The sequence below is a fragment of the Lathamus discolor genome, chromosome 5 (genome assembly GCF_037157495.1).
Source record: "Lathamus discolor isolate bLatDis1 chromosome 5, bLatDis1.hap1, whole genome shotgun sequence".
NCBI classification, from domain to species: Eukaryota; Metazoa; Chordata; class Aves; order Psittaciformes; family Psittacidae; genus Lathamus; species Lathamus discolor.
In genome coordinates, this window is record NC_088888.1 from 54,261,020 (window position 1) to 54,397,708 (window position 136,689).

Below are 136,689 nucleotides of genomic sequence, written 5' to 3' on the forward strand. Positions count from 1 at the left end.
GTGCTACAGGACCAGACAAAACTGCAGATGGTTCCCCAAGGTTATTGGTATCCTGAGATCACCTTCTAAATTGTGGCTATAGCTCTTGATTTTAGTTGCCTGATGTTTCTTCACCAAAAGCCACATGGCTGGAGAAAAGGGGAGACACCTTTTAAATGCCATCATCTGCAGAAGCATTTCCTCAGTAAAACTTATGCTACCTTTTCATCTTGTGTTTTTATTTGGTAGTTTTATCTAGCCCCCCAAAACCTAACTTAATTCCTGGATTACTCCAGGAAGACTTATGTGGTTTACAAGATGATATTGTTATGATGTGGTATCCTTCCTTCTTACTGCTATGCTGAATCCATATGAGGCCTTCATTCCTTGGAAATGACAAAATTCAGCCCTCAGGTTCCATGAGCAGCTGGGCTTGGGACTGAAATCTGAAAGCCCAGGATGAGGTCAAGTGTCAGCTCTCTGAACGTGAGAATACTTCTAATCCACAGCACTACTCATGAAATGGCCGCATGTTCTTCCTGTTGTTATTCTTCACTGTCCATCCAAAAGCTGTTGTGACGGCCTTGTGCACTGTGAGAGAGCAGGCAGATGGCTGTTCAGAGGTGCCTGCTCTGTGCTGTCTTCACAAAAGCAAGTTAAGAATGAATGTTTATAAAGAGCCGTGGGATTCTTGGCACTGGAAATGATACTGTAAGCAGAAGGGGTTTTTATGATGTTGCTATTTTTTCTAATTTGTAATTTATCACAGTTCCCGAGTTTGAAATTGCTGGGTGACAGGAATTAACACCTTTTCATTTACTAATGATGCCACTGCATCTCAGCGGCTAGCATGAAAGAAGATAAGAAGGTGATAGCACGTTGCTAGATAATACCATTCTGCAGTACTGATTTATATCTTGAGTCATAGGGGAGGATTACACTTGCCTGAGAACTAGCAGAGTCTGCGTTAGTGCAGATGACACTGTATGTAATGAGAATTCACATCCCCTCCTTTGACTAACATAATTTTCCAGCTGGTAACATAGCCAGAGCCCTCTCTCTCCCTCATATTCCCCATCGATCAGATCAGGGATGTGTCCATCACATAGTGCACTGTCCACCACATAGTGCACTGTTATAGCATCATTAAGTCAATTTTTACTAACACATGTACAAATCTTTCTACTTGGTATTCTTCTACTGAGTGAAGCATCATTCAAAACAGAATGTGAATATATTATTTTACCATGAAGTTCATCACAGTACCATGATTTAATAGAAGGTTCTATTGTTTTTTCAGCTTTACCAGGAAGTAAAACTTAGAAGGGAAAGCAATATGAACGTCCATGATAATAATACGATTCAGAGCAAGATGCTGCAGCTGTCCTTGCATTCCCCTACTTTGGAAGAGAGTGGCACAGTGGAGCTGAATTGTCAACACGAAGTTGCAAATGACAGGATGGAAAAAGGAAGTTTGCTCAGTAAAACAGGACACGAATGTAAAGAAACCAGAGCCAAGAGCAGAAACAGTACGCTGTTAATGGACAATCTGGCCTTTGAGAATTGTCACAAACCTGAAGACAGCCTCAGCATCAAAACTTCCAAGAAAAATGCCAAGAATTATATTGGTGATCTTAATGTAGTAAGTAAAGTATGGGCATGTCTTGTTTACAAGGGTGAGGAAAATACTGCAAGTTTTTGCCTGCCAGGGTAGCCTAAAGAACTGATCTCTCTGATTTAAGCTTTCCACCAAAGCAGTCTCTACTTCCTCCTTGGTTTGCTATTGATCAGTGTTTCTCACTGTTTAAATGTATTAACAGCATGCTCTTTACCTCCATTTATACCCTGGGGTCATTTTTGTATCTTTCTTTGTGCTGCTTTCCTCTGCTGTGAGTCTTAAGTGCAAGTGACCACAAGTTTCAAAATAATTCTGGAGATACCATTTTAAAGGCTTATATTAAAGGACTGTTTTTATATTTATGAAGGCTCTCAAAGAACTTGCCAGAGTCAGTGAAGAATTATGCAGCTATCAAGAGGAAATCCGAAAGAAGTCGAACCACAGAAGGTACAAACATATTTGGACCCTAAATTAGAGGAAGCAAATGAAAAACGAGACTGTGCTTCTGTTCCCTTTGAAGGAGTGGTTGCTGTTGAGTTTACTAGGAGTTGGGCAGTTCCTATACTCCTAGTGTTTCAGTGCTCAGTAAAAATATTCAAATGAAATAAACTGAAATATGATACATTTTACTAGCACATTTTAGTAGCAAAGTGGAGTGTGTCTGTAGAACCTACAAAATGAAATTATTATTTATACAATATTAAATTGTACTTGTTTCTGATGGCTATATAGAGGATTGGGAAAGTGAACACATACTTCTGTCTGCCCTGGTCCATTTCCATGCTGTTCTATACAACACTGTATGGGTTGGTTAGGCTGGGAGGTTTCTTACATTAAACTTGTATCTAGCCTTAAGTGTGGGTGATATGGCAGGAACTGACAATCCAAGAGTGTAAAGAAGGCAAGAAAAAGAACAACCATACATTTGTTCTAATGGAAAGATGGTAAGCCAGGCCCTGAAAAGTATGACAAATGAATGTTCTTTCATCTGTTAAAAATTCAAAGTTCATAATCTCCCTTTAGCAAGCTAAACACCAGTCTTCCTCTTGAGTTGTTCAGAAATTCTCAGAAGGTAAAACTGAACGCATGGTGTGACAGGGTGCACACCATGAAAGAGATTAAGAAAGGCTGTGTCTCAGCTATGCTGAGACCCCATGGAAGTCTGCATCATGACAGGCTCTTCTCAGATGTTCCCAAAGAGCAGAGGGGCTTCTTATACCCCCCCATGCAACTAGTTGTCTGTCTGTCACTAACTTAGTATTGTAGCTGGGTTAGTGTTTCTATCTTTAAAGCTAATAAATTCATATCTGATGCATAGTTTCTAAATCCTGGCTAGAAAAAGGTGATTTTTGGACAGATCTCAAAAGACACATTTGTACTGTCATGTATAATGTTAGGAAACCTATACAAAGGATGCACTGTGCTCCAGAGCTTTCTTTATTCAGTTCATAGTCAGGTAGACTCTCACTGGAGTCATTAGAACTCACAAGATTCCACTGTTCCTACTGTAGGATAGGTAAGAAAACAAGCAATCACCTATAAAGGTTCAGAAAAAAAAATTAAGAGAAAGGAATACAAGATTCCTTTTGTTGAGCTTTCTTTAAATTCTTCATGTATGTTTCAAATACGATGCTGGGTGTATCAGCTGCAGTAAAACTGCTCCCAGATCTTTTTAAGCAGCCAGTGTTAAACCAGTTGCTCATAGGGAGAATGAGTCCATGCTGAGGTCCCCTGGAGAATAACCTTATTGCTCATCCCTAAAACACCTCTCCTTTTATTTCCAGAATGAAGTCACTTCCTTTCCTGGGGGAATTTGAGGAAACCCAAAGCACAGTTATTCTGCCTGAGATGAACCATGTGTCCAGCAATGAATCACAAACTTCAGTTGCTTTCGAAACAGAGGAACATAATAATAGGAAGAATCTGATGAGCTCCAAGAAGACTTTGAAGGATTTGTCTTATGGTGGTCTTACTGGTGATAAAGAAACAGACTTCAGATCTTGGCAAAAGAAAGAAGCTCCACCAGTTCCTCCACGGAGTACTTCTCGGCACCTAACAAACTCACTTTCTGCAGTTGTACAGCTATCTGAAGCGTCAATAAGAGATACAGGCATCAAAAGCAATTGCAAGACTCAGGACTGTAGGAGTGGAGGAAAACTGGTGAATCCTTCACCTATAAATCAGAATGAAACTGCAGCAGCCTTTGCAAGTGAAGGGCAGGCTGTGAAAGGTCCCGTGATAGCAACTGCTGCAATACCTGTAACCAAAAATGAGTGCAATGTGCCAACAAGTTTCTGCCACAACACATGGGCATATGATGTGGGCAAACTTGGAAAAGACAATAGAAGTGAACCTTCCCCACTGTCAGCCCAAAAGAGTTGTTCAGATGGAAATATGGCCCAAAGCAACAAGATGCACCAGAAACAAAATCCCAGGTCTCACAGCAGCCCTTATTACAGTAATGGCTTTTATGCCCCTGGTACCCTGCACAATGATCTTTTGGAAGACTCTAAGTATACTTCAGGAAAGACCCAAAGAAATGAAACTTTAGCAGCAAAGATTGATGAGTTTAACCGGACTGTATTTCACACGGATAAATGTAACAATGCTTTGCAAGCAAACCAGGTGCCTCAAGCAGCATCAGAAGATCACAAACCCTGCAGCCCACTGCGTGACTCTGCTGTTAGCAGGACAGAAACTCTAAATACATCTTGTGTTCCAAATCCCAAATTCTCTGCAGCAAAGGAGCAAGAGACTGGCAACCCTAGCAAAGCTGTCAGAACGGCAGGGCAACAAAAGCAAATGAATGGACTTCCAAATACTGGTGGTTATAGGCACATGCTTCACGAGCATGACTGGAGACCAAGTAATTTATCCGGTCGCCCGCGTTCAGCTGACTCAAGGTCAAACTATGGAGTTGTTGAAAAGCTTTTGAAAAACTATGAAAAATTAACAGTGACTTCTCCATGTAGTGCAAAATGCTGCAAAGAGCAGTGGACACGGGCAAATTCTGAATTCACCGGTGGGGATTGTGATTCATTGAGTCAGTATTTAGAAATGCTCCAGACTGAGCAAGGAAAGCAAGAATTTCCAAGGAATTCAGCCAGGCATATTGGGCAGCAAGTCAAGCAAGGAAGAGAGAGGCAGAAGTTACGAGAGGTAAGGTTTACAAAAATTGCAAGAACAAAATAGTTCAGTTTCATACCAAACTTTAGATTCTAAAGTGAGGCAGGGTAACAAGATATTGTAAATAATTAGGTAAAAATAGACAGCTTAGGCCAGGATCTGGGTGAATCAGAAGTATTTCCTCTGAAGATAATAGAATTGTGGGAGGACAGAAGCTTGAAAGAATGATCAGTGAAGATGTGTGCCAGATTCTGATCTCTGCGCCCATTGTGTAAAGCAGGATTTTAACTGCAGTGCAGTTATTTAAGGATTGAACTAGTGAGAGCTGCAGTCAGGTTTTTAACTCTCTCCCTCCTTCCTTTAGCTGACAAGTTATTTCATAAGCCTTCCCAAAAGGCTTAAGCACACTTGGCCATATCAAAATCCTAGATGGCTTAGATAGCATTCTTCAGCATCCAGGGTGCTTCTTGGTTCAAGATTTCCTTGGAACTGCCTATGAAAAAGGGTACTGTAGTTCCATAAAGTTTCTAGTAATAAAACGACCTCTTACTTAATCTCAGTTCCAGAGTTCTCCTATATATTCATGCATAGGCTCACAGAAACAGGAGAGTATGGCATGACTAATTAATTTATATTTGGCTGAATTTTATTTGCAAAAGCTTAGAAATACTGCCTTTGCCAACATTCTTTCTTAAATGGAAATAGAAACAGATGATTTTGAACATACAATGTAAATTGCAGGTTCTGTAAAAGGCCACAAAGAAAGAAATTTTTCCTGAAATGCTCCTTGGCCAATAAACACAGAGATATGTCCCTTAGCATCTCAGAAAAGAGAAATCAAATGTGTTTTGAGCTGAGAAACCTATATGGGTTCAGACTGTCAGCTGATACGCTTTAAACTGTCACAAATTCACAGACTTCACTGGAGCTATGTGGATTTTAAACAGCTGAGAATCTTACCATGCAGATTTTCTTCTGTCTGTCTTTCTGACCGCCTTGCAGTGATGCAGCATCTTGCTTAGCAGATCTTTACTACAGCACAGAAAGAAATAAACCATGAAGCGTCTCTTTTTTATCCAGTGAACTTTTGACAGGAAAACAAATTTTCGTCAATGAAATGCAGGGAAGAAATAATGACTACATAATGACTGAATTTACATTGATATAAGCCCAGAATAACTGTACTGAACCAATTGGATTTTATTCTCCATAGGCTCACAATTTATGTTGTCATTTCTATTTGTACAAACTAAGTGTAGAATATTGCCTGATTAGGGGATACCATTTTGGGTCCAGCAGAATTCCTGTCACAAAGATACAAAGAACTACACACAGCATGAGGCATTTGGTTTATTTTCATTATTTCCAATTTGCATCACTGTAGCTGCGATCAAAAGCTGTTGGTTTCCCTGTGTATATAAGGCTCTGCATGTAGGCATGACACTGCATTAATACTTGAACATTATGAATTAGTTACCAGGTGTAAACGGCTTCATATTGCACTAATGGAAACAGAGTTCTTAGCAAGATGTGACTGCTGAAATGGCAGCTACAAAAAAATACCTGAAAAGTATGTAGAACATACTCTGGTAATGTATGATGGTATTCTGACTTCTACATTTAGAACAGTGTACAGTTTTTATTGATAAAAAAAAACTTCAAAAAAATGTAAAGAAATGAGAAGTGAATGTCAGTTTTGGCTTGCATTCACATTTTATACCTTTCCTTGTGTCTGACACTTGTCTCCATACATTTTAAACCGCAGACGATGTGAGAATCCCTATACATAGATATAGCTGTTCTTTTGCATTCTGCACATTACTGTGCTCCTTTTAATAGCTTCAGACCACCTGTTCTGAGGTCACCCCAAATATCTTCCTACATTCCCGCTGCATTCCACAAAAGCCATAACTTGTTAAAGCAAAGAATTGCCTTTGTGTTCTAGATCTCTGTGCCAGCTAAGTGTTCAAGCGGGAAGGGTTTTTCCCGGCCTGCTCGGCCAGCAAATCGACGCTTACCTTCCAGATGGGCATCCAGATCACCATCAGCACCACCTGCTGTGAGAAGAACGACATATAACTGCTCTATCTCTTTTCGGTCAGAGACCTCAGTAGTCTGAACACAGAGCTGGGTCGGATGCTGTCGTGAAAGCTCTACGCCTCATTGTAACTGGTAACTGTGTTTGGTATGTGTTACAGCGACCAGCTCTACACTGTTGTATCTTGTCCAAGAACGACTCCCACCACATGCCGGACAAAGCGTTTTGAATCTTCGATCACCATCACCATGGTCTTCAGTGTTTTTATTGAGACAAAATAACTATAGCCCTGGTTTTCTTTTTTTTTTTTTTTTTTTTGGTAATAGCTCACAAGGAATTTCTTTTAAATAGCATCTTCCTTAGTTTGCCAATCAGTTTTGAGTTGAAACAATGTATAGTGCTGTATATTCTGACTCTTCTGCAAACAGCAGAGCGTAAAGCTGTATGCATGATCATGTGTTTGTAGGTGCATGTGTTGGACTAGGAAGTATACAGGTCTGTATTTAGAAGAGACGAACTGTGCTAGTGTTGACATTGAAATTACAACCTATATGCCTACATATATATACTTTGTGTTTATTTTAAAAAGTTTGAAATATACAGTCCTGATGACATTTATATTTTGTATATCTTTTACATAGGATCACAGGTGTGGTATTCAATGTACAAAACCTAAATATGCATTTTTGTGATTGACTGCAGCGATAATGCCTTGCACAATACGTATCTGAAGCAGACTAGCTAGACTAATATGTCAGTCATGCTTCATGGCATCCTCGTTCGGTTTCCTAACCCTTATGATGCTAGGTCAAAATATCCAAACATATTTTTTCTGAATTAAAATAATATATAATTTGTAATACATTAGCCTTTTTCAGCACCAGAGACATTTCTGAAGTTCCAATCCCTTTAAAAACTTTAAATCCCTTTAAATGTGCCATTATATATATAGCATACTGTAAACACTTCAGTAGTTTCAACTAGTGTAACATACAATTAAGGAAGGGCAGAAAAGGGTTGTATATGCTCAATTCTGTGAAACTTATTTTTCCTTCTAGCATTATACTTTGAGGTTTGGCAAAGTCAGATAGCAGTGGACTTGTTTACCTCCATCAAAGCAGGAGAACAAGGCAAGTGTTCCCAGTGCTGCAGCCACACTCCTTTTATGCTCTTCTCCTAGACTAGAGTGCCTGAGCCACTTGCTAATTTACTGCTCCCAGGCTGACTCGTGGCAGTCAGTTACAAAGTTTACTTGCACTCTGGCAACAAGCTGCACCTAGTACGGAAATATTGCATCGAGGTATGATCACAATGATGCCCGAAATCCTAGACACATGGAGTTGGAAGTTATGTTTTTGCCATCACTTGACTTTGGATTATAGGCCGTCTGAATGATGAGCACAGAGCCTGGCTTGTTCCTTCCCTGGCTTGTGAAAGCAATATGGGTGCTACCCAGACTCTTGCTGAACTTTTCAGAAAGACGGTGTCCCTCATCCTCGATTTTTTTCTCTAGGCTGTTGCTGGATGCATTGTGCAGTAATGGTGATGTTAACTTTAAACAGCATGTCTAGGTTAAAAGGAGTAAAGAGGCACTTCATCATCAGCCTGATCTTGTCTTGCAACTTTTCTTCTTCTCCTGGGGAAGCATACTGTGTTGAAAGGAATTTAAAAAATCATCCCAGGATCCATTAATGTGCACATCCTCTTATATGACTGTAAAAAGGATTTCAGAGAGAGTGTAGGCTTTTGTCCTAGTGAATTGTATATGTGGCAATATAGGGAAAATTAATTGTGCTCAATCTGATAGTAATCTGTTGTCCTACTCCAGTCATGTTGAGAATCCACACCTTTTTCCTTCCTTTTATGGCCTTATTCTTCTTTCCTCTGTACAACTTTGATTTTACAGAGAGAGAAAACAGGAGGCCATGTGTTCTGAGCAATATAGCCTGTATGGTAGCAGCGGTAACTCTTCAGGCATGCCAGTATTGGAACGAGCAGGCATTAGAGCCATAAATCCCACCATCATGCCACTGAGGCTGCCTGCATGGGAAAATCATGCTCAGAGTAATTTTCTCGATTTAGGTTCTGGTCCTTTCTAGGTGTGAGTGGTGGGAAAATCCCACAACAATATATGAAGGCTTTGAACAGATCAACAATTCATCAAATTTTTCTCAGGCGTTATTGCAAAGTTATTAATGGAAAAGATGCAAGGACAGAAAATCTTGAAGAAAATCTTAAAGAAAACTTATACAGCTTGGATAGAAGCAAAAATCTGTGTGCCTGAGTGAAAAATCAAGAGTACTATAAATTTGCCAGTTTGCCCTAATTTATAGATTGCACTCCATTAACTTCCTTAGGACTAGAAAAACTAAAAATGATTCACAGTGAATTTGGAACATGGCTTAAGATTGTAGATAAATGTGGAAATCAGCAAACCAAAATGCCTTGCAAATTGACCTTTTAAATGCCTAAGTGGCTGAGCATCTTTAAATGCCAAAGGCTGATGAAAGGGTAATATGACAGAATTGTATAACAATATGGTTCTTAATTTCAGTCATAGTTGACTGCTATAAAACTTCTTTGAATTACCTTCATGGTAAAGCTAGGCAGTTTTGTTCTAAAAAATGGTGGTGCACTTATGTTTGAAGTATGCAACTATGAAAGTGTTTCCCTTGATTAGTCAGTGAGGGTGTTTCTTTAGTTCCCTTCAGTTTTTTTGATCGCCTTTGACATATATCACATTGTTGAATACCAGAGAAAGGATCAAAGATCTACAACATTCCCTGATGTATGTAAGTTTAATGAACAGAAGGTTTTTGAAATAAACTAATAGGTCAAGGACAAGTCCATTTTGTCAAGATTTTGTGTGTCCATCTAATTACAGATATTGGTTCTGATGCCCATTAAGTATCAAGACTGGTGATTTTGGTCTGCAGGTGCCTAGTTGGACATACTAGTGTTAGAAAATTGCCACGAGTACTGTTTCAATGTTTTCTTCCACTGTACCTGTAACAGGGCTAGTTCACTGTTGGTTTTTTTTAGTTCCCAGAACTGTGATTACTGAACCATAATAATGGCTTAATTGCACTTATTTGCTACAGGGAGAAGAGCTCCATTGGACTTCCAGGTTCCCCATGTTATCTCTGACAAGGGAATGTAGTTACCTTAGAAACGCTGAAGCAAGAGACACACATGCACACACTCTCATGCAAGAACCACATGTGATCTAAGTATAACTTGACCTCTCTGTCAATCCTAGTGTCACTTACAGAAGTAGTGAGTTTTGTAAGCCTGTTTTAAAACAGGTTTTTCCTCCATATGCTGTCTAAAGTTTTAATGCAGTTATAGGTTCTTACCTGTGCTCTGAACAAGTCTAAGGTTTAGACTTGTTCTCTTTACTGCATGTTTAGGAGCTTTAGTACTGAAATAAATACATAACTCCCGCACACAGCCAGCTGCCCACTGAAATGGGGATGTCACTAGGCATCAGCTGGCTGGTACTTAGTTGAAAGGAAACATCATTCTCCTTCATGCCGGTAAATGGAGCCATAATCTTTTGCTGAGACACTTCTAGGGAGGATTGTGGCATGGTAGAAACACGTAGAGAGGAGTCAGTTAGACCTTATCTACATATGCAGCATAGGCCATGTGAAGGCTGGAAAGCTGGCCTGACTCTGATCCTCTCTAAAGACAGAGGGAGTAGAAGAAAAAAATTTCCTTTAAGCCCTCTGGGTATCATTCCTCAAACTCAGAGTGGTTTTCCACTAAATACATTTTCTGCTTTCCAGTGTAAGTGATAGACTTCTTATGTATCATTAAAGTGTTGCTGGAGGGATGAACTTTGATTGTTTTCCAGCAGCAACACAATTATCTTCCACTATTATACGTACTGTAAGGGAGCTAGCTGTTATATGTAACCAAGAATTGGCAACCAATATAACATAATTTCCCAGAGTATTCAAAGCATCAATTTATTTCTCCTGTTCTCTATATAAAAAATTATTTCTGTAAATAGAGATTTTTTCATCCAGATGGCTTCAACAGCATTTTAGCAAAGAACTACAGCAACACAGCAGGCAGGCCATTTCCCTTAGAGCTTTGTTGTATTTGGACCAAGTCTAAATTTTCTAGCAAGCAAGAACTTACACAATTCTCGCAGTGCTGCTATGAAAAGAATTTCTCTGGTTTTGAAATCTGTAGTGTACAACTCCAGCCATTATACTGCTGATATTCTCTAGTGGACTAATCCGTAATGGTGTCTTTGGTTGTGTACATGCCCTTTAAACTGGAAGGCAAAGTGCATTTGCTCTAAATGCACTAAATTAAAACCCCTTGTTGCCTCTGGCCTTTCCACCCTTCCTCAGTTCCCAGTGGGTGTATATTTTTATGTGGTTTATGGCTATTGGTATCTGTGTCCTATGACATGCCATCTCATAGGACTTTCTACCTGTACCACAGTCAAAATACTTTTTGGATAGCCTATTCTAAAAAAAAAAGCTGATGTTACTGTTGCCATTCACAAATATGTTAGATCTTGATCTATTGTTTTGCATCACTGAAAATGCACTTTCTTCATTAGCTCTTAGTGGCATAGATTATACAAAATGTGCTCTTGTTTTTTGAAATGAAGATTAATCTTATTTAGAGGTTTTCTTATACCCCTCTCCCTCACACATTTTCTGTTTTGCAAAGTACTTGCATCTGCAGAGATGTGTTTCTGATGTGTATGGTTAATCCATTCCTGTGTGGCTATGGGATCTCATACCTCAGGGTGCCTTGCTCTAAAAAGAATTGTACCGGAATTTCCATGTGATAAGAGAAATCAAACCCTCAATATGATCAAAGTGAAAGTGTGCAAATAAAAATCAGAAAGAAAAGAAGAATCAGAGGAGGATGCAACACTCGTAGTAAAGGTTGTGGCTAGTTCTTTGCTTCTAATGGAAGCTCCTCTGTGCTGCCTACTTCATACCACCTGAAACCGCCAATAACTCACTATCTTTTTTTCAATCAGCATATTTGTATAAGCTTTTCCTACTCAGTGAGCCCATAGCAGCAAGTGGTACTGAAAGCCTGATTTTAGTAATGTCAGATTAATACCAGTCCTTCCTCTTCCCACATCTGATGGCATGGTGGTTATTGAAGAACACTCAAGATTCAGTTTTTAATCGTTTCTGTGGCAGCAGACAGTTTTACAAGGAGGTGCATGATGGTGCTCACAGCATGAACATGGAATGCACAGCATACTGTGTCCTCCACCCACATTGGATTTCCAGCACTTCAGAAGGGCACACTCTGTCATGGTGCTGAAATGGGGAGATTCCTGGAAGATAAATGTGGGCTTTTCTGGAGGGATGGATGGTTTTCACCACAGTGTGACAAAATTACGGTCTTATGCTCTTTTGCAGAGGGATGCCCTATTCTAGAGACAGCTGGGGAACAAAGGAGAAATAGAAGCTGTCCTAGGATGAGGCATCTCCTGAATTTGGGTAAGATCAATTCCATGCTGTGTTCATCCCTTGCCACTTTTGAGATAAAAGAAAAATTATGAAAAGAGAAAAAAAAAAAGAAAAAAGAGAAAGTGCAATATGTCAATTAGCATTTATTCTTACAGTTTTCCTGGTACCTATCCAGGAGCTGCTTGTTTATGCCTTTTCTCTAGTAACTGCAGTCTACAACATTTCCATTTTAGGGTCTAGAGTTTGATTCCTACTAGTGATGGACATTTACCTGTGTATGGCCAAGATTCATTGAAAAATGACACAGTATGGGAGGGTCCATACATCTTACACTTTTAAATAGTATTATCTAATATGCAAGCCCCAAATATGCTGCATTATTGCATGAGATAATGTTTCCCTTTACTATGGAGTAGATGTGATCCCAATATGAATGAGGGGAAGAGAATAGGCACTGCACAGGTATGTCTAAGGCATGTAATACAAGTAAGCAAGCTGTACTGGCTAATATTAATGGGTGAGCTAATATCCCTTGACTTGTCACCCCCATAAAGCCAGATGTTCTTTAATATTTGGTCTCAGTTAATTCATAGACTTCTACTAATTTGCTAACATGTCACAGGGATCTTAATGTTAAGGAGTCTGGTTTTGATTGGCCTTCCAACTGGAGGTATGCAACAGCTGGGGGCAGATGTGCCTGCATAGTCTTTTGCCAGTGCCCCCCAGATTTTCTGGAAGTGTGGCTAGAAGAATTTCTGAGACATATTCACATTAGAACAGGACTTTCATTAAACAAAATTACACCCTTATGTGAACTCTGCAAACATAACACTGCCAGATGGCATGGCGACACAGAAAATCATGCCGAGTTTTACTTTTGCTTTATGAGATACCAGCAGGTCAGCTATTCTTGCACCAGATGTGATGTAGAACTGCTTAAGATATTATTGATGGAAGTGTGTACATACGGTCTGCTTGTTTCTTTGCAGAATCTTGCCAGTTTCTACAGAGATATTCTGATTGTTTTGGGAGTTTGGGATTTTTTTTTTTTTTCCAAATTCACCTGAAGGCAGTTGAGCTACCCAAGCTATTGCTGGTAAGAAGTTGCACAGGGAGTTCTTCTGAAACCAAACTGTCTACTTGGAAATGTAGCTTACAAACAAAGGAGGTAAGATGTTCACAAGCTGGCTCATACACTGTGACATCTCTCTGCATGTGTGTATATACGCATATCTTAGGAACTTTTCCTTCAGGAAGTCCCACAGTGTCCATTGCAGCTTTTTTCTTGTAAGACACCATTTGCTGTGCATATGATCACCACAGCCAGGTATGAAATACATAGAGAAAAATTACATCTACTACTGTATGTAAACAGACTGCTCCCAAAGAACAGCACTGCAGTGCTTTACATTAAAAACAGCATGTGACTTAATGGGATCCAGCAGTATCTGAAGGCCCATTTTCATATAAATAAATGCAAACAAATCTTATCATAAAAAAAGAGAAAAAAAAGTGCTTATGCATGTCACCTCTTCCTTCCAAATATGGTTAGCCTGCCTCACGGCTCCAATCCTGATTTTGCTTCTTGTACTGCAGAGAAAAAAAGAAAAGAAAAAGAAAGAAAAGAAAATCAAAATAAGTCAGAAAAATCCTCCAGTTTGTGCACTGCAAAATGACTGGTACTGGTTTCCCTGTACATGGGTATGAGACCTTGACAGCTTAAGATTAAACAGTATTGTCACTGCAGAAAAGCTGACTTTCCATTTCTTCTCTCTATAGTTTTACTCCTTCCTTTCCTCTCCTATTGGGAAGTTAAGAGTCAACCACCCAAGGAGAAGAGAAATAGGCCTGGTAAAAATAGCTGCCTGGAAGCTTTTCTTCACTTTCCAGCTTCATTTCTGTGGGTCTCCAGACCTGCACAACACATGATATTCCATGGACCAGCTCTGAGAAGTCAGGGAAAGGTGCCTTTTGCAGTCTTTCTGCAACAAGCACTAAAGCAACCAGTTTCGGGCTGAATAGTTTTCCAGGAATTCTTCACGATTGTAGCGTGGAGAAAGCTTTTGCTTGTTCTATGCAGGTTTTATGCAGGGTTTATGCAATTTTAATTCATTTTGTAGCAAAATTTCCCAGCAGTTTTGACAGAAAGTGAAGAATTCCTTATTCTCTGTTGGGAGTTAGCCAAAAGCCGAGCTAGATGTCCAAAGGGCCAGGAAGAATTTAAAACTGTTTAAAAATCTTCAGCCAAAGTGATCTGCAGTCAGCCCACCGGGGTTTTTTAGAACTGAATTGTCTCTTTAAGCTTGGCTCTGGGAAATAAACCAACTTGTTTCTGTTGTAGTGAGTGGAAAGTGGATGATGAAAGTAATTTGCAACATTCAGAAATGTTGCAGTCTGGTGACTTAAGTAGCACTATGCTGCTTTTACAGCCTCCTGTGAATAGTTACGTGTTAGATAATCTGTTTTATCTAGGATGCCGTTCGGTGCCAGCCCATATGTCTTTTGGTCTAGACTGCTGTGTTTCATAGGAGGTATACATTTAAATATGTCTGGGAGAACCAGGCTGATGTAATACTGGAGACAGCATCTGTGTGATCTGCAACGTTTGTGAAAATCAAGGCTTGCTAATTCAGAGTGCCTGCTTTCCTTTTATGTCTATATACACACTACACATTAAGTGTATGTATACACTGATTAATTATTTTTACTGCTTCCTTCTTGGTTTTGTGCTGTCACCCCACTGCATGGAAACATGCCGGGCATACAGTGGGGCCTGTATAAAGTTACAATCAGTCTTAGCTAAACTGGAAAAAACAGTGGTGTTACACTGGACTTGGGATCCCAACCAAAATCCCAGTTAAAGGATATGTTGAGACATTTAGAGTAGGGAGCTGGACCAAGTAATTTGTAATTCACTTCAACTAAAGTAGTCCTAATCCTTTCTCATGCTATTCTGATCAAACATTATAGGTTTGCAGCTGTCTTTATAGGGTCAATTTGAGCATATTCATATTTTTCTCCACCTACATTTTCCTGTGATTTGGAGAAAAACAGGCTGTAGGAAAAAAGTTTGAAGATTTCTCCAATTCAAGATAATTGGATTCAGTTCATTCACTTGGCACATGGGAGTCAAATGTAAACTGTGTCAGAATGGAATTTATCAAAAGCTGGAGAGGAACTGAGTCATCAAATCCAGACCTTTGGTTTAGTCTAATTGCTCCTTGAATCTCCCTGAAATCCAGAAGCAAATCTCAAAATAATCTGCTGGTCCTGGTACCTCCTACAGAGTTTGAAATTTGAAGGACTGCAGAGAGAAACTTAAAATGTAATGTGCATGTGTAGGTATTATCAGAGTGCAGAGACTGTAATGGGTCTCAAAGCACTTCATGCAGCTCAAAATCTCCTGCCAATATTTCATGTGACATCTCTGCTAAACCAAGGAAGCAGATACCAGCCTTGCTGCATAGGCTTTGGCAGTGATGACTTATTGCCATAGAAGTCTATGCAAAAAATAATGGTCTCCTCATCTTGTACTGGGGAGCAGTAGAGGGACATCTTCATGTTCATAGCTGGATTCCCAGGTTTGCACCCCCTTTCCTGAAAGAGCGACAACTGGCAGAGCTGAACTGAAATCAGCTCCGTTCAACAAGTGGACACTAACGACATTACTAATCATCTTTGTTCCAGAGCTCCTTGCTCTTACTACTGACCAAGAAACACAGGATGAAAAAAGGGTTTTCTTGCCACCCATACCAAGTTTGTGGAAGGGTGAATCTTATGGCATTTCTTTTCCTAAACATGGTAAAAAAACCCCCACAGACTCACTTGTACTTCTTCTGAAATGCTATGTGCACACACTTAGTCACTTGTGGCTAAACCTGTTTTTCATGACAAAAATATTACCCACTGTTGACTAATTGAGTACTACAGAAAAGGCCAGCTGCAGGAGGTCAGGAATAAGGAAATGCTATTTTAGAATTTCTTTGGCAGAGACACAGAGAATTTAGTTTTTGTTGCATAGACAGCTTTGAGCTTCCAGTTGGATCAAGAGGAGACAGCATTCATCCACCTCCATCATTTCAGACAGTCCTTGATCTTCAGAAGTCTGTAATGATATCACACAAGAGGAACTTCTGATTGATCCACTTTGTTTGGAGGTAGAATAAATGACTGTGATCCAGCTAAGTCATGAATCTTGGGCTTGGAAAGAACACTTTTCTCCCCACAGGCAGCTTACAGTGTGAAAGCACACTAAATATGAGATGTTAAATCTTAAAGCACTGCACTGGTACATGTTTATCTTCTAGCTGTGTTTTCTGCAGCCCTGTGGAGCAAGCATTAACATTCCCATTTTTGAAGTGAAGGAAAATGAAGCAGAAAAAGAAATAGCAGGCAACTCTTGACTTTCTGGGGGATAGTGGGAGGAAGGAAATGAAGCAGAAGATCAGAACAGAAATTACTGTAGCAATGTAAGATGTGCATGCTCTTTTTTGTTGACCTTTCAAGAGGGAAAGATTGAAACCTCCACTGCCTTACAAACCAAATTCTCAGACTGGTGTCATTTCACCTGATGCTAGTGAAGGGAAAACCCAGCTGATGGTGCATTGAAGTGGAAGGGGGACTTACATGATTCATTCCACAGCAGGGTCATTATCTCAAGTGACTCTGTCAAGCTTATTATAGCCAGTAAATGATGTAGCAATTGAGTAAGTAATTCTGTAAATCTGCACTCACAATCTTAAGAAGCTTTTTTCAAAACTGACATACATCTGCAGAGGTTCATCCTTGTATGTACGTGTCTGGTCTAACAACTGCATGTTTACTGTTAGTTTTCTGTTCTTGTTCATCTGTTGGGTCTTAATCCAAATAACAGAAACAGCAGCAAGATAAATGATGGGACTGGGACTTAAGACATCTGTGCTCAGTGTTTTTGATCTACCAGGACATGCCTCAGCTGATCTTGCTCAAACCACTGGGCAAGATTCTCAATAGTGCTTGCTAATTTCTACAGAAGTGACTGAGGCACATGCACAGTTCTGTGGGCCTTGTCTTCTGTTCCCCTTGTGCAAAATAGTGGTTATAATAATACTTTCTTTGGCTGACCAGTCTGTTTAGATTATGTTAGTCACTGCAGAGAGACAACAGGAACTCCCTTTCAGTGCAGAAGGAATAGTAGAATCCAAAATCCACTGAAATCATTAGTCTTTTCTATCTTGGATCATGCACTGTGTGTTTAAGGTAAGTTTTCAGCTAACATTTCCTATGATTGAACTTGTGATGTTATTAAGGCAAGGAGCTGTGAAAGAACATGAATAGATGCAAAGAGAACTCTTCTCATTGATTAACAAATGTCTCCGAATTACACTTTGGCAAAATTTGCTGTTAGTCCTAGTTCTGTGAAAATATGGGTATCCCAAAGGCCAGCTGAGGGTCTTACAGGCTGTCATCAAAAGAACTTCTTATTATCAAGGTAGTGGATAAAGTTATTCAAATATTGCTGAATTTACCATATAAGGGTTATTGGATTCAAAACTGGACTGGTCTGTGACCGTCAGTGTGATTTAACAGATTCCATGCAGCAGGTTCCAGATGTGCAATACTTCATTCTCCTGCTCCTGCTAAAGGTCTTGGATCCATACAACTCTCACATTTAATTGCACTCTTCTCAGTTAAAAACATGTCTTTAATCAAGTCAGCCACAATTAGAACGATCAGATGTTCTAATGAAAAAAGTTGTGGGTAAAGTCAGCAGAGCTGACACAAAGCATGCTGAAAAGGCAGGCAAGCTGATGGCTGGAAAAGTTTCTGTTTCTTCTCTTTATCACCCCTCCCCTCTCCTGCTGACATTTTCTAACTGAGAGAAGCTGCCAAATCGCAGATGGTTGTGGGGCCTGCATGAATCAGAATAAAACAAGGAAGCTAGTATTTGTAGGAGAGATTGGAACAACAACAAATAAGACTGACCTAATTATTCAAGCATGGTCAGACATAATGCCAGACTGTGTCTTCTGACATTTGCCATGTGATTTATATATCAGTATATACTGCAGAATGCAGACAAAAATTGCTGAATCCCCTTTTTTCTCTTCTGTTGTGAATCTAGTATCTTCTGGTGCTCTGAACCTGCTGATTCCTGAATTTTGCTATACCAAATGCCTCAAACTTAATTTACTGGGGCACCAAATCAGATAATGTTTGCTCATGTCATAAATATAGATATTTTATTGCCAAGATTTTAAATTGCTAGGAAACCAATATTTCATCTTGATGAAGATGTGATACTGCATGCTGGGACTTACAGTTTCAGCACTGTATCAATGCATGGAAGTAAATGATCAACGCACTGTTGACAACATCTGGTTCCTAGATTCACTCTGCTGTTAGTTTTGCTACCCTTTCTGATGCTTTGTTATTGAAGGACCATGCTGGAGAAAAAGTATGGATATAGGTTCAGTCCCTGAAGTTTACAGAGCACAGGAAGAGGAGAGGAATGCTGTGTCACAGACAAGACTCAATGAAGCACTGCTTCTGCCCTCCTGAATCCCTGGCACTAGAATAACCTCTTCCAGCAGCAGGACTGCTGCTGCAGTACAAGCCCAGCTAGACTTTGGTGGCAGTAGGCCATATCACGTGCTTTGGGGGAAGGAGAGAGAAAAGAAAAAACAACCACCAAACAACAAAGAGCCCCAGAAGTAGGGACATGAGTTAATTTGTTCTGAAGATAGTGTTTCTCCTATTCTTGGTCATAGGACTACATATCTGTACACATTGATGGATTGCCCTCTTTATATTTTTTGGATGGAGTGCAATGCCATTGTTTCCATTTTGTAGCTGGAGAGCGGAGGCACAGAGACCCATGTTCTAAAGCCATTAAACCCTGTAATTCCAGAGACTTCTTATGGGAGTCAGGTTTCCAAACCGAGTTTCAGCATCTGGCCAACTACTGTCTTTCCTCCCTCCCTGACCAAACTGAGATTACAGGGTAGAGAAGGAAACTGAACCCACACATCTCTCACACCCACCATTATAACTACATAGCCACCAACTAAGATTGGGATTTGGGCCCAGCTTTCTTGTACTGTTCCAACTCTGGAAACTGCTGTAAGCTGTAAGCATACATAACATGCATTTCTCTCATAAGTGGTGGCTGCTTTAATGGCAACATAGGTTAGCTGTGCATATGGTAAAAAGGTACTTTTTTTAATGTTTTTTTTTTTTTCTTATTCCTCCACCTGTAACTTTCTGATTCATTTTCTCTGTTTGGGTCATTTTATGTGCTTTTAGTCTTCTTTCTTTTTATTCAGACTTTTGTACTTAGTCCCAAGAAAATGATCCCAAACTTTTCAAGCACCTTTAAAGGGGAATTTTGCTTTCCTCTAACTATCCTTTGGAAATACCTCCAATACCATTCTATCCTCTCAAAATAAGCAGGCATAGAGAATGTGTAAGTAACTCTCCTTGGATTATGAAATGACACAGAGCATATTTCATACTCCATGCCCTTCTTTTTGTATTCTGACATACATCAGCTGTTTTCACCACTGCGGCTGGGCAGAGGTTTTTTTGTGGTTCTCTATGCCAACACCAAGTTAATTCCTAGCATGGGTTACAGATGCCCTGGGCACATACACAAAGAAGTGGAGCTGGGGCACCTGCTGACCTGAGAGAAGTTAAACCACTGAATGTCACTTTATGGTTGTCCCTGAGTCACTTCAACACAGCTTAGTCATAGAATTAGCACATGGGTCCCAGTTAATGAGCCCTGCAGGTTCTTGTGGTGCCTCTCAAAGATGATTTTCAAGAAGCTCCAGATGATCACTTGCAGGCAGTGAAATTACCATGTCTATTTGTTACTCATGTGGTTAGAAAACACACATGCAAAAGAATAATCTTTCCTTTTAGAAACTTGTCATTTTGTTTTGTATAGCAGTGGGCTGCAAATGCTTATGAGAGACCAAAAACCATCATACAGACTAAATGACATGTCTCTGCAGCCAAATTTAACTTGCGCTGAAGTCCATGGGATTTTTGCCAATGACTAGTACAAATACTAGAAGTTCCTCAGGGTCAGACAAATAGTAAAATGATATAGGGAAAAATCTAGCTGAACTCTGCACTTGAAATATTTGCTCATAAGGAGTTCACTGGTTGGGTTTGTACAGCTGCTCAGGAGCAGCCCCTGGATCAACCATGGGGCTGAGTTCACCCTGCTGACACCACATGCCAGTGGGAGCTCCTTGGGATGTGGCTCCAGGGAGAGCCAGACGATGCTCCCCGATGTGAGCGCTGCACTACGGCAGCTTCCCTGGAATACCTCCCTGCTGTGCATCCCATGGTCTCATTGCCTCTGGTAGTGGCAGGCCACAGATAGACAGGACTCAGTCCTGGATCCTGCCTTGGAATAACCTCCTCAGCTCTTCCTAGAAGAGCCACCTGACATGCGGCAGGTGATGGCTGAAAGGAGTCTTAAGTTCAAGCCAAAAGCAAGGATGCATTTCAGCCTGCACGAGTACAGAGTAGGTTAGATCCACTCTGAAACACACTGCCATGAAATTTCTGTGGTGCAATCGTCTTAAAATTGCTGGTTTTCCTGTTTGGTAAAGTATAATCCTCTCTCCTTTTAAAGACAATGATAATTAGAGCGTACGAAGAATCCTGTTGCTTAGACCTTGATCCTGTTTAGTGCTTCTGATCCCTGGCTTTGTTAAAGAAGTCTTTAAGTGGATAATTTTGTTCCAGTAAGTGAACCATTCTCTTAGATTAGCAGAGAGTAGTTAGTATTCTGCCAAGCAAGGTTTCAGAAAAAGATACCCTTTAAAATAGGATAGGCAAAATATAGTAGGAGGGTAATCATATGATGTTTAAAAACATCACAATATAAGAGAGATGCATTTTAATGAGAAACACAAATCTGTTTGAGTATCTTTTGGAGGCACCAGGGGAGATTTAGACTGCATGGTGTCAGACACATACAAACACACATTGATCAGAACTTGTGGGCATGAACAGTATACAGCATTAAATAGATGAGATTGAGAGACACAAAAAAAAACAACCCTGTTTATCCTTGTGCTGAAAGCTTGTGCTGTAGGCAGAATCAGATAGAAACTATCACTGGAAATGCTCTAACCAAAATAAGTTGAACTACTGCATCTCCAAATACTGTAGTGTAATTTATCATATCAAGAGGCATCCTACACCCTCCATTTCTTATAACCATGCAGACAAATATGAAAAGGCTTTCTATTGCAAAACGAGCTGAATCTTCCACATAAACTCACAGGCTCACCAAGTTCAAGAGACCAGCAGTGACTCATTTTTGAATGACTAGGTATTAACAGAGATACTAACTATTTTCTGGTATTGGAAGTATCAGGCGTGAGCACCTCTTAATGTTGTGTGTTTGCATATCTACCCTGGTAGTGCTGCCAGCAATGGATGAGGATGATGTCACCAACTGACAATGATAATTTAGGATACCTGATGCTTATGTGGCATGTTAGATCCCCAGAACACTGCGCAAGCAGTGATTTGGTAATGTAATTCACAATTTATAACAGAATAACCATTGGGCATCCCTAGTAAAAGTGTAACTTGGTACCTGTGCTTGCTCTGGGTACTTGAGTACTACCAAGACTTTACACAGAGGGAAAAAAACAACTTTTGGCAAAATGTACAGCCCAGTAATACACAGTTTCCCTAGAAACCAGGCTCCAGACATTAGCAGCTCCCCAGGACATAGTCACAGTCCATGATTTCAACAGCCAAGGGGTACAGACTGAGAGTAAGCCAACCTAATCTCTCTCAAAGGCAAAGCTATTTTGGGATCCAGCTTGCCAATAACGTACTAATGGATATTTTGAGGTCCTGGCTTCTGATGTCTGTAACCCACTGACAGCAGTGAGCTTCCTCTCACCAAGGGGTCATTGTGTGCAAGAGACAAATGAATCTGTTTGATCTATCTCTGAGGCTGCCTTATATTTTGGCCTTGATTGCTACCAGTTTCTCTTGTTGCCTTGTAGTCTCTCTCCCCATGTTTCTCTCCTTGCCTTGCAGTCAAAAAAAGCAAGAAAACACAAGCAGTGTCGTATAAATTTGCCACTTTAGGGAGTCAAAAGGAATTTATCCTATCAGTTGCTGTAAGCAACCTCCGTATAGATGTGATATAGATATAGAATACTCTCCTGGAACACCAAAGGAGTTCTGTCTCCCTGCTTTCTGCCTCCCAGCAAGTCATCCTCTGACTGGCTGTCAGAAAGCATGAAGTGCTCTGAAGAAACCAGGGATGTAAACGCTGCTATGGAAAATAGATATATGAAATTATGATAATTACCGTTGTACTTAACCATATTGCAGTATATAATTGAAGGTTGTTTTCTGGTTTGGTTTTTTTTAAGCATTAGCCAAGCTTTTAAATCTGTTAGGAACAAAAGATAAAACATGCGCTCTTCTCACTGCTTCTCAACATTTCTGAAGAGGGAAAATGGCTGAAAGTTGAAACTATGATCTTCTCCCAGGTGCAGTTCTCATTAAGTGTTAGTACACAGTATTTGGATTTTATTTGCTTGTGTTGTGACTATTTGAGGTGTGCAGGTTGAGCATGTCCTGTGAAGGTTTTCCTCAAGCTCTTATGGATATATGAGGTCTCTGCCACATGACTAAATTGCTGGTTAATTGCTATGTGTCATCTAAGACCTGGTTATCACTAGGAATCCTCTGTGTACTAGCTGCTAGTCTGCCATAGATACAAGGTAATGCAACATAGCTCAGACCATCGTGAATATCAAACATGGTGCCCAAGGACTGTAGTCAGACCTAACAATGCAGGGGTTAGGAAACTTAGGGTTTTTTTCCATTCTTTGCCACTCATCTGCTGTACAGCTCTGGGCAAAATCACTTTGACCTGTCATCTTCTTTTCCCTTTTGTTTTAATTCTCTCTTGTTCACTTAGGTTAAAAGAACTTGAAGGATTATACACACCTGGGATCTCTAGACTTCCCCATGCAAAGAGTTATTATGTATGTTGTAGTATTCATCCAGCTAGGATATGAACTTTTCAGTTCAGAAGACCTTAGTGAACACTCTTGTGAAGACAGCCGTAGTGTGTATTCAGTAAGAGAATCACATATTAACTGCAGCAAGACCAGTGAATGCTGCAGTGCCCCAGTGCAGAAAACAAAAGCCATTAGTCTTAAATATTCCTAATTGAATTTGACTGCTAACTAAACCACCGCAGTGACTCACAGCAGTTCTGCAATGTAAATACTTTTCTCAGAGACAATAAAATATAATTGGAGTCAGTTTGTTGTTATTGATTGCAACATAATGCATTAGAGAGCATTGTTTTCCATACACTCTATTTATAGTATCTGCATCATGGAACAGTCATTACAGCTTTTCCATCCTTATTGTGCAATCATGAACAAAGCATTAAACATGCATTCCTGTTAGCACGCTAACTCAGGCCTGTCAAAAAAGACAGGGATTAAGTCAGTTGATGAATTTAGAATTTAGCATTTCTATAAGAAATAGTGTGAAATCCAGGGAGGAAAGGGTGTGATTTAACAAGGGATGTTAGCTTTCTCTTTATGGGGCATGCTGTATACTGAAGACATGGCATGCATGTTTACACTGCCAAAAACATTCACAGGGCAGATGGCACTGCATGAGTCTTCTCTCCCTGCAAAAGTGTCTCTGTGCACAGCTCTGCAGCTTTTCCTCCACTCCCCCCATGAACCTGGAGTCCCAGGAGAGCCTTTCTTACAGAAGCTTGCAATGGAAAACAGGGCTTGTGTTCCACCAGACCCAATTCACTTTAAACAGTAGCCAACTGAATGAGGTATGTATTGACGGGCACATAGCACCTTTAGGCTTAATGCAGTGCAACTGTATGCACAACTAGAGAGAAACTAATGTGCTGACAAAATGCTCTTCCTACCTCTTGCTTTGAAAGCCGTGGAAGGTTCAACTTAGAGAATGCTGTCTTTAGAGCTGTTGCTGCAGGGTGGTAATAGAGCAGTATCACAGGAAGCCACTGATTAGAGTCTGCTTTCTGCAGAGGAAAGTTGTTTTCTCAAGAATGAGGTCTGCCTAGGCCAAGACTGATGCTATGGCAGCATGAAGCATTCCCAGGGGAAAGTGCAGCTGCAATGCTCCTGAAGAATCTCATTTGGTCTAATGTTTCAAGTAACTTCACAGAGCCCTAAAGGTGAGGATAGCAGATGCTTACTATCATAGAGAGCCCTCCTTCATGATAGGAAGCAGCTAGTTAAAAATCAGGCTCCCAACTGAGAAAAGACATGATTAACTGCTTGAAGTTAAACATATGCTCAAGTAGTTCACTGAACTGGAGCCAAAGGATGCAAAAGGTGATAGCAAAGGGAACATTTAACTGAATGAAAGAAGAAAAGAAGCTTGTTACCAGAAATGCTCATGAGAATTCTTTCAAGTTCCTGTACTCTGACAGAGTCTTTATTTTGTTCCTATTGCACCCCAGCATAGACATACAGAGCTAAGCTGGAGTGATTTACCCTGGAGAGGTCACTGTTCAGGTGGAAATTACTTTAGAAGTGTAATTTATTCTGATTATCAGTAGTAATTGTGAACTTTTTCTGTCAAAGAAAGTGAGTAGTACTTGAAAGTGAGCAGCAAACAGCAGTGGAAGACCTGCAATAAACTCTGTTGTTTACTAGCCATGAGCAAATACAGCTTGATCGAGATTGTGCATCCTTCTGCTACAGCAGACCTGTAGGTCTCAGAGCACCATAGAGCAATGTGCACCTGCTGTAAATAGCCACTGAGTGCTGTTTGAGAGTCTTCTGAAGGTACTAAATACTTTTTCAGGTCTAGATGTTTCATTTGTCCTTCATGGTATGATACAACATGAAATTCTCCTGCTATAATATATTAACTTGGATATTTTGTGCCATAAAGCACCAGTCAAGTTGATGCAGAATTTATGTCTACTTCAAGGTCTTTCACACTTCCTGCATCATGTAAAATGCACCGAAGAAAGACAGCCAAGTTCCTCAGTGATGTGCACAGTGATGTGTTCCAAGTTCCGCATGGTCTCAGTGATGCTTGTGAGCAGGACAGTGGAGCAGAGTTCCTGTCTTCTTCCTGCAGGAGCTTTCATCTCATGCCTTCAGTGACCATGGTCCATCATGAGTCTATTTGTTCAGGTGTCCCCAGGATGAAAACAAAATACAGATCCAGAGAAAAGAATGTATGTTGTTCCCAATGCACAAGCAAAGTGCAGGAGGGTGTGCAGGAGTGGGTAAAGCCTACTGGCTCATCTCACATCAGATTTCTGTGGGTCCCAGCACACGTGGGTCCCACTCGCTCACTATATGTGATCCATGATGTTAACACTGAGAAGTCCGCAGGCCCATGTGAAAGATTAGCATCTGTTGTATCTGCAAGGAATGTTTTGATCCTAGCAGTCTTGTGGTTTGTGATAAAGCAAGTCACCATCATTTGGTCCATGAAGGGTGGGATAGGAGTTTGATCATAAGCACTATATTGTGTCAAGAGGTGACCAACAGTAACATAAAAGTATGCGAAAGAGCATACCCAAATTGCTGTACACCCAAACTGCTGTAGAGCAAGGGCAGGATCTGTACAAACACAGAGACTTTCACAGGGCCACTGGCCAAAGGACATATATTTTCTCCAAGGGATGACAAGAGCTCTTATTGTTTTTTGTGGGCCTGAGCTGTGTTGACTGAGTGGCTGTTAACTTAGACAAGCCAAACCTGTCAAATCCTGCTGGCCCACTGCTTGATACAGAAGATGATGTCCAAGAAGAGCTGAATTGTTCATAAGCTGCTCCTCACGAACTGCCCTGTACTGCCTGAACTGATCTGGAAAGGGAAAACACATCCTTAGAGGATTTTCCGTCCTGCTGCTTCTTCCCTGGCACTTGACAGACTGACAGGCATCAGAGCATGCAGTGGTTGAAGGAAAGGGAAGGTCACCGTGAAAGGAAGCCAAAAGATCAGGCATTGTTCCAGGCATGGCTGCTGATATATAAAATATAAGCCAATTGGCATACAAACCCTTCTAGCTGCCAAACATATCCCATGAAGAGCTCAAGGTGGTCTCCAGGGCTGGACCACTGAAAGGAAAATATGCACTAATGGCAGCAAGATGTGGAAGCCTTGCCCAGTCAGGACAAAAATCATGTGTGTACCAGTTTCCATGCCTCTGAAGACAGCTCTGTTATGTCTATGGAAATAGACTTACACATGGACATGGTCACGCATACATGTGCACACACCGGGCACGCACAGCCCAAGATGGCTCACTCTAGCGTTACCTTGTGTTGCCATCAGCATCAGATGATGCTGCTTTCTCAGACTGCAGCTGCTGCTGAAGGGGACTTTATTCCAAGCACATTACCAGCACTAACATCCATGCCCCTATCTGGCAAGCAGGACTGGGGAGAACTCCAGCTGAAAACCAATCCAGAGTTAAAATAGATTCATGTTCAGTGTGAGAAGCTCCCTGACTCAGCTTGCCATGGGCTCATACTCCTGCTGGTGACAGTGCAAAGAGAGGCTTTGGACATGTGCAGCAGGGCCAGACTTGTCTCTTTTGATGACAGTGTGAAATCAGATCTGTGTAATTGCACATGAAACCCCAGTCTGGTTCATGCAGGTCAGACTTGGAGGAGCATTCGAGGGTTTGTTTCAAGGAGACTGTTTGTTTATCTAGACTGTCCTTCTAGACTAAAATAGAAATAAGCATGAAGTATGAAGAACTTTATCCTCCTAGGTATTTAGATTAATTTAGGCCCCTTCAGAGCCCAGTTGCTGGCTGACCTAGCTTCTCTCCCATTTTCCCCTCACACACCACTTCCCAGCTGTGTCTTCCCCCTCTGCTGTAACAGCTCTGGGGTGTGTGGAACCCCTTGCTCAGTGGTTTGGCATGATAAATCCTCTGCACATTAACCCATCAAAAGAAAATGGATTCTCGCTTAGCAGCCCAGGGTACTGACACGCCTTTCGCACAGCATCTGACAACCACCATAAAGAGGTGGAAACACAGGGCTAAGAGAAGCGATGGTGGCAGCCTGCAGGTAAACCACAATAGGCTTCCCCTTTGGGACAACACCCTCAGAAGACAACAGCCACCTTTTGCTCTGAAATTGTGCATTTCCTGACCCATGTTGTGACCGGCAGAAATAGGGAAAAGCAAGTTAAATTCTAGCCTTTGATCTCACTAGTGCTTTGCAGTTAGTTTTAATACACAAACAATTTAAAAAAGCAGTGGATTTGCTTTCTTGGCTTGATTTCTCTTGGTGGCAGAACACCGGAGGTGTTGAAATAAGAGATGTCTTGTCCAGCTGGAGTAGCTGATTGATATTTGGATCATTTTCATCAGGAGGAATAACCAATACCATGAGTCACATGTCCTTTGCCCTGAACATATTTAACCTACACAATGCAAAGTCTTGCTCTCTGAAGCACAGTTGGAAGGAGTGGGCATTTCCCATGTTGAGCACTCTCTAGCCTGACATGCCAGCAAGCTCTGTGCCAGCAAAGCCCAGTTTCTGTTGTCCCCGAGGAAGACTCATGATGCTTTCTCTTCGGTTTTTGCCGTTAACACGTATTTGTCTTTAGCTCGTACACTCATTCCAGGCTTGTGACTCTGCAAACTTCAGCACTGCAACTTGTTGTGCAGCCTTCACTGGTTAGAATCACAGAACAGTTTGGGTTGGAAGGGATCTTCAAAGATCATTCAGTCCAATCCCTCTGCAACGAGCACAGACATCTTCAACTAGATCAGATTACTCCTCCTGTTTTCATGAGGTTTTGCTAATGGCAGCTGGTGGCTGCTCCTGTTGAGCCAAGCAAAGTGCACAGCACATCCCTGGTTTGCTGTTGTGTCTCTCATGTAGTCTTGTTTTAGGACAGTCAAAACTGTCAGGACTTGTGCACTCTTCAAGCGGTTGATTTCTTCATGTCTTTTCTCTGCATAAGTACCCTATAGTGTGAGGTGGGACAGCCTTTCATATGTAAGGCAGCAATTCATTCTAATGCAACAAACCCATTCATGGTCTACACAATGCTTAGTCCTGCAAGTATCTCATGTCTGCACTGGGCAACACTGGTTAGTGTTTGCATTTGTGCATTTTTTCTGCTCACGTGTTCTGTTTTCTCTTTCACTTGCTCTTGCCTGGTCCAATTATTTCCTTTTTAAACTCCATTTTGTTTGTTTCTGTTATGCTTTTGTTTGCATTTTCCTAGTTGCTCCTTTCCCTAATTCCATGTTCATCCCTGCATACCCCTCTCCCCATAAACCTGTTCATTTGCCACTGGCTTGACCTACACCGGTCAGCCAGTTTCTGGTAGCTGGTTTGAACTGCAGCAAAACACTCTGTACAGACTTTCAATGTCAGTACGTGCACAGACTTGAAATTGACAGAAATGGGCATTCAGAGGCCAGAAAATTTCTCTGAAACTCGAAACAGCTTTGAGCCAATAGTTTTTGATAGTAAATTATGTCATGAAATAAAATAATACTGAAAATTTAGAAGCACGTACATTTTCTTTTCCAGTGTTTTCCATTTATTTTCAATTTTTTCTGCTCTCTTCTAGAAAGACACAAATCTATAAACTGATGATCAGTTCTGGTCCTGCAAAGACTAAGGATTAACATTATAGGGTGTGTTGAGTGCATTATCTAGGAGCAGTACTCTGACTGTGTACACATGTGTCTATGCATGTGACAGCTATGAGACAGTGTGATTTCACCAAAGGTGGCAGATGCAAGCCTTGGATTGGAACAGAAAAGATTTTCCTTAAAAAAAAGATTCCATTCTTGAAATAGAAGTATCCTAAATACAGACATTTGCATTTTCAGAGTTTGCCAGTGTTCATGCTTCCAAAACCCTCAGAAATCCCCAAATCTCTAAACCAAAAATGCTGTTACAAAAAATGCATTTTAATTTTGCATTTTAATTTTTAGCGGTGCTCTATTGACTGCCCAGTGTCCCACTCTCCTGGATTACCAAGCCTCACACCAGTTGCTGGACTATCTTTCTTGTACCAAAAGGATGTGAGAAAGAAGATGGCAAGCACCACTGGAAATACACGCTATGCTTGATCTGACTCCTTGTGTGAGAGAATAATGAAAATATTTATCTACCCCCAGTGCCCTGATAATTTGTTAGCTAACACTTATATTGCGCTCCAAACTTCTTTGGTGGGAGGCACGACTCCACGGTTACCCTCAGCAGGAGTAGCAGGAGTGGTTTTGGCCATGCAAGTGGGACTGGTTTGGTGGCTGAACACAATGCCGTGCTCGCTGCCATCATGCCAAAAAATCAAAAGTTCAGAGGTATTTTGTGGGTCATGTTACTTTGGCCACTTCTCCCCATCTAATACTGAGATCTGATGTGTATTTTGGAAGAGGAAGCTTCCCCTAATCCATCAGGATTGTTTTCATCATAAACAAACCCCTCGCAGTAGGGCTGGAGCCTGCACGGCTTTGCGCCTGTTGGCTCCAACAGTGATTCCCCAGGGCAGCATAGAGGTAGAAAGCAAGCGCCAACGACTGCAGCCAGCAGGGCTTTTTTTGATATGCTGGCAGCACCCCTGCCCTAAGCCGTCTGGACCCCATGTACCCATGCAAATCCCATGCCACAGCTAATGTAGGGGGAGAGCCTTGGAACACTGCTGGATGGGGATCCCAGCTCTGGAAGCAACTGAAGGAGGCACGAGAAATGGCTGGGGTTAGTGCATGGAGGAGGTGGGGAGTGGGAGTCCAGTGAGGAAAGCCCCCAGGAAGGTAAATGGGGATAGAGAGAGATGCTGGAGTGTGGCTGAGCAAGGGGATGGAGAGCTGGAGGACTGGGTAAGGACAGGGGGCTTGGAAGGGGAAAAGATGGTGACACAAGAAACCATGGAAAGGAAGAAACAGGGAAAACAAGAAGAAAGGATGATTTCAGACTCCCAGGAGGGAGTTCTAGGAAATGGAGGGAATTGTCAGGGGGAACAGAGGGACTCATGGAGCAGACTGGCATCAGGGACAACATGAGGACTGATGGGAAACCTGTGGGAGAAAGAGAGATGGGGAAGAGAAAAGGGAATGGAGAGAAGCAAAGGGAGGCTGGACTTGGTGTAAGAAGAATCAAGAGAAGAAAGAGGAAAAGAAAACATGCAGGAGGTTAATGTAATGGAGAGAAATAAAGAATGAAAGTAAAGAAGCAAGGAAGTGCCCAGGACTTTTATAAACTTCCATTAATGCAGACTTGCTCCAGCCCAGTTTTGGGGGGTGACTCAAGGGATGGCCTCAGGAACCTGTGTTAAACAGCCGTGCCTTTTGGAAATTTCCTTCCACTAATAATGAAGCAGGCACATTTCCTGGTACACAGAGGAGATGGAAGGAAAGAAAAAAAATAGATGTGTCCATAAAGGCAGTAATTACAACCACATGCTCTTATAGCAGAACTATTTTTAAAGGACCATTGTAGTAGTTTTGTTTATTAACCATTACTGGGGAGGAAAAGTACCATAGTGTAGTAAGGAATTAACTAACCTGCATTTGCAGCCCTGCCTGCTGCTGGATGGGCTGGTGCTTGGATGCTCTAGGATACATGCCTATGCAGTACGTCATGTAGCAGGTGGGGAACCAAGGTGCAGTTTCATCAGCCCCGTATTGCAGTGCTGCTGGATGGGCTGTGCTCCCAGAGCTGGAGCTGTGGGGCGGGAGAGACCCTCTCCTGGTACCTCCTGATACCTCCCTTCTTTGCCTAGGGGTCCCCTGCATCCCTGCCAGGCACTGTCCAGCTGGCAAGGGGCTGGTTTCCATCCAGTTCCCACTGGCTTGGCTCCTTCTGCCTCAGAGGCTGAACAAAACCAAGGGAATTCAGCCCTGAAAGCAGCCAATTCCCTGTGTCCTTCAGGACTGACAGATTCTTGGAGCAGAGACTTTAACTGCATGCAAGCAGTGTCATGAGAGCAAGGCTGAGACCTGAGGGCAGTCTTTCCATCAGATGTCTTGCTCTCTTGAGATTTAAAAGTGTATACCTGACAGTGTGATGCTGCTTTTAATCTTTAGCATGCTCCTCAGCCCCGAGCATTTGAATTTTGTCTATTCACAGCTTGTCCTGTTGCTGGCACAGGGAAAGAAAGGCCACACGCAAAAAAATAGATGCACATGTCATTGCCTGTGGATTTTCAGTTCATTTCTGGAGCCACTGTCCCTTGAGGCTCTCAGCTAAAACCCAGAGGGGAGATGGTCAGTGCCGTGCATGTTCCTACCCCATACCATGCAACCCATCCTATTCATGCCCTACCCCATCATCTGGAGTATGCCTACCTGATATTTGTAGCATGGACAGACAACAAGTATGGCTGATCGCAGCATGGAAAAAACACTTCCCCATCTGGTACTACCAGCTGTATGGAAAGCCACCCACCCAGCTGTGCCAGCATCTTTATCTTTTAGCGCCCATGGAGATGCACATCCCTAACAAAAGCCACTGTGTTTTAGCACTCCAGAGCAGAGGCTGCTGATGAACAAGTTCAGCACATGGCACAGGCTGACACCACACACTGGAGCTCTCTTCCTAAGGAGTTTCTCTGCACCAAAGTGTGTTGAAACCTTTAAAAATTAGCAAACTATATTAGCATTCATACAATTTAATTAATAAATACATTAACATTAGCAAATATAGTGGTTAGGTACTCTTTTGCATTTTAAATGTCATTTACTGCGTGTGACATTAGGGAGACATATTTTAACATCATGTTCAGACAGGTACCTATGTCAGTGGGCACCAAGGGAACTGCTGTGTGGTAGCCCCCCAAACATACCAGGGGGGTGGTGAGAAGCCTGCCTGTGGTACTGTGTGTGAAGGATTTTGCCAGTGGCACAGACTTCATTAAAGGCAGCAGTCAATTAAAATCCTGTAAAAATCAGATGTGCCTGAGCAGCAAGATCTTTTGGAAATGCAGCTGGAAGAAATGGCATTTGTTCCATGAAGATGTAATAAGAACCACTTAACAGCCTAAAAACACAGCATGCATTTGGTGAACTCAAACAAGAAAAAGATGGTATGAATACCTGGCACTAAGAGTAAAAATTCTCAGCATATTTGACTCTTCAAAATCTCTGCTTACAAATGTGAAAACAACTTTGTTTACTTTATATTCCTGTTCTCAGGAATGGTCTGGGCTCTGGCATCTCATTAGAAATAGAATCATATTGACAGAAAGAGACTGTAAATTAACCTGTGTATGAGCAGACTGTTTCTTGCCATGGTCCCTATCGTGATACTGCATTCATGTGTACTCTTGTCAGGGCCTTAGTTCCCTGCAATTACTGCTCGTGCCAGGAATGTTTCTGGATGCAGTAACCTTTTAAAAATTAAAAATCATATCAAATGTAGTTTTCTGTTTTGCTGGCTCCACTTCAGCATCTCAAGGACAATGCATGGATATGGTGTGGGCAACGTGAGCCTGCTCTCTGCTTCCCTGCCCTGCGGTAACAAGTTGCTACTTGTTATTATTGTTATATTGATTATTTTTAATAGGATAGTAAATTGCATGGAAACTGTCAGTCTTCTCCTTCTGCATCTTGGTATTTCCAATCAGCTCAGAAATATAGTCCAAACCAGGTATCTCCCATAGCAGTATCTGTGGTCAACCATGTGCATGGACTGACCTTGATGGGTTCATAGAAGGAAAAGCAAGCTAAGGAAAGTGAGAATAAAAAGGTCTCCTTCTATGGAAAATGCCTCTGAAAACAAAGGAACTTGGAAAGCACTGGGCTAGCTTAGCTTCTTTTCAGCAAGGGCTGCCTGTGAGTTTACACGTTTGTGGCTTTGCCAAAGTAAGCTATAGAGCTGCCATTATTTCTCTTTTCTAATCTTTTTTTTCCTATATTAACCATATAGCCATACATAGGTGACATGGAGATAAGCTATACTTTCTTTGGACTTTTGCTTATTTGCTTATGGCAGGACTACCTGTTAGGGCAGGAATTCTGAGGGAATTACAGGCATTTCTGCACATAAGCAAATGATGTTAAACCTACTAGCGCATGGAATAGCCTGGAAAACACCCAGATTCCCTGAAGTTTAATAAAAGAAAAATTATATTTATTAAAATGATTCAAGGCCTGAAACAGAGGACAAGTTCACTGGTCAGGCTAGTTTAATCCCAGGGAAAAGTATTTGCTTTCTGGAATAACTCATAAAATGATAACAAATAGGTATGGAAGCAGCTTCAGGAAATGTCAATATTAAGGCAAGATCAGTCAGACTTGAACTGCCTCAGAGAGCTCCCTTCCCATGCCTTCCTGATGTTCAGAGAGCTTCCTCCAACAGGACATCTGATGTTGCACTTCATTTAAAATCCTTCCTTCTTGTCTTACCCACTATTGTCATGGAGAATTGCTTTTCCCTTTCTCTTCACAGCATTTGCTTTCATGGTTACCCGGCCTTTGCATCTAAGATCCTATTCCAAGGCAGTCCTGTCCATATTAGCTTCCAGAATGGACCTTGCTGTAGAAAGCCTGAACACAATCCTGCACAAGCTTTAGAAGACCTTTGTTCAGATTTGTTTACTGCATTTAAGCCATGAATGCTGTCAGAGCACAAGCAGAGCCAGAGGGACATAAAAAATTGCCTGCTCAGGATGCCTACACTATCCCTACACACTGCAGCTCCTCTGCCAATGCCACACACATTTTTGCTGACTTTCGGCTTCTTTGCATGAAAGTTGTAAAGCGGCTTTCACAGGTCAGGGAGACAGGGAGAGAGTACATAGAACCAGGTAAAGGGGTGGCTTATTCTCTCAGGTTATCATTAAATGGTGCTCTTCAGTACTTTCACTGTGATAAATGCACCAGGATATTTGAAACAGATGGGAATAACTTAAAATTTAACTCTGTCCCAGCCAGAGCAGCTTGCAGCACACATATTGTTTCCTATTGTCAAAATGTGATTGAATGCCTTATTTTATTTATGGGTAAAGGCTGAGTGCACATCTTGAATGGATTAATTTTACTTCTTACATAAAACTACTGAACCCACAGAGCTGATCTGTATGAAAATTGTTCTCTTGGTAACAACTCTTTCCCAAAAATTCCGTTATCTCTTTAATTTTAAAAAGTCATCTTTACAATCATAGAATAGTTAGGGTTGGAAAGGACCTCAAGATCATCTAGTTCCAACCCCCCTGCCATGGACAGGGACACCTCACACTAAACCATGTCACCCAAGGCTTCATCCAACCTGGCCTTGAACACCGCCAGGGATGGAGCATTCACAACTTCCTTGGGCAACCCATTCCAGTGCCTCACCACCCTCACAGGAAGGAATTTCTTCCTTATATCCAATCTAAACTTCCCCTGTTTAAGTTTTAACCTGTTACCCCTTGTCCTGTCACTACAGTCCCTGTTGAAGAGTCCGTCCTCAGCATCCCTATAAGCCCCCTTCAGATACTGGGAGGCTGCTATGAGGTCTCCACGCAGCCTTCTCTTCTCCAGGCTGAACAGCCCCAACTTCCTCAGCCTATCTTCATACTGGAGGTGCTCCAGTCCCCTGATCATCCTCGTGGCCCTCCTCTGGACTTGTTCTAACAGTTCCATGTCCTATTTATGTTGAGGACACCAGAACTGCACACAATACTCCAAGTGAGGTCTCACGAGAGCAGAGCAGAGGGGCAGGATCACCTCCTTCGACCTGCTGCTCACGCTCCTTTTGATGCACCCCAGCATACGGTTGGCTTTCTGGGCTGCGAGCGCACACTGAAGCCAGCTCATGTTCATTTTCTCATCGACCAGCACCCTCAAGTCCTCTTCAGGGCTGCTCTGAATCTCTTCTCTGCCCAACCTGTAGCTGTGCCTGGGATTGCTCCGACCCAGGTGTAGGACCTTGCACTTGTCATGGTTAAAATTCATGAAGTTGGCATCAGCCCACCTCACAAGTGTGTCAAGGTCCCTCTGGATGGCATTCTTTCCCTCCAGCGTATCAGCCGGACCACACAGCTTGGTGTCATCAGCAAACACGCTGAGGGCGCACTCAATCCCACTGTCCATGTCAGCGATGAAGATGTTAAACAAGACTGGTCCCAACACCGATCCCTGAGGGACACCACTCGTTACTGTTCTCCAGCCGGACATTGAGCCATTGACCACAACTCTTTCTGTGCGGCCATCCCTCCAGCTCTTTATCCACCGAGTGGTCCATCCATCAAATTGATATCTCTCCAATTTACAGACAAGGATGTTGTGTGGGACAATGTCGAACATTTTGCACAAGTCCAGGTAGATGACATCAACTGCTTTACCCCTGTCCATCAGTTCTGTAGCCCCATCATAGAAGGCCACCAAATTGGTCAGGCAGGATTTCCCCTTAGTGAAGCCATAAACCTGATCTTTATGGTTGTGTAGTTTTGGGTTTCCTTTCAACTACAAATAGATTTTCAGGACTTATAAAATGGCAGTGTGTACTCTCCTTCTGTAGTGTTCTGCAATGATTGACCATATTAGTCCAGGAGCTATCCTGCCATCAGAAAAGACAAAATGTTTTTTGTGCACGGGAATAATAGACTTCCCAGTGACAGACTTTCCAAAGGGACAGCATAGGTGAGTTGAGAGTTTAACCTTTCTTCATACAGCTATACAGGTGGATGTTAAGAGTCATTCATGGTGGCCAAGAAGGCACCACAGCTTGGCTTCAGGATGCCTGCCTGGCTGGCTTCATTGCTAAGACAGTTACACACAGCCCAGTCACACACCTGGAACATAAGAGCAGCCCTTGCACACATGCAGTGACCTGGGACCTCACCAGCAAGAGCAGTGCCCCAGGGTGAGCAGACTTTCATGCACTCACTCTCCTCCACAAACCATTACAGTGCTTGCTTTGACCAGTGCTCCTGGATTCAATGCACTGATCCTTTTTACTTATTTCATATTTATAGAGGAAGTGACTTCTAAATAAAAGTTCAGATGTTACACCACTGGTGACAGCCTTTTCATTACCCTCTGCCCTGCATTGCTTTTCTTTATACCCCATTCTCATCCCTGCACCAACAAAACCAGTGGTAGGGAGCAAGGAAAGGATGTAGGATCTAGTGTGTTTACAGGGGTAAGGCTGCTGTTTGGTAATGTAAGACCTTTAAGACTACAAAAGTTAGGATTCCTAGTACTGGATCAAAACCTCTCCAGCCCATTGGAACCAGTCTGACAGCAATAAACTCTGCCATCTCCCATTTGTTCAAAGCACACTGATAGGTTCAAATTTTATCAGCTGACCTTATATCACTGTTTTAACTTCACACTTCATCAGGTATTGTCTGCTCTCCCACAGCTTGTGTGAAAGCTTCAGGCTGCCAGAAACCACTACTATGGGCTTGGGTTAACCTGGTTGGAATGTGGTTGTTTGATCTCATTTGTCCACTTAGGACAGGTAGTGCTCCTGTCTGGTACTAATTATCATGAAACTACAGTCTTGAGAGAATGCACAGACCGTGATTGGAGAGTAAGAGCACAAGGTAATCAGATGAGAGAATGAGGGAAAAAAAGGCAGGGGGAGGGGATGGGAAGGTGATGTAATTCTCCAGGGAATAAGTAAAAGCAGAGCGAAAATAAAATTCTTTGGGGAAAAGTAGCTAAAACAGGCATGGTGAGGGGAAATGATAAGGCCTGATATTTTGATAAACCCTCCATCCGAAGCACTTCCTAGCAATCTATGCTTAAAAAAGAAGCAGCATGTGAGATGAATAAACACTGCTCTTATTTTACAGCTGGGGAAGTGAAGATGGGTGTATGTGAGTGGTGGGTTTGTCCAGCATCCCACAGGAAGCCTTGGCAAAACCCAGGCAGCTCTCTTGAGCCCTAACAGCAGAAGATTCCTCCCTCTCCCAGCAGGAGGCATGGCTAGCAATCTTCACTTCCCCCAGGAAGGTGGCTGGCTTGCTGAGGTGGACAGAGGGATCACAGCCAAAAGCAAAGAGTTGGAGGTACCAAAGAACCAGTATTTCCCTCTCCCTCCTGAGCACAACTTCTGGCAAGTCTTCCCAGTGAGCTTTCAGTATCTGCCAGCAAAGACAAAGTCTGTGTCAAAGGGAAAACAGCCTCACGGGTAAACGAGCAGCGCATTTTCCAAGCCGTCATAACCTCATCCAAAATGTGTTCTGGCACCAGGCTTTGGTCTTTCTTCATGTGCTCCGGCTCTTGGGGAACTCCAATGGCAGAATCAGAAACAGGACTGAAAACAAGCTCCTCAGGCTCCAATTTAACAATATACCATGGTGCTCTCTTGAAAGACTTGGCCCCACAGTAACTGTACACTTAAGTGCACATGCAACTGCTTTTTGTTTTAATGATTCTCTGTCTCAGTGCTTTCTGTCTGTGAATTCCGTAGGCAGAGCTCAGGAGGTGAGATCCCAGCACAGCACAGGCCAAGAGGAAAAAGAACAGCTGAGCACACCAGTAAAACAAAAATAGACATGGTAGCCCTCCTGAAAGGGGCATGGCTCTGCAGCCACAGTCTCTCTCTGCATTGCCCTCAAATCAGGAAACCATAAGTGGGAGGGAAGAATCCACTCTTCCTATACAGCTTCACCCATATCCTGCTAGGGACAGATGCCATTTCTTTGACAATATTGATCTGGCTAAGGAGAAGCTAGAACAGCAAATATCGGTGTGGGCAAAATTCATAAAGCACTGCCCATTTTTGTTTTCTTGAAGTATTATACAGCAGCAGTAGTAAGTGGGTCCCTCTCTTCTTTTAGATGGCTTCAGGGAAATGTGAGGATTTTCTGATTTTCCTTTTTTTTTTTAATAGGGAGGAGCAAAAATCTTCATGTATTTAATAGTTGAAACTCAACATGCTTGAAACTATTCCAGAGCATTTCTGGGCTGGGATGTTCTTTGGAAAGCACCTCTGGATACCAAGAAGCTGTTCCTGATGTTCATCTAGAATTTGTCTTTCCTCCTTTAGCCTTGTCCCGTTGGGGTGAATTTCACAGAATTGCATCAGTAATTCTGATAAGTGAGCTAAAGTAATTTCTGTCTGTTTCTCTTATGTAACAGGCAAGACATTTAGCCTTTCGATTGGTATTGATTTCCTTGGGAATCAGGTATCTAATATTTTGGGGATTTCAGCCAAACTCCTCGAAGAGACCTCGTTTGGTGCTTACAAAAATTCTGGTCAGTCTGTCCACAGCTAAGTGCCATAATCAGCCTTGAATCTTTGCGTTCTCAACTACCTATCCCATATTCTTTTGCCAAGATTGGAAGGGTAAAATCAGTAATAGACCTGTAAGCTGTACAGCTTGGTAAGAAATGGTGCGTGGGTAGAGGGGCCCTCCCCTGCTGCCATCCAGATCATGGGGTGGAAAGCCACTCTGTGTACTGGCAGCTCAGGCAGAATGAAATGGGGGTATGTGGGGATGTCCATCAAAGGATGAAATTTGCTCAGATTTAAGTCGGTCAAACAGGAGGCCAAAAAAAGTAATCCCCAAAGCAAATAAAATGCAGCAGGATGCAATTACTAGCATGAGCTCTATTCATTCTCTGGCCACTTTGGGTTCTTACACCACAAGTAGTAACTAATAGAGCTCTTTGAAAATAGAAAAGCCTGGCATTTCAGTGCTACGTTAGCTGGCTTTAAAGCATGTGCTTTCTTGCACTGTTTCTGCAGAGTGGATTTTGGAAGACTGTTCAGCTTTGACAGTGTGTCGTTTTTTAAGGGCTCTGCTGACCTTTCCTGAGAGCTAACAAGACATAAGTGAGCCACCTGCATCATTTTCCCATCACTCCTTGACAGTTCCATATAAATAATAATACTTACAAGTGGCAGCTGACATTTACATTGTCTAAAGAAAATTACCTGAAAGGAGAGAGGCCTCCTGACGTGTGAAATTTGTAAAATGATAGTGAATTTGTGTGTTCTGCAAAGGAAAATACAAAAATAGGTGGGACCCAGTGTAGGTTTAATAGCTCAAGTGAAGTTTGACAGTTTTACTAGATATCTGTGTTTCATCACAACCCAAATGTCTCCTTTCTACCTTTAACAGCTGGGGTAGTTTCTTCATTAGCCTTTCTACTGCAGCCAGCAGCCAGGAAAACCAGGGCGTGCAGAAGCAGGCTCTGAATTTACTGTCTCCTGGCTGCTCAGTTTTATTATCTGCCTCTGAAATCCAACTTTAACCCTGGGTTATGCCTGCCCATTCATTTCCTATCCTGCTAAATTCTTCTGTCAAATGCTGATGTCACATACAGGGTACTCCCATCAAACCAGACCCCTCTAACGCTGCCAAACCTACAGCAGTGCTAAGGCAGTATTTGATATTACATATACAGATATTGCCAATATGTACTAGCAGTTACATGATGGCCTGGATTTCTAAATGATGTCTGTGCCTACGTGAAGAAAGACTCTGGTCTCTTTCCACACCCAGGATTTTCCTAGCACTTACATTTCAGCACTCTTGGGTCCATAATCTCTGTGTGCTCCACTGAGGGATATCATTGCCACCTGCCAGAGGCTGGTCCTAGCCTTCAATACACATTGCTGCAAATAGGTATCACCAGGTATTTATCAACTGCAGCTGGGTATGGTGGTTGGAAAAGAGTCAGGGAGCTCCCTAATTCAAACAGGCACAAGCATTTCTGCATGCTCCTACAGTGCTGTGATTGGTATTAGATACTGTGAAGATGAAAGTCAACAAGTACTAACTTCTCAGCATGCTCAACCAGTGTGGTTTGACACAGGGTTTGTAGACTACTTCTAAAAGGTCTGTGAGAAGGCATTAAGGAAAGCAAGCCTTTTGTCACTACATTTAAATGAAGAGGCAGGCTAGATGCTTGAAAAAAGATATAATTAAGAGTCAGCAAGTCAGGAAAAGTTTCAACCCACAGACCTGGGATACATTATTTTGCATCTGAAATATGCAAGTTAAACATCAGTATCAAACTGTAAGGTCCGTTGTCAGACGTTAAGTAGGTAGAATAAAGATCTCTGTTATGAGTCACTGTTGCTGTGGCAATTCATTAAGGCAATAGGCATGAAGGACCCCAGCAGAAATTTTTAGTAACGTTCTGAGGATGATACAGTTTATAATCTATCTCTTTTGGGTTTTTATCTTTTGTCTTTTTCCACGTCTCTGCTCCTCAATCATTTACATAGGAAACCTGTTTAGATTCTACAAAATGCATTGCAATCTGCTTTTCACATGTGACTTTTTTTTTGTTGGATCAATATGTATGAATAAAATCTGTAAGAAATCCTTGTAAAAAGCTGTGTGCAGTCTTCTGCTATGTTCAGTCCACACAGCCTCACCAAGGCACTTCATAAGCCACAGTACAAAGCATACCCGCCAAGAAGAGGATGGCACATCCATGAGTTAATCCTTCCCTAAGCACAGAGGAGCCAAGGGTCATGGAACATGTGGTTGAAATCTCCCATATCATGGTGTTTCCAGAGAATAAGGGCATCAATGTAGAACATGAGCTATTTGTCCTGACTATTTTGGTTGGGGCTTGCTTTTTGAGCAATTTTTGCTAACACTCCTGCTAATGGTGCTAGTTTGTTGTTCCAGTGATTTAAAGCAACCATTAGATATTGAAATCTGGCTTCCCGTAAAACAACACTTCATCCAGCTATTCCTGTACTGAGTGAATAGTTAATCTCTCACCCAAAAGGCTTCTAGAAAGAAACTAAAGGCAACAGCAATGGAGAATCTGTTATACCATTTAGTATGTTGTGGATTGCTGGGTGTATATAGGTATGCACACACACACATACACTAAGATTTATCAGAAATAGTTCAAGAAAGCCCTTGACCTTTAGCTTATTTTTCTATGACTCCTGGACGTAAGCCATCAAGACTCAGGCTGTATTGCATACTCAGATTTCAAAAAAAAACTATTTAATTTTTTAAAGAAACATACATTATTTTCTGTATTTTTATGTAATATTTTAGAGCATGTATTGGTTGCAAAAGTGTGTGGGCTTCTTTAAGGAGAATTGATTATAGTTTTAAAAATATCCTTTTCACTGTTTTAGGTAAATTTAATTCACTTATATATTCCAAAGCAGGATTGTTGAACCCAAATCCATTACATCAGAAAAATGCATTCATGGTCAAGTACTGCTTATTACTGCAGATGGAGACAAGGTTTAGCTGTGTAAGAAAAGTGCGGCCTAAGGAAAAGGAGAAAAAAAAGCTCTGTTTTTCAAATAGCTTTACTATGCAAACCAATGCCCTTAACTTACACTTACCGTTTGATACAGATAGTGCAGTACCTAAATTCAGCACTGTAGGTGAGACCATGTAATCTTTTGGTTGCACCACCCTTAGGAGATGATAGAACTTGTGAAACGTTGCATTTTGATTATGAGCCTTGCGCTCTTGGGAAGTCATGGCATCAACCTGTAGTTGGGCACCCTTTGAGGAACTGCTGGATAGAAAGAAATCTCAGAAATATTTCAGGAAATTTCAGGAATATCCCTACTTTCCCAGGAAATTATTCTGGTCTTACATTTCTTAAAAGAAGACTGTGAAACCAAGACTTAACTGTAACTTCACTTGTCTTTCCTGTTGACACAGTTATTTGCTCACTATGTGTGAATAATTGCTAGAGACCAAACTGCTCTGTGAATTTGATCTTTATTTGCCTGCAGTACAGGTGTGTTTCTTTCAGTGTGTTTCTTGTCTAAATCCACCATGCACTCGCATTGTTAGAACGTGCAAACTGGACACAGAAGCCATTCCTCCTGACACTGATTGCCCTCAAGAGTGACAAGATTGCTTCTGATGGTTGGCTGGCAGGCTCCAACTCAGGCTTAAAAATCCTGCTAGAATTTTCTTTTTTCTTCTTTTTTTTTTTTTTTTTTTGTATTTTCTCATTAATTCCTGGAAGACACCAACATAACAGGAATTAGGAACTCCAGAAACTCTGAAGCAATTTCTTTTCCACCCAAACATGCTGTATGAGGGACATTTTTCCATCAATAAAGTGTTCTGTCAGATTTATTGCCTGGGTTCACAGTTTGCATTGAATTTCCCCTCCTCACCATCACACAGGTTTATTGCCCTGTCCATATGGAATAAACAGCAGAACTGGAGATCCAGATCCCTAACACGCCTTCTACTACTGAGGCAACTCCTCCTATTCAAAGGGAACGTAAAGCATCTTTAATCCCTGCATGGGTGCAAGGCATTTAACCATAAGCTTTTCTTGAATGGTAAAGAGGAAGCAGATCTGGACCAGAAGATGGAGAAGCCAAAATCTCATACAATCTATCTGTTCTGGTTTGCGAGAGACTTCCTTGGTTTGATAAATTTTACTAAATAGGCACCCTAAGGCTAGCCTGGTTCATGCTAGAATTTGGTTTGTCTTCTGCATACTTCAGCATGATGGATTGGTAATAGAAAGTGCTCCTTGGCAAGCCAGAAGGCAGCTTTCGAAACAGAGACTGATCCTCCATTCAGAAGAAGAGGCAAATCTCATTCTGATGATTTTCTAATTGTAGAAATTGGGCTAAAATCCTCATTTGTCATGTTATTCTTTTAATATAAGGGCTCATCAGAAAGCCTCTCTGCTAGTTTGGAACATTAAGTCACACCCAATTTCACTTTCCACACTGTGACTGAGGGCAAAGTCTGTTTTCTGGAATGTTCCTACAAGAAGAAATATTTCTTCATTGAAAAGGAACCATCCAAGACCGCAAGAACAGCTGGAGTTCATTGATTCTTAACTTATGACAAACTCCCCTAGTTATGTTTTGCAGCATGAACCCAGATTTTGTTACTTCCTTAAGCAAGAAAACGTTTTGTCTGCCTTCCTGATTGGGCTGCAATAGGTTATTCATTTCCCAGGAATACTAATTCAGTGGCTCTCTTCTTTCTCTTGTTATGGTCAAACCACCCAGGCAAAAGTTTGGGAATACCCAAGATTATTTTAAAGCAATTCGCACTCTGTATTTCATTACACTGTCTCGTTGAACTGCTCAGCTACCTAAGAGCATCCAAATGACAACACCATGCAAGCATGTCTTCATTATGTCAATCCATGAGCATAACGATGCTCATATATGTATACATATATTTCTAGCACTTGCAGCTTGTAGATTGTAAAGCTGATGTACTAATCTGAAGCAGAAGGTTGGTTTGGCCTCTACTTCTTTTCTGTAGAAACCCAGCAGCACATTGTCATACAGATGTGTTCTGGACCACAGTGTTAGCACAACGTACAGCTCTGCTTGCAAAGCATGCACCACTGCTTTGAGACAAACCTGAAATGTGTGGCTGGGATTTCATTCTTCACCAAGGTGCTTAGGCACTATTAGAGTGATGAGGAAACTTTCAAAAGGAGAATCGTGACCAGTGAGCCTACAGGGACTTTGACCAGCCACATTGCCACAGCATGCCTCTGTCAAGCTTATTTGGGCTGGTTTCAGTGCTTTATTATTAAAACCAGAGGAAGGACTGAGACTTGTAGAGCTGGACAACCTGTTAAACTGAATCCTATAATCTTTTGCTGAAAGGATTAATGGAAAACTTAAGCAAAAGGAATTTGTGTAAGAACCAAACTATGCCTGCTTTTGAAGGGGATTGACTTTGAGTGGGCCAGACTGTTCTGTTTTGGTTTCTTTTGAGGTTTGGTTTGGTTTTGTTTGTCTGTTTGTTTGTTTGTTTGTTGGGTTTTTTTCACCAATACAATGAAAAACTTCAATTTCCTCCTCTGCACACAAAACTGGAATTGTCTGAAGACTTTGAGTTTTCCTAAGGTCTTAGGGATTTGTTTAACCCTTTCTCCTCTTTCGCCCCATGCCCCCCCAACAGAGTTTGTAGACCAACCTCAGGCTTAATCTGACTGAACAAACCAAATGTTTGAAAGGAATTCTGCCCTGCAAATAACACAATTCTTCCCCCTTGTGGCATTTCAGCAAAAATCACAATTTGTGATATTTATGGTAAATATCTTGCAAAGCTGACAAACACAAGCCCTTGTGTTTCGTTTGTAGCTACAGGCAGGGAGAAGGAAGAGGAGAGCAAAGGTCTAAAGCAGCATTTGAAGATGACTTGTGTCCCTTTTGACATGGCACCTCAAAGCACAGTGGTGACATTGGCTGCCCTGTGGTGCACGGTCTGATAGGATGTTGTCAGACCCTGCCAAGAGGCTATTTTGTTTTGAGGGGTCTTATGCTCTACCAGTGACGCCATTTAACTCCACTCTATCCCAGTGATCACAGAAGTCAGCCAGGGTAGCATGTCCCTGCAGAGAAGAATCATTCCTCAGCAGTATCTGATAAACCTGTTCTTCTTTACTGTGATCCCCCGCCATTCATTGAAGTAGATACTCTGAAGCTCACCGAGGACTCCTGGCATTCAATACATTCAATGTGTCATTGCAGAGCACAAAGGAAGTTTCATAGGAACAGCAAGGATGAAACACCATGTCATTAATTTTATGAAATTATCAAAACATAATTTAGGAGAGGGTTTTGCTTGTCCCTGGTCTTCCTGTAGTGACTTGGATCAATAAATCTGTATAGCGAATAATTCTGCTTCCCCACATTTATCCCCATTGCTTAATGCCAAATCCCTGCAACAATATACACTTGAGCTTCTTTGGATTCATAATGAAAAAGAAGCCAGACTCCCTGGAGAGGGGATACAATAGTCTTCGGTCACATTGCAGAAATTCCTATTTGAAACTGTTGTGGTTTAAATCCAGCCAGTAACTCAGTACCACACAGCCGTTCGCTCACCTCCCTCCCCTTCCTCCCTCCGCTCCCGGAGGGATGGGGAGGAGAATCAAAAGAATGTAACTCCTGTGGGTTGAGATAAGAACAGCCCAGTAACTAAGGTATAACACAAACCACTGCTGCTACCTCCAATAATAATAACGACAAGGGAAATAACAAGGGAAGAGAAGACAACCGCTCACCAACCGCTGACTGATACCCAGCCCGACCCAAGCAGTGATCTAACCCTCTTTGGCTAGTTTGGGTCAGGTGTCCTGTCTCTGCTTCCTCCCAGCTTCCCCTTCTCCCTGGCAGAGCATGAGACTCAGAAAGTCCTTGGTCAGACTAAACATTACTGAGCAACAACCAAAAACATGGGTTTTATCAGTGCTGTTCCCAGGCTGAAAGTCAAAACCACAGCACTGCACCAGCTACTAAGAAGGAGAAAAAATGACTGCTACTGCTGAACCCAGGACAGAAACTCTAGTTCTTACTTCAGCCACAGCACATCTTCAAGCCCTGTCAGCAGTATTCTACCTCTCTTGGAGACTTTCTTGTATCAGTGTGTGGCTGTCAGAGTAACTACCACAGGTTACAAACAAGGCATAGCAGTGAATCAACAGCAGAAAAACACCCGTCCTGTTAAATTCTTTGCAACACCTTTAACTAAAGCAGAGCTGGGCTTCACTGAATAGCACCTGCACATTAAACTTCTTTCACTCCATGCTGCAGGCAAGGTAAGTGGCACACATTTTGCTGCATTTTTTCCTGCTTGGAAAATCAGAGCCTAAGTCTGCTTTTGATATGAAAAATAAAACCCCATGTGTACTTTTCAGTCTGTTTCAAGATCCTGGCCTGGTGACTTTCTGTAAATTCACTCTGCTGCAGCAAACCAGCACTTTTATTTTTCATTCTGAGTCTTGAAATAGTAGCAACCTCCTGTTTAATTTCCCTGGTAACTGTACAGAAGAGAATAGAGTATTCCCTGGCATAGATCTGCAGAGCAATAACTGAACGTCATGATGAGCAATTTCAAAACATCATCAGTCTTTTCTACTGCAGGATATTTTTTCCTCAATTCTCCCACAAAACCCTGCCCACAGTCAACTGTTTTTACACCATCTCATTTGTTCCCACACAGGTTCCCAAATAGTTTACTACCACATTGGTCAGATCCATAAGTCTGCTACAGGTGTTTTGTAGTACCACGGGTACACAGTGGCCATAATCCCAAAATGTGCTTTGTAGCTGGTGTGTGTTAGTGGAAGTCTCAGGTTATTAACTAAATACAGCTGTAGGCACAGAGAGACTGAGATCTGGTCCTAATGTGGCAGCTTGGAAAATCTCAGTTTAAAATTACAGGTACATGTGTTCTGCACAGAATGTTAGAAAACTGGGTCTTTTGTCACCTTCTCTGGTCAAATCACTTAGGTACCATGAGGAGCTGGATCGCTAAGGTAAAAGCCAAGGCTGGGTTGAGGCAGTTATATCTAGGGCGGTGGAACCAGCTGCCGAAACCATGGTCATTTTGCAAATCCCTAATAAAAGCCAACTTTGTCACGGTTATACAGCACCACTTTCCCTGTGCTATCGATCAGAGCCAGTCACCTCTTCTATACAGTACCTTGGAAAAGAAGCTTGTGACCAACCTGCAGCTGATTTCCTCCCACAACAGGTCTGGGAAATAGTCTCCTGCAAGACAGCTGAAAACACATTTCATGGAGCACATGCTGGATTATATCACAGTGAGGTGGACGCATACCTGCCTCTATCTCATGAGTGTGTCCAGGCCATTTTATAATTACGGTGATGTAACTTCTGCCACCTGCCTATGATGGTGCGAGTGGAGGCAGGATACTGGATTACTGGATTACAGAGAAACAGCTGGAACTTCCCACTCTGGCAGCCACAGCTGTACATAGGCTTTGTAGGACAGTCACATTTTCTAGTTTCAAACACCACTGAGTGAAGTTTAGGTTATATCATTGTGTATTCACCGGCATTTTTAAAAATGCTTGGTTTTATCCTCAGGGAGCATTTGTCCTTCTGTAACACAGTGTACTCAAGACGGCACTTGGTACTAGCCACTGATTCATAAACTCAGGGAATCATTTCGTCTGACCAACTGAACAAAACGGCATTTCACCAATTTATTCCTACACTGAGTGTAATTATTTGGGAACTTGACTAGAAAATGTTTGAGTCAAATGCACACCAAGGGCTAAAAACTCACTGGTTCTCTTGGCATTTATTCCCATGGTTAATTTCCCACTCAACCCCTGCGCTTAAAAAACAGGTGTCTATTTTCTCACATGAAAACATGAAGGATTTAACATCTGGTATTAACTGATTCATACTGGTTCACATCATGTTGGCATGAAGTGCCATATGAAAGTACTTCCCAGTACATTCTCTTCGTTTGGACATGGGAATGATCTTAAAAGTCTTTTTCCAACCTAGCTGATTCTATGATTTTATGACAAAATTGAGCCAAGGCATATGCGATGCACAAACTCAGTGTGGCTCCTCTGAGCCTTCCTGGTGCAGACAAGTGCTGCAGGTGTGGGCTGCCTGCCTCACCTGCTCATCCTGACCACTACCTGAGGGTGTAATTACCTGCCTGTCTGTGTCATTACTCAGGCATCCCCACTGTAGAAAGTGTGGCCATATGTCATAGCTTGGATAGAGACATCAGTAAATGAGGAGTAAATGTTTCTAGCAAGAAGGTGCAACTCCTGAAATCTCCACTCTAAGGTAAGCCTCAGATGCAAAGCTTCATTTTATTTCCTTCTTCAAATCAAGCCTGATTACTGAATACCAGATCAAACTAAAACACATACTGACTGGTGTGTTGCCTTCCCTGGATTTGTATCATTAGCTTCATCAAAGCACCAGCTATGGCATCCTAAGTTCCTCTGTCCTGCTATAAACATTTTGTTTCATCATTTCTATAACCTTACAGGGAATTTGAATTGTTTTATTATTCTAGGAAAACTGTATTTCCATTTCATTTTGTTAAAGTATCACTCAGTTACTTTGGGAGTGCCTAAAACTACAGTTAATTATTAATAACATTGTTTAATGGAGAAGAAATGCTGACACAACCAGAAACTCCTCCATGATTTGTTTTAAAGCAAATCCTGTGATTGATTACCCCAGACACGGGTCTCAGGCTGTTCCAGGTAGCAGCAGGAGCACCAGAGCTTATAGCCTCTGCTTCTGGCCTCTGGGAGCTGTGGGCAGCTGCGCTGCAAGCTCTCCTCCCATGTCTGCTATGATTGCAGCAACTCTTGTTGGGAAAGAAAGGGGCAATTCCACCCCAGGGGAATGTAGGCTGAGTCTGAGATCAGGCTGCATGGTGAACGTTGGTGTGAATCACACTGTTTCTGTGACTTTTGAGTCCCTGGGACTAAACAGAGACCCTCATCTCATTTCCCTCTAGAAACTCGGTGCAGCACATGAGCCTAAGGATGAAGAATGTGTTTGGACATGAATTCTGTGTCTGCAGTCAGCATCCAAGCATGTCTCAAATGAAAGGTCTCAGACGAGGGCTATCTTGCTGCTAAAACTATCATTCTGGTTTTATGCTGAGGCAAGGTTACGTAGAGTACATACCTCAAGATTATCAAAAAACACCATTATTTTAAAGAGCATGGTGAGATCGAACTGGACCAATATCTTTTGTAAATACACATCTAGCTATCTATGTATCTCTCTAGTTATCTATCTACCTACCGATCTATTAATCTATCTACCAACCACACAGATTGTTTCTTGGTTTCTTCTCCAGTGGGGTCACAATGAAGTGTTACAGGCTAGAGAAATTCATCTCAGTTTTCTCACCGGAGCCAAGTAAATAGATTAGGACCTGTGTCAAACAGCTACTCCAGAAAGGACGACCACCTGAGCATTGATATATGACACAGACAGTGTCTACCTGGCAGCACAAACCTTGCAGCAGCAAAGCTCAAAAGCATGGCCACACCAAGAGATCCTTCTGCTTCACATTAAAAGTGTTGATCAGCCAGTACCATCTTTGTTAATAGATTTGTCTCCTGTCTTGGTGAGGCTCTCTGTGCACAACACCTCACTCATCTTTCCCTCCTCCTCTTTTTTGTTACTCTACTGACACTTCTCTTCTGCCTTCACTGTATAAACTTGCCATTGTTATTAATGTCTTGCTCCTTGTTCCTTCCTGTCTTGACTTTATAAGGCAAGAACAAGAGAGCTGCCCCCTTGGAAAATAATAATTGTTATTACTACAAGGGGCTGAAAACTTCACTCTGCTCTGAGGGTTGTAGGTTCCTGTATTGCTATTGTGTTTCTGGGAGAGCTAGAAAAGGCAGCTACAATCCTCAAACTACCCATATCACATGAGCTATAAAACCTGGGGAAGTGTGCCAGGGAACCCTGAACATCTTGGGCAGATGATCTTGTTATAACAATAAATTTCTTCTCTGAGCTCATTCCGCCTGCAGGTGACAGGTAGGCATGCAGTCCTATGATTTTATGCAGGCCTTATGTGTGTAAGTCTGGTGTCAGAAGAAAGCTACATTTACCAGAAATGGTGGTAGGATGTGATTGCCTGTGTAGGAAAAGGTGGAGGCTTTCCCAGTGTGAACTGCTTTAAGGTGCATGCAGCTTCACATGTCAGACTGACTGGATCCAGAAAGGGATCTCAGAGCACAGGGTGATGCAGATGAAATGTCAAAAAGACACTAACATACTGAGGAATGGAGAAAGCAGGAGATGTTATATTTATTCCTTTGAAAAAGCTGTTATGATAGCTCAGACATATGCCTCGGCTATGTTGTGTCATTATAACAGATGTATTACATTATTGTTGAAATTTATTTTATTTTTACAAAGACAGAAAGGCTGCCAAGAAGGACTAGTTTCTCTATATCTTATTGAAGCATGAGATAATATTCGGGCAGGAATAATCAGAATTACTGGTTCCTGCTAAAGCAGCCTGGGCGATGGCTCTGTGGACCTTCATTCTGCAGCAATGCTTGCTAAAGTGGCCCTATCATTCTTCTCACCTTGGTGTCTTGTTCCTACACTGCACTTCCTTCTTTCATTGTGCCTGGCACAATTTCTTGTACAGTCACACAATGGATTAGATAAGAATTTATCTGTCTGAGAGTCAACTTGCTTTTCCTTGGCTTCAGTCAAAACAAGCTATCCATTTGGTTCATGATCTGGATACACAAGCCCTTGTGCCAACATGATGGAATAGGTTTGGCTTAGGAATAAGCTCCTAGAGGAAGGTAGGGTACTACAGAAACTGCAGCAGCACTGCTGTCAAATGTGGGGAAACTATTAATGCAAAGTCTGTAGTCCCTCAGGCACCATTAGTGGTCATTTAAGCCAGCACATTAAGAACTCAAGTCTGTAGTCCAATCCAACACATACCAAGAGGTGTTAATGAACCCTATTCCTTGGCCTTGCTTCTCTTGCTGCATCATAATTAGCTCTGACGTTACTATGCTGTAAATAAGTAACATATACAAATCCATGAAAGTAACACATACAAATCCATGAATGTAAATCCATGTATGTTCAGAGGGTGATGTAATCAGGTAATCTGACAATTTGTGCTGAAGCACTAAGACTAGCTTTTGGCCAGCTGGAGTCTTACAAGAGCATCTTTCTGGAAGCAAAGACAGACAAACCTCCTTTACTGCAGGAGCCAGGAGAAAAACTAATGTCATAATTAAATCATAAACAGAGTGGGTAGAAGTGGAGCAAAACCATGTAAAGTAAGTTTCTACCCCAAATGACCTGTCTCACTCCAAGGCTTCCCTTTCTTTCACATTGCTTGTCTATCCCTGCTGCTGGCCTACCCTCACAGTGCCAAATACTGCAAGCAGGAAGCCCTGGAGTCTGTGGGCATTTGTCCCTCTACCAGACTGCATGAGGGCAGATGCAGGGGCTGCCAGTGCGGATGTCAGATGAAAGAAACCTTTTCCAGTGAAATTCCTTAACTGTAACATGGGGAAGAAGGTGCTTGGCCACCAGGACTTCCCTGAACCTACAGCATCTGTTAGAAGTAGGCAAAATCTAATGTGCACTTACCCTTACCTGTCTACTCAATGACTTTATTTCCAAGGAATGTTGCCAGTCTAAATTTCCAAATATAAGTTGAATAATCATGTGCGAATATCCATTTTTAATTTTTTAAAGTTCATTTTCAGTCCTTCTTTAGCAGTTGCAAAAATGTGATTCAAATTATCATAATGACTCCAAAGAATCCAGATAAGAAACACAATGTATGTGCGAATATCACATTTATGACTATGATTTTTAGCCTGAAAATTATTTTTATGGGATTGTGCTATCTGCACATCAGTCAGTCTGCACTTCCTTACAGTTTCTGAATCCTTTGCTTTATGTCAGCCAAGTCTGGCAGAGGTCTCCAGGTCTCAAATGTATGCAGATTCCCTAAAGTTTCATGCAAATGAGCTTAATGTAAATCAGTGGACTCAAATGAATTCTCCTTCAGGGGAAAGTTAAACAAAGCAACCATTACTCCCTCTTTCTGGCAGTGGTCATCCACTGCTTTTGGAGGCAGCCAGCACACATGCTGGGGGTGTGTTGCCTCTGCCTTGGGGTGCCCTATGGAGAACATTGGGTTGTTGCAAAGGAGCTAGATGAGCTGCCAGGAAGGCACAAATCCATTGGAAAGTACATCTTGCTCTTCTGGCTTACAGAAAATACTATCCAGTCAATCACAACACTGAGCCTTCTGGGCCTGGAGCACAGGGAGTAATGAATACTGGTCTTGCTGTGGTCCATTGTCTTCTCGCAGCATACAGCCTCAAATAGCATTATGATTTAGTAAATTAAGATGGACTTTCAGTGCTGTTTGAAACAGTATTGATTACACTTCAAAAGCAATGTGGCAGAGTAGAGGCACAGTAGTATATAAGGGACATGAAAAGTCCCAGGTTCTTTCGTGGTGGCAGGGCAGGGTAGGAAGAAGAATGAACTCAAATGGTAGTTAATGCAGAGAAAACTTTGGAGAATCACTTCTAGTGTTTTCTACTTTTTATTCGTCATGTTTGACAAAAAAAGAATCCTGAAAAAAAAGGTCTACTGAAATAAATGTTCCTAGGCCAAAAAGCCCTCCTTCCAGCTTCTAGTATGGAAGAGCTTATTCTTACACAGTAATAACTTTCATTGACAAAGACTTTACAAACTACAGCAGGACAGATTTTTAATTATTGCATGGAAAAAGCGTTTATCTGTTCTAAGCCTTTATCTTACCTGAAGCAGTGGCTCAGCTCCTGGTTCTGAATGAATCTGAGCCACAGCAGGAGCCAGGAGCCACTGCAAGGACCCACAAGTCAGTGGCACTGGAGCCCTCCAAGAGATGGGATTAGCCGGCTACCACCAAGTTTCTTTTGGAACACTTCTCCCACCTTCCTCCCAAAGACCTGAATCACACGCACCTCAGGCTGTCCTTTGACCTCACTTCTACTTGGTAAGAATGTGTTGTTCTAGCTCTTCGGCAAATGGCTGTGATGCAATGAAGAGCAACAGAGGAAGAGACTGAAGTGCTGTGGGAGCGGCATTAATACATGTGAGCACTGGTGCTACTTACAAGGATGTCTACCCTTGCTGTGTGAGCTGGCATGTGATCAACAGAGCCTTTCTCATGCACTGCATCCTGGTAAATTTCCTGGTTCACTTTTATCCTGTGTGTCCCATCCTCCTATAATGACACAGCACAGCAGCTGCTCTGAGGCTCCAAAAAGTTGCAGAAAGGCTGAGCCTCAAATCCCAGACAAGATTTTAACCACCTAGGTTAAATAGGCTTGAGATGAAGCTAATTCCCTGGGCAGAGTCTGTAGGAAGATTCATTTCTGTTATTTCCACTTGCAGTTGCATTTTTTTTTAGAGATGTGATTATGCTCCCTACCCATCTCTTCCTACTAGGATGAGGAAACAGAAAATGGAACACTGCAGAGCATGCCAGATTAGAAGCTGCTAAAATATATATGGCCAAAAATGTCTGATCACGTTTAATGAATAATAATACCAATACCTAGTGTTACAAAACACTTTCTAAAGGATGTCTGTCTAGCCACTCACCTATCATTCTGCAGGAGGAGAAGCGGAGATGCGTGAAAAGGCAGGAAGTGCCCCTTGCCACCTTGTCTACATCAATGAGGCTGTCCAGGTTCTTTGCTCTCAGCAAAGATGTTATCCCAACCCCATGGGCAGAGCATCCCCCGCAGCCAGCCCATGTCGCTCCTGTGCCTTCCTGTGAAACTGTGCTCAGGTCTATGCTCAGCACTGCACCAGGATGCATGCACACACACACAGGGCCCAGCTACGCTCTGAGCTGACTGACCCCGCCACCCAGTAATGCCTGGCTAACCAGTGTGGAAAGAAAACTAATGCTAATCCTAAACACTTTTGGAAATGCTGATATAGTACCTCATCACCAGCTTTATAGTAATATTAAAATAAATACATTAAATAATTAATTGTGATTTATTCACCTGATTCAGCAGTTAAAAGCTTGTAAAATTCATTTTCTTGGTATATTACTTTGTACATTGCTTGTACATTGTACTTGGCATATTAGTTGTTTAAGCAGACAGAAAAGCATTCTGTGAAGATTCAAGGTTTTGTTAATTTTTTTAATCCTATTTTATTCACATGTATCTGAAAGGCAGTAAAGAGAGATGATAAAATCTATGAAGTGTTCTTTATGCCATTTCTTGTCATGGTGGGCTGATTATATTTTCAGATGTACTCCGCAGCAGCGTCCTGAAATAAAGCTGTCTGCATGTGCAACCAGATTATGCACAACCAATGCAAGCAGGAGAAGCTCTGCTCAGGGACACAGAGCATGTAAATTTATTCTCAGTCTGACTCCAGCCTGCCGTCTCCTGGTTAACTTTGATAGTCCAGGGATTTTGCACCTCTGTTACTTTAGGCTAGTTGGCAACATGCACCTCTCTAGATCACCTTCAGTAAAATGAGGTTTGACTGCACTGCTAGTGAAAACATGGCAAGAATGATAAGCTAACTCACAGAAATTCATATTCCATTGTTACTCATGTTAGGTCTTATTTTAGGCTGAAATTATTTATTGAAGAAAACCCAAACAATGAATTGAGATTTTACATATTGTTTGTTCAGTTATCGTCTGCTGACAGGAGGAAATAAGCCAGCACAGGAAGCATCAGTGACACAACAGGAGTCTTAAGAGGTTTATTTTGCTTCCAAATCTCTCTGCATTTGGTTTTAGCTTTCAATTAAACCACAAAAGCAGTAAATTTTGACTGTGTGATGGGTTAGAACATTAGACCTGTACAAGATTATGGTTTCAGTGGAGGAAAAGTGAAAGGTCTGGTTAATCTTCAAAGGCTTTAAGGACAGTAGAACTTCAAGAATTTTTTCTGTGCAAAACAAAAATATACACAAACCCAACATTTTACAATATTAAAGAAACCACTAGCATATAGGTATAAATGAATTTATCCCTAAATTAACTGCTTCAGAGGCATGAGTGCAGCCATTAGCAGTTCTTTAATACAGTTAAAATATCTAGGTTTTAATACCATGAAATCTCTGGTGACAGTCCGAAGTTTCTTTTTATTAATTACCTCTTTTACCATTACAGTATTTTGATGCACTTTGTGATTCTACTTTGTGTGGTCTACCACAAGATAAACTCTAAGCTGATCAGCTTTCTCATGTAAAGTCAAGTTCAGCATTCCTGGTAAAGCCGGGGTCACTGGATTCAGCAGGCTGCTCTGCCCCTGCCCGGTAGAGAACCTCATTATCCATCTTTTGAAATATTTCAGCTGTGGAGGTGACACACTTACATAACACCTATTTCAGAAAAGTAAAACCACCTCTGCTTTCAAAGAGGAATGCTCTGCAGCTCCCGCCATCACTTAATTCTCACAGTTTCCTCTTTCTCTGTAAAGTGTGAGCTAGAAAAAATATTATGAGCAAAAAAATAGTGATGGCCAGAAAAGATGCAAGAGAAGCAATAAAAAGGCAGATGATAGCAGGGAGTAACGCTACCTTAAAAAGAAAAAAAAACCAGCACCTTAAATATGTTCCAGTTCTTATTTAGAAACAAACCTCACATTGCATCAGTGTTTGCCATTTCACCCAGATCCACTTATTAACTCTTCACATGAAAATGGGAGGTGCTCCCAGATAAGTAGACAAAAACCAGCATTGATTTAGCATTTCTGCAACCCATGACCACAGGGGCCACGCAGTGGCAGGCAGGGTGTAATTTCTCCTTGATAGCCAGATTTCAAAAGCTCAGTCCCGAATTGAGGGCTTCTTTGCTTTATCTGCAGAGATTTGGCTGCTTTGTAGAGGAAGAACTTGCCATAAATGCAGTGATCAGTGAAACCTTCAGCCAAGATCTCGGCGTAGTTTCTCATAGATAGACCTTCCACATAGGTATCTAGTCACGACAGTGCCAACATCTACCATATTTTCACATTACAGCTGAGAACAACTGGAACTGTTCTTCCCAAATCTCTAATACTCCAACCTCATGAGACCCCACTTAGAGTATTGCATCCAGCTCTGGGGCCCCCTACGTAAGAAAGACATGGACCTGTTGAAACAAGTCCAGAGGAGGGGCACAAAGATGATCAGGGGGCTGGAGCACCTCTCCTGTGAAGAGAGGCTGAGAGATTTGGGCTTGTTCAGCCTGGAAAAAAGAAGGCTTTAGGGAGACCTTAGAGCAGCCTTCCAGTACCTAAAGGGGGCCTATGAGAAATCTGGAGAGGGACTTTTTACAAGGGTAGTAAGGATAGAACAAGGGCGAATGGCTTTAAACTGTCAGAGGGGAGATTAATCAGACATAAGGAAGAAATTCGTTACTGTGAGGATGGTGAAGCACTGGCACAGGTTGCTCAGAGCAGCTGTGGCTGCCCCATCCCTGGTAGTGTTCAAGGACTGGCTGGATGGGGCTTTGAGCAACATGGTCTAGCTGAAGGTGACCCTGCCCATGGCAGGTGGGTTGGAACTGGGTGATCTTTAAGGTCCTTTACGACCCAAATCATTCTGTAATTCTATGAAAGAATGTGGTTTGGCAGGCAGAGTGGACCTGGTTCAGCCAACTGCTTACGTGTCACCAAAATCAATGGGAGTATTTAGGGGCTTAATTGCTTTGCTGAATCCAGGCCAAAGAGGAAGAAAGCAAGATGGTTAAGCTGCAAGGCTCATACATATATATATATATATATGTCTTTAGTCTGGAACACTTAGATCCTTTATCAATATTATGATTCTCCCTAATAATTCACGGTGGTTTAGGAATGTTTCAAAGGAAACACAAGCCTCACTTTCTGGCCCTAATTTAGCAAACATTTTCCTGTCTGTGTAACATTATTCATGCAGATAGTGCCATTTTCTTAAGAACAGGAAGGCATGAGTGAAGTGCCACAACAGGCTGTTTTTGCAGGTCAGAGCTGTATTTTATTATCTACAGCATTTAAGCATTCCTACCAATGTTATACAACTGCTAGAAACATCTGGACCTAATACCGAAATGTTCCATAATCTGTGTGTGCATGAATATTCTTGTGCCAGAATATTTGTTTTAAACTCTCTTTGAAAGAAAGAACAGTAAGTTCAGGGAGTTACACTCTTTTTAGTTGTTTTTGTTTCAATAGTAAACACACCTCAGACAAATAAAAATGAGTAATTCCAATGCCAATGTTGAAAAGATGCTTTTACTCTCTGGTTGTCAGAACCCATACAGAATGACTGCATTTGCCCTAATTAATGGCCCATTTTCAGGAGAGGCTTTAATTAACAGCTGACATTTAAACAGCACTACAATGTGCTGTGCAATTATCACCTGGCCTACTTCTGTGTGATTCAAATGCTCTTGAAAAAAAGGCAAGATGCCTTTTTTTTCTGAAAGTTTTACAGAATAGAGTGGAAACAGAGAACTGAGGAAGAGGGAGGAAACACAGCCAGATCTTCAAGGGGATTTAGGGTGGACTTTTCAAGCACCATTAGCCAGACCCAGTGACTGGCTGCCTCTTCAAAAGCTGGGCACCTCCTCATGCATCTCTCAGCTTTGCCCTGGGCCACATATTTTTAACCCACTCCCTCTCCTCAAAATGGCAATGCCCTGAACACCATGGAGAGAGTCAGGAATAGACTACAACCGAGCCTGTTTGATAGCTCAGTGCTGGTGAACTGGGATGGCCTTCCTCCTATCCATCTTATTTTCCCTGTTTTGCGTCCTTGAGACTCACCTGGTAGCAAGCCAGACTGTTTCAGTTCCTTAGCCCTGGAATCAAAACCAAACTAGCTGTGCTTAAGCTGCACAGCTCAACTGGCTCACTGCGCAGTCGCCCTTAGTCCTCACTCCCAAGAAGGGGGAGGAAAAATTGTAGGATCACTACCCCACAGTGGAGATGAGCTGGTATTTTAAGCTGTACTGTAAATAGAGCAGTCTTGTGAAATCAAATCTTGTGTAGGAAGGTAAATCACACATGAGAATATTTTTGTACTGTGCATATTTCCTTCCAGAAAATAAATGTCTAATCAAATGACAGTGCTGCTAAAGGGAAAGGTGGTAGCATGTGGCACGGGCCTGCTGGTCCTTTTGGCTGGGCTGAGCCCACTCTTCCAGAGGTGAGCTGTAACCAGAGGATTTTACAAATAAAGAACATGCTTTACCCTACCTATTCAAACTGTTCTATATGGCATGCAATAACCAAGTAGCTATTAATGTTTAAGTACAGTAGTATTTGATGGGTCACTGAGAGTGTGAGCAAACATCCAGCTTTGGCAATGTGGCAATGCCAAACCTCTTTCCTGCTCTCCAGCATGATGAGTACTTCATTATGTCATACAAAGTGAAATACCTTTTGACATGGGAGCCTGGGCTCCTTCCCCTCAGCTTTTCCAGCATATACTGCAGCCTGATGACCCCACCACCTTCCCCATAGTAATTAGCTGCTTTGCTTGGGTAGAAAAGAGCATTTAGCCTGCCTGGATGACACAGCACTTCCTATGCTGTGCTACAGAGGTGAATATTTCTTTGCCTCTTCTTCCAGCCATGTCTTAGTGGAGCCCAGGGTCAGCTCTGATGGTTCTCTCCAGGCCCAACACAGAGAACATAAAATCAACATATCATGTAAGATGGGTATGAGCTACCTGGGAAGAGCTGAGCCCTTTGTGGACATTCCTAAAGGCCAAATACTGTGCAGGAAATAACCCAGTCCCATGTGCTGGTAGCTTTGATTAGGAGGTGGATGGGAAGATGAGTGCCGGATGAGGTTGCAGTCCTTAGGTACACACAGCGACTACCCTGTCCCCAGCCAGCTCCTGCCTAATGAAATCACACCAAATTTAACTTGGCATGCAGGGCTGCATTTAGAAAGCTGAAGCAGCTCAGGGGTATTTCACATATCTGCACTGGGGACAGAAGAGACAGCTGGGGTGGCAGTCTTGTTAGTCAGCCTTATATAAATTGTCTCTTCCCATGAATTAAAGCTGCCAGGCACTGATGGGGTTTGGGAGCCTTCAGGGCTAGCCTATGAGGAAAAGCAGAATATCATGATTTTGGATCCAGAAATCTAAATTTTAGAAAGATTTCAGAAATTTAGAAATAGAATGCTGGTATCTGCATCTTTTTCTGTAGATCTAGTATTTGGAGTATGCATCAGGCCATCCTTTAACCTGTCACATTTCCACACAGGGCTGATTATATTTGCCTCCAAAAAAATCACAGTCGAGGGACTCTTTATGAACTGACTGTGGGGTTATGTGTTGGTTAGTATCCAATAATCCCTGAGATCTAAACCTGGACCTGTCATCAATTTGTTCCATGGCCCTGAAAGGAGTTTGTAAAAATAGAGCCAGGGAGCTCTGCATCTATTGGAATTCAATATTTCAGTCTGGCAGCCTTGGATCCAAGAGTGAAGTGTTGCTCTTTTAGCCAGTACACCACCGCCAGCTTCTGGGTCACAGACAGGGAATGGGAACGTGTTAATAATTCAGGTGGTGACCTAACTCTCCTAGGGCAGTACTGCTTTAGCAATGCAAGGAGAAAGTGTTATTGAAATAAGTGGGATTATTTGTATTAATAAGAACAAGAAACTTTGCGGGATTGTGGGTTGTTTTGTTGGTTTGGGTTTTTGGTTGTTTTTTTTTTATTTTCTTATTGTACAGCCAAAGGTACAGGAAGTAGTGTCACCATCCTGCTGGAAGTTACAACACGTAAGAAGTCTTTAGTATCTGTTTTCAAACAGGAACCAATTCATCTGCTCATTTTCCTACAGACCCCATTCTGCACTCTGAGAATACCCTATTCTAAACATCACTTTGTATATGACACAGTGCAATAAAAGCAAAAGTGAGGCAAACTGTTTATGGAACTGCAGGTCAGGTCTGTGCTGCTTCTGTTAAGTACTGCTAGGTGGCAATGTGTTACCTAAAAAACCACCCTCTGCTTCAGACATTGCTGGGATGTGCGTGGGCATTGCTCAGCTCCAAAAGGGGACAAGGCCTTGGAGCAGGATCTGCTGAGAGCTGTTTCACTCACAGATTTCTAACTTAGTACTGAGGTTTTCCAGAAACAAATGCAAGGATGAATCCCACTGGAAAAACATCTCTCCTTTGTGAACCCAAGAAGAAAAACAAGAGGCAAGCCTGCCTATTGCAGTATTTCTGTTTATACCAGTGGTGGTGTTATAAGGGAATAAATCCTTCTGTTGCATAAAGATAACACCACATGGGACTAGAATATGTAATACTCTTACAGGATTAACAATACAAAACTGAAAATACTTATTCAGAGTGCAAAGATTTTGTTTTTCTAAACATATGCTTAGTTGAACTCTTCTACATGTTAAATCATAATATTTAATCAATGAGACCAACTTCAGGACATTTGTATTGACAGTTGGGTTGAAAAACAGCTTTAATAAAGGTATTTCCAGATACATCTTTCAGCCATGCTACAAATACCTAAAACTGAGTCATCTTATGTATATGTATTAAGAAGGACATAGTAATAAAGACTGGCTTGTATTTGCATATTGCTTTGAATATGCAAGTGATCTGCATTGAAACAAGAATTTTATTTCCCTCTATCTGGCACCTGGTGTGGTGGTGCATGCTTTTCCAAGGAGGGAAACCAATGGCCAGGAGAAGGGTAGAGACGGTAGGGTTCTGTGTGACGGTGACATTTTAAGCCAGCCATAAGTTTATCATAGAATAGAATAGTTAGGGTTGGAAAGGGCCTCAAGATCATCTAGTTCCAACCCTCCTGCCATGGACAGGGACACCTCACACTACACCATCCCACCCAAGGCTTCATCCAACCTGGCCTTGAACACTGCCAGGGATGGAGCACTCACAACCTCTCTGGGCAACTGATGAATTATGTAAAATTGCAGCTAAGGATTACTCCCTTGTGATGCTGGGGTAGTTTGCAGCTGGTTCAGTGCTTCAGTCCAGTATGTGTGCAAGAGACTGGCACACACTGGAGAGGCAGCATGTAGGAACACGTCTGCTGGTAAGGACTTACACTTGGGCTGACAGGTAAAACATGTAAGTGAACCTGGGGAGCCTGAGTCTCTCGATATGGAAGCATAGATAAGGCATTAATGCTTCTCCTCCTGACAGAGTCATCAAGAAAAGCAAACAGGGCTGGAGGTTAGCGAGCAGCTTCTTCACTCTAGGCTGTATTGCCCTGGCAGAGGTGCATATCCCAGCTTGAGCTACCTGTGGACGTTCTTCTGGGATGGTGGACAAATAACTGTCTTTAATTACACTGGCTTGAATAAAAATACTGGGCTTGTTTTTTAGCAATGCAGGCTACAGGTTCAGGAAACCAAAAATAATATTGACCTGCTCGTGCGGTATTTAATAACCAGGGAAGCTAGCATGCTTCTGCATCTTCTGCTGCAAAACTGCTTTAAATTTAGACTGCATTTTCAGTGCCAGAGGTCACAAGTAGATGTGACATGGAGCAGAAGGCACCACAGCTCGGGCCGCGAGTCTGCCTGAAGCTCGCAGAGGCTCCGTTTACTCTTTAACCGCCTTTGCTTCGCTCGGGCCTCCCTCGGCACCCGCTGCTCCCCAGGGCAGGCGAGCTGCAGGCCTGCCTCGGAGGCCTCGCCCCGCCGCTGAGCCGGACCCCGGCACCCCGGCCCTGCCCGGCGCGGCGGCAGTTCCCGGAGGGGCTGCTTTCCCCGCTGCACCGCCCGCCGGTGCCCGCCCGGCGCCGGGAAGGGGAATAGTGGGGCCAGGTCAGTGGCCAGCCGTGGGCCTCTTGCTTGCCTCCGGCCGGCTGGGGGCCTGCGGCGCTCGGGGGCTGCCCCTGGCGGCCCGCCGGACCGCGGGGAGAAGGGGCGAGGGTCTGTGTGGAGCGGCCGGGGCTGCTGAGATGGCTCGGGTCCTTTGCGGGGCCTTGGGCTGGCCGTGGCGAAGAGGAGGAGCAGCACCTGGCTGAGAAATGGGCGGGCGGGAGGCGTGGTGAGGCGCGGACCTTCGGTGCCGCTGGGTGCTTGTGTCGAAGGCGAGGCGGTCCCGCCCGCCGGTGCTGCTTTTGCCTGAAGATGTTAGGCGCTGCGACCTCCCGTCACTTGCTCGGCTTCAGCCCTGAGACCTCGGGTCTTATGTTGGGAGCAGCCACTTATCCCTGCCTTGGGCCCTTCTCAGTGTGGAGCCCACCCATGCTGGTTGATACGTATATGCGTGTGTGTATATACATATATATATATTTTATTTCTTTTTTTTTTTTTTTTTTTTTTTTAACAGGCCATGCCAGAAATGCTTGCCTAGGTAAGACCAGGTGCTACAGTGTACTTCTCATGATTTTGGCATTGCACAAGGTCAGCAGCAAGAAGCCTCTGCTGGGGAATCACAGAATCATAGAACACCAGGTTGGGAGGGACCTCAAGGGTCATCTGGTTCAATCTTTATAGGCAGAGCATGACCTAGACTACATGTCCTAGCACCTTGTCCAGTTGAGTCTTAAACATGTCCAGTGTTGGGGAATCCACCACTTCCCTAGGGAGATTATTCTGGTAGCTGACTGTTCTCATTGTGAAGAATTTTCCTCTGGCGTCCAGTCAGAATCTCCCGAGGAGTAACTTATGCCTGTTACCCTGTATCTTTTCCATATGACTCTGTGTAAAAAGGGAGTCTTCGTGTTCTTTGCAGCCATCCTTTAAATACTGAAAGGATTTTCACCCCCTCTCCCCCTCAATTTTTTGCATTATTCCCAAAGTGACACCATGCAGGATGCCTTTGTTTCCTGAAATTTAGTGTGTAGAACTGAGAATCAAGTGACACGCTGACATAGTGTGCTTTTGTTAGTTGCCAGTGCTGTACAGGGGTGCAGGAGGTATGCTCCTGAGAATGACATGGCCAGTTCTGTTACCAGAATGCAGTTTTGTTGATGCTTTCATCAGGAGCATTTACTGGTGCTGGTAAGGAGAACAATAGTAAAAGGGTACTAAAAAGAATTCCGAGCAGTGCTCAACTATAGAACTTTTGCAGTCTTCAAGGCAAATCAATCCTTGGGAAAGCATCAGTATTTGTGATTACATCTAGAATGAATTCATCCTTTATGATTTTTGGGATTTGGTGACTAAAAAGCAAATGGGGAGTTCGTTGTGGTAGTTTCCATTCCTGTGAAGTAGCACATCAGTTCATTTTAAAGGTGTCTGAAATACACCTAGCGGGCAGTGAACTTTATGTGAAAGTGTTTTCTGTCACTGTTACAGATGACCCTTTGCTGACAGAGGCAGAGAACCTCTTTAGATCAATAAAAAATAAAGGCCTGTGTGCTTCTTGTAGAAGTTAACAGATTCTTGCTCTCACCCTCTGCTGTGAAACTCCAGAAACTCGAGATCTTGTGCTCACCATGTAACCACAATCAAAGGTGGTGTCATGTATTTATGGAAAGACTTCCTTTGTCAGCTGTTTTACATACTTGAGTGCTATTATTTTTCACTGGACTTGGGTATGTGTCTGTGTGATGTTTTCACTAGGTCTTCAACATAATTAAAATGTGTGTAAAAGAGAACATAATTGGTTGGGAACAGAGAGACAACTCATATCTTAACCTCAGCCTGCAGGGACCATTGAAAGATACAAAACTTAACAAAGAACAAATAATTTGGAAAACACATAGCTTGCTATACCCAGAATTGACATGCTCAGAAATGAGGAGAAAAACAAAGGAGAAAAAAAGAGAGAGAAAAGCAGAAAAGAGATGTAAAGTGTAAGCCAGCTTAAAATTGGAACTCCAGATGAGAGATTTTTTTACTTACAATGTTAAAGGGTTTTTTTACACTATTTTTATTTCACATGTGCATGATTTGAAATCATTTCAATTAGTCAATTTGGATATCTTCTCACTTCTTGTTCTCTCAGCATCTGGACAGGTAACCATTGTTTCTAATGATGACATAGAGAAAATAGGAGGCCCAAACTTTTTGTTCTCTTCTCAACAGTAATATAGAGGCTAAAACCCTGTCCTTTATAATACCAGCTACTTCTAAAACCTGTTTTTAGAGGAGTTACAAAGTTCTTTAAGTATCTTAATACTGAACTAGAAGGACTATTGATCCTACTTAATTTTTCCCCAGTGTGGGTAGCAGAAACAATGTACTAAAAATTTGAACAGGATTCAGAAGTTTTCTTGAGAAAGGCATGAGCCTGCAGCAGCTCCTCTTGAACTTGGTACAATTTCCTGCTCTGTGTAGTCATGCCATAGAGGATGTGCATTTTCTGTCTGGAGGAGGCAGAATTTTCCAAGCTTTGATTAGTTTCTGTATTTGTAAGTTTCTTTTTGTCAGCAGGTTTTATGCTGATGATCCCTCATCATGCTTAAGATCTGCTCACTGCTTTCTTCCAGCTGAAAGAAAGCCAGCTGGAGAGGTGATTGCCCTTATATTGCTTCAGCTGGTAATTATTAGAGTGGGAAGAACCTGTCAGATAAGATGTTTAAGTCAACCTAAGCCACAAGTAACTCAAGGGAAGAAAAGAGATGCATAAGCACATGAGGTAGATGGAGAGTTCTGTAACCTTAAGGTGAGCAGTTGTGACAAGCAGCCTGTTCAGCCAGTGCTGGAGAGGAACCCTGCAGCTGAGGCCTCCCTCCTACACATTTCTTGTGTCTGAAGACAGGGTCCAGTGACTCCTCTTTGCTATGAGATCTGTGCTTTTGATTTGCATCCAAGTCAGTCCCCTTTGATCTTCCTGCTTCTGAATTCTTTCTATGTTGAACCCTGGCATTTATTCCTCTTCTCCCCATCATCCACAAACCCACTGTCCCAGGTTCCAGTCAGTCAGTGTTAATGGTTTTCACTAATTTTCAAATTCTTTTATTTTTTTTTTTTTTTTTTTATTATTTTGTGTGTGTGTGTGTGTATATAGATGTACTATTTTCATGGTTTAGTTGTATTTCTCCTTCACTGCTCTTTCACTTGTTTTCATGTTACAGGGTCAGTAGTGCCAGTCCTCTGCACTGGGTCACCACTCGCTTTCCATTTATTAGTCAGTCACCGCAGGAACCTGATGAAGTCGCAGTGACTGTCACTGCTTTCTAGTACAGATGAATGCCTCCTACAGTGACTGCTAGGATACCCACACAGATCTGAACTGTGAATCATCATCTTCAGTTCATGATGATCTTCTGTCCCTTTCTCCATACCCCGTCTTCACAATTCTGTGCTTGTCACTGGAATTGCAGCTGCTGGAGGTCTTTATCAGATCAAGTTCCCTTGTGCTTCTTGACTCGTCAGCTGCCCTTGATGCCTTTGCCAGTGTCGCAGAAATGCCTTTCTAATTGTGGTGTTTTGTTTTTTTTTTTTTTGTTGTGGTTATGTCATTTCATTATTTTTCTGCTTCCTGAGATTTCTTTCGTGGATTTAGTATGTTGGATCCCTTTATTTCTGCTACACTTTATCTCAGCATACCTTAATCCAAACCCAATAATTCAGTTGATTTATTTTTTTGTGTGTGCTGGTGACTCACAATCTGCACAGCACACCTTTCACTTCCTGTCATGTGTGAAAGGGTACTCTTATTTTCCTGGTGTATTGAAAACACATACCTGCATCTTTTCTCCCCATTTTCTTTTTCCCCTCACTGGTGTCAATAATTCAGGCACTGTCTTAGAGCTGGAATTTTTGCTGCTCATGTAGTTTAACTTGCTGATTATGTTTACAAATATGTAAAGGGTAGGTGTCAGGATGATGGAGCTAGGCTTTTTTCAGTGATATCCAGTGATAGGACAAGGGGCAATGGGTGTAAACTGGAGCATAGGAAGTTCCACGTTAACATCAGGAAGAACTTCTTTACTGTAAGAGTGACAGAGCACTGGAACAGGTTGCCCAGGGGGGTTGTGGAGTCTCCTACACTGGAGATATTCAAGGCCCGCCTGGACAAGTTCCTGTGTGATGTACTGTAGGTTACCCTGCTCTTGCAGGGGGGTTGGACTAGATGATCTTTTGAGGTCCCTTCCAACCCTTGGGATTCTGTGATTCTGTGATTCTGTGATTTCTGTGTAGCTGCTCTGTAGTGCAGCATTTCTTGTTTGTGCATGCAGCTCAAATACTCATTTGGGCGCCCAGTGTCCAGTTCTCTGGTTTGTCTTTGTTCTTCTACCCATTCAGGAGGTTGCAACCTGCATTCCTTATACTTTGCTCTGGCCAGCTATCTAATGTTTTTCTCCTAGTTGCAACTGGCAACACTGCTGGGGTTGCTGTTTGATACAGTATGTTTTAAGAGTAAAAGCCGGGGTTGCAACAAAGTAATGGTGAATGACAAGAGCAAATACCCATGTTCAAGAGTTGGGGCTTAATAGTTTCTCAAAGAATCTGCTCAGGGAATATTGCCGCTGGTGTTATCCCTAATAATAATTAATTATGTTATCCCTAATAATAAATATTATTCTAAATTAATATTATTAATAAGAAATATAATTATTTTATTAACATTGTGAGAGGTGAAGTTTAGTGGCAGTCACCAGAGGCTTTCGGAAGGACTGATACATACACAAAAATACATATATTGTGTGTGAGTGTCTGCATGTGGATACATATATTACTCTTGCATAATGTGTGTCATTCCTTTGATACTGAAGTGTTGACATGTGACAAGTTCATATTAACTGAAGTGTTGACATGTGATACATGCTCATATTAACTCACAGTCTGCTAGCCCGCAGGCATGGGTGTTATAAAATCACTTGAGTTCCAAATGGGATTTAAATTTTTGTTTTGTGTAAGAGGTACAATAATTGTGGAATGGAAGGCTATTGGTGTCCATACTATCAGCCTATCACCTGTCACCAGTGACATGTAAAGCTGTAGCACTGAAAACATTTGAAAGACGTTAACTGACCACAGTGTTTGTTATTCCAAAGCTATTCCTATGCTGATTTTTTTTTTTTTTTACTCTAAAAACTGTGCATAAACTGTGATACAGATGTTAACAGGTATAGCATGTCTGACTTTTTAAAATTAGACTAAAACTTAATTTCTGTAAGTGTATCTAAATAGACATCATTATGTTAAAAGTGAAAATCTGAAAGCTTTAGTGTGATGAAATATCTCTTAGCTTATCCTACAAGATTGTGTGGGTTACTGCAACAGCCCTCTCTTGCACTGCTTTCACTTACAGTACAAAACATCAGTCTCAGTCATGCCCTGGATTGTGAGTGCTCCATACTGATTAGAATTTAGGATGTTGTTTGCCAGAGATCAGCAGAAATCCCTTTAGTTTGTAAGAGCTTTAGCTAAAATATCATGTTTTTCCCGAGTGGTTAACTTTCTCTGACTGAGCTGTTTAAATTCTTGGTTTTATTTTAAAATGTACTGGGTACTGACTGGTACTGTAAGAGATGGGTTTAAGAAAATAATTCAATGATAATACTTTGCATGAGTCATTAATCATGACTCATGATCAGCAGGCAGTGGTGTCCAATTTGTTTTCTAATCCTGCAGTTGCTGCTGCTCTTTATTACCATAGTGATAATATTAAAGAGCTGTTAATGCATATAACCACCCAGCTGAAAATAACAGACACTTTTTTTCAGTGGAACAAAATTTCCATATCTTAAGTTTGGTTTGCTCTGTACATTTTTCTTTTCTTTTCTTTTCTTTTCTTTTCTTTTCTTTTCTTTTCTTTTCTTTTCTTTTCTTTTCTCTTCTCTTCTCTTCTCTTCTCTTCTCTTCTCTTCTCTTCTCTTCTCTTCTCTTCTCTTCTCTTCTCTTCTCTTCTCTTCTCTTCTCTTCTCTTCTCTTCTCTTCTCTTCTCTTCTCTTCTCTTCTCTTCTCTTCTCTTCTCTTCTCTTCTCTTCTCTTCTCTTCTCTTCTCTTCTCTTCTCTTCTCTTCTCTTTTTCTTTTTCTTTTCCTCTCCTCTCCTCTCCTCTCCTCTCCTCTCCTCTCCTCTCCTCTCCTCTCCTCTCCTCTCCTCTCCTCTCCTCTCCTCTCCTCTCCTCTCCTCTCCTCTCCTCTCCTTTTTGACATGGGAAATCTAGGTAGTATAAAAGTGATCAAACAAGTATAATTTGGCAAGGAGGTTAACAGAACAGACTTTCTGCCCCCTCCCTTGGTTTTCAAGCCAATTGTTGTGCCTTCCTAGAGAATTAGATCTAGTCTGTCCTTCTATAAGGACTGTGGAGGCTTTGTATTCATTAAAACTTGGGAGTTAATTGTTCAAGCTATGCTTTGCACAGTTTTATTGCATGAATGTATGTTAGGGAATGACTGCTGAGGTTTAGAGAAGATGGAAAGCAGTTTCTCTTCTGAGAGCCTGAATATAAGAAGAATCATTTAGCTGAGAAATGAGCTTTGGAAACCTGTTTTCACTCTTAAAGAAAAAAAAAAAATAAGATAAGTGATTTTAAAAGCTCTGAAATGTGATGGCTGAAGTGTTGCAGACAATATTAGAATGTGCATAGGTTGCAAGTGTTGGGCTGATACTCTTCACAAAGCAATGAATCTTGTATTAAGTGAGATTTTAACGTGATTCAATTTTAATTAGTTGTATTAATTTACACTTTAGAGTAGAAAAGTTGATTCAGACAGATTAAAACCTTGAATTTAGTAAGAAACTCGGAGAACCCTTCAAAGTATCTGAGCAGATGGTAAAAATTGATCCCTTTACCTGTTCCAGTGTGTATGACCTTATAATGCATAGGTTCATATAGGCCTTACTAGTTTCTTTTTGTTGAACTTGTGCAATTCTGCTGGTGGATGCAAAGTGGCAGGACAGGTATGAATCTACTGGCGTAGGTGGTTCTTTGAAATCGGCTGGTGCAATGTGTACTGCGCATCCCATAATGTGGTTGCTGTGTAAACTGCTACATTTCAGTGAGGATTATACCTGCCCCGACAGAGGCATTTTCTACTTTATTGTAGGATGGTACAGCCAGGGACAAGATACGTGTTCACCTAACAGGTTTGTTCACTTCTTTCATTATGAACTAATTGTATGTGGGTCTTTTTCATGTGTGTGCGCTTGTTCATGTATATATAATAATTGTTTTAAGATTTCTAAGTCAAGATGCCCTGAACACAGCATAAAATATAGCTGTCACTAAATTCTGTCTCACTGAATATGTTTGTGTTCTGGGTTCACCTTAGGAAAACTTTCCACAAGCTTCTTGCCAATTTTTAAAGACTCTTGTTTCTGCCAGATACAGTTGTGAAGTAAAAGTGGTCCTTTCCCTGTTCTCAAAAAAAAAAAAAAAAAAAAAAAATTAACATCTACCGTGTCTTCTGGTTTGCTTTATCCATTAAAAAGGTGACTGGGGCAAAGCTAGGACTAGTCTAGCAACTGGCAAGATTTGTATATAAAAAACCTCTTTCCATGTTGGGGGTTCTTTTGATTCCCACTCCAAGAGGCTTCTAGGATTACTTCTTTTTGAGACCAGCTGTCTCTGGTTCAGGCTTTACCCCATTTCTTTCAAATCACTTGTAGGCTACTTTCTTTAATACACCTCTTTCCAAAGTAAGTAAAATAAGGCTGAGCCACAGATCAAGAATAATATTTGATGACTTTTGGTTTTTTTTGCTAATACACAGTCATACAATGTAGAGTGGAAGTAACAGAGGAGTAAGCCATGCCTGTACTGGTACCTAGAAATAGTTTACCAATATTTTGTACTTATATAAAAGACAGGTTTGATGCTAGATATATAATACTGTTGTATGCTTTTCCTCCTTTGCAGTACTGCACAGGTTCTGTTGCTCTGTGTCCAAGAAAGGCCACTTCAAAGTGCTACTGAAATGACTCGGAAAAACATACAGCTACCAGGGGCTATTCAGACTAACTAGGTTTAAGATGGAGTGTGATAAATGTGTTAATGGAATTAGGTGACAGGGAATGGACCTCAGTGTAAGAATGGTCTTCAGTTCTTAATTTGTGTGTTCCTCAAGTATTTCTCTCAGGAAGGTTTTGCTGGAATAGTTGCTAACTGAGAAACAGGAGATCCAGATCCTGAAAACTAGGGGTTTTGATATAATTATTCCTCCAACATAGGTGTGAGTTTGAAAGTTTGAGTGGTTTGTGGGTTTTTTTGGTGTGCGGGGGGCGAGAGAGTTTTGGAAGATTAGTACAAAGTTGGTCTAATGGAACACATAGGAATCTTACTACCGCTCTTGAGCCTTTTGAGTTCTGTACACAAATACTTTTGGGTAATTTTTACAAGAAAATATTTTAAATAGTATAATTAAATAATTTTTACAAGAAAATATTTTAAAAGATGATAATTTCTGGAAAAACTACTAAAATCACTTCATAAATCTCCTTCTGTTAACTTTGTGGAGTAATTCATGCCAAGAATTTTGCAAATACAGTCTGCAGTGATTTCTGTAGGCTTCTGTGATTGCATCACCTTTATGTTAGCCTCTGCTCTCCTGCTTCCCTCTCTGTCAGAGGACTGAGGTGGATTTCAAATATTTAACCCCTTCTCGTTTCCAGAAATGGTCATTTTTATGTGGAAGAACTTACTTCAAACTACAAAGGAAAGGATACTCCAGCAGAGAAGGATGTCAGTGTATAACCAGGCTCATGGCTATGAGGAAGAGCTGGTAAAGAAGAAACTCCAGCAGTTTGCTGGTGGATCCGTCGATCTTACCAAAGAAGACAATGGCATTGGAATACTTGCTTTGAACAACCCAAAGCTAATGAATGCATTTACAGGTATTAATTAGTTAATGGGGTTGCTGGTTTGTTCTGGGTTTTTTTTTGTCTTTCGGTTACCCATTTTAGCATTTTGCCTAAACAAAATGAAAAGCTGTGCGTTACCATTCCTTAACTGAAAGAAGAAATGTTTAAGCTTTATTTGGATGTGCAGCAAATGCCCACTGTTCTGCATAGTAGCTTTGCCATAAGAATATAAGAAATTCTCAACAATACAAGGACAGTCTGGTAGAACATTTTTTTTCAGTTAGTACAATTCTGCTATTGTGCTCTTTCTTGCATCTCATTCTGTTGCTACTGCTCTGGGAATGTACAAGGGTATTTTTAAAGGGGTGAGAAGATGCCATCTTTGTTTTGTAGGTGGTGTAGAAAGGGTGACTTTACTTCTTTGTTCTTTACCTAAATCCTTCCCTGTAAACTTTAGCTTCTGTAATTTGGTCTTTTCCACCTGCTCAGACTGGTTTTCATTTTTTATTCATTTGTTTTATGTCTGAAATACTAATGACTAGTTAATTCAGATCAGATGAGCTGACTATTCTCAGCTGCTGAGATCATATTTAATATGATTTTATATTGGATAACACTTAACTATCAAAACCAAGTGCCCTATTTTATTAATCTTGTATTATGAGAGGATTTTGACCTCCAAGATATTTGCCGTCTCTCCTTAACTGCCTCGAATATTCAAATTTATGCCGTTCTCTTCAGATATAAATGCACAGGTTCATAGTCTGCATCTACCTGAGCTGGAGCTGTGCATAAGCCTTTACTGGAAGAATGCCGTTATCTCTTAATATTTTGAAATGGATAATTTGTGTCATCTTGTTAATTTCTTTTTTTCCTGTTTTATTCTCCTGCCCAGTTCTCACAGTCTCTTTGCTGTCAGCAAGTATGTTTGCAACCCACTAGCAAAACATAGAGCTGCTTACATGAAGAATGTCAATCTACTTCCACTAATGATTGTTAGCTGAAAGGAAGAAAACCTAACAGAACAACAGAATGAGTGTCAATGCATCTAGATGTGTCTGCATTTTCTCTTTTGTTTCCCTGTAAAATCTTGTGTATGAAATCATTATCTAACTTGAGAAGTTGCAGCTAAAAGATGTTAGCATGGGGATTCTCCTTTTGCAGGCCCCCCCTCAGCATGCATGATGTTATACAATCATAGTTACATTGTTATTATCTCTAACACCTTGGGTTTTAGTTTTCAGTCGAAACAGAGCTGTGCAATGTACAGCCTTTAGACTGCATGCTCTTAGCTTGTTTTGTTGTGGAAGCCCAGTGTGTTATTCAGATGAAATTTAACACAAGTCAAATTGCTTAAACTAAACTTCCATAGAAAATTACAACTATGTTCTCTGTTTTCTAAGTGCTTGGCAGAAGGAGCTCAACTGATTTGTTGAAGTGCTGAGCAGTTACTGCTGCTATTTAGGCTGCTGGTACTTGTGCTTTGACTATATGAAGGGCTATATAATGTTAATGTACTGAAATCATATCACACATCTCATATTGGGTACCCAAGTTAGCAAATATTTTTTCGATATCTTAGTTAGAGGTCTGTAAAATAATTCCATTTCTCCTTATAGGACTGCTGTGAAACTAACATATTGGTGTATGCGAATTAGATGCTCTGGTAGCAAAGAAGAGCTATAAAAAACTGTGAGGAAATTAATAATTCTTTCTCTGGTGCAGAGCCTGATTAGCATATAGCAAATGAACCATGGGATCAGCCAGTTCTGTTTTACAGTAGTGTGTAGAGCCCTGTAGAGAGCAGTACTCCATTTTGGTTGGTAATAGACACAAAAATTTGCTGTGAAAAAATCTTTCTATGGCAGTTCAAGAGATTACTGCTTCTTCCTAAAATGCACCTCTGCTAGAGACTTTTGTTGCTACAGGAGGGGGAGTAGATGCAAAATCATGCTGGCCACTTGGCCACTGTGGTGGAAGTATGAAAAAGGATGGGATGTGCAACCTCTGAATTACCCCAGCAAAACTTCATCAGCCAGAGCCTGTAGATTGCCCCCCTCAAATAAATTCTGTTCTGTTAATTCTGTGTTTCAAAGCTTCTGGATAGTGGCAGATGTGAATGTGTATATAAATATATGGTTCCTTTAGAAAGCTGCAAAACATCATTAAACTGTTGAGAGAAATCCTATTTGCCAGGCATTTACTTTACACAGTAGCTTTTTATCTCAAAGGAATTATGTTTATTCTAAGCTTGAGCAACTCACAGAACCAAAAGCAGAACAAAATTGTTGGCAAATTGCTAATGGGCAATGTGGAGGTTGTTATGCCTTGTTGTTATGCCTTTTTTCTCTTCTTAATTAGAATCTGATAGCCACCTGTTTGAAACGGTCTCTTTGGAAACAAATGCTAATCAGGTCAGTTTAAGCCTGGTGGAACCAATTTCAGCAGCCCAGCCTTTTGCTGAACTGAAGCTGAACTTAATTTAAAAAAGAAGGAAGCTAGCTTGCAGGAATTAGGTAATAATGGTGATAGTTCTATTTTCTAGACTTGACTATAACACATTTGTTCTCAGATTATGGTTAAGATGCAAACAAATTATCATTCCAAGTAGGTTTAGTGCTGCAAAGAGCACAAACTTACTGGTATTAAATACTGACGGACCAAGACTGTCAGAATGAAGATTTGCTTTAGTATTGTGTCCTCCTCATTACATCAAACATGATGGACTTTATCTATTGGCAAAATAATAGTTCAGCATTGTCTGTAATGGAAGGGATCCTCTCCCAGGAGGGTGGGACAGGTTCTCTTATCTCTTGTCCCCTGCTGTTGCATGTAACTGCCACATATGGTACTTTTTTGTAAACTCCATTTTTCAGTTGACTAGATTTTTGCTTCATAATACTCTGTGGAAAGACTCTTCAGTACTTCACTGCTTTGACTGTTAAAAGCATCAGCAACAGTGGTTGTGCTGTATCTTGATTTTGGCAAATCTTGGGTGCCAGCTCAAATACCTTTCTTATAAGAAAACTTGGGAAATATGCAATCTACAGGGTTCCTGAACAACTTTTTAAACAGCATTTGCAGAAAAGTCACTGTTGAGTATACTGTCAGGCTGGGAAAGAGCATCAATTGAAGACCCACAAAAATCTTATCTAGGTCCGGTTCTGCTCAGTATTTTCATTCATGGCTTGGATGGTGAAATAGAAGGTGAAGTGCTGAAACTGTCAGATGACTACACATTAGAAGAGCTTGCTTGCAAGAAGATTATTATTTGGAACAGAGGAATGGAATTTAAAGTGATCACACAAAAATCATGTCCAAATTATAAATACAGGAGGAAAAGGAACTGGTTGAAGTGCTGCGATTTGTTAGAGGATCATAGTGTGGACCTGACAGTGGGGAAAAAAAAACCAAACCAGTGTCATTCTGGTATGTAATATGTGATATCCAATTAATTATTGCCCTCCTCAGGAACTTTGTCAGAATGTGCTATTTCAATGGCTGAGACCAAGCTTAAGGTGGAAGTGCTTGACTGAACATTTACTCTTGACCTGGTGCTGGGAAGCTTTCTTCATAAAGAACTGGAAGGAAAACACAAGGGAAAAAGAAAAAAATCTGCCATGTGAGGATGGCTGCTAACAGGCAATTTCAGAACAGGTTGACTTCTGTTTATGCAGGTATAGGGTCAAAAAACCAACACTCTTGGCAGAAGAGGAAAGAGCCCTTCAGGGTACTAATCTGAAGTATGCTTCTGTTTGAAGAAGGTAGGCTTGTCCATCTGAATTCTTGTCAAAGGAGCGTAAAGCTGAGGGTGTCATCTGTATGTAGCCTGTTTCTGAAATTAGTTTCTATAAATGTTTCCTCTTAGCATAACTGAATAGAGTCATAGGCATTCAGAGAGGAAGAGCTTTAAGTGAATGCTGGGTAAGCTCAGTTGGTGTGGAATATGCTACAGTCTAGGATGAGCTAGAAACAGGAATCTGTAAAGTTCCATGTCAGAAAGGATACTTAAGTGAACATACAAAAATAGTATGTTTAAGATAGAAATAAAAAGCTAGTACTGTACAATCTGTGTATTTGGAGCCTATGATATACTTTGTAAAGAGAGGCTTTCTAGAAAGGTACGAGAGGGGAAATCAAAAGATGTTTTAGATCTCTTTTTTTCTCTTTAAAAGATAAAAGACACTTTGCACCTATTTTCAAATATATCTTTATTTTCTTATGGATGGATACTTCTAAATGTCTTTGGCCTCCAACATAATTTGTTCCTTAGCCTTTTTTTAGGACTGGTTGTACCTTGAGCCCACCTGACACATGATACTTTTCTGTACTCTGCCAGTTCTTTGGGCAGAGTGAAATGGCAGTAACAACAAAACGACTACATGGACAGTTACAGATGGATACATATAAGTTCATATGTCTTTCAGAATTTCGGGAAGTACATCCTTGGAAAAAAATGTATGTCAGTGCTTGCGTGCTTTCCCTTGTGTTTATAAGCCCATCACTTATTAACAATTACTTGGTTTTGATGGTGGAAAAAAACGTAACATAAACCAAAATGGTGATAATAATTTCCTGTTAAACATTTTGCTTCTCCCCTCTTGTGACAGGTACTATGATGCTGGAACTTCAGGAGAGGGTAACAGAACTGGAAAACTGGAAAGATGGCAAAGGCCTTATCATCTACGGTGCCGGAAACACCTTTTGCTCAGGATCTGATTTGAATGTTGTCAAAGCCATGTCCAACTCCCAGGCAAGTAGTGATACAAATTAAATTTTTTGAGAAAAATAAGCTTTCTGATATTCTGAGATCATTTTCAGAAAGAGGTGTTGCACTATGCTACTGCTGCAGTTTTACATGCAAGTCACAGAACAGAGCGTTTAATGGTTGAAAAAATGCTGGCAGCCCCTCTAAGCCATGTCTTAAGTGTTATTGTAATTGAGTCATAACTCTGAATTCCTACATTATATATTCTTTTTAGCCTTTTCTTTTAAAAATGTCATTTCAGTTTCTCAGAGTAGTGTATGGTGAATTTACACATTAGATAAGCTGTGCTTCAGTAGTTTGACCTTTAGCTGCAGATACAAGTAATCATTTCTCATATATTCTTAAGTCAAAACCAAATTTAAGTAGCGTGGCTGCTGTTACAGAAAGGTTTCAATTTTGTCAAAACTGCACTTGGACCTGCATAAAACGGAAGGAGAGATTAAATTCTTGTGCTGTAGTTCAGTCAGATGCGTTGTGTGTGTTACTGTGGGGTTGAAGAATTCAGGCTTTGATGGCAATTTTTCACTCATGCCACCCATCTTGACAACTTTGACATGTTCTGCAGTTCTTTTTATGGGTTAATATGTGGTTCTTGGCAACATCTGAAATAGGACTTTTATCAACAGCAGGGGAAAGGGGTCTTCTTGTGCTGCTGTTACATCCTGGTTTGCAATTGTGGAAACTGGCATCCTGATGCATTTCTGTGACCAGTTTCAGGGTTTAAACACAACTCAAACATTTAATTGAACATTCCAGTAAGAACGTCAACTCAAAACTGATTAATCTGGTATTTTGTCTTTGGCGATGATTTGTTTCTGTTGATGAAACTAAATATCATAAAAGCCACAATGTCTTAAATATTTATGACCTGATAAAATAAATGGGATGGTCCAGTTTTCAGAAGGTATAGGAGGCTTTATTTCCTTTGTGGAACATCAGAAGAGGGATGCTTTTCTTAATGTGGAGATACTGTGCTTTATAGATATGAATGGTTTTGGGGAGTTTTCATTTGGATTCTATATAGGCACTGGTCATTTAAAAAGTATAAATGCATCTGTGATTTCAGTTTTGTGTTGTTTTGGGTTTTTTGGTTGGTTGTTTTTTGTTTTGGGTTTTTTTTTTTTTTTGTGTGTGTGGTTTTGTTTTTCTGGTGTTTTTTTTTTTTTTTTAATCTGAAGTTTTCAGCTTATTTCAGAATTACAGTAACAGAAAGGAGCTGCAGTCAAGCATGGGGCCAGTTCTTATCTGCAATCTAGTCTTCCCTTCAGACTTCTGCATTCAGTAATTCTCAGTGATTCTGCTTATATACTCTCTTTGACATTTGGTGTTCTGTCTGTATGTTTACAAATTACTTGGAGCCACTGCAGTGGCAGAGAGGGGTCTGTAAGGGTTAGGGTCCATAACAGATGTACTGGGAAGAATGAAGTGTATAGGTATTAATAATAACTTTGTTAAAAATTCTTTCCAAAGAATCCAAATCTCATGCTAGTACTGAGAGTGTAAGAGCCAACAAAAATGTTCCAAGAATAGTTAAACATTGTTGCTTTCTATTTCCTTAGGAGAGTTTAAACTATTTATCCTGAACTGAAAGTTTACTTATACTAGCCAACTCTTAAAACATTTGTTTGGTGGGATTTAATGATCTTTATTAAATAAAATTTAATTGAATAAGGAATAGCATTTGCTGTCCTTTAGTCCTACAGAACACTGCTCTCTAACTTGCTTCAGTTGAGAATTTTGTCTGGTTTCAGGTTAAAAGAGCATTAGGTTAAGTTTTCTGTTCACAGACATCCCTAAGGCAAAAAAAACGCACTTAAAACCTAAACCACAAGTTAATAGCTTTGTGCCTGAACTGTTACTCTTTTCTGTTATTTTTATGCAAGGCTACTTTAGCCCATGGCTTTTAGTAATTACAGAAAACACCTTTATTTTATTCAACCAATTGTCTGAGGGAAGATTGTATTTTTCATAATCTGCAGTAGTTTGCCCTTCCCTGTAAAGGCAGGGAATAATGGCCAAGGCAGAGAATAAAGGAAAGGCAGAATAATGGCCAAGAATGCTGAAGGATTTTCGTGCCCCCTAGTGGCTCTTCATTCTCCTCTTCCTCTTCGTCCTCTTCCTCTTCATCCTCCTTCTCCCATGTTCAGTTGTTCCTAACCCTGAAACAAACCGAGGTCCTCTGCCTGATTTTCTTTGGTGAATGCTAACATTATGTGACCAAATCACAGAAGGCAAATTAATAGTGGACTTTTAATTGTATTTTTTTTAATATATATATATTTCTTTCTGTCTTTCTAAGCCTGGCTCCCAAGAGCAATAACCTCTTTCTGAAGTGAGACTTGAAAAGCTATCTAGCTGAAAAGCAGGAGAGGCTCTTGAAAGGACAGCTGAGAAGGAAGAAGCATAAAAGAGAATTTCACTTTCCTGGGTCTTGAAGCCCTAGGACTTCTCGAGCAGGAAGCCACAGAGGGTGGCCTTTTGAGCAGTTGGAGATGGTCTGGAAATGCTGTTCTGTCTGCAGTAAAAATGGACTCTAAGCTCTTGTAGCAAAAAGAGCCAGAAATATAGTTTTCTACTTTATGAAGGTGACTTTCCTGTTCCCTGCTTCCCCTAGCCCAAATGCAAACTATTAATCATTTTCTTCCAAATGTAGTGCATACTGTATTTTACCTCACTTTCTGCTTATTAGATTTCTTCTTACTCCAAGGATGGTATTAGAACTGAAAATGTGATTATTCCACTAGACTCCAGTGAACACCTCTCTTATTCAGATAAAATACTTTTCTTATCAGGAAGGTTTGAAGGGTATATTGGCCAGAGCTCAAGTAATTGTGATTTATTTTTTTCAGAGTGCTTTCTGTGCCGGCATTTTTCCCATGCAATACACAGTAATCTCTACCACATGAGAATATGAAGATCTTTCTTTTTGTTTGTTCACTTATAACTGCATTTATCAAGCTGGTCTGTTCTGGCATTAATCTTTAATTACCGTTTTGGATTTGGTATGAATTGAGATGGCCAATTTGAATTCAAGGACTCTGATGTGATGACAAGAAAAATTATTTTCTCTGAAGAGCATTTTTGCAGCTTCATCCTCATGATTATAGTATGGGAATTGCACATGCCTATGTCCAAGAGCTGGTATCTTGTATGTTTGTGGGGGGTTTTAACTCAGTTGTTAAGACAGCTGTCATGGAGGATTTTATTGTTCTTTAATTTGGAATGGAAATATTGCTACTAGTCCTAATGGTTGTAGGAGATGGCTACAGTGATAACTAAAAGCCTCTCTGTAAATCAATGTGTGCTGGAATTTTCAAGCAGACCTTTAATGTAATGAAACTGAATTCACTGGTTTCTGAGTAGCGACTGTTGTGGCAGCTTCAGTCTGCCGGAGATCTGTCTCTGGACATCATATTGCTGGTTGGCATTAGGCAGAGTAGGTCTTGGGAACACATGACTAATGACAATAAATCAGTTGAAGTTGACTTACTATTATTTCAAAGTCCTATTCCATGATGTACTGAAGACTTACTGCATATTTTTTCTTTCACTGAAAGTCAGGAGCTTTTACCTAGAACATATTCTTTACCTTAACAACTCCTGTAAAACTGTGTTTTAGAAATCAGTAAATGTCAGTAGAGATGTTTCTCTGTTCTTTATCTTGCTACCAATAATTAAGGGGTTTTTTTTTTTTTTTTTTTCAGTTGAGGGTTTTGAGGTTTTCATTTAGTTTTTTGAAAGAAATGCTGAAATTGGTATTTACTGGGAGCTTTTACTTCTACAGTGTCCAAACATATATATATTTATATATATTTAATCTGGATTAAATGGCACATGTGTAGCTCAGTATGTATATGAACTTGCCCATACTGTGTCATTTAGCCCAGTCATTTGTCAAGTTCCTGGTTTATACTAGATGTCTGAGAAAGAATATAAGAACAGGGAAGGGAGATAGAGAATTATTTTGCTTGAAAATACTCTCTTAGTCCCAGCAATTTGTGACTAAGACTTCTAGAGCCACAGGTGTTACCTTGCATTTAATAACCTTTTGTCAGTTTTTCTGTTGTGACTGTATATAGTTCTTGAATTGATATAGGTTGTAATGAGTTGCTGCAAAGTGTGCCACTGTTTAACTGCATGTTGTATGAGAAATACAGCAACTGGTTTTATTTGAAGCCCCTTAGTTCTTGTACTAGAAGAGAACAATTGTAGCCTATTCATTATTGTTTGCAAGCTGACGTAAAGCATAGAAGAGTGAAATAAGAAGAATCTTCTTTCTGTTTTCTGTTTTGGTTTGGGTTTATGTTTGCTTTTTCTGAAATGCTTTTGGCCCAAACTAAAAAATTAAGTTGGGAAATTGATAAATTGTATATTGTCTAAAACTGTATGGATTTGGAACAGTAAAAGGTATGCAAAGCTCTGTAGTCCTACACAGACTTTTAAAGCTTAGCTTTATGGGTGTTTAACTAGGAGCAAGAAGAGGAAATTACATAAATTTTCACTTAATAGGAATTCAGTATTGCAGTTACTTTAACTGTGGCTTAATTATAACTGAAATTCGTATAAATTGATTGAGTTCTGATTTGATATTTTTTTTCCCAACCTGATTTAGACCAGGTTTTCTGTTTGTACATAGTGGGGTTGGGCTGGAATTCAGGCAAGATTAACCATATCAGGGTCACTTAACATATTTTAATTTCCTATTTGTAGGACGGGATGAATATGTGCATGTTTATGCAAAACACCTTAACCAGACTGATGAGGTAATATGTTTTATTTACCCTTCTTTATGAAGTAATTATAATTATTGGAATATATGTTGGCTAACTCTTTCATATTATGTTTAAATTTAAATACATAGTTTCAAGTATGTAATTTTGAATCCCAGACCTTGTATTTACAAGTTAGTCGGGTAGGTATGTATGGATTTAAATTAGGCCTTGACATTTTGCAACTTAATAGTTAATAACTTAATTAAGAAATAACTTCATAGACTTTCCAGAGATTAGAACAGAAAAAAAACCCTATAGGTTTATATGTGGAGGGTCAGGATATACATAGAGTTAAGCAAGTCTAAGCCTTCAGTATATCTAAAGCTATATTCCGTAACTCAGTGGAAATCAGTAGCTCTTAAAAAACAACCAGGGCCAGCTCATGCAGCCTACGCAGGTAACATTTATTTAATATATTTATTTAATCTTCCCACTTCATAAGAGGAATATATTCAGTTCTACCATCTGGTACTTCTGAAAAACACTTTTTCCTTTCCTTTAGATTTAGCTTCCCTTAAGAAATCACATTTCTATTAAATACATGTCTGGTAGTGTTTGTCTTTTTTGCTGCTCAGAGCTCTTTGAAGAAAAATATTTTTTGTTTTCAAATAATCTATATGAGAAAGTGTTACGAATTAACATTATTCTGTAAAACTGTGCAGGAGATTGGAGACTTAATGGTAGTAGTTTTTTAAGGAATCCTCAGGATTAGAATCCATTTGTATAAGTTGGTCTCTGTATAATCAGAATTCATGGGGCAAACCAAAGAGGACCAAGATGTACAAAGATTAAGCCGTTACATCAGGTGGCTTGACTTAGAGACAAGGGGACATTTATTGTTGATGAGATCAGTCTGCCTCAGGGAGAGCTGAGGCTGATATGATCCTGAAGAGGATCGGCATTTGGATGTAGGGGGCTTGGACCCATATCTTCTGGTTCCCCATAGTCCACACAAAAGATGAGGTTACTCTCTTCCAGTGAGTTTACTTGTGCCATGTATTGTATGAAGTGTACTGCAGCTGGTAAGTGAACAAAACAGCTGTATCAGCATGCAAATTCTGGGACTAACCAATTGTCTTAATTTCTTAAGGAATTTAGCCCTGAAGTCAGTCACTGTTCATTAGTATTCATTACACAATGGCAGTAGGGAAAGTGGTTCTCCCTACATATTCTTCCTTCCTTCTGTCCTTTGAATTACCTTGAACATGATTAAATACAACACCATCAAAGGTAACATATTGCTGCTATCCTCAAAGGATGGTTTTGTCCTCCAAAAGAAAAGTTTTGTTGATGACTGAAATGGTGGTGCTGTTTGAAGAAATTTCTGAAGATGTCATCCTAAATCTCATTATTTTTAGATAACTCAGCCCTACAGTTCCTTGTGTCCCTTTCTACTATTTTCTATAGTGTACTGTCTTAGAGTCTTGTATTGCTGTCCTGTCACTCCTTCTTGCAGATAGTCTTTTTTGATATAATCTATAGCAGGTATTTTTCATAACACAGTACGTGATCGTCTTTACTTTGATTCTATTTAATACATCTGTCTTACTGTTTCATTTTGGGATTGCATATCAATTACAGAAGAATCATTTTGGCATAAGTAGAATTGGTATTGTGCTGCTTAGCCACAAAGATGTAGTTATTTAAATGAATTTGAACAGTATATTTTTCTGAACTTTTACTATAGAGATAGTTTGCTTGAATTCTTTTGTCATTTGTAAAAGACTAAAAGCATGAATTTTGCTTGCAAAACTCTCTTGTGTAGATTGCCTTTGATCAGTGTTGCACTAGTCCAAGGAAGAGCTATTGGAGGAGGAGCAGAACTTACCACGGCGTGTGATTTCAGGTAATATCACCCATTTGAGTAGTTGCCATGTTGGACCAAAGATTTAATGACTGTACCTATGAAATGTGGGGAGCTTGAGGTACCACTTTTACCAGGATTCATGTCCTTGAATGCCAAGGCATTTGGAACTGGGCTTTGTCAGCAGGCTTCACAGCGAAAAAGGAAGTTTGGGTTTGCTGATAGTGCAGAGGAAAGAGTATTTACTGCCAAGTTATACAGTTCAAATCACTGTGTAAAACAAAAGCAGTAAGGAGCTTTAGCAGCCAGCTGTGTTATATACCAAGTAGGTCCAACCTCTCACCCCTGAGTGAGAGGTAAGAGGACTACAAAATTGTATACCCCCTTATGTCTTTATGTGGCTGACATAAGTAAAATAAATACATAAACCTCTCCATTAGTCTGGTCTTTTGTGTTCTAGGTTTATTATTTGTAACATAACTTTGTGCTGTACAGTTTTTCAAGCCAGTTCAAGATGCAGAGGAAAGCAAATGAGGTTCTGTTCCTATTCTTTTTCCACACAGGTGCAGGGCTTTGCCAGCAACTAGCAAAAACCAGAGGGCTTTAATTAAAGAGGCTGAATGCAGATCAGGAACTGGAAGAAACTGAAACAATAAAATGTCACTTTATTTAAACAGTTGCTAATGTGCAAACAGCCTACAGATGTAACAGGATAAGGACTGTGTGCAGCCTTTCCTCTAAAATGAGGAGGTTTCAGTGAAGCTTTTATGCAAGGGAAGGAAACGTGCTCTTTAAGACTGCCTTGGTGCCTGAAGTGAGAAATAAGTTGTCCAGGACAAGCTGAAAGTACTTACACAAAAGTAATGTGAAGCAAAGTAAACTAGAATATTACAGTGCTGTTCCAGGAGTCAGGAACAGGCTTTGGATAGAGGAGATGGTATCTGTGTTGTCTGAGCCACTTGGAAGCAATCTTCCTTTACTTTGAAACTAGATGTGGCCAGATCTTTCTTCATACCTACACATCTGAAACCCCAGCTCTGACTATGGCCTCTGAGTACAGTCTGTATTATAAATGCCTGGTAAACATGCAGAGAGGTACTGTGTTTGACAGCTGTGGCACTGACAGGAGAATGCACCTGGGAGACTTAGTAGACCTTTCTGTACCTGTGAGTCCATTGACAGAAAGAGAATCTTGTTATCCCAAAATAGGAGTTTAGGGGGTGTGAACATAATGAAATTGAAATCTTTTGGTTTTCTAAAATATGTAGTCTCTACTTTTACTCCAGCTATGTTGTTTGACATACTGTATAATTATAGTCACTGTCAAGTAGCTCTTATTTGCATGAACTGAGCAGCTGCAGTTCCTCTGATGTACTGCCATAATTTTCATTATAGCTACAGCTGTTGATGCATCTTTGATTACTTTCTAACACACCCATCCAGTGCAACTAAATAATAGCAATTCAGGAGGAGCAAATGGGACTTAATTAATAACAGCAACAAGATAGAGAAACATAATGTGTGCTGCTGTTGCTCCAGTTATTTGAGAATTTTAATACTGGTGGACAAAATGTGGTTTTTGGGGGGGCCTATGAGTGGGTATTAATGGAAGAGGTATTCTTCCCTGATTCTCTTGATGCCAAAAAAGGAACTTCAGAACAGAAATCAGAGAGGTTTATTTTCTTCCTTGAATCAATTGTTTGGATATTTTATTTTATTTTATTAAGAACAAAGTGAGTTGTGGCTGGTTTTAATTCTAAATTTTCAAATCCATTTCTGTTTTTCATAGTTACAGTGTAAACTACCAAACTTCTTGGTATTGGCCTAAAATATTTTCTTGCTTTTATCTTTGCCAATTTATACTACATTAACTATACAGATATTGTTGAAGTGACTCATTGGAACCAAATGGCTTATGTATCTTGTCTGAAATATGCCCTGGCAGCACGATGCACATCTCTGCTAAAGCAGAGGTGTAGACAAATCCAATTTTAAAATAGCTGAGTTGGTTTAAGATACTACTGATCTGTTCTTCTAGAGGCAGTTCTTGTGGTTAATTGTCTCTTACTCTGTTTTAAGACAGCTCATTTAAAATTGGATTAGGGAGGGCTTGCATGAACTCTGGCAGATTTATTGCTGACATAAGAGCAGTGATGAAAAGTGAAAGCCTCTTAGGTTGCTCCACCTTTGATCTGGGGGAAGAGGTCTTCTCAGAACATCTTATTGAATCTTAGCTGCTTTATGGATTGTTGCAGCATGACTCTGTAAGAGCAACATCCTTATAAAGATTATAAACAGGTGACTGGGGTGGTGGTGGGTGAAATTATTGTCCAGAGAAGGACAAGGTAATTAAAACCCTTTCAGACCTTTTCTGATATGAATACTGGGAAGATAAGACTTCTGACACTGTAATAATTTATCTCAATTATTTCTGTAAAGCTGAATAATGTAAAACCATGCAGGTGAGAAACTTTTTTGGACATCTGAGCTTTTTAGTACAGTTTCATTAAGCTTAGGCTTTTTTTCAGTATGCCACAGCTGAATATTCTCCCTCAGCCTGTGAAGATGGTTCGTGGGTTATTCTGCCAAATATGTGTATGTTGTGGTTCTTCATGACACTGCAGCCATTTCAGTGACATGCACAAACGAATCAGTGATGCAATTTTACAAATGATTGAAATGAAGTACCTATTCTGAGTTCCTTGTATGCAGAAACTTGAAATGTATCTTGTACTTACACAATGCATGAAATTAAGGAGAACTGACTTGGCAGGATTGGTTAAGGAATTTGGACATATTGTAGTGGGTTGTTGGGCAATAAACAGATTTGGGGCAGAGATGGTTTGGTAATGAATCCATTTGTGCAATTAGTAGATCACAGTAATTTCTGAGGACAGTAGCTGCAGTGGACTACCAGCGAATAGCCAGGAAGACTAACTTTGATTCTGAGCTGTTTTGTCTTCTATTTCACATTGGTGCCTTTGAGAAAACTCCCTGAGGCAGTGTCTGTGTAAGTCTTTTAGATACATCTACAGCTTTGAAAATTTGGTCCTATGCCACTTGGCAAATGGACTTCCATTGTATCTGAGTGCTGCTGAAAAATATAGTCTCTTCCCCACTACCCTTTTATTGCTTCCTAATGCTACTGAGTCAAAATAGAGATGTGTCACTACCATGTGAATCTAGTTTAAAAGGTGGCATCTCCAGGCAGAGGATGAGAGTGAAAAGATGGAAAGCTACCCATTTCTATGACTACTGACCTCAAAAAGAGCTCATAGGTAGAGGCAGCAGTATTCTCCTTTTCCTTTTTTTTTCCTTCAAAATAAATAAATCTCCTATTTCTTCAGCTGTAGTTAATACTGCACAGTTAAATCACAAAGAGCCCATTTCATTACTCTTGTTAGTGCTGAGCAGTATCCTACTTCATAAAAAGCGCCATTGATTTAAAGAGGTATTTGCTTTCTGAGCGGTCTTCTGCCCTGTGTCTGTAGGAATGGCAGAATCAAGCTTTTAACACGGGAAGAAGCTTATGCTGATAACACAGCATTTATCAAACTGGCCTTGCTGCGTTTTAATTGGATGTTTTCTGTATTTTTTTGTGAAATATGTATGTGTGCTTAGTATTTCATTCTAAGGTCTTAGGCTTGTTCCATAAAATGCATAAGAGATACAATGAAATTCACTGCTGTTGAATAGCTTTTGGGGGGTGTGTTGTTGTGACTTGTGTTTATTTACTTTTACAAGAGTGTGTTTAGTGCATTAAGTGTAATTCATATGAAATTAAAGGAGTAGAAGATAGTATAACCACTACATAGACTAGATCTAGGCTCACTATGACTGACTTCTCATTTGTTGATTCTTTCAACAAAAAAAAAAGAAAAAAAGAGTGGGGGAGAAGCTGGAAACACCTTACTATTTTACAGTAAGCTTTTCCTTATGGAAATAGGCTTCAGAGTGTCAGAGCACAAAACACTAGCTTCTTTGGAAATATTTCACTGTATGCAAGGCTTTGGGCTTTTAGTTTATCAGGAAGAGCTTTTACGTACACAAGATGCTGCTGTTTGAAATAAGGGTGCCTCAGTACATAGTAGCTCTTTTCACTGGACAGAGTATGATATGAATGTAACAGGATGGGGTTCACATATTCATGAGTTCTTGCAAATTCCAGGCTGACAAAGCACTTTTCATTAGATGTGACTCTGTAACATTGCTGCACATCATCAGAAAAGAATCAGCAGCTGAATCTGAGAGTGGGTTCTCTCAGCTTCAGGTGTTTGCTATATGCCATAGATCACTTAACTATATAAATTTTCCTCTCCATGTATATGTGTGTGAATGCATGTAAAACTTCCATCAAACCAGTTGGCAGTTTTAGAATTCCATTGCAGTCATGCATCATTTCACATTTTTAGAGCCCTGGGAGTTTTGTTAGTACAATTTTCTAAAGAATTTTCAGGGGTGTGTTATGGTTTTAGAAGTTTCCATTGCCTGCCTTTAAGAAGGCTGTTCTTATTTCGACCTAGCACACTTGACGTCTGCTTAAGTAATCACAGCACTGCTAGAAATGGACTTGAGAGCTTATATTTTTGGGTTTGTTTTTATGGCCTGGTTTGGCTTTTTTATTATCAGTTTTCATTTGGGTTTGAAATTCATGGGTTCACAATCTTCCAGGCAGAGGATTTTTTATGTAGTCCACAGTTCAAATTTACCACTGTTTGATTTTACTGGAAATGTAAATAACAGCAACATAGCCTGAATTGGAGTTGATGTTTTTTTCTGGGGTTGTCTTTTTGTAGGGGTTTATTTCATTTTAAGTTAGTTTTTTTCCTTTGGGAAGCCAAACCATCTTATCCTAGGTGAATGAGACTTTTGTTATCAGCATGTGTCTACATTTTAGACCACTTCTACCATGCAATCTAATGTCCTTTCTATTGAACAGTCCTGTCTGCAGCTGATTCTGTGCTGCACAGGAATAATAAACGAAGATAATGGAAAACTTAGATAAGACAGATTTTAGGGAATACAGAGCTGGACCCATGCTGATTCTTGCTGAGACCCTGGGCTGTCAGTCCACTTTAGGGAAGCATTCAAGTCTAAAGGAGAGTTAGTTTAGGAAGAGTACAAATGCACTGAAATTGTCCATTATGCTTACAGCTGTGGAGTGAGTAATCCCCAGCTGAGATAAACTGCCTGCAGGTGTTTGAGTTGGATGTCCTATTGCTGATCTTCACTACCAAAATAATCTTTATATATATATATATATATATATATATATAATCAGACAGCTCCACAAATTGGTTAATGTGAAGTCTGAGAAGCACTTACCTGTTCCAGTGTGCCAGTTTTGAGGTGGGATTGTATTGAGCTGTGGCTCCATGAGAAGGATGGACTGCCTGAACAGCTCATTTTGGTGCTTGAGAAGAGTGTCCCTGCTGCCCATTCCCAGCTCACTGCTGGCCTCTGGTTTGCCAAGCACTGGTAAAGTATGCCTTTATGAGTTGAACATCTCACTAGGAAGCAACAGAAAGCCTATATGTTTCCTGTCCTTACAGTGAGTTAAAGTGGTTTGTAAAGGGATAGATATAGTATGGCTAGAGCAAAGGAGGAACTCAGCCTCTAAAAGGTGACAGCTCTAGGGATCTGTTAGGTAGTCTCAGTTTCCCCTGAAGCTACAGCTTTTACGTGCCTAACTTTGCATTTGATCAGCTTGTAGAGAAGGTCTTCCAGAGTCCTTGTTGTCTATCTCATTTTCTCAGTCCTGTACTACTATAAAAAGGAGAACTAGTCCTTTCTTCATCGTTCCAGGTAACAATATAGTTAATGTTGTAGATAACTAGAGGGTAATCATCCACATCAGAGTTACTGTTTATTGAAGTGACAAAATGTTCCCCAAGTTACTCAGCTTCCCTGGGTTTTCGCAAGGTGTGGATCTCAACCTACTTTCATTGTAAATATTGCCTTCACAATTGCAACTTCCAGTCTTCTCCTTCACACCCCCCGCACCTCTCCCACCTTTTAGGGGTGTTTTTCCCCTCTAACCCTAAGCAACCCAATATCTTAGTGAAAAGCTCTGGAGGTTGGACCTTTGTGTTCCTCTTCCCTCCAGACATATCCAAAATCATGTGAAATAAGACTGTCGGAATCTATAAGCCTTGGTGGCTTTAGCTTCCTGCTTCTTCCTGGATTCTGTAGTTAGTAAGCAATGAATTGCTACTGCTGTAACTCAGCAGTCACCGTAAGAATAAATCAAATTATAAATTCTTACATTAAATAAATTCCTATTGTGCTCAAACTGTTTTATGTGTAAGAACTTCTACTCTATCTATGGTCTGTTGCTAGTTGTTATCCTCCAGTTGTTTTTTGTGCTGATATGCTCATAAACAAAAAGCAAATATATCAACTGAGGAAAAATCAATGATTTCAATTGGTGTGGTTTTGTGTGTGTGAAAGAGAAAGGTTGTAAACAGAATGATACCAGGGAAATTATACTTTTAGTGATAATCAGTCATGCTTTTAGGCATATTTGTGGAGAATCTGTTACAGCTTGCTGAAACTGAGCCTGTTTATTGTCCAGCTAGTCTGAACATACCATCAGTTAGTGATGTGAGGCTGGCTGTAGTTCCCTGTCGGTGTAACTAATGAGTTATATTAAAAAGTAGAGAGGCGAAGAAGCTAAGTTACTGTTTTAATGTAAACTTTTAATGTTAAATTCTCCATCCCATTTATGCCTTTTATGAGATAAGTCAATGTGCCCTCATCTCCCCTGCCAAAAAAAAAAAAAAAAAAAAAAAAAAAAAAAAAAAAAGCTCTGAATTCATGCATCATATCTGGAAAAATGAAGACTTGGGTCACAGCCCCATGATCATTTAAAAAACCAAACCAAACCCCCAACTTTCAGCATGTTTTGTTTGAGATTATTAACCTGACACAATGACAACATTTCATTATCATTTAATCACCAGTGATTTCAAACAAGTGTATGATCTCTTCTTGCTTTAGTCAGAAATTGTTGTGTAGGATGTGCAAATGCAGCATGAGTAGCACTGCACGCAGATGCTAAAGTATGTCTTGCTGCCTAGGTCTTGCGAAGGGTTGTTATTTAATGTGATGTTACAACATATTTTAAATCTTTTAATGCTGTGGGTTGCAGAAATATGATATATTAAATCCATCATAAAGTATTACAGCAACTCAAGCCTTACATCTCTTAGGGCTGATGTCAAGAAATGCTGTTCCTTTCCAGGCAGCCGAGTTCAGGCGAATGAGGTGATCTGCCTCTTTGACATTTTAGATGCCAGGCTCTGAGCCAAAGTGTTGGGGAGCTCCACCTCGCCTTTATGTATTGGCAGCAGAGATGAGCAGATAATATGACTGAAGTGTTCCTGCTTTAAGAGACTTGAATTTAGTCCAGGAGAATTTTGTTCTGTTTTCTTTGGTCTTTATCAAGATCAAACATATGTGATAGAGACAAAGATGTGGGAAACCAAAGTTAAAAACATGGATGTATGTGCTGCATCAAAATGTGTCCATAATTTTAAAAAATACAGTATTTTCAATTTGAAAACAAGCTCCCATGTCCTTTTTTGATTTCTGGATGAATACTGGCATTCAGATTTGACTAAAAATTTCAATTATCAAACCCCTTTACTTCCAAGTGGTCATTTTTCATTGATGAATCTGGTAAAATATCACTGGATCTTTTATAATGGAAATTCTTGCTTTTGTCTAAAAGGCATATCTGTTGTTGAAGATGTTTGCTTGAATTAAATCCAAATAGCTGTAGTTCCTTTTTTGGAAGGAAGACTCATGTAACATTTTAGATGCATGAGTAATTTTTATGTGAGCATTATTTTGGCATTCACTCACTTGTGTATTGAGGTTTTGGCAGCCTGTGAAGAATAGCTAAAACCTGCTTCGTGGGTAAGACCCAACTGCTATGTTAGATGAGAATTACTCTGAAAATGATTGTATGGTAAAGGAGCGTGTCTGGGACTGAGACCCACTGACACCAGGGTAATACAAAAAAGGTCAGAGCTGGGAATTAGAAGAGGAGGAGAGTTATTAAGACATTGGTCATTCACGGGGAAGGAGAAATTGAGTGGTGCACCATGGATTGCTTTTGTACAGCTGTAGGGAGAAAGGAGGAATCCAGGCATTTTTAACAATTGGGCTTTACTCCCGCTTTATGGCTCTGGTGATTCATGCTGTATGCAGAGATTATACTACACACTTCAGCAGAATTAACAGCTCCCTGGTGTAATTATCTGTCTTATTCTCTTGGTTCTGTGTGTGCTTAAATTGTGGTATGAGCCTTGTGTGCCTTTGTAAAGCCATGCTGCTCCTTCCCCATGTGTGCACAGGGGGTGTTGTCAAACAGATCTGAGGCAGCAACCAGGGACTGGAGACTCTTTATTGCTAATTGTGTAATTGTAAAAATCTGTGGCTTTTCCAGTTGGGAAAAGCCTTTTAATTTACATTTCTGTTGTTTTCTGGATCTCCTCAGCTCGCTTGAATGCTGCAGCATGAGAGGGGGGATGAGGGAATGCTGTGTGGCTCAGCTTTTGTGCTACATCACAGCTTGCAAAGGGGCTGCTCTGTGTGTGCAAGCAGCATGTGCTGCCTTGCATGGTGGTGATGGGGGTGCTGCACGAGCCCTTGGACAGCCCGCTCCCCATCCCCACAGCCCCCTTACATAGGGCTGACCACCCCCAGCAGTGCCCTCATAGTGCTCTGAGCTGCAGGATTTCTCCGTGAGCATTGCACATGGGCCCCAAGAAGTGCCATCCTAGGAAATGGGGCAGATTTGCTTTGCAATTTGGCCAAATAATTTTCCTTTCTGTCAGTTTATTGCAAAGTGATGGGGGGAGGAAAGCTCATCTTACTTCCTTTAATGCTGCTGTGGAGTTTTAATCAGTCATGCTTTTTTGGATCCCTATTTCTTGCCCTGTACTCTGTCACATAATTCAGTTTTTCATTCCTGCTACAGAAAAAGGTCTTTCTGTATTTTCCAGTGTTCAGCCTCATTTATCCCTTTAAGGAAAAATGTAGCTTTTCATGGCATGTTTTTCTCTCTCCGGCTTCTGTGAGGCCATGGGTGAGAAAGTGTCAAGCCTGAGGTAAGAAAATAGATTTAAAACCCCTAATGCAGGTCTGCTGGGTAAAACTGTAGCTGACTTCTGAGAAATTCTAGTCTAGAATGAGGTTGGAAGAGCCATTTGTGTGTATGGCAACCAGTATAATGGCGAACATCACCTGCAGGAAACTTATGGGAGGTCCTGCCTACCTTGTCTCAAGGCTGTCCTGCTCCCCTTGCAGTGTGTTAGCGGCAGTTTACTTCCCTGTGTTTCTTTCCTTCCATAATCCCTCTCTCAAATTAACAGTCTGTCTGGCCCTCTTTTAGCTACTCTTTTGATCAGGAAAGTGCTTAAGAAATAAACCTTTTTCCACTTCTCTGGTTATTCTTACACAGTCATGTCTGCACCAGTTTTAGTCTGGGGCTTGCCAGATCACAGACCATGTGCTCTGCTGCTTTTTGCTGCAGAAAGGCCTTTTATTAATTTTTCTCAGTGCAGACTTTGCTCTAATCAAAGATGTTGGGTTTTGGGGAATGCAGATTTCTGTATTTGCCTGTTGCAATTTAACTCCTGTTATCCAAAGGATCTATTTCTAAGTAACAATATTATTTTTGTGGTTCTTCCCTGGAGTGCCTTCCTTTGAAATCTGTAAACATGCAGCCTCTTTGACTTGACTCTGTTGCTTTTGGAGGCTCATCTTCCATTGAATGTCCCAGTGTTGGGGGAGTAAATGGTGGAGTTATCCATACCTTCAGCTCGTATTTACTCTCGGAGACCGTATTCCTCCTAAAATGACTCATGTCTGTTTAGCAGTTTCTGTTCTGAACGTCTCTGTGTTCCATCTCTGCCTTCAACTCTTTTCTTGTTGCTACATCTTCCTTTTTTTTTGATCCAGGACCCTACTTTTCAGAATTTTATCATTAACCACGTTTTTTGTCTTTATATGAAAATATGACTTTGTTCTTTCTTCTGCATTTCATTTGACTCTGGGTGGTGTGCGAAAACATGATTGAGCCATGCTATAAATGGTTGTTTAAAGGTTTCCTTTGAAAAGTGTATCTCTTGTTTAGGTCCATGTGCTCCTCTCTGGGAAGTGCCAACCCAGAAGAACATTAACTCTTGCTCAAGAAAATAATCTGTAATTAGGAGTGTATTTTTTCATGTGATTTTGACCCTGATCCTTAGGGTTTCATAAAACATTTTGGGAAATCTGACTGGAGGGCAGCAAAGGCAGGTAGGTAGGTGGTGGTAAAGGCGGCATGCGCTGGGGAGACTTGAGACTTTCCCTAGTGCTTGATTCTTGGCTTTTGTTGCAAGTGGCAGGGAAATGGATGTGCTAAGAGTGTTACAAAATAATTCAGTAACTATAAATAAAATTGCATATAATCTGTAAGGCAATTTGAAATGAGCTGTGGGAAAAGTGAGCTCTTGTCTTGGTGAGATTTCTTAGGCTGGCATCAAGCCTATTCCTTTGACATGGAGTTTCAAAGCATGCCTAGAACGCTCTGAACTTGAGAGGCTGGTAGGATTTTTTGCATTTTGGTTCTTGGGTATCATTTTATTTCATTTAAGCCTCATGTAAAGAAGGAACATAGAGTTTGGTGTTTGGGGATTTTTTGATCACTGAGAGGCTTTGAGATCGGTGACTTTCTGATGGGCTCATTAAAATATAGTTGGACCTAATTCTTTCAGTTTTCCTGTAGTTAAGGTTGCATTCCTGTAGTAAAGGTTACAGATTAAAACTCATAGATAGGAAAGATCATTAATGTGTATGGTCTTATCTTAACTTATTGAAATTTGGGATTGCAGAGCAGCTTTGTGCAATTGTATCAAAGATATGTACGAGGAGCATAGTTTCCCCAAACTCTTAAACCATTTTGTCTTCATTTTTACATTCTTTAGTGGCTACCATTTAGGCATCTGTCAAGTGACTCTGACTAAAGGCTTTCCAGGGAGAGCAAAGACTTGGGGGTTTATTTTTATGATGCCAGTGTGGATGGACTATCACCAAAAGCTTTAGTTTTAACAGTTTTACACTTTGGAAGTCTGACTTTGTGTTGCCACAGCTCTGAAGCAGCAATTCCTGTAATGCCTAATGGTCTTGTTCTTTCTTTACATAGGGCAGAAACAGGAGAAGCTCTCCATGAGAGAGAAGATATGGGAGAGGAGCAAGGGGAATTAATACCAGCAAGCTGTGCTGGGAGAGCATGGAACAGTCATGGCTGGCCAATATTGACTGCATCGCTGCAGTTCAAAAATCTGCTAAATATAATTAGCAAGGAGTTATTGATTAAATGTTTAATCAGGGCTTCTTGATCCTTTAAAGTCTATCCGGTTAATAAAGTGATATTGAAAGATAAGTGAAATTATGACTAGCTCTTCCCAGTATGAATCCACTTGCTAATATATTCAGTGAATTGGGATGGGGGGTGAAGGGTTGGTGATAGTGTGTAGTGGGATAACTGTATTTCAGAAAAATCTTTAGCTCTTTTGTCTAGCAAATCCCTTTACAGAGTACCTAGGTAATTCGATGGCATAGTGATAAAGATACTGACGAGACACTGCACTGGATAGGCAGAGGCAGAATAATTAGTCCCAACTTGCTTTTTCAAGGAGACTACCTTATTCTTGAGGGTCTAATTCTAACAGCATCTGTCACAAAAATTGAAGTCAGGGCTGGAAACTATGCATCAGCAGCTTTGCTGCCTAGCTAAATTATTTTAGTGTAGTACTGCATATTTCTTCTGCAGAATATTCTTCCCACAGTACCTTGCTGCTTCAGAATTCATTTTTATTGCAAAAATGACTGGTTAATGCAGTTGGTTTAAGGTGAGTTTCTGTAATAACCACAGAAGGCTTGTTTATAGGAATATTGAGCAAGGCTAAATCTAGGTGTTTGGGATTTAATTAAAAATAAACCCCTGTACACTCTGCAGTTAAATACTGATGAAAGTATTCCTAGCTTTCCAAGTAAGATTTATGGTCCTAAAAATATTTTGAGAGACTAAATACTTATACAAGAAAAGATGTAACTATTAGAATACAATGTTGTCTCATAATTAACTGTCAGTATCTAGGTTTCCAGGTTAGGTCTCTGCAGGCATGAACTGCAGCCTTAATTTCAGTCAGCACTCTTAATTTCAGGCTTTCTGTGGCTTTGTAAAGATGTCAGTGTGGTGGTTCTTGTTTTCAGAGCTATACCGAGGGATTACTTTTGCTGTTAAAAGATTCTGGAGAAAGTAGGAATGAGATTTGGAACAAATTGCCAAGGAGGGCTCATATATGGGGCCTCAAGAGTTTGTATTTTAATGCTAAGGAAGTTCTGTAGTTTCTTTTATGTGCATTAACATCTGTCTGTGCATAGTGGGGAGGATAGGTTTTAGACACATTAAACGGGAAGCTACGTGATATCTGGTGTATCTTTCTGACTCTAAGATTTGGAACACAGGTATCAGAGGTGGATTGAGCACTAGGTACATGTTAAATCTTTGCAGGGCCACCTGCTATGCTAAAAAATGGGGAGAAGGCAGTGAGCCTGGAAGTTTCCAAACTGCAGTGTGTACTACATGAACTGTTCAGGACAGTGTGCAGTAGAAGCAGTGCTTGACTACTTGTTCAATGGTCCTTTCCCAAGCTGAGAACCAGGTGCTGCAGCCCTGTGTGATGCCAGCAGTCTCCCTCCATGGTGTGCCAGTCTCATGCTAGCTAAGAGGAAAAGACTCCAAGTCAAGAGCTGTGTCCTTACATGACACTGAATCAAGCAGGGATGGGAACAGGATCCAGGTTGCTGACAACATGTTTAGTGTTTTAGGCATCCATTTTTTACATCATGGGTTTCAGAAGCATAATGGTAGGAGCTTTTAAAATGCATGAAATAGAGGATGGTTTTTGTCCCTCCCCAATAAACTTCATTTGTGCCTTTGCCTTGTCAGAATACTGAATATAATTCAAACCCCGAGGTTCAAGAAGTGATGAGGTAAGGGCTAGCACAGATCTTAACATAATCTAAATGCTGCCCAGGGAACTGATTTTACCTCTTGGGACATCCAGTTCAGTAACATCAGTAAGTATAAAAAGGAGGTATGAAAAGCTGAGAAAATACATTTTTGTTTGTATTTGCACCTTTTTCTGTATATCTCCAGCTTCAAGTAGCTGGGAAATACTTTAGCAAAGGGAAGAATAGCTGTTAGGTCACAGCAAGAGCCACGTTTGAGGAAGCAATTGTACCTATTTAAGGAAAGGATTTGTTCGGTTGCATTGTGAGTGGCAAACAAGGCTTTCTCCTCACGTGTGTTGCCAGTGATGTGATAAGATGTGACATGACAGCCGGTAGTTTGTGGGTGAAATGAGATGTCACGGAGTGAAGGAATTCTCCGATCAAAGGTGGAGGGTTTGTAACATTTAGTGCATCTGAAAAGATTTTAATATGTACAGCACAAATATTTGCTGTAGCTCCTGTTTACTTTAGATGACTAACCCAAAATTGGATGTGGCCCATGGTGGCTGTGCTTTCCTCCTAGGTGGGTTGTAGAGCTTGTAACATGGAATTATAATGTTCTTAAAGAAGGTTTCAGCTGCTTCTATTGATGCCTCTATTCCCTTAACCTCTTATTTCCAGTTTAAGTTGTGAGGATTTTGCTGCCCTTTATGTTTCTGAAGGAGGTTTCTGTGCTTGTAAGGTCTCCAGTTACTTTGTACATTAATTACGTTTAATAAATAGTTTTTTCAGTATTGTCCTGTAACAGATTTTCTGCTTTTTTTAGGCAGGGAAGGCATGTGTCTAGGAGCCCAGTGGTGTAACCTTTCCCTGGGATACAGAAAATGCAGATTTTAGTTCCCTTGACCCTGGAAGACAAGAACAGGCATACTCAGTCAAATCAGGGTTTATTTTGTGTTCATCTACTATTCTGTCTCAGGCAGGGCAGGATTAGGTGAATAAGGTATAACAGCTCAGAAATGGAATAGTGCTTCAGTCTTCTCAGCCTTTTGATGTCTGCCTCATTATGTTTAGTAATGCTTGATGTACTTTTCTTACATAAATTCATCTAATGGGAGATCAGCTCTGTCATGTCCTAGAAGGTAGACTCAGTTCATTTCATAAAATAAAAAGGGAAATATTTACGTGAGGTTGTAGCTGGTTGTGTGGTTGAGGCTGATTCCAGGCTAGCTTGGCAGTGGCATGCACCTCTTCAGGTCTGAGCTCAGGTCTCCACAGCTTCCTTGAGCATGGAGAGAGGTATACCTAACACAGAGTGTGATGGCTGGTTTCTGTAAGAGATGGTGTGACTTAGAATCGTAGAATGGTTTGGGTTGGAAGGGACCTTAAAGATCATCCAGTTCCATGCCTTTCTTAAGCCTGAAGGCAGTCCAAGACTACCTCTTTACACCTTCCACTGACCACCACTTCCCTCCGTATTTTCTGTGGAGCTTCCTCAAAGGAGCACTGTAGGGAGAGGTGAATCCCAATGAGATCCTGGAAGCTGCAGGCTCACAGCCTCTCTGTGGATTTAGCTGTCAGTCATTTATTTTCCTTTCATCATGCTCGGTTCCATTTTGTGAGAGGGAGGTGAGGACTCCGCAGGGTAGCAGAGCCTTTCCCACATACTAAACGTTTGCAACTTTTTCCTTGTTGGCGCTGACGGGTCAGCTGTGCTTGGAATGTAAAATTTGACTTCCCATGAGAACTTCAGAGTGTGCTGTCCCAGCCTCCCAGATGAGTCCATACGCTGCCCTCAGGATGTCCACTGAAATGCCTGTCCTTAAGGCCTGGCCCCAGGTGGATGGGACAGTCTGAGACTCAACCTTATTGACCTGCAGTGTCAGTCTTACGAGACTGCCTACAGGTTGTCTACATCAAGACGCCTAACTGCATATGACTGCTTCTTTTAAAATGCTTCACATCACTCAGCACAGGTAGAATTAAACCCTTAATAATGTTTTTGTTATTGCTTTCCCAATGTGACACTGGGTGCCAGCAAATTGCAAAGTAAGTTGAGACAGTGAAGGAGTTTTGGAACACTTGCAGAGTCTTCCTCTTGGAGATGAGAGACCTGAGCTCCCTGGGATTTGCTAGGTTTGGGAAGCACTTGCTCATGTTAGCTAAAAGCCTGCAATACATTGCTCTCTTCCTTTTGTCACACAACCTTCCTCCACTGTCTCTACAAAAAGGCTTTCATGCAATCTGGTATGTCAGCTGTTGCCTTTGTGCATTGTATTAGGTCTGGGATAAAGTGTAAGCTCTTCAGCCCTGGAGCTTTATAGTATGTCATGGATGCTGATGGTGCTCTGGTTGAGAAAAAAGCAACCAAGCAAACTTACAATTAACAATAACTAAGTGGATTTGGGAACTGTGAGTTCTTACAAGTAGTTGCATTTTTTAAAGGTTTTCCTATTCTTTCCCCCTTGGGAAAATACCATCTTGGTATTTTCACTATGGAAAACTTCATTGTTAGGAAACAGACTTGTGTGTAGGCCACAGTATTACAAGATTTATCTTCAGAAAGCCAATTAGTGCTTGAAGTAGAAGCGAATCTACTTCACAAGTGTAATTTGTCTTACAAACAGCAGCAAGCAACCATGCTGCAGAGTACCATCTTAAGAAAAAGCAAGTCTAGTTTGTTTCCATACATCTATTCTGTATGTTTCTATTTCTAGAGGCTTTTTCCACTAACCTAATGTGTGTGTCAGTGTGAACACTGTGTGGAGACGGTACAATGCTGCAGCATTGCTGCTCCAGGGAGAGGGCTTAATCAGCCCTAGGGTGAGTTGTTAAATTAGGGAGGTGACAGACTGTAGAAAAGCAGCAAAGATGTGAAATCTTTGAAAAGAGGAATGTAACTCTACCTTCTGTAGGGGAGCGGTTCTGTTACGCACTGTAAGCAATAGATAAATAGAAAGCAATTCTGTTATGAGCTATGAGTTGCTGGAGTGAGCAGTTAGAAACCAAACTCACATGGACTCTCCAAAGTATGGAACAAAACCCAAATCAACTGTGCTATAAATAAAGCACCAGGCTGCTGACAGAACTTCCCCAGTGCAGATCAGTAGTAAAACCATGATCCTTCCTCTTGAGAAATACGGTTTGTGCATTAGTATGCTTGAGTTTTACCAAAAACCCTGTTGTTTTAGGCATGAACTAGCAAGGCAGTGTTGGCACTGTAAGTATAACGTGCCCTCTGACTGCAATTCTATTTTCAAACGCAACTTAGAACCAACTGCAGGTGTCAGTGTGGGCACTGAGCATCTTTACTTGTGGCAGTTTGTATCTCATTTTGAGGAGGGCCAAAAGCTGCAGCTGAGGCACAGGATGTGGTAAAAACGAAGATACTCCAGCTCTGGCTGTAGTCAGCAGGCTGTCAAGTTGTACCATCAGCCTTTGGGGGCAGAGGGGAGGAAAAAACAGAAAATTGAGCGCCGTTGAGCTGAAAATGGCAGTCAATGCATAGATTGACTCTGTGTGTTTGTTCTTCATTGACAGATTGATGACACCTGGCAGTGAAATTCGATTTGTCCATAAGATCATGGGTCTGGTGCCGGGCTGGGGAGGAGGTGCCCGGCTGGTGCGGATCGTCGGCAGCAGGGCTGCCCTCCAGCTCCTCAGTGGGGCTAACAGGGTGGACCCCGAGAGGGCTTTGCACCTTGGGCTCTCGGAGGAGACACTCTCATTCTCGGATGAAGCTGGAGCGTTAGAAGCAGCCCAAGCCTGGCTAAGTCAGTACATAAAGGGTCCAGCCAGTGTGATTCGGGCTGCAAAAGAGGTGGTGACAGCGGGAAGAGAGCTACCGCTGGAAGCAGCCCTATGGAGGGAGAAGGACATTTTTGGAACTCTGTGGGGTGGGCCTGACAATTTGCAGGCACTGGCTAGAGGTCTAAAACATAAATGACCGCGAGTGCATAAGAAATGTTCCTGACCTTTTTGCAAACAAAGCTTTCGCTAAAGCAGGCATTTAACTGAATCATTTAAGGGCTTCATCATTTAAACTGACATTAACATTCCAATCGTTCATATCAGGCAGACATATTTGGTGCGCAACCACATAGAAATCCCCTGCAGATTCTTTGCTGTCCTAATCATTCACTGAATGGAGATAGTGAAATTAGTATGTAAAGGTAAATACAGTGCTGAGGATAAAGCTATAATTCTTCTGGAATGAGGCTGAAGATTATTTTTGTCAGAGTTAATTTTGTTTTTCTAACTGGTATGGAAATAAATTGCTTGAAAGATACGAGGTGTATTTATTTGCAGAACAGGTGCATCTAAAGCTGCAGAATATGAGTTTCCCCATATGAGACTAGTGTCTTTAAGCAGCTTGGAAGCGATGGTAACTGGTGAGAGGATAGTTTTGTTTTTTCATTGTCAGTCAGGTTTTTTTGTAATTGATGAGAAAGTATCCAAGGATACTTACATTTTAATTATTTTTACAGGAGAAGCTCTAAGTTACTGAGAAGTTTATAGCCCTCGTTCACTGATGGTGATTCAGGTCTTTAAATGCATTTAGGTGCCGTCTCACTGTTTGAGGAGCCAGCTACCTACGTCTGCATCTGCACATTCCCATAGCTTCCACCTGTGCCGCTGAGCATGTACAAAGCTGCTGACCTCATTCTTTACAGAGAATCTAGCTGGATTCTTGGAAGCCCATGATGTACCATGCATCCAAATGGGATATCCTTGACTGACTTGGGTGGTCTGAGTACTCTAGCATTCTGGAAAGATGTATAGATCTGTCTACCTTTTTCTTCAGGGTATTTTTACTCGTAGAGCATATTTGGGCTGACCAGATTTGGCACTCCACCTCCAATTCACACTGGTAACTGTGCAAGTAACTAGATAACTCAGTGATTTTAGAAATCAGAAACTGACACCGAGTCCCTACTTTGGTAGATGAATCTCAAAATGAAACAGGAAAGTCCCTCTCTGGATATCTTGTAGGCCCCCTTTAGGTACTGGAAGGCTGCTCTAAGGTCTCCCTGGAGCTGTCTCTTCTCCAGCCTGAACAAGCCCAACTCAGCCTGTCTTTATAGGAGAGGAACTCCAGTCCTCTGATCATCTTCACAGCCCTCCTCTGGACTCACTTGAGCAGGTCTACATCCTTCTCTTGCTGGGGGACCCAGAGCTGAATGCAGTATTGCAGGTGAGGTCTCATGAGAGCAGAGTATGACTTCTATAGTGTGGCAGGATTCTGCAGTTGCAGACAGCGAGGTAACTGTACATATGTTTGAGGATCTTGGGGCAGATCAATGATGGGAATTAGGCCTGGATTGCCTGTTAAGATTCTGCAGCTTTTGAGCAGATGCTCTGCTCCGCTGGGTATGTTTCACTATATGGCTTTCACAGTGGGGAGTGTGTATAGCCTGAAGCAACCAAAAGAAATGCCTGGGAAGGGATGTATTTTGAGTTGGCATCTCAGGGAGGGTAAAGCACTTACTCTACACTGTTGATCCTGTCTGTTTGCCTTCACACCTGAAGCTCTTGCTGGAGGAAGACTTCAAACCTCTCTTCTCCAGAAATAAAGTTCAGTTTTCACTTCCAAGTTAAAGTGACACAAATGGGAACGTGGGGAGAGAGTAGTGGTATGGTTTGTGCCTCTTCCCCCCACAAGCCCCTTTTTATCCAGCAGCTCAGTTGTTAGTCCCCTGTGCAGCTAGATTCTTTCCTGTGTACTCTAAAGGACTTCAAACTCATTACTTCTGAAGTACGGATGTTTTAATGTAGTCAGGCAGTACCTGGCTGTTTAGTAATGAACTTTTCTGGTTTTCATGAAGTTCCTCAAGACTCATGAGGGATTCCAGACTGCCAGCATCACTGAACCTTCAGAGCATGTTCCAGTTTGTGCTCATCTGACTTCTTGAAGCAACAGCCCATTGCCATGGGTCAAAAAAATTGTGCTTTAAAGGGCAACTGCTTATGTCCTTGGTAGTAACAAATTTGCCTTTACTAATACTGTGATTATGTTTATTAAATGGATGTAAAAATTGCTTAGGACCTGAGCAAGACCCTTGAATTTTTAATTATTCTTCAGGTGGCAGGCTGTAAGGCTCATTAGTGTATTCTGTGCATTGGGTGATACACATTTGAAAGGGAAACTGTAGCAGAAAAGAAGAATCTGTTTTATTTGCATGTTGTGAATTAAACCTGTGTGCCAGTAAGTGAAACTCAGTATGTAACATCTATTGGGGACCTCTTTCCGTTGTAGACAATGAGCTTACTTCTCATTTCAGTAAAGCCATTTCCCCAGCCATCCTCTCCAATTTGTATCAAAGGCCAACATTTGCTTCTGAGAACAGGACAAATAATTAACAAGTACTGGGCAAGACACTTTCAGAAAAGTTTCAGAAAAGGCTACAGAAACTCATTTTGTTGGGATCACAAATACACCAAACTTAGCTGCAGGAGAGTCTGAAGATAATGATAAGTGTTTGTTTTGATCAAGGATTTTGACAGCAGCCTAATCCTGTATTCTCTGGTTTCTTTTCTATTTCAAAAGCAAGGACACCCCTTCATACAAAAACCCACCTAAATTACCATGAGTGCTAACTTGAGAGCTACAGACTGAGATGAAATAGAATCCCATTTTACCAATTTCAATCCAAAATGCTTTATTTCATTGAACACTTTTTTATCATCTTAAAGCGACAAATACTGTAACCAGCAGGTGATAAGCATTTATTGTCTTCACAATTGTTAAGACTCCAAGCTTCATCTCTTTGCTGCCCTACCGAAATGGCCTAAACCAAACAAGCAGTAAATGCACAAAATAAATTAGAAACATCAAAACTGATACTCTCAGTCTCTAACTAAATGGTGTGCTAGCTTTTGTATTTCCTAAGGGCTAGTCTGCCAGCTCCCTCCTCAGCAAACTAGGTTTCCCACTACATTGTGAAATGCCTGTCGTGTTCACTTGCCTCTGCGTACTGCGACAGCCCGAGTGTTTAATGGTGATGTGGATTCAGCATTGTGTCCTTAAAGGTTGGATACTCTTTGTAAAGGAGATCACTTTTAGCAATATAGATATTTTATCATATTTGCTGCTGAAAGAAATATACTTGCCAACTGGGCAATCTAGGTAAGCTAGGTGTTCCTGCTGAATGCTCAGTTCACTATGTCATTTTTTTTTACTGTGACACAGGATTCTTGTATTATCTCTTCTGGAAATTAGGAGATGTCATAGATCTTAATTTCCCTTCTCCATTTTATTCTGCTCTACTGTGCATTTCTCTAGCTATGCTATACATTTCGAAATCCACATAATGCATGCTGTTACAGACCACCATGTAATGCAGTGTGGCTGTGGCTTAGCTAATATTGACAGAGAACATGTGTCCTGCTAAAGGGAATGGTTTAAACATAAGATAGGAATTACCGGTTATTACTTTTTCCTGGCTTGATCTGGGGAGTGCACTTGCCCTCCAGTAACTGGCTATTAAGCTCTCACCAGCCCTACTTTAACTAATTTTAGCACCTCGCAGCCAGCAGGAGCCAAAAGCAGCATTACAGGTGTTCAGCCAAATAGAGGTCTGCCTCCCTACCCTGGTCAAGAATCCTCAAGAACAATCACTGATAAAATTATTTGTAGGCTGTTTGGGCTGAGAATCTTGAAATTAAGTATATAGCAAGTCAAGTTCTTGTATTTTGTTTCTTGCTTTCTTCAACAGCAGATACCCTCAGATTAAGTAAAATGTGTGCATATAACAGAGGTGGCATTATTGAAGGGTTTTGCAGCACAAAAACTTTGATTAGAGCCACTAATGTGCGCTAACTCAAAACAAAGAAATGACAGCTGGCAACCAATAAATAGAAGAAAAAAGATTATATCCTGTTTCCTTCTGAAGTCCATTTTACTGTCATATTTCCTTACAGAAGTGTAAGATGACAGTAAAAATCTGTGATCAAGAGCATCCACTCCTTGACAAGAAAGAAGGAAATCTTCCTTAGTTCCACCCTAATCTCCTCTGCACTCTCCTTTGCTGTTTGACCCACTGATCTTACCTGCAGGCAAAGGACACAAACTGGAGGGCTGGCACAGCTTTGCCCAAGGGCAGACACAGCAGCCATCATTACAGTAAGGAGTGCATTTCAGAAGTTTAATTCTACCATTTCTAAAAAACAGCACTTTTAATTCTCTTCAAGTGATTATTTGCCAACAGAAACTTCTGTCTGAAGACATGTAGTACCTACGTATCAGCTACTGCCCCTCTCTGTGCAGGGATATATGTACTCAGAATTGCAGATTAATTAGCTTTACTTTAAAGACTGAGTCCAGAATCAGCTAATGCCGTTTCTCACTTTGAAAAAAAAATGTAAACCAACTGCTATCAACAGAAAAGACAAGCTGTGCTTTTCAATCTTCTCCAATACACAGAAAACAGTTTGTGGAAATGCATCTCCTAGATTGCTAATACAAGTACAAAACTACCTTTCCTGCACTGCCCTAGTTTTGCTATGAAGAACAGATGAACAGCAATATAGTCCTTAACATCCGTGTTCTTTGTTATAGGGTCAAGTCTGATAACTTATGATCTTTTACTTCAATGCTTCTGTTCCTGAAGTAAGGCTGTGCAGGACTGAAGCGAGCTGATCAGCTTTTCAGATGAGAGATGAATGTTAAGCCTCATGATTTTTCAGCAGAAAGACATACAGTGGTGTGTTTGACAGGCACCCAGTCTGGGATGCAAGAACGTGAAGATAACACTCAGAGCAAGTCCTCCCTTGTGGCAAACACTGGAAGCTGGTTTATGATAATTTCCTTTAAAGTTCTTCCAGTGAAGCTCAATTAAACTGGAGACGTATCTGAGATTGTTACTGATAAAATGTAGTTTTATTAAATTATAAATTCCATAACAAAAACAAGACAGATCAAGAAAGACCTCAAAAACAAACCTACAAGGACTACATGGCAAAGCCAATGAAAATGCCATGAAGAGTGTACAGGTAAGAATTTGCAACAAAACAGCATTTTTACATTTCCATTGAAGAAAGGTAAATGATTGATCTTGTCTAGTAAAAACACATTTTTAACTCCAAGCTCACATCTATTTTCTCACATTAAATTAAGCCTCCTGCTCACACCCAACATCTTGCCTGCTCCCACATTGCTTTAATGTTCTTTTCATACATCAATCTATGCAGAAAGTAGTAAAGACACTTAATGCAACAGTCAGATAATGAAGACAATTCAGGTTGTACAGTAGATATACATTGGCCAAAAAGGGATCGAGTATCTCCAAGGGGAAAATGCTACAAAATAAACACAAGACATTTTCAAGAAAACTGGGCATTGCTAAGCAGCTTTCAAACCATTGAACAGGACAACCCAGTTTCCTACAGTTAATAGTCTTCCAGCTGAGACGTGTTAAGAGACTTAAGTTAAACAGGCCAAATCTGTTTCTCCCCTTCACCCCACCTCCCCACCAAACACACTGCTAGGTTTGAGTGCAATGCCAACGTGGACAGAAAATTTACAGATACAGGACTGAGTTTTTAATCGCATGGCTCTAAACTTCAGTGACTGTGCACTGTCCATCCGGCCTTCTAGATCTTACACTTGTCCCGCCCCCTGCCACTGGTCTATCCGCTCCCAACTGGCTTGCACTTGCATTCAAGTGTCTCTGCTGGACAGAGGACAGGCGCTGCTGAAGGTGCGCAGACACATCCTCACTATCGCTGCTAGCATCCGACTCGGTCTCCTCAACAGAGGTGTCAGGGGCTGGCACCCTACCAGAAGATGATGATTCATGGTCTTCTTCTCCCTCTCCCCTGTGACTCCTTTCAGCCATACTGTCTTCACTTATTTGCAAGTGGGCAAAAGAGTTCTCTAGGGAATTGCTCGCATCAGGTGATGGCGTTGAAGGACTCATCAGTTGACCATCTAGTGATGGCAAGGGCCTAGCAGAAACGGACGCTAGAGGCTGCCCAGCCGCAGCCCCCAGAGTCGGTGTGCTGTCTGCACCATCAGCGGAGCTCTCTCTTGCCAGGTTGACAGTGTTAGCGTCACAGTCCAACCTCAGCCCGGCCACTCCCTTCTTTGGTATATCTATTATGTCCCGTTTTATTTTTCTGCGGCGTCCGTGCTCATTTCTCCTATACTGAACCATATTTTCAAGGTCTGCTACATATAAAAACCCGGCAATTAGCATTTCAGTGCTCTTTTTACCCTTGGAAAAGGCATCTTCCAGCTCTCTGCTGGTACGTTCATCATATTGCCACCAACCATTTCTACCTTCATAGTACCAAGCATATTCTCCATTGCCTCTGCTTGCTGCTTTGAGTTCTTCTGGTGACAACAGGGTTGGCTTGTCAAGAAAATCCTCTGGGATCTCCTGCCGGCAAAGTGCACATCGTTTCCCAAGCCAAGAAGCTCCCTTCACACACAGATAGCAGAAAACATGTTTACAAGGCAGACTTACTGGATGCACACACGTTTGCAGGCAGATAGCACATTCAGGGACTGTCAGGGAAGGTGCTGCATTAGCACACGACTCATTCGTCTTCCTATTTGTGGGAAGCATGTTGATTGAATGATCTATTTCGCCACAGCCAGCCATCCTGCAAAGGATCAAAGATAGATTTCAATCAGTTTACTGTGTCAACCTAAAGTGGTACTTTACATCACCTTTGACCTCAACATACAGAGAATGAGATGCTCACCTTAAGTTTTCATTTCTGAAGCTCAACTAAAAGAAACTGACAGGTTAATATTCTGCTTCCTGAGCTGACAGACTAGAGTACTGGGAAAATTTATTTTGCTAATCACCAATCTACCTGTTTAATTTTCAGCCTGTTATCATGTCAAATTAGAAAATGAATTTTGGAATTTCCTCTGTTCTTTCTCTTAACTATGATTAATGAACCTTCAGCAGACAGTTACTTTGGAGCCTCCTCAGGAAATTTAAAGGAGCTCGGTTCTTCCCTCAAGAGGTGATCTACCTGCAAACACTGAACTTAAAACAATCTCTCTTCACAGTACTGGTGAACATCTGTTTGATTAAGGGACTGCCTGAACAGTACCTCATACTAGGTTTCCACACTAGCAAATATACCTGGCAGCAGCATGCAGCTGAAGTATTCCCCCACTTTCTTAGTCCCTATGCACCACAGTATACCATCCCTCAAACTGAGCTCAGAACAACCACAGGGATGCAGAAAGAACCAGATCTGAAAAATTAGTTGGGGTTTTGATTTTTTTTTTTTTTTTGTTTGGTTTCTCTCCCCAAAAATACCCTGGATTCCTTTTTCCTACATGCCAAGTGAACTCCCTGATATAGCTGACACGCTTGTGAGATGGGCTGATGCCAGCCTTATGAATTTTAACCATGACAAGTGCAAGGTCCTACACCTGGGTCAGAGCAATCACAGGCACAGGTACAGGTTGGGCAGAGAAGAGATTCAGAGTGGCCTTGCGGAGAAGGACTTGGGGGTGTTGCTCAATGAGAAAATGAACATGAGCCAGCTTCAGTGTGTTTCTGCAGCCCAGAAAGCCAACCGTATCCTGGGCTGCATCAAAAGGAGCGTGACCAGCAGGTCGAAGGAGGTGATCCTGCCCCTCTACTCTGCTCTCGTGAGACCTCACCTGGAGTATTGTGTGCAGTTCTGGTGTCCTCAACATAAAAAGGACATGGAACTGTTGGAACAAGTCCAGAGGAGGGCCACGAGGATGATCAGGGGACTGGAGCACCGCCCGTATGAAGACAGGCTGAGGAAGTTGGGGCTGTTCAGCCTGGAGAAGAGAAGGCTGCATGGACACCTCATAGCAGCCTTCCAGTATCTGAAGGGAGCCTAAAAGGACGCTGGGGAGGGAGTCTTCATCAGGGACTGTGGTAATAGGACAAGTGGTAACGGGTTAGAACTTAAACAGGGGAAGTTTAGACAGGATGTAAGGAAGAAGTTCTTTACTGTAAGGGTGGTGAGGCACTGGAATGGGTTGCCCAGGGAACTTGTGAATGCTCCATCCCTGGTGGTGTCCAAGGCCAGGTTGGACAGAGCCTTGGGTGACACGGTTTACTGTGAGGTGTCCCTGCCCATGGCAGGGGGGTTGGAACTAGATGATCTTAAGGTCCTTTCCAACCCTAACTATTCTATGATTCTATGAGTGTATCTCTGAAGGAACTGTAGCCCAGCAGAAGGAGCAGTGTATCAGAGAAGATATGCAACCATGATTTGATTGGTGTGTGAAGTTGCTGCCCCTACCTTCTCTGCCCATATCATATTTCTGTATTAGAGATGATTTTGTAACCAACTGTAAGACAGAAGGGAATGCAAAACTCTGTCACTTTGGCATTGTGTAGGATTTCAGTAGTTGAAAAATTCTAGTCTAAATATGCAAATGCCTTCTCAACTACATTTTTGCCATGGCAATCTTTCACAGTCTGTTTCATGGTAATTTGCCTTTTATGTTCTTATTTTATTATTTATTAGCAAACCAAACACTAGATATGAAATGAGGGAGAAGAACGGGCTTTGGGAGATGGAGTCCAAAAAGCTGCTTTTCTCACTTAAATCCCCCAGGAACTTTGAGGCTGATATTCAGCAAATCAGCCTTTCAACAAAACTTGTCTTTGTTGTACAAGCAGCTAGGAATAGTTAATGCAAAATTATCACAGGCATGAGTGCCAAAAGAGACCTTTTGAGGTCATGCAGACCGGTCTCCAGCTCCACATGGCACTACCACCAAACTAAACAAGACAAGCCACAGCTTTGTCTAGCTGACTTTTTTGAAGCCTGCAAGGATGGAGATACCAAAATCTCCCTGGATGGCCTGTTCTAACGTTACACACATTTCTAGCAGAAAGTGTTACCTCAACAGAAAATGCCTCATTTCCTGCAAAAGCGTCTGCTGCTTTAAACATCTCATGAATACATAAAAATAAAAAAAAAGCTTCAGTCAGTTTCTGTATTTATCTTTGCAATAATGTATTAAGTGCTATTTACTTAAAAAATATATTTCTGTATGCTGCCTGTTCCCTTCTACCACTATAATTTCCTCTCGTAAGACCAATGCCTCTTTAATCCATTTTTTATCAAATCGTTATTCTAAAAGCTCTACAGCTTAAATATTTTTTCCTGAAGTAGCACATAATTGTATCTACCTCTGTTTCAGTTTCATATCTCAATTTCTTTCTCTGAGATTAAAGACAAATCTGGATACTAGATCTTAAATCAGCATGCCAGATACAGACACTGCACTACCTACCACCCAGTAACTGTCTTTTTACTGTACAGTACACAACTGTGACATCCATGCTAACAAGGTGGTGAATAAGTTGCTTTCTGGGAGCCTCACACTTTTAAGGTTATATTTTGCAACAGAATTTTTCACTAAAACTAGGATTTTATAATGAGAAACTTTTTAGAAAAAGGGGGAAGAAAAGCTGTTGAGACTTCGGAATATGCCCACAAATACAACCTAACCGTATCTCACAAAAGAGCTGAAAGAGAAATCCATGTATTGATCAATTTGTGCTAACCATGGTGGAGGTAAAGGATCTGAATTTTCAAGTGCTCTCATAATGAGATGATACTACTGTGCAAAAAGGCACAGCAGCAGATTTTTACTGCCATGCCACAGTTTTACAAAAGGCTGCTTTTCCCTGAATACACTTCATAAGGTTATCCTTTTCAGATTCAGAAGATTAAAACAACCTGTAGATACGTAACTTCTATACAAGTCACATACCATAATTAAGATTTTGGAGGGGATTAAAAGGCACTGCTTGGATTATAAATGCAACACATTTTGACAAACCAAATTCTGGTATCATTAACTTATTAGTAAACTAAAAGGAGAGTGAAAGTTCTCACCTGTTTTTGAAAGCACAAAAATGCTAACATTTGAACTGTGCTCAACAGGTCACCCACTAATTTCGGTGTTCTTATTAGATTTCTTTCTAGAGCAAGACAATAATGCAGGGTATGAAAGGAAAGGAGTAAATACCTTATCCTGAAATTCCTATGTGATTTTTAATGACTCTGAGGAAAATGTTAAGTGTAAAATGAATACAGCTGGAGGACTAAACCCTTATCTCTGAACAAGTGCTAGCAAGCAACTAAAACTCCTAAAAGATAACACAACTGCAGCTGAATGTGCCCAGAATGCAGGACAATTATGTATTTGAGGATTCATATCAACTAAACTGATGCTATCTCACTTCTTGTTTTTAAAGGAAGATCCTAATTAATCATTTTTTGTTTACCTTTTTAAGTATAAAATGTAGGTCACAGAGTATGTTTACAAGCTGTTTTGAGGATGTACCTGTGAAGAAGTAGTCCTTCAGAAAGAAGGAAAACCATCTAGGACCACAACTCTACTATGTTACGGCTGTGGAAGCACTTTCATTGCAATTGATCACAGAATATTTTTCCTGAAATTTACAGTAATCTGTAACAAGGTTTAAGCAAAAAGGCTTCACATCAGAGCTGTTATCAAACAGTTAAGGTCTGTTTTTTGGAGGGCTGGGGTCCCTTAAGCCACTTCTGGCAAGAGCGAAAATTACATTATTGAATATCAAGGATAAAAATTAATCAAACTCAAGGACAAGTTCTAAAAATAATTTTATGTGAAGTATTTAAATCCTCAATTTATGTATAAGTAAGGGAATAATAAGCATCTGAACACTGCATTTTAACATACACACAGCCAACTGAGAATGAGCTAGGCCACAATCTTACCAGATCCCACCTCTCTATTATCCTTTTGTGGGTGTTTTTTAATTATTAGCATTATTATTTAATATTAGATATATTATTTAATATTAATACTAAACATTTAGTATTTAATTTGTAGCTTAGGGTGCACAGCCTAGAGCGCCTTCATCAACACAGAAAGCATGGAAGAGGTGATGTATAAAATTATACAAAAAGACCCCATGCCTTTGAGGACTCTACTGGAAGAAAAAGTAAATTCCCACAAAACCATCCCAGAACTGAGTAATTTTTCAAACTCAAGTCAAATTCTAGCTGCAATTAAGCAGTCTGCCAAGGAGCTGACATGTGTAAGTACATTAGCAAGACAACAGCTTACGTTTTCTGAATAATTTTTAGTGAAGCATGCTACAAGACTAAAACGTCCTCTCTTCAGATGTCTCCAGCTAGGATGGCAGGTCCTCTTTCCCAACCTGGCTCATTCCTTACTTGTCCAGCCCAGCGGTCCGCTACAGTGTTTCAGCTTCTCTGCAAACTAATGGAAAGTAAATAATATCACCATTACAGTGTTGTACAGAGGTATGAACAAGCAGAATACAACGCCACGGTCCTGTTACAGGGGAGAAACTACTGTGCTTTCATTTACCTGAGGCAGGCTATTTTCAATAAATATACCGTCAGACTTCTGTTTTATTTTTTGCAATAATCAGTTTTGACCCACAGGTTTGATGTCAATTAATTTGATGTCTGACTTGAGCAAATTATCTTTTTCCAAAGTATTACAAAAGGCAGCTATATTTAACTATAATAAGTTAACAGCTCATTTCCATTAAGTGACCATGGACAGAAAATGAAAAACAAGACCAAAGTTAGGAACATATTGTTTATGTAAATTCAACCTCTAATTAAAGTGACTCGTTACACTCAGCTGTTTTAAACACAATGGCTTTCTAAAGCTTTTTATAAAATGATCCATATCATACTGTTCTAAGGACTATCTAAGTTTGTATCTTGCCTCTTAACAGGGTCTAGTTTCAGATGCTTGAGGAGAAAATAGTGCACTCAAACAGCTGATTTCCCCTAGGTCCTCTCCATATTTCAAGCAGGTTGTAGCTCAAAACCCTGCGTCCCTGTCCTCTTTTTCAGAGATCACATGCATTCATTTAATGAATGAACCTCAGAACTGTTCAGCATGCTTTTCTTTACAAATCTACATGTGTATGTTGTCATACTAGCTTATACACAAGCTCTATGACCTAGATTTGATGATTAACAAGGTAAACAAAAGAAGATTAATTGGGATCTTCCTTTATTTCTTTATAAAGTGCTGGCTGAAGGGCTCCAAGGTTCATTCATGGAATGAATACATGTGATGATCTCTAAAAAACCACAACGGACAAGGATGCAACTCAGCCTCCACACCCCTGAGGTAATACACCCCTCTTCAGCCTAGCAGGTAATGTCAGACACGAGACATTTTGTGCATGTCGCCAACCAGAATCTGAGCTAGGTCATTTCACAGACAAGTAATAACCACTGGAAACCAGTAAGTAAGTAACTCCACACTAGGGATGCAGGAATCTGCAAATTCAGGGACGGAAGGAGGACCATCAAAATTTCACTGCTGCATTCTCACACCCTAAACAAGAAGGTCTTGACATGCAAAAGCCACACTTAGTTATGAAAAGTGTTTGGGAATCTTCTGTAAAAAGACTGTTGAGCCAAAAAGTTGTATCTTCCTTCTGGACTGTAGCTTTCAAGATGATTCATAAGCATTCTGAACTATAATTTCCATTTGCTGTAAAGTGTTATATATAGGAATGGCGTAAAGCACACCTGAGAACATCACATCTTAAGATTTCCATTTGCCCCAGGAAAGAATTATTTCAGTATGAATACAATGCAGATCACACATGTAAAAGTCAAGCAAAGTCAAAGAATGATAAGGGCCTGAAAGAACAGGGACCATTTAATACTACAGTATTCTGTGCTTCATCAAATGATCGAAAATTTATCATTAATAACATCAGAGGGAAATGTTCAGATGAATTCCATATAAGACACATTACTCAAATGTTATTTTCTTTAGAGCTGAGCTGCAAGTAACATTCCGTGCAGCTATTTATAGCAAAAGCTCCTAAGGAGAAATGCAAAAATTAACAACCCTATCCACACCTTTTCTCCCCTCATCCTTCTAGCAGCTTCCCCTTTCTTCACACATCAATCTGAAACCAAGAGCTGCAATCGCATTAAAATTTTGGCTCTATTAATCCACTCAGACAAGATACTATGTTTGCTATGATCAAAGAGGCAGTTGCAACAAGCTTGATGCTAAGGGTGTGGTGCTCAGTCCTTCATCTTGGGAGCTGGCTTTCTGTTACTTCTGTGGGGATCACTTGAAACCTTTTATCTACTACCTCTTCTAATCCACTACCTCTTCGATCCACTACCTTTTACAATCCACCACCTCTTATAATCCACCATCAGATGTAGCATGTCATAAAAACAAATGTTATGTGGGGATGGGAGAAAAAGGCTGGTTCTGTTCTGGCAGATTTCTTAGGAAATAAAAATGCATGCACATATTCAAGGTATGTAATTATACCTAGAAGAATCCAATTAGGACATAATTACAGTAGTATGGTAAGGCAACTTTCTAATTGCTGCATAGCTCTTTTCAAGAGCTAGTTCACAAGCTGACTTCATGAAATGTCACGAATGTAGGTAATCTCTACATTTCATTACATTGTTATTTATTTAACATGCCAGTCTCAACAATTTTACTAAATGGGCTAAAAGACACGGTTATAAACACACACTCCTTCCCGGACTTTTTCCCTCCTTTAAAGTTAAGTGGTTAAGAGCTATGTTCTATACTTAGCCATTAATTCTCTATGTAGTATGAGGAGTTACGCTACCTGCGGCAACCTGTAAGGATCCCTTCCTTGTGCATACTCACTAAATCTGTGCATCCTACCACACATCCATTTTGAAACTTACATTCAAGATGCAACAGATGAAGAATAATCCCACTGACCAAGAGCATGAATTCAAATTGGGCAACATCCCCTCCCAAACTGAGGCTCAGCCAGCATTTAACTGCTCTCTTTGCCCCATGAAAGCCTCTCTCAGGATGCTTGCTGGGAGAAGTCACGTCTGCTTTTTCCACACAGCTTTTAAGATTTCTGAAGTGCTTAATTAACCCATTGAAGTGGTGGACTTCCTACCAGACCTATCTCCCAGAATGGTTTCAGGTTCTCCTTAAGAAAAATGTCAAGCTTTTACTAGGCCAAGGTGGAATGAAACAGTTGCTTGCCAGTTCAGTCAACTGTGCCCACTGGATTCCCAGGAAACTATCAGACTCAACACCATTTTTTCCAGTTACTTCTTTGGAAACAACAACAGCAACAACAAAACATTCCAGAAACCTACATATTTAAGAAGCCAGCTCCAAAATGTTGCTGAAGTGTTACCTACAGTCTTAAGAGAACTTCTCTGTAGGTAAAAGCTTCGTTTTTAAAAAAAAACAAACAAGCACAAACCATTGGTACACCAAACCAGAGACTACTATTTGAGTCCTACTTCAAATGACAGATCTTGCAAACTTTGCAACTCTGTAATCTAAAACTGCCATCACAAATTCATTCGCACACCCCCTCCCAAGCTGGAAACTCAGCAGCTACAGCATTGCTTCAGAAGAGTAAATGCTCTTCTGCGATTAAATACTTTTTAATGAATTTTGCCATCCATTCATCCAAACTCCCCAATCCATAAATCACGCACTGGGTGGGGGGAAAACAGGGGAGAGGGCACGGATGGGAAAAAGAAGCCCAGAATTCTGCAGTTCTGCCCTTCCCTACAAATCACCATGAGCCCAACAGTAGGAAGCAAGAAGGTGGCTGGGGTTTATTTTAAAAAGGAGGAATCAACTCTCCTGTCTGAAGGTCTGCTACTGTCAGTATAATATCAGCTCATGCTACTGAGTCTACCAGGTATTTTCTAAACTGTCTCTGGGCACTGGACAGCACAACAGATAAATAACCTCCCTGTTTCCTGCTCTTACTTACTTTTCTGTATCTGTTTCTTAGTTGAGAGCAATTCCTCAGGAACTGCTGATTGTGATGAGGCTTCAGGTTGCCTGTCACTACTCATTCTTTGCTATTACATGTTAATAAAAGAACAACCCTTTTATGTACATTTGGAACTGAATCACGGAAGATCAAGTAAGTGCACAACACTGAATCATTTTGGTATTAAACTGCTACATATTTATTCAAAATTAGGTTCTTCTATGCTACAATAGGAGCACTGAATTTGAATTTTAAACATATATCCTGTTTCAATTTATTTAACAGAGCAAACTGTTAGATCACTCAAACAAAATGACATTTTGTGGAAAACGAAGCAGAAATTGATTCATCTGAAGTTACCAATGCTTTAGAAAGTACATGAATGTCTTTTTATATATGCGGACTTGACTAATATGCACAGAAGCAAGGAAAAAAGCATTAAACAAAAAGACTTTTCCCCCACCAATTCCAGTAGTCCACTGTTCAACATCCTTTAAATGCAGCTCCAGCTCTCTAAATAAATGACAATTCAATTCCACCTAAATTGATGCAGTGTATTTTGAAGGAAACAAGACCAGAACGTCTCCTTTCACTCAGTAAGGATTCAGCATTGTAGCAATTGAAACAACCACTACTTTGATTCACTTGGAAAGAAATCCCAGTATTAACCGCACAAGACTGCGCATCAAGTTCTTGCAAACATGCAACATTTAAGAATTTACTCAAAATAACCAAATCAATATTCAGATTCCACCATGTCTTCAGCACTATTATGGACTGTAATTTGGGGCACTGCATTTTTGGAGGGGCCTTAGGCATTATGTTTCGGCAGCCCGCTGTCCAGAGGCAACACCTAACAAAGTAGCAGGACTCTATTTTTAGTATGACAAACCTGACACAAGCAAAACGTTTTAAAGCTCTGCTCCCTACTCCTCCTTGTAATTATACAATGTATACCGGTGGTACTACACCACCATTAATAAAACCTGCAGCATTTCTGTAGTATTTCACAGCACAGAAAAGTTATACAAAGAAAACACCCACACTTTTATTTGGTTTTAACTATTTCAGCGTTCTGATTACGCCCTCTGCATGAAAAACTCGTATTAACTGAAGATTCAGTAATAATTTTTCAGCGATGGCCGCACGGATCGCACCAGAAGCCGGACCCATTTTCATGTCCCATTTTAACATTCCGAAGGAATGCAATCCGAGCGCTCGAGCCGCGACCATCGAGCACAAAGAAACAAAAGCGCTTCCACTCGAAACACCGGCTCCTTGTTTGCACTGTGCTCCTACGACTGTTTGCAGGGATTCCTTCCATCCCAGCCTCACCCCAGTCAGTCACCGGGGCGAGCCAGCTCCAGCAGTGACATTCTGAAAGGCGTGTGACACATCGCGCAGCACAGAACTACTCAAGGCACTGCTCACGGTGTAGGAACAGTAGCGCTCGGTGGGGGTTTCTGCCCCGCATCACGACGCCACAGCCGGTGCTCCTGACCTATTTTACGGCCGAGCACAACGGAGCCTGCGAAGCGGGCCCGGGCCCGGCGGGGCCCGGGCCGAGGGATGCCGTGTCTCCCGGGCAGAACTGCCGCACGGAGGCGGCGCGGCCCGGCGACGGGGGGGGGGCTGCCGGAAGAACCAGCCCGGTCCCGGCCTGGCAGCGGGAGACGCACACCGGGACTCCCGGCGGCGGCCGGCAGCGCCCGTCACGTGACCCCGCGGGCGGGGCGGGGGGCGGTGGTGATTCCACACTGCCCCCTCGTCCCTCCACCAAAACAATACCGGGCACGGCCGCCCGCCGGGCCCCTCAATCGCGCCGCTCACCGGCCTTTTGTTCTGGGTGACCACCCCAGCGCGCTCCCTCACCCGCAGGCAGCGCTGGCCCCGCGCGGCCGCGGAAGAAGGGCGCTGTTGGAGCAGCCGTTAGCGGCGGCCGCCTCCTCCTCGTCCTCCACCGCGCCCGGCCCGGCTCTGGACGCGCTCGGCGCGGCACTCACCCGCCGCTCAGCCCGCAGCTGCCGCCGTCACCGGCCGCCTGCCTCCGGCCCCGCCGCCGGGACAGCGGGACGCGCCGACGTCACACGCGGGACGGGGTGGCCGAACGCGCCACTGTGACGCCGCGGAGAGGGAGGGGCGGCTGGAGCCGGGGGAAGGACCGCGCGCGTGCGTGCGTGCGTGCGTGCGTGACGCCACGGCGTGACACCGTGTTGCGCCGTCCCCGGTGCGGCGTCATGTCGGAGGGGCCTGGGCGGTGTTGCTGGGCTAACGGGGACCGGGGCGGCGGCGTGGGGGCTGCGGCTCTCCCGGCATCCTTTGGTGAGGCCCCGCTGTGCCTGGGAGCGCCGGGAGGTGAGGGACCCCTTCCCAGGTAGAAGCCTCCGTACGGTGGGTTGCCCCTGCCTGGACACCGGATCTGTCACTGCCCTGCTCAGCTGGACAGGGGAGAGAAAATACAGCGAAAGGCTCGTGGGTTGAGATGAGAACAGGGAGAGCTCACTCACCAGTTACCGACACGGGCAGAATAGACTCGACTGGGGGGAAAAATTGATTTATTACCAGCCAAATCAGAGCAGGATAATGAGAAATAAAACCAAATCTTAAGACGCCGTCTCCCCACCCCTCCCTTCTTTCAGGGCTCAACTTCACCCCCAAATTCTCCAGCTTCTCAGAAGCACAGGTAGAAGGCAAAGGGGGATTGCAGTCAGTTAATAACACATATCCTCTGCTGCTCCGTCCTCCCCAGTGGGAGGACTCCTTACACTCTTGCCCTGCTCCAGCATGAGGTCCCTCTGCAGCAGACAGTCCTCCAACTTCTCCAACGTGAGTCCTTCCCATAGACTGCAGTTCTTCATGCAGTGCTCTAGTGTGGGTACCTTCTATGGGTGCAGTCCTTCAAGAACAGCCTCCTCCAGTGTGGGTCCCCTGTGGAATCACAAGTCCTGCAGCAAACCTGCTCCAGTGTGAGCTTACCACAGGGTCACAGCCTCCTTCAGGCATCACCCTGCTCTGGCGTGGGGTCCTACACGGGCTGCAGGTGAATTTCTGCTCTGCTGTGGACCTCTGTGGGCTGCAGGAGGACAGCCCGCTGCGCCATGGTCTGTACCACAGGCTGTAGAGGAACCTCTGCTCTAGTGTGTGGAGCAACTCGTGCCCTCCTTCCACACTGACCCTGGGGTCTGCAGAGGTGTTTCTCTCACATGTTCTCACTTTTCTGTCCAGCTACAGTTCTGCAGGGTTTACTTTCCCTTTTTTTTTCTTAATTGTGTTATGCCAGAGGTGATGGGTTGGTCTTGGTCTTGGCCACCAGCAGGTCTGTGTTGGAGCTGGCTGGCATCATCAGACACATGGGAAACTTCTAGCAGTTTCTCACAAAAGCCGCCCTATAGCGTGCCTGCTACCAACACCTGGCCACACAAACCCCATATACCCCTCCAGTAAGAAAAATCATTGAAAGTGGTGGAATCCCCAGTGTGTGTATTTCCTGGAGCTTTCTGCCCAGAAGGTAGAGAGGGAAGCTTCCTCGGGGTTCATTGTTCAAGTGTCAAGGTATTGGTGATCCAGGCTGGTGACAGCACTGTGGGAAAATGAACTAGCACAGTTCCATTACGCAAGATTAACTTGAAGGCAGATTGCACCTGTCCCCACTGATGAGGACAGGGAGGAGGTAGAGCAGGAGGCATGAAGGGTTGCTGGCTTTTCCCCGAGCACATTCTGCAGCTCATTTGCCTGGAGATTTTAATGGCTTAGCAGCTGGGCAAAGTCACTGATACAACTTAACCAGGTCAGTGACTTGTGTTGCCGTGCACTGCCCAGCTGTGCTGAGGTGGCTGGCTGGTGAGGCTCTGGCTGATTTGGTGTCTCCCACAAGTGGAGACAGATTTGGGCATGACGCAAGTGTAACTGCAGGGGGGCAGACCATCCTGAAGCTGAGCTACTCCCTTTGGGATGGTTGCAGGGAGAAGATTTGTGTTGCTTGCTGTTGCCAGAAACAATTGGAAAGTCTGCTGTATTAATTCTGGAATGAAACAGGATGGGAAATAGTAACACATCATTCAGCCTGGAATGATGATACTCATTTAGGTGGAGAAGGGAGGCTGTGTGTCAAGGTACCCATTGCACATAAATGGAAAACTAAATGTTTCAACATTTCTAAAGGTGCAAACTGTGTAGTCAAGGGCTTGATAGACCTAGGGGTACTGTTGGCTGTTCTTTTCAGTATTTTAACACCCAGAAATCACAAGCATCAGAGAACATGAAAGATCAATAATCTAAGGATACTAAATTCTAAATGTAATCAGGAATACTAAACCAAACACATTTAGTTAAACCACTGGGTCTTTCTAGAAGTCTGGAAGAGCCTACCCACTATTAGCACTGGTTTTAGCAAATGTGACATGATTGTATCCAGGGACAAACATTTACATGGCAACCTACACTGCTATTTAAAGAGGTCTGTGTGAGGCTGAGTCAAAGAATAGAGATTAGAGAAAAGGAAAGGTCGCTTACTGGCAGTGTGTGTTCAGCCGCAGTAGGCTTAATCCCTTACTGAACCAGACCCTGATCCTGTGGAAGCTATTGAGGCCAAATTCCTGCTGGTTTTGGTTAGAATCTGACCCAAAAAAAGGAAATCAGGCCTGGGCTTCAAAGGGATCTAAAGAGTTTAAGCAAGCTGCTCTCACTGCATGCAGCTTTGTAAGAGAAGCAGCACCTTGGAAAGCTGTACTTAGTAAAATAGAAGTCCATGGCTGTGCTCACATAGGTTTGTGACTGTTCACTGCTGCTGCAGGTTGACTGAGAAAATGCACTAGCAAATGCAAGATTTTATTTTACACGCCACGAGTTATGGAGCAAACATGGCAGTTAAAGGGAATATCAGAAGATATTAAGATAGTAACCAAAGTTTCAAATGCGTTGCACCTCACTGAGGATATAAGAAGCACAAAGGTATCTAATTGAATAAATTGAAATATAGGGATGAGAAATTATCCACTTAACTTCTAGTAAGATTATACCTTCTAAAATATTACCTATGCTATTATCACTCTGTATTACCAGCTCTTATCTTAGTCAGAATGGCTATTATTATTATTTTGTGTTTCTGGTTTTGGCACAAACACAACCCATCTATTCCAATGGTGACTTCATTTATGAGTATTAGTTTTTACCCGTCTGTTCTGGTTGACACCACCTCATTTGTATTTTTTTTCTACCTCTGCTTGTTTCACTCATCTATTGTCTCCTACGTTTCTCCTTGTTTATTTTTACGTTGTCTACATTGTCATCAATCTGGAATTCATGTCTGATTCTTGCCACTAAATTATTAATTAATACAGTGGATTGAGAAGTACAGATTCACCAGACTAAACTTTTAAAAGACGCCGCTTCCCCTGTTAAGCATCTACAGTCCTGCCATTAATATTTTGCTGATGCATTGGAGAACTACTAATCCATATTTTAGTGTTGCTATTTATAAAGCATCTTTTTATGCTTCTTCAAATGTATGTGATACTATAAAAGCATTTGCAATTATGCCAATGTCTTATATTCATCAAGAACTCAATCTTTGCTATACTTGGTGAAGTTAAGGAGAGACAGGAAAAAAACATTTGCCTTCTGCTGTGGTTTTGAGTCAGTTTATATCAAAGCAGTTTGGGGAGTTTGTGTGGAGACCCTCAGAATTGCTGCAAATTTCACTAGCAGTAAAGAGTGGATGACGTGGTATTGTGCTCTTTCTACACTCCTGCACCTTCAACAAACCCTCTGTGTCGAGCACAGGAGGTGTAGAGTTGGCAATCTGCTGCTCAAGTGAAAGTGTGCCCGTGGCTCTTCTGCGCTAGCAGCCAAAGCAGGGTTGAGAATTGAACATATTGTAAATACACTAACAAAAATCCTGATTTTGTTCCAGTGGCAAATTTGTTCCATGAATCCCTGTTGCTTATCATTCACTGCATTCTTTTCCTCTAAGCTGTTGTAGAGCATGAGATCCCCAGCTTGCACTACAATTTTCATTAAAGTGGTAAATATTTTACCAGAATTGAAAACCAAGATGCACAAATTTTCCAGAATTATTTCTTATTAAAAATGATGTTGATAGTTTTTAAAGACCATGACACAAGCTTGTTGCTTGTGCTACAGGTGTTTTAAGTGTGCTGACAGTGCAGAGTAGCCTGACTTGTTTCAGCCAGTTGAGCCAGCCAGAGTCTTCTCTAGCAGTGTACAGCCAGCATCAAGCTGCCTCCCTCATTCCGTGGACTTGGCACCTGGTAGTCCTGGCTCCTTACAGCCAAGCAAAAAGTGTGAGAAAGAGGAGTGTCTATATGGTGTCAGAGAGAAAATGTGGCATTCGCTTTGACTCCCCTGAAATGGATGTGCAGTTGGTCTGGTGATGTACAAATTTGCAAATGATTTTTCATTTTGACTAGTTTGAAACTGCTGGGCTTCATGTCTGCCTCACCAATCTACACTTATAGTCCTGCTCTGCTGTGGCTAAACTGATTTCCAGTCACTATTTGTAGGTTCAGAGCAAAGTGTTGGTTAAGGCCTGATTGGTGCATGAAAATGCAACTACTGCACCTCATATAATATATCTGTTTTGCTTACATAATCTAGATATATAGCAAGCTCTGCCAAAAATGCTGTTATTAACAGTTTTGGAAGGATTGTGCTGGTTAGTCATAAGAACAATCCCATTTTGCTTTAAAAACAGAAAGTTGAATGATGCTGAGGAGGAGAAGTGGGAGAAGAGGAGCTGAGGGCAAGTTCTCTTTCTCAGTTCTCTCAATCTGTTACTTTCACGGGATATGTACTCATTCTGTCTGTGAACTCCCAGGGAGAGATCCTGATTGTTTTGCTTTCATTTAATGGCAGTAAAAAATTCCACACCACATACAAAACAAATTTATTTTATTGCCCTAGTTGGCAGGCAAGGTAAAATTTTCTTCTGCCAATAAGTAAACATTGACATTTTCCATTATCCCAACTGTCAGAATTGTATCACAGTGTATGTTGCTGTTGAACTGAAGTCACCCATATGGTGATGCAGACAAGCAGGATAAAATCGCCACAAAACAGTTACTGCCTTATAATAGAGTGTGTTTCAATCTTTGAGTTTTCCAGGCAGAGAGATTTCCTCCCTATCAATAGGGAATATTAAGCTTCTATTGAAAAAATAAAATACTTGGGATCTTCAAAACCATGATGTTTCAAGAATTACAAGGTTAGGTTTTGAGTTTCTCTTAAATTTGCACAGGTTTTACATCTGTAGGACTTACAGTAACAGAGCTACATATAAAATATAGGTCTGTCACTATAAGGCAAACTTTATTCTAACTTCATTGGATATGAAATTCTTGTATAATCATACATCTTCTGAAGTGGAATCTTGAAAACTAGCTGGAGTCACGAGATTCTTGATGGATGTAAAAACTGTGAATCGCAGAGAGGAGGTATCACATTCATGACTATATTTTCTTTTAGTGGCAGGAAAGCAAAATATCAGAAATATCTTGTTGCCATCTTCATCCTTCATTTAAAGAATAATGGATTAGAAATTGCAATTTCCTTTTTGTATCACTAGGTGGTATATGGTAACTGCAGGGAAGCAGAGATCTTAAAAAGAAGTTTGATAGAGCATAGGTACTGCTGCCTCTCCTGATCCAGCTATTGAAATGACCAGACCCCTGGCTTACAGAGGAAATGCATGCAAAGCTATTCCTGAGAAATAAAACTGCTTGTTATCGTACCAAAACCCTGGTCCTGTTGCATTGAGTGTCAAAACTTGCTGAGTGGTTCTGTCTCATGGTTTCTGGGAGACTGCACACTAGTTAGGCCTCTGACTTTGGGTTATATTTAAAAAGTGGAACTCTGTATTGAAATGCTTGAAAAGACACACATTTTGTTAGAAAGGTAGCAAAGTCTTCAGACTGCATTTATCAGACCCACTGAGCTACCTGCTAGTGAGCTCTCAATAGATATTGAAGTCCTTACCGAGACAGACCAGATGGAAAGTTAGGCTTGTAATTTTAGTTACACCTATATGAAGTGTGATATAATTGCCATGCAAGCAGCATTATTTTTGAAGGTAATATTTTTGAATGCTACAGTAGGACAGTAAAACCAGCGTCTCCTGTAGCAATCATATATATATATATATATATGTAAAAGAAAAATAAGTAAAATAGAAAAAGAAAAGGGACGAAAATAATAGAAGACACAAGCAAAGGTCAGCCAAAACAAATTCCATAAAAATATGTTTTCCCAGAAATTATAATGTAAAATAATATAATACAGTATAATTAAATGTGAATATTAGCATCTAAGAATAATATGAATTCCTTAGAAAGCTGACACTACTCAGGAAAGCTTCCTCGCTTGAGATCTTCTTAGGACCACTTCAACCTTTTGACATGAAAGTCTTCTAACAAATAAGATACCAGCTAACAAGCACTCCAGTATTTTGATTAACAAGTGAGATGGTTTTATTATTATTTGATAAAAGAACCAACAGCATTTTCAACAAGAGCAGTTCAACAACTTAAATAGAGCTATTTCCACTTTCCAATTATGATAATGACATTTTAGTTTGAAAACTGCCAATTAAAAATTAAAACTTCTCCGAATGACTCAGTCCTCTAAGCTTTACTTGTTTGAAAAGGGTCACACGCACAAGATTTGTGTACACTGTTCTGCAGTTAAATCCTATTTCTCTTGTTCCGCATGGGAGCCAAAATTTTCTTAGTGCATTTTAGCAGAAAAGAAACCAAAAAGGAGCATCCTGTTTTCAGAGGCTACTTTGCTGTTTGGTGATTTGTGCTTTTTGCATTCCCTGGTTTCTCCTATGCTTAGATTCTGTGGCTTCTTGGGTGAGAGACCCTTTCATTATGGTGGGCAGTATCATCTGAAGTTTTCATAGCAGTTTCTCACAGTGTGGCCAGTTTCCACAGTAGCATGAAACATTGTGGGTAAGGAATTAAGTGTGCAGGACTCTGCTCTGCTCAGCCTAACCCCACTTTGCTTTTGCTCCCATTGGTCTACTCCCCAGAGTTTGGAAAGGTTGTGCTCTTGGGTGACGGAGTGCTGTCTTTAGTAGTGGAGAGAAAAAGTGGGATGAAACAGATCTCTGGAGTGAAAGGAGTGAGGAATGGACCTGTGCTTTGTAGTCCTCCAGCATCACACCAAGGCAGCAAACAAGGAGAAGAAAGTCTTAGACACACAGGACCATCCTTCATTACAATCTCCGTGGCACAACAGGAGGCCTCCAAAAACAGGTCTCAGTTTCCAGCCTCAGGGCACAGATAATTTTTTGTAGTACTTCAGACCAGTAAGAGAAAAAGTTTTCTGAAGATGTATAGAGCTATGGTACAGAAAAGTAAGTAGCTATGCCACCCAAAAGAAGCATTCATCTTGACTACAAGAGGTAGCTGTGTAGTGTGGCAGCATCTCTTTGTTGCTTGAGTGAGGAATAACAATGTCATGTAATGAAAATAACTGGGGCAAATGTTCCCGTTTGAAGTCTTACTTCTCTCTGTATACTCACATCTCTCAGTGAGATCCCTACAGCAGGCAATGTAGCAGAGAATGCAGGATTAGTTCAGTCTTGGAATGCACTTTTCAGCCATGCAATTGAAGTAGTACTGCCATGGAGAAATGCTTCTTAATGTTATTTTTCAAATGCCAATAATGTAGACTATATAAATGTCTGTGAGAAGGAGTTTCTTTCTATGGCTTCACCAGCCGTTTCTCCATAAAGAAGGAAAAGAAGGTCCAGTTGTTGTGACAAAAATCTTAGAAGGAAATTAATGACAATCAATGCTTAAATAATTATTATAATTGCAATTTTAATGGCTGTCACTTTTAAGAGCCACACAGGGTGGAACAGTTAATGCAAAGGTGACATTGCAGATAGTAGCAACACAGTACCACTCGCTTTTGTCTCTATAAAGGATTCTCTGTCAGTATGACAGCATAGCATAGAGAAGTGTGTTTCTTAGTGGCATGAACTCTGAGCTGACAGGAGCTCACTGAGGATTTGAGGCATGCATTAATCAGTAATGCTGCACTGCCTGTTCTATCTTAGAGTTTAATTAACAAATTCAGTGAAGGGAAATAGCATCCATAAGCATTGATAAAGGGATGTTCAGCATAGCTTGCAGAATAACCTTTTGAATGTTAAAAAGAATAAAGTCACAAGTTAATAATTCTGATTACTCACACAGTCCCTAAGTGAGTACTTGCACACAACTTTACATTGCACAAGTGGTTTCATTAGAACAGCAGGATAGACTGCCCAAGCAAGTATATGTGTGTGTTTTAACTGCCTGCTGCCTTGCAATCTGCTTGAATTGGCCCAGGGCACATATGAAGGGGTTTATGCCTTCTCCAATGGAAGGGAACAATAAAGGGTTTGAAAACACTAGTGCAATTAACCCCTATGTAGATCTTCTCCAAGGGGAAGAGGGACAAATTACATCCTGGTTGAGTTTGCTGACAAACTAGTTTAGAAATGGCATGAGCAGGCAGCCCTGCTAGCACTACTTGTCAGGAAGAGGTGCTCCAGCATAAATGACTTGTAATCTGAAGAGAAGGGATGCATTTTCTACAGCCTAGAGTGCAATACCCTTTCCTCCTGTATGCTTAATGCCTTGACTTAAATCTGTTTCCTGCTCATTCTGTTAGCTGTAGTTGTTCTGACTTAGTGCACATCAGTTCTGTGGATTTCACAGGATAACAAAAGTTAGCTGCTACACCACTATATTCCCTCTCTGTACCCGAAGGAAGAAGGCAGGCAAAAGAAAGTGGAAGGCAGGGAAGGAAAGTTCAGAAAAGGATTACAGTACCTTTGGGATCACAAATTCAGGAAGTACAGCTTTCTAATCTCTGTTCTGGCATAAGCTTTACCAAATCAGTAGTCAACTTTTCTACCTGTGAAATGGATTATATTACTTACCTTCTTTCACAAAGGTCTTGAGAAGATGCATTAGTTAGAATGTAATGTCTGTAATGTCAGCTTAGAGTTTGTTTGTGGTTTGGGTCTGTTTCATTAATCCTGAAAAGCTTCTGCTGTGTTAATGCATCATTACTTTGCAAGAATGTGCATTCTTTTAAAGAGCTAAGGTGAATAGATTAGGCATTTTGTTATTTATTCAATGTTCTCACATGAGCTGGCAGTTTTATAAGTGTTCTAATTATGTGAGCATTGAAAGCTGGGGGGAAGAACAATGGAATAAGGTGTTCTTACATCTTGACTTCCAGCAGTGCTGATAAAGTCCATGAAGGGTTCATATTAAAACAGATGAGGAGTTTCAGTTCACCACTCTTCCTGGTTTTGAGTAGGATGGGCTCAGTTCTGGCCCTTGTTCTTGCTGCATATTGCTTTACTCTAGAATTAGTTTCACTGATTTAAGTTAATTCATTCAGATGTACAGTGATCACTTCTTCCACTGTCATTGCCTCTCCAAGGTAGTTGTGATAGTCTTCTTCAATTGGAGGTAAAGCAAATTGGAGACAATTTCCATTAACTTTGAAGCAAACTCTGAAAAATCTCATTTTGCATGTCTCCATTTTGTGTCACCATTCGGCACCTGTAACTTTAGCTGTGTATTGGGTAATGCCACGGGGACACACAGCCAGCATAGCTCAGTGCCATTCTGTGGAATTTAGGAGACTTTTAGCTACTCACATCAGCAATGAATAATGTGTAACCTTTAAACTGCAGAGCAGGTGAATGGCAAGATATCTAGTTTGCATCCATCCCTGGTACAAATTCCTGGGTTTATACAAGGCCTGAATTTATGGCATCTATTTAGCTGGGAGCTCAAAGTTGCTACCATTATTCATTTTGAGCAGGATGCTGCAGCTATGTTATTCCACCGATCATGGATTAAATTCATTGCTGTTGTAAGAACATATAACTCCTTGAGTTCCAGTGAAGTGACACTGGGTTACGCCTGCCACACATTCATTCATATGATTTCATCCTAGGCTCCAACACAGCTGGATAGTTGAGTCAGATTGTAATGTCTCAAAGAGTGAGCAATAAGGCTAGAAGAGGTGATCAGATATGGATGAATAAATGAGCTTGCTTCTGATTCATATTAGAGATTCTGCAAGGCTATTGATTTCAGAGATTAAGCAGTACATTTTATAGGAGCCATAGTGCACTTGGTTTGAGAGAAGATAACGAATCGACCTGCACTTTCATTTGCATTTCCACAGCATGGAAGGTTGTCTATGGGTTTTTAAGGAATGCACGCAGTTGTACATATGCATACATCCTTGTGTATACAGCTGTGGATGCTTCATCCTTTGTGTTCTGTGGCAAAACTTCTGTGATGCTCAGGTCCAGCAAAGTAGATATTCTCTGTAGGTTCAGGTAAATTAGCACTGGTGGGTTTGGTTCAGGTTGATGTGATGTCAGCCGACTGTGTTGATGGAACAATTATTTGCATTATCTAGCTTTTTATACCTCATTACTCCCACTCCATTTTCTAGCTTGCTATAAAATAACACGAGGAAGGATAAATTACAGAACTCTGCAGGAGGAGCAGAAAAATCTGTGAGCTCAGCAGAGGAGTATCTGGGACTCAGGGTATTTGGACAGATGTGGTGGACAGCTTGTGATTGCTGCATAAGTGCAGAAGCTGGATATTTCAGTTGGAAAGTTTAGCAGTGGTATCATTACTCATTCTATAGTTTTACCTGATATCATCAGGCTTCAGATTCTGTGGCATTGCTTTTCATTATCTCCAGCAATGAGACAGAAAGCTCTTGTAGCTAAAATAAGGGTATGAGAGAGCCTGCAGCTTTACACAGAGCAAGAATTTATAAAGGAACATTCTTTAACTGATCACCCAGCTAAGATGTGGTAGCAGTCAAGATCTCTCTGAAAAATATTAAAGCTTGTATTGGTGAGGCACCTGGAATGGTAGTGGACTGAGAAGGGTAGGGAAAGGAGGACTCATGTTTTAAACTCATTTGAAATTGTTAACTTGGTTTAAAGTAGACACACAGTCCAATTATGACAGCTTAAGAGTTGAGTGCCCATAACTGTCTTTCTATAAGCTTTTAAACCAAAGGAGCTAGGTCACACTAGGTAGGATTCAGTATGAGTTTTAAACACAGCCCCTATAGATATTCCACCTGTTTAATGCTATGGATATGTAGGTAGGATTCAGGTGTCCATGTGCAGATGTCTTGTGCCTTGTAAGGTGCTGTAGGGTTTCTGAGACATCCACTTGGAGATGGTACATCTGACACAGGGCCTTTGGGTTACCCCATATTTCTTTCTTGCCAGGAATTATTGTTGCCCAGGCCCAAGTATGCACGTGCTGGTAGAAGCCAGAGGTCTTAAGGGCAGCTGTGAGCAACGGAGGCTGTTGCTAACAGGTCTGGTAGCTGCTGCGCTAGTGAAGAAGGCTGCAAAGGTTTATTTGCCCTGATGGCAGATACTGAAGAACTGCATTACAGCTTTACACTTGTAATATTTTAAATATATGATTTACATATAAAAATTTCTACTGTATAATGGACTATGTAAGGGACACCAAAGTTTTCATCTTTCCACTGCCCATCTATGAGTAGTAAGGTGGAATAGCACCATAAGGGAATAATTACCCTAATATTCTTTAACAACCGAAATCGTGCTCATAGCTGAGCATATTTAAATTGTCTTCTCTCATGATGCAGTGAAAGACAGTACTGACCACCAGTACCCGTAATTATGCAGCTAATTGCATCTATGTATGAACCATGCTCTTGTTGATTAAATTGGTTTACCCAGTAATTGAAGGCTTATTGTAATATAATTGTAATTGTAATATACTGTGTCATTTCTGAACAATGGAGAAGTAAAGGCTAAAGGGAATAAAAAATAAATAAAAATAAAACGCTAAATTGGAATAAACTACCTCCTGCATGCAAATAAATTGTCCAGTTGCTGTTATAAACAAGAAGCATTGTATTTTGCCAGACTTGCAACAAAGAAATCATTATCTGTTTGGCCTGTGTGTTGAAGAACAATAATCTGTATTTCCAAAATTAAAGCCATAATTAACCTATTATTATGAGTCCACAAGACAAAAATAAAGAAAATGATAGCTAGGCCTCTCTGAGTCTCAGATCCCCAATTAGCAACCCCTGAATCAGTAGTTCAAATTTTCCCACATACAGATTGCTTTGCCTGACTCTCCGTTCATTAAGGAGGTTCAAATCACCTCTCATTTCCTTCTTCAGGGTTGCATTTCACTTTCTTTTGGTTGCTGCTGGGACTCTTGGTCTTGGTCATTGTGTCTAAATGGAAGCATGGAAAATAGAGCAAAAAAAGTCAAAGGTCATCTTTCAAGGTTTCGACCACAAAGCTGACCACAAAACAGAACATGCAGATGTGTGTGCATGTATGTGTTTGTCCACATCCTTATTATTATCAGATGTTAAAGCCAAGATCTTAAAAAAATCTTATGTTTCGTATGTGCTATTACTCATCATTGAATTTAAAAGGAAGACATTGTTCAGATCATCTGGGTGCAAATAGTAAGAGTCAGTAAGAATCCCTTTGACAGATCTTCAGTATTGCCTAAGCTTGTACAGAAAAGAAGTGTGTGAGAATGCTGTAGCTAAAGAATTTGCTACCTCATTTAAGATGGCTGACAGTGCCAAAACAACTTCAAATTTTGAAATACAAAACTGCAGTAAGTCAGAAAATACAGAAAACAATGTTAACGTGACTCACTTGCATCCTATCTCCAAGTTTAAGGCTGAAACTGATTGAGTAAAGAGTCTGGAATACCCTGCATGGGTAGAGTCAAAACAAAAGACAACTGATGGTGGGTTTGGATTTCTTTTATTTCTTTTTTGTAATAGAAACTTTGAAGGAAAAACATGATCCAGAGTAAGTAGTACAGAAATTCCAGGTAAAAATTGTTTTACTGGCACATTATCATCAGCAACTTTTCTATCCCATCTGTTATTCATGTAGCTTCATTCTTCCTCTATACTTCCTCTTTTTTGCCTCCTGTGATGCCTTTGAAGTGGCTCTTTTAGTCACTGCCTTCCTCAAAACTGCTTCTTCCTTGCGACCAGATCATTTCTCCAGCCACATTGCTTTCTGCCCTGCACACCTGTGTTTTGCTGGTGAGCATGTAATGTTGCTCAGGCATGGAGGACATCCATGTGTCCAAGAGATCTTGAAACAGGGTTTTTTTAAGTGTATGTTCCTTTATTTCCTGGGCATGTGATCCTAGTTGCTTTAGCGTGACAGCCTGAACTGGGACAGTTGCACGGTAGGAATGCTGCTCTGCTCCAATCTCTGCTCCAAACTGGGACACTCAGCTGTGAACCCAGCTGTCTACCAGTCCAGTGATATGTCACTGTCCTGGATCTTGGTATTTGGAGCAGAGGTCTCTCCCTGTCCCTTTGCATGTGTTTCACTGAAATGACACACGTGCTTGTGTGAACATAGGCATTGACAAACACAGCTGGTTATTCAGTCCCAAAATTCACTTTTTAATTCTGACTGCATTTGATAGGTCTTTATTTTCTGAGGATCCCAGTGTGGGCCTTGTTTTCAGGATGTACTCTCGGGGGGACAGACTATCTTGACACTGGGAAGAAAGCAGTTGAATTTCTAATCTAATCTAGATCCAAGGCTTTCAAGAAATCCAGGACAGTCCTTTTTCATGAGTTTCAACTGTAATGTTATATATGTATAACTTGAGATGGCAGAATCAACAATTCTCAAAATCTCATCTATCTACCTAAAAATGGACAACTGGGGTGGCCCTGCATTGCCATACCCCATCGCCTCCTCCACTGAGTAGCACCAGGGGGACTGTGCACAGAGGTGGGTGCCCAGGGGAGCCGGTAGAGCAGTGATGTGAGTGTGCTCCCTGGCTTGTCTCTTCCCTCACAGTCATGCTGGCTGGAGCGACCTGCAGCATTCAGCTGCCTTCTGTGCACAAGTCCATGCTGGAGAAGCTTTCCCTGAGCTATACAAGGTTGCAGCATGTGCAGCACAACACATGTACAGTTCAGGTGCTGTGGTCCTTAATGGGGTGCGCTAGAGACTGCTGTTGTGTTGCTGAACATGAAGGTGGGCTCATGTGTAACATTAAAGTGTTCTGCTCTTCTACACAGTGTAAAGTGTAGTCCTGGATGCTAACAGTCACCACTGGTCCAGTGGCACATCTTCTGTATGGAAATAGTACTGTCCTAGCAAGGATGTAAGAAATCCTAAGTTATTTGCTCGTTTCCTACCCCCCAAAATCATGAAGATGAACCAAAAATTTTCAGTTTACAGAGCAAACCAAGTCATTCAATGAGCAGCAAAATAAGGAAGCCAGTTTTCCTTTGGGTTTGTGTCTTCAGGCCCCAGCCCTTCCTTTCTTTCCCCCATGACTGTGTCTGCTGCATGACCCCACAGCATCATTGTGGACAGGTCTAGAAGACTGTACCTGCTGCCTGGCAGTCTGTCTGTCAAATGCCTACCTTGTACAAACATTATTTTTTAATTTTTTTCTCTCTCACTTTTTTTTTTTTTTCCCCAAATCAGGATGAAACTGGCCAGCATGACAGCACAAGTTTGATTCCTCGAAGAAAGGAGACGATAAACTTTATGTTTTCTATTTGTCTTCTGAATTTGGAGGCTCCAGTGCTCATTTGAATCACTGGGGAAAAAGGAGGGTGAATTTTATTTGGAGAAGAACAGGAAAAGTGTTATTCTTGTCTAAATAAATGAATATGGGAGCTGTGAATGCAGGCACTGCTTATCCTGAGAAAGGGTAAAATTATAAACTGGCTCCAGATGGGGATGAAAGGGATATTTTAGTTTTACCTATCCACATTTCTCAGTGTGGTTTTTTTTTGCTTCTCTGCCTCAGTGAGTGGTGTTGTTTACACCCAGAAAGGGGAAAATTTGTACATTCAGAGAATTCCTTAGTGCTGTTTCCTTCAGCTGATCCCCATTTTTGGCCATGTCCCTCTCATCCTTGGCAGTGTTGCTTCATGTCTGTTATCTGCTTAATAGATACAGTTAGGTGTGGGAACATTTTTCTGGAGCTTAATATTTTTGAGCTTTCTCCATTCTCAGTGCTTTTGCCTGAACTGTTTCTAGTTAGACCACCTCTTTCTTGACCTGTGATACCTTAAGGGGGCACTGTACTTCAGTTGAGACGCCGAGCAGTACTGAGTAGTTAACAGAATCATTCCTTCATAAAATTACAGGCTGTATTCGTGCTTGTGCGTCCCAGTATGATGTTTGCTTTGTGAGACCATGACACTGTTTGCATTCAGTTGTGAATTACCACTGCTGCCTAAGGGGACTTCTCTCATTATTCTGTGAATTTGTATCCTGTTTTCGTGTAGTGCTCTGCCTTCTCCTCTTTGAATTTGATCTTACTGCTTCACTGAAGCCCATGGGAACCTTCTCAGCATTTGGCTGCAGCCTTCTGAAAGAATTGTTCTTGTGCGTAACTGAGCAAAGAGACTGCTTGAGCTTCAGGCCAGCTTAGGCAGAGCTCATGCAAGGGAAGATGCGTTTGTGCCGACAGCTTTATATGGAATTATAAGTCACTGTTATTGCTTACACACACAAAAAATGATATCAGAGACATGCTGACTACAGATCTGTGTCACTTTATTAAAAAATCAAGTTAAAAGCAATATAAGAAAATATTCAGTGGCGTCAATGCATCCTTAAAATAATCCTCTGAATGCTCTGTATTGCCTGTTGCCTTATACCAAGCCAAGAACATCCACTTTTCACATTAACATTGAGATTCCTTATGATACTGTCAACTGTTTTTCAAAACATGGCAGTTATTGCTCTCCCAGAGGGGGTGATAGCTGAAGGATGATGAGGATGCTTCTGCAGCTCCCACTCGTACTAATAAATAATAAAATGCATGGTGCTTCTAGTGTGGTTTCTTATGAAGTAACATTTCAGTAAAAGCTGGTTACAAAACACACTAAGTATGATTTATAGGCCTGAAATTATGACTATCCAGCATTCCTGAGCGATGACTTATTTATTCTTGTAGTCAGAAGACAAAGCGTTCTATATTGAAAAATAGTTGATACCTCTTTAATTACAGCTGAGGTACAATGTGGGCATTGTGCTTTTTAACCACCCACTGACAGTCACTAAAGTGCAATGGACCTACATTTCCTAATGTATGAAAATGCTCCTAGGATTCTGCCGGACCCATGAGAAAATTGCAAAGAATTCTTACTTATCCCTGAGCAAATGTGTCTTGGCTGAATAAAACTTCTAAGTCTTTCTAAAAGCTTCATTCTTAAGATCTTATATTGAGATGGCCCCCTAATGGTGTACCAGAATCTCAGCTTAAGGTTCCCAGCTGACTTTCAAATACTCACTTTTAATTATAGTTCTTTTCTTTCCCCGGGATTAATTTTGAGAATGTAAGTCTCAGGGTGCATGTGCTTAAGAGATTGCCTTAAGTTGACATTTCTCCCTTGTGTAAAAAGGCAAAACAAACCAAAACAAGGGACCGATCTCTCATGCAAGATTTCCACTACCGTAAGAATACTTGGTTCTCTTTTCTCCTTCCCTCTAAGCAGCAAGCACAATATGTCGAGACCAGTAATTCATTAGGCACAGCAAATGTAAGTTCGTAAGAAACAGGATGTGAAAAGAAACCACAGGTGAGAGATGCTAATTACATCATTCGATGTGCTGCTGGAGCTCAGATAATGCCAGTAAGGTAGAAGGACTCATAAAGAGTAGAATACGTACTTGTGCTTAAGATGATCTGGAGAGCTATCACCAAAAGATACTCCAAAGAGGATTTATGTATATGGAGAACAGTGAGTGGCTTAGCCCTTACTGTTCATTAACAGTAATGTAAAGAGGACAACAACTTAGTTAACATTCAGGAAGACTGTTCATTTATTACAAATCCTTTTAGGAAGTGAGCTGAGCATCAGTGGTGAGATCATTACAGAAATAACACAATATATCACAAACATGTAGAAATAGGCCAAGCCTGTAGTCCAAGACATCAGGCTGTACTCTTGGGATTCATTTCAGGGACAACTACAAAAGACTAAGATGTGTGAATGCTCCCTCCAAGGCTTTGAAGGTGTTTAAAACTATAATGGTGGCTTCTCTAATGTCCTTCCTCTTTTAGAGGGCTTTGATCCAAAAATCAGCTTCCATCAGTGCTTCCATCCCTGACCCCAATACACATACACATGCGCATGGGATGTCTGAGTCATGCAGTCTTCTTCCCCATAGAACTGGGTTAACTATCCTACCTATGACACATCTACAGAACAGAAAACAGGGGCTGGGGGGTAGAAATGTATTTCAGAAAGAAGTAAGTAGAATCTGGAAAAAATAGAAGGTCATCACACTGGGAATAGTCAAAGTCACTCTTAAATGGAAAGCAGAAACTGGAAGAACGGTAATATCTCAGATACTGTTAGTGGATTGTGTGTCAGCAAGACATAAGCATCTGACATGGAGACATCATCACCAAAAGTGACAGAATTGTGCACTTCAGCCACTGTTCAATAAATTTCGTGGTTTAAAAACAGAGCAAATGACAGCTCCTTGCCCAGCCATTTGGTGTCTGGCTTGCAAAACCAGATGCTCTTCTATCAGCTAGTTGAGGATTAACAGTAGGGTGAAAGAAGTGGTAAAAGGATGATCTTGGGTTTATTTATTATTTTGGACATTACTTATCCAATAACTAGTAGGGGTACACTGATATCTCTCAGTGTCATGTGGAGATAATTTACCCATTTTTAGTCCCCTCCTGCTGTCTGAAATTGTAAGTCCTGTTTCCAGACAGCAGAATTATTAGAGCAGCTGTATGACAGATTTTGTTGTCATTTACTCATTGGAGGTTTCTTTCACCGTGAAAACAAAGCATCACCGTGAAAAAATAACTTCCTTTATAATTTTGAATTATGCTTTTGCTGTAAGATGTTTTTCAGAGTTTCTACCATTGCTCAACTTTGACAGCAGAATCAAAAAATACGTAATTTCTTATAGAAAAGGAATATACCCTTGAGCAGGTTATCTTGATTTGCCTAAGGAATTTTATCCACATTTTTCTTTTTCATAGCAGCCTATTTTATGGACTGATGTATATTTATATGGTGCATCAATAATATAGTGAGGATCAAGCCATTTGTGAAACCAGCTATTTTGTGCTGTAGCATAAAGCAGAAAGGGGAACTGCCCTCCTGCTTTTCAGTCACACAAAGAAAAACAAAACAAAACAAAACAAAAAAAAACCCAACCGACCAACCAAAAATCACAAAAATTGTTCCTTAATTTCATGCTCTCGGAAAATACCTGTTTCACTAGTGGAAGGTATTAGTAGCTGTACTGTCTCCCCCAGTGTAATGGCTTTACAAATATCAGTAGAAGTTTATTAACCTGTTTAGCCATAGGTGCACTGGAGTAGACTGTGAATGAGTAGAAATTATTTAATGCATAAATTAAATAATAGTGACAGTATGTTTTTCAGCTTCTTGCTTATCTGCAGCCAGCCATCCCTCCGTTCCCATCTCTGTATTAATTTGTTTCGTCTCTGGTTTCCTCCTGTAGGCACATCAGAAACTAAGTAAATTGAAATTTATTGATTTAATTCTGGGATCATTTATCCCAGTGCTTTATTCCTTTTATACATGAAAAGGCAGTCGCTATTGCTAGTTTAATTTTGTTCACATCATCCTTTTAAAGGTGGCAGACCAGCTGACAGCTCTTTTCCTTCCTGTCCTTGTAATACTTCATTCTGGTTTTGTGGTATCTGCAGAATTTCTCCTGCCTCCACAGTACTGATTACAGAAAAAGTTGCAATGGCATTTTTATCCAAGAAAGGCTGCTTACCTTACCCTCCTTTTCCAGGCTAAGGCCCTGTGATCACAAATGAGTCTGTTGGTAAAACAGTTTGGTTTTCCTTTCTTTCATAGCCTTTTTAAAGAAGCAATTGAAGAAAGATAAGCAAGGGAGAGGTGTGGAGCGAAAGGAAGAGACTCAAACTTCAGTTGCACTTAGTTTGCCATCAGGTAGCAGTTGGATTGTCAGTGAGGATACCCGAGGTGGATCAGAAGGAGAGGAACCATGGTAACACAGAATAAAGGGGAAGCAAAGAACACTTAGGCAGAAAGTTGAGAGGACAGGAGGAAGAAGATGAATGTGAGGCCACTCTTTCCTTCTATATGTGACCACAGTGATCAGAGATTCAAAAGTTCAGCTAGAGACAGAAAATTCAGAAGATATCTGTACCTAACTAAAAAAAAAAGTCAGAAAGGACAATGGTTAATGGCCCCAGACCAAATCGATGTACAGTGTCTATGTGAGCTAAGCAGGACAGCGTAATTTAGATGAATGCACAGGGTAAGTGCAGATGTGCATGTGCACTGACAGAGAAAAATACTGGACCTGTTATTAACCTTTCCATGAACATCCCAGGCTGGACAACGTAAGGTTGAGATGGAAACAGAGCCACAATACACTGAAATACATCTTAAGACTACTCCTAGGAAATACTTAGTAAATTCTAGAAAGCAGCCCCAGATGGCCAGTCTCAAAGATCCTTAAAGGTCCGTCTTCTTGCTGACATATGAATGATCATTCTCAGACAGGTTTATATCTAAAACGATGTTTAATGAATGTTGCTCTGCAGAAATGCGGAGGGTTACTTTTAAGGAGTTGAATGTCTTGTGTATGAGGGTTTGATATGGACGTTATCAGTACTCTGAAATGCTCAAGAGAACAGTATCAACAAAAATTTCATCTACCCATGAAAACCCAGAAGTTTCTGTGCCAAACCAATCAATGAATACTCTTGTTTCTCAAAGGCAAATGCAATTAGCATTCCAGGCCTGAAAGAGCAGGCCTAAATCCACTAGGACTATCACAGCTGAGTTAGGAGAGGAAGACGTAAGAGACAGATAGGTTATTTTCATGGTAAGCAAACATGCTGACTTAACTTCTTTTTAAATTATGCCAGTTTATTACAAAATAGTGGGAAAAATCCAATCCCCTGTTTACAAGAATTATTTGAGGATGTGTAACTTCAAAGTACGCTTGCCACGTAAGACTTCAAGGTCTTTACCATATAAGCTTTGTGCTAGGTAACAACACTGAAGTAGCAGATCTGAGCCTGAAAACATGACAGTACTGCCCAAGCCCTTATTGCTGGACTTGGGAAAGCCTGACACGGCAGCTTCAGCTGATGCTTGCAGAATGTCGCTGTGAACAGTGGCTCCCATGATCAGCTGTTATGTCATGGTGTGCAGATATTTTTGTTTGAATTCTTGCAACTTCGTGTGGACCGTGAGAACGAAACCCTGTGCTGCCTCTGAAATTAACAATGTATAGCAATTAAGTACAACAGTCATGGTACATTCATGCTGCATCATAAAGCTAAGAGACTAAAACCACAGAAACAAAGAATAAATGACAGTGACTCATGAGGATTATAGAGGAATACTTCTGAATTAATAACAATATTCATGAGCTTCTTTCCCATCAGCATATCAACCACAAGTATCCAGAGGTGGTTGGTAGAGGGTATGACACAAGACCTTCTGGGGGTGAAACAAGTGTTGTGGGGGATGACTTACGATCATGACGGTCCCATTCTGCAGATGGGTCCTTCTGCTGCTGCTTTGCTACAGCAAAACCTGTGCATTGTTCAGTCCGACAGCTCTGCTCTGGTGGCTCAGAATAAAGGTGCTGGGACAATTTGAGCAAAGAGCTCAACAGTTTAGAGCTTAAACTGTTTATAAGACCTTAACACAGGATTGCTTTATTTGGGTCTTCACTAAAATGGAGCCAGGTGAAGGAACAAGCAACACCTTGGTCAGACAGATCTGAAGCCTGAACCGTAACAGTTGCTTTTTTTTCATTTTTCTGCCTCTTTGTTACTGATTATAATCCCCTGAGCAGCTTAACTGTCAGAAATAGCACCTCAATGCTGTTGATCTACTGACCGTAACTGATATTTAGTATTTTATTCTAGGCCTGTTCTTTAATAATTATCACACTATGAATTTGGGTGATAGTTAACACCCATTTGCTTTAGCTCCCATTTTAAGAAAAGTTGTTCATGATCCTACTCTGTTCATAATCCTCTGGAAATCAAAGTTGACTCTTAATGGTTTTAGGTATTTTGTAACTGGGAAGCAATAGTCAGGAAAGAAGTTTCACACAAATCCTGTCACAGCTATTTGCAGTATTTAACCAGATCATAGATCTTCTCCAGTAAGGTCATATGAGCCCCCATTAGCTCTTACTCTGTTAGCGTCTAAGATCATTGACTCCTTATTTTACATATTTATTACTGGGTGGGCAAAAAGTGTCACTGCGATATATATTGGGCTTACAAAGGTCCACACTCTTCTCCAGTTTCTTGGGAGTCCCAATGGAGTGGTGCCCCTACCACCAGGGTAGTCTTCATTCAGTGGCATGACTGCATAAAATTTTAGTTGCACAGATAAGATGGA

At 41.2% G+C, this 136,689-nt stretch overlaps 3 protein-coding genes across 7 annotated transcripts in view; 2 read left to right on the top strand and 1 right to left on the bottom strand.

The window, feature by feature from the left end:
- Nucleotides 1–7,366, top strand: part of KIAA0408 (KIAA0408 ortholog) — a 13,455-nt gene extending 6,089 nt beyond the window's left edge. The window contains exons 3-6 of the mRNA XM_065679116.1: nt 1,280–1,621; nt 1,965–2,044; nt 3,382–4,756; nt 6,669–7,366. Of these exons, the coding sequence (XP_065535188.1) occupies nt 1,280–1,621; nt 1,965–2,044; nt 3,382–4,756; nt 6,669–6,842 (1,971 nt within the window). The 3' untranslated portion in view covers nt 6,843–7,366. The remainder of the gene's footprint in view (nt 1–1,279; nt 1,622–1,964; nt 2,045–3,381; nt 4,757–6,668) is intronic.
- A 53,758-nt stretch (nt 7,367–61,124) lies between these two features.
- Nucleotides 61,125–98,729, top strand: ECHDC1 (ethylmalonyl-CoA decarboxylase 1). 3 transcript variants are annotated; one of them, XM_065680926.1, is made up of 8 exons: nt 61,147–61,201; nt 61,713–61,736; nt 68,334–68,373; nt 69,898–70,119; nt 74,697–74,839; nt 79,565–79,617; nt 81,392–81,472; nt 97,982–98,729. In XM_065680926.1, exons 4-8 carry the CDS (start codon nt 69,900–69,902, stop codon nt 98,385–98,387), a joined length of 903 nt encoding a protein of 300 aa, XP_065536998.1. In that variant the 5' UTR covers nt 61,147–61,201; nt 61,713–61,736; nt 68,334–68,373; nt 69,898–69,899; the 3' UTR covers nt 98,388–98,729. The 3 variants fall into 3 exon arrangements, with proteins under 3 accessions (XP_065536997.1, XP_065536998.1, XP_065536999.1); XM_065680925.1 differs by lacking the exon at nt 68,334–68,373 and having other exon boundaries at nt 61,125–61,201; XM_065680927.1 differs by lacking the exons at nt 61,147–61,201; nt 68,334–68,373 and having other exon boundaries at nt 61,713–61,786.
- Nucleotides 98,730–103,297: 4,568 nt separating this feature from the next.
- RNF146 (ring finger protein 146) lies at nt 103,298–115,340 on the bottom strand. Of its 3 annotated transcripts, XM_065680930.1 has the most exons (4): nt 115,212–115,340; nt 109,518–109,673; nt 104,908–105,046; nt 103,298–104,820 (listed from the first exon to the last, which is right to left on the bottom strand). In XM_065680930.1, the coding sequence occupies exons 3-4, from the start codon at nt 105,043–105,045 to the stop codon at nt 103,996–103,998; spliced, it is 963 nt and encodes a 320-aa protein (XP_065537002.1). In that variant the 5' UTR covers nt 105,046; nt 109,518–109,673; nt 115,212–115,340; the 3' UTR covers nt 103,298–103,995. The 3 variants fall into 3 exon arrangements, with proteins under 3 accessions (XP_065537002.1, XP_065537000.1, XP_065537001.1); XM_065680928.1 differs by having other exon boundaries at nt 103,298–105,046; XM_065680929.1 differs by lacking the exon at nt 109,518–109,673 and having other exon boundaries at nt 103,298–105,046.
- Between the last annotated feature and the right edge of the window lie 21,349 nt (nt 115,341–136,689).

Bases quoted from the DNA above. Each gene is read 5' to 3' on its own strand.
- ECHDC1 (XM_065680925.1), top strand. From the start codon at position 69,900: ATGGTCATTTTTATGTGGAAGAACTTACTTCAAACTACAAAGGAAAGG. The intron at 74,840-79,564 runs GCAAGTAGTGAT...TCCTATTTGTAG, and splicing joins AAGCCATGTCCAACTCCCAG to GACGGGATGAATATGTGCAT. The intron at 81,473-97,981 runs GTAATATCACCC...CTTCATTGACAG, and splicing joins ACCACGGCGTGTGATTTCAG to ATTGATGACACCTGGCAGTG.
- RNF146 (XM_065680929.1), bottom strand. From the start codon at position 105,045: ATGGCTGGCTGTGGCGAAATAGATCATTCAATCAACATGCTTCCCACA.